Raw genomic sequence first — 121896 nt, 5'->3', positions numbered from 1 at the left:
GACGGATTGGGATAAGGATATATGTAGTTTATGCATGTCTGTAGAAGGGAGCTGTATTTTGTGGTTGTGTGCATGGTTGTGTGTGTGTGATTGTAAAAACTCTGGGGGGTGTTGGCGCTTTCTGCACTTTATTCCTGTCTTGCCTGACTGGATCTGCCTGTCTTTGGGTTCCATGACAATCCTTGGTTTGTCAGCCCTATGACCAAGTGCTGAACAACTATGATTTGCATTACTTGGACTTCTGACCCACATTAAAATACAGTGATATTACAGTTCATTTTCAGTGGAACCGGTCTTGTTAATATAGGGGGTGATTCAAATGCAGCAATAAAACCAGAAAATGTGAAGCCTGTATATTTTGGTCAATATTACTGACTTTTCCGGTTGAATAGGATTTCATGATTACTCTGGTGCAATTTGGAACACTAACCCATACGGACAAAGTTAATCCCTGCAAGGATAGCTTGAAGCTCAAACTAGCCCACTGAACAATCGAGGTTGTGTGTAATGTGAGCTCAACTTCTGAGCTGGTATTTGTAAGAACATGGAACCATGTTTTGTGGGGTTCATCAGTACAGTCTGTCTGGGATCACATGAGAATGATGTATGATTAAGTATCTCGAAATAGGGATAAGTACACAAAACATAAATAAGACACATGGTCTTGAAACCTCTGTGCCCACAAAATCTGAAATCTGATGTTTTCTGAGTGATCATAGAAACTGATTGATCATAGAAAAAGTTGTTTAAGAAGCCATCATATCATATTGTTCTATGCATCTGGAAAAAAGTATTGCAACACAAGAATAGTTGTAGGCTGGAATAACTTCCCTCTTGTTGATGAAGTTGATGTAAGATAAAATGGGTACTTTTCCGTCGTCTCCATCTGCCACATCACCCAAACACACTTATGCAAGCAACATGTATAAAAAAATGCATGTGAAATTGCACCCAGAACTATACAAAACGACACTTTCCAAATTGAATTAGTTAGTACCGAATTCAAGGATCACAACATTTTTGGATACATAAGGGAAGCAAATGGGTCCTCCACAATTGCCAGCTGCAAACAGATGGCAGATAATCGGCATGAGAAACGCTGGAATGTCACTATGCCAAATTGCTGTTCAAACTGGTCATCATCCATCAACCATCAGCTAGCTTTTGAAAAGGCACCAGGAAACAAATGATGTGAAGGACAGAAGACATTCTGGCAGAACTACATGCACATCTGACGGGGAAGAAAGGGCCCTCCTGAGGCATACAGTGTAATCCTTTGGCACCAAGTAGCGTCTTAAAACAAGAATGGCTGCCCAGCTGACGAATTTCAGACAGAACCATACGGAATCGCTTGAAAGCAGCAGACCTCCAGGCCAGTTGAATGTCCTCTGCTGACAGCTACTCACAGAGCTTGTCATCTGGGCTGGTGTAGGGACCGCATTAACTGGATCTTGGTCATTGGTCAGATGAGAGTGGGTTCTTTCTCATCATGACAGCAGAACCCATTGGAACTAATTGCCACAAAGCAAATCCAACAGCTTGTTTTGTCAGTGAGGAGACGTATAACTGCAGTTGTTGTTGCAGACTGTGACTACACCAGATATTGAGGATGTCAGATTTGAGTACTTCAACCTTCTTTCTAGTGACATTAGTGCTCCACTGACATCTGACCAACAGTACCTTGTTGCTGTGACCAGAGTTAATCTGTCACCTGTTTTGTGACTTTTGTCACAATCCTGGTGTTGCAATACTTTTTTCCAGATGTATAATTTGACGTTTCATATAGAGGGATGACAAATGACTGGTGAAAGAGCTGAGTGTCGCATGTTGGCAGTCACACCTGGTTGTGCAGAGTTGCACCTAAATTGTGTGCCAGCACTGTTGCGCCAGCCATTTGTCACCCTTTGGTGTGAAGCATGAAATAAACGCAATACCACATGTGGGTTTCTTAAATGACTTTCTGTGATCGGTCATAAAACGGTCATGTTTCAGATCCTGTTGGGTACAGTGTGTTTAGGACCATGTGTCTTGTTTATGGTTTGTACACTTATCCTCCAAGTTATTTCATCATTCATCGTTTTCATTTGAACTCAAGCAGACTGTAACTGACGTTTACATAAAGCATTACTAGTTAAGAAATTATGTGTTGACGAAATATTGTCCTCTTGATATATGTCTTTACAGAATTGAATACACTACAATTTCCTGTGTGTTACAAGTGACTGACTACTGTGGCATGTTGAACTCATCCCTAGTTGCTACATGGTCAGGGGATCTCTTACTGGTTGTCATGGTATCGCAGACTTAGATTTCTGCATTTATTTGTAATTTATTTCTTCATGGATAGTTGTTATTTTAGCCACATTGCTTTCTGAAGTCTTTCAATCCAACATGCAATGTTGATTTTATGAACTTGTTGACAGTGACCATGATAGTTCACTTCACTAGCAGTCCCTGTCTCCCCTGTGTAGAGGAATAATGACCTCGTCCTGTACAGGTAATCTCACAGTTCCGTCAACATATTGCAGTTGTTGAGACAGTAGTATTTTGAGTAGCTCTATGTTCTGCAACATGTCCTTGACACTGTTAGTGTGACCATCAACCTGACTTTGAATATCACATCATGGTCTGTGAATAAAACTATTACAATCTTTTTGTGTTTGTCAGTTTCTCTATATGGGATCAGTCATTTAAGGCCAGACCAATTTTATTTCTTGCTTTACAGATCTGCTGGTTGTAGATTTTCAAGAAGAAGAAAATAATAAAAAGTAATTTTCCCAAAACATAAAATCCTTATATTAATATGAAATAAGTGAAATACTCTCAAAATCATTGTGAAACCTAAACTCATTCAACTTATTTTTAGTTGATATAAACAAACCAAAAGCGTTAACATAGAAACTCACATGGGTTTTGGCTTTGACAGGTGCATTTCTTGTTTATCTTTTTTTATAAAATTCCCTCCTACCTTTTGGTGTTCTGATGACAAAAATCAGTAACACAAGAAATGTCATAACTCTGGCTTAACGGATGAAACTAGTCTTAGTGGCCAACACACTTAAACACTTGAACTTGGGGATGTTACCTTTTGCTCCTCTGAAACCCAAGTATCTGATGGTTACTGTCTACCGATTTCAGACTTTGATATGAGTTTCTGATTGTTCAAAACCTGAAACAAGAGGTATTTCCATACAGTTTACATTTGAAATGAGAGTGAAGACAACTTTATTGCTAGTAATCAACATGGCACCACACACCTTGTTCAAGTAATAAGTAGTAATTTTCCCTGAAAATGTAATCAACACAGGCTTGTTTAAAACTGTATGAACAGTGTTGGTTGCCATTCATGGTGTTCACTGGCTGTTTTATGTCAGTTTTTAAATTCATATTTGATAACCTCCCTTTCTTAGTATTAACCATTTCTGGTGTCCTGCCTAATTTTGCTGGAATATGCTAAAAGCAGCATGAAACTCACTCGCTATTCAGGCCAGCATATTTCAGGGTTTGATTCAAATTGAACATCATCACTGAGCAACAGATACAGGAATTGAAAAAAACAGGGGACCAATTATGTCATCAAAGGGTCCTTACACTCAGGATGAACAAACATCCAAAAGGGATTGAAATTCTCAGTCAAAATGGTCAGGTGAATTTGTCAAAAGGCTACAAAGTCATGTCATGTGTCTGGTCAGACAAAGGTTTGTGATCTTTGGCTGGCACCATCAACGCCTGTTGAAAAAACATCACCTGTGTTTGGTGACTACTGTAAAACCACCATATGTTGGAGTATAACATCAGCTCCTCTTGTGTTGTGTGACAATATATTCAGTGAAGCCTTTTTATGGGTTGAGTGACAGTATATACCTTGAAACCTGTTTTTTGCGCTGAGTGACAGTATATACCTAGATGCAAGGGGTTTTTTTCCGTTGAGTGAGTGACACCAGCATTAGTCGCCTCGCACAGCAGCCACAGACATGGTCGACTCTTGGGTTGATGAGGACTAACTCCTCAGTCAGTCAGTACTTGTAGTTTAAATAATAATTTCCGCGTTACATAGTTAATAAGAACAAGCTATCTGAAACGTACGTAACAGCAGGGAGACTCTAACAAGAGGTTGTAGTTATCCCTGGTATCACTACAGAATGGAGCCTAGACACCCTGGAATATCGGGCACGGTATCGTGTCCAAGCTGTAGGAATACATCCTGGAACCATGACGCCGGGACGATATCGGTTTCAAGGTATCTGAATTACGTACGAGGGAATGCTGCGAGGAGTGAGTCGTGTTTTATGTTGCTTTGGCCATTATTTCAGTTATATCAGAGTCTGATAACTTACTGTGAGTGGATAGCCCAAAGTTGCCAAAATGATTACCATTTTGGGGACATCGTTGAAACCCGCTCTGTGTTATAACGCCAGGGATCCTACGGGTGTTTGATCCCGCAACCATTCTAGAATTTGGGCTTTAAAATGCCTATTACTGACTGAGCGTCATACTCAAGTTCACGGGTGTCTCTTACGTTGTCTAGGAACAAAAGTGAGCAAATGAGATTCATATGCAAGGATATGAACCTGAACTATAGTGTCCAGACTCAACCCACTCACTCGCGTCTGTACTCGTAATCAACCTGTTTCCACCAACTTGTCCTGCTATAAAGCACCCAGCTACATCAAATACAACCCGTGAATTGAACTGGGCTTCAGCAACCCATGCCTGGCTTAATTTTATGAGGCGATTTAACTTTCTGACTATTTAACAAATGTGTTATATCAGTTGCGTAGATCAACGTTCATGATGTTGATCACTGGATTGTCTGGACCAGACCGCCACCATATAACTGAAATATTGCTGTGTGTGGCGTTAATTAAACAACATACCCAAATATCGAATCAGAAAAATACACGCACATGTGTGTGTTCATAGTTTGGGGAGATGATTTAATTTAAGGTGAGGGTCGGGGGAGAAGGGTACAGGGGGTCTTCAGATTCATACGTAAGTCGGGGAGAGGGGTGGGTTGGTTGGGGAGGGGGCAGCAATAAGTAATATCTTTTAAGCTGAAAATATGGGGGGAACTGAATTTGTACATGACACAAAGGGGGTGTTCGTCTACAAAAACGGACAAACACACACCCTAGTCATAAATTGTGAACGGCCCCTTAAAACAAAAGTAAGATAATTCCTAGATATGTGCAAACACATACTACATGAACTGACCACACGCAGTGATACATGTCCACGCAATCTCGTTTTGGGGAAACGGAGTACTAATATAAGGGAATGTTGTTTTACGTCACAGCGACACAAGGGGCTGCCTTGCGATTGAAGACATGGAAGGTCTGGGCTTCTCGCAGCGACTGGTGACATGTAAAGTAGTGATGACCTGGCCCTTCAACCGTGACCACACAATCGGGTCAGCTGGACAGGCTTGGCTGGGGCTGTTACACACCATTCAGTCAAACATAATAATGTACTACCAGCTGATGTGGTAGATGCGATTGTTGTTGAAGAGGTGAAACTGATCCCTATTCATCCTGTACAGACCATACAATCACAGTGTTGTTCCACACAGTGGTCGGAAACGTAGGGAGATAGACACACGAAGTCTTGCTTGTGACCAACCATAGACCCACACTGAGTGTTTGAAAATATGGAACTTTGGCAGAAACAAGCAAATAAATACAGCGTTCAAAATTAACGTTGATCCTGATGCCCGAAGACGACTGAAGACGACCACTCAGACCGACAGCGTTTGTTTTCTGCAGGTCCTTATGGCCGACAACCTTTTCATCCACGGCTACTGATAGTAATGTTTTAATATTAAAATATAGGCCCTAAAAATGTGACCAGGGCCCACGGTGTTATGGTTTTGAGTCCTTAGGGCCCGCAGTTCTTTTCAGGGTTGAGGACAAACACTGACTAAATATAAATTGAAACATACTTCAGTTAAGGAAGATACGGAATCTGAGGACAATCTAGATTTGCTTCATTTCGTGATGTGCGTGTGCGTATTGTATTATATGCTGTGTCATGCGGAAGTGAAAATATAATAATTCACAGTCTGTGAGAAGGACTATACCGTGACTGCAACAACCCCATACAAGCTCTTAGTCTCTGAATAATATAATTTTGATAGAAACAAACAACTCCTTCTAAATGGAAAAGGAGCCCCAATAAGAAGGGAGGACCCGATGAAATCTAGACTTGCTTCATTTAGGGCTTAAGCGCTGTACAAAGGGCAAGGTGAAAGGGAAAATAATGCGGTTTGGGAACGAGACAGACTTCAACATTCCCCTTTTTTTCTGCTTATTGTTCGGCCATTTAATTTGTGTTCAGTACACTCATCATATTGTCATTCAGTCGGTTTTTGTATTCCACATTTATACGGATTTATTTGACAACCACACAATGAGTTTAACAATTCAATAATCCGTTATAGGGAGGACTAAGAACAATCAGTCACTCACTCCACCCTTGTGCGTTCCCATAACATGGATGATGCCTGAGTATAGGAACTTGTGATTCATTTTATACAGAAATATTATTTGTGTTTTGTAAAGGGTGCTGTCCATATTTAGAAATGCTTGAAGTTCATTTTCCCCCAAACCAAACGTATAGAAAGCCCGGGGCATATATCTTCCTTACTGTCACGTAACGCTCTCTGTGAATCATGCTATCTCACTGGAGCTCCTTTGTTGGACTAGCTTGTTTCTATCAAACTGAATTTTCAAACTAACAAGAACAAGTCTAATGTTCACACATTCTGCATACTCAAATATGTAGCTTTATAAAGGCACTTGTAGTGAAAATGGATATTTGTAAATGAATGAATTTTCCTATATCTTGCTGAGCAAAGCGTTGTATGAAATACGTGTTACCTTCGACTAACACAGGAAACGTTACCATGGTATCGGCACGTCACTTCTTCTATCTTCAATAATATACTTACATTTTACCACGTCACATGAAGCATAATATGTAAACGGAAGTGCTTGACAGTTATAACATGCAGCCATGGGGGTGTGAGCAGTCACCATGTGATCTGGTTTGTTTTTCAGTAGTTTGTTTGTTGGTGCGGACAATAACAACAATGTTCCTCCGACCTTACTTCTTGCTTCCAGTAAAAGATCTGTCAAAATAAAGTCATATAGCCCTCCTCTTCACTGAGAAAAGTGCAAAAACAAAAACAAAAATATCCACCCACACCCCCTTATAAAACAACTAAAACAAGAAAAAACCCAATAACATTTTATATAGCACTTCTTATCTTCTTACACATATGATCTATTAGCCGCTCTCTTTGAACTGAATATGTACAATTTGGGTAGGAACAAATATACACTTCCTTTCAATTTGAAAAGGTGTCACAATGGGTGATGGATGGAAGGAATCTAGACTTGTTTAATTAGGGATGTAGCATTGCAGAAAGGGATTAGAGGAAAGGGAAATATTGTGGTTCAGGGACTGAGAGACAGACTTATGAGAAATATCCGCGTGCATGAGCTCTACCGCCCGACACGCAGTGGAGCGCGAGGCACGAGGCCAGCTGGGCTGAGGCGAGAACGTTTACCTTTGAGGCGGAAGATGGGTGCCTCACAATGAACTTGTTTCGCATTTCACAGTTGATCCGAAAATTACATGCCCCTTATAACGATGATAAGTGTCAGTAATGAAACATGTGTTGGGTGGAGACAGATGTTGGCAAGGCCCATGCAGTGTGTTGGCGTCTTGGTAATATTCTCTGAGGTTTGTGATTTACGTAGTTCACAGCCCACCTGCCATTTTGTTTACGCAACTACTTCATGGTCAGTATGAAGAGCTAACAATAGCCTGAAGTGGAAAATCACGTCAACAAAAACAGCAAGAGGGATTGTCACTATTTTCTTACGTTGTTGACGCGCATCTATTTATAACGCGATTCCGGAAGACGCGTCACAACAGAGCGCGGCGAGCGAGTACAACTTTTATGAGTAGTTGTTTCTTTAGTAGTATCTGTGTGAGCCGAGTGAGTGTAGACGTGATTAGGTGATCTTCGCCGTAAAAACACGGCGATCAGAAGCAGTTGTGTCCCTGTCGGTGACCACGCCACCCATGGAGGGGTTGAGGTAGAGATGGCGACAGTGAACGGAGACGACGGGGGTGGGTCCCCACCCCCTCATCTACCCTGGGCTTTATTTTGTGAACAGCATGCGAAGGCCGCAGCCGTGGAGTTTGTGCGATCCTTCCTCTTATATCAAAGGAGTTCTAGTCTAACGGACTCTCGGGACCCATGTGACTATTCCCGAAAATTTGCGGAATGTTTTCAACGCCAGTTCGCCCTTGAAATTCGCAGATCGTCTTTTGTGTTAGACCAGAGTGCAGAAGCTAAACTGATTGTACCAGAGGAAACCTCCCCCCAAGAAAATGGCTCGGCTGACTATACCGACCAGGACATCCATCTCGATGAGGCCAGCCCTTCCAAAAGAACTCACAAAAGTCTACTACGCAGATTATCTTTTAAAAACATTCGAAAGGGAAGATTATTTAAGCAATCTTCGGACGAGCTTGATGTATCTGACACTAATCACAGAAAACACAAGCACAAACATGAGAAATCGAAACAAGGAAAATTGACGAGCAAATCCGAGGGACAAATCGAATTGAAAAAAGAGGGGGTTGTGCATGTCCTCAGTGGTGAGGATTCTAAAGGAAAATCCAAATGGGAGCGGACACGTTTAGTACTTCTCAAAACCACAGGAGGATATTTGCTGGAATTCTATTCACCGCCTAAGGTAGGTAGCGTAAGGTGATGTAACCACCGATTGTGTTTACCAACGAGCCTCGCATTCCAGGGGATATTGCGGCTGTTTACCTCCACGAGGTCGCGATGTCACAAATCGGGTTAGGTTTATAACTGACCACAGTTGAGGACTGGGGTTTATTTTCGGGGCTGTTTACGTATGCATTCCTCTCGAATGTTTGGAGGGCCGCTTTTCCGTACACATCCCGCATAAGTCAAGTCAATCTTGTCACCGGGACTGTACTCCCGGATAGGTCGATATTAGTGGCAGCAGTGCTTCGCCATTCACAACTCTGCCATTGTCCAGTAATCGAATTTACTCGAGTACAACCGACTTTGACCGTGTTCCCTGTTTACCATGTTAATCCGAATGGGAACGATATTGTCTGGCTAACCAACACAATTGATAACGCATTCCTTTAGGCTGATGGGTGCGCCCATGGTGCACAAATCAGCTGTTTTTCATCAAGCATGTTGTCAAATATGACGGCTTGGGCTGTTTGTCGTCCCATCACGTCAAAATTACAATGTCAGTTGTCAACAGCTTGAAACATGGTCTTCATTCTTCAGTGTTAATGCATGTAATGACAGGATCTGACGCTAGAACCCAGGGTGATTAACATCGCTACAATAGTAAATGGGTGTGCACTGTTTACTTTGTTATGTGAAACAATGTTGAAAATGTCACAACACTGCCATTGTGCAAACAATTTTTATTGTACAACAACGCTATATGTTAGTTACAATATTGTTGTTGTCATCTCTCCGTTTCAAAGTATTTATGTACTGGCAATGTTGAAGCAGAACCTTCAGAAACTCCTCACAATATATCTGGTGATCCTACAGCAACTGGTGAATCGTGAAAAATGGAACCAATTATAATTGTGCACAGTATTTGGTCTGATTTGTTTACAAACTTCTGAAACTATTTTAGTTGTTGTTTTAACAATGAAATGTTATGAGTGGTAGTTACTCCATAATACTGACTGCTTGACAACATACTTCTTCTGAACATTGCTGCAGTTGTCTGTAAAACTTCAAGATTTCCATGTCAGTGCAGGATATATTAATCAGTGATTAATCACTAAATTAGTGTTGAGTTCTATCCAATATGGATTTTGTTTCACTGATGACAGGGCCAGTAAAGAGGAAAACATAATTTAATAACATTACTGTGATGACTGGAATCACTTTGAATATATGAGAAAAAGAATTGAAACAGACTAAATTATTTAGCTGTGTGTTTAGAATAGCAAGGTAATTCTGTAACTTGTTACATGTGAATTGGTAGAGCGTTTTAACTTGAATATAGGTTTGACATAAAGTTGTGTATTGATTCAAACATATACCAGTAGTCACAAAAACAGTTTGGGATCATGAATATTAAGATCATCTGCGTGCTCAGTCTTCATGACAAAAACTCTTCCTGTCCCTATCTGGTTTGCTTGAAATAGATGTTTATGTTCACTGATGTTCTTGACAGTGGATCTCAAAATCTTGCCCTCTCCACTCCTTAAAAGATAACAAAACTCAGCTTGATTCATTGTCACATCTTGGGATAAACAAGAATGCAAAAGATTAAGTGAGTGAGTCAGTGAGTTCAGTTTTACTCCACACTCAGCACTATTCCAATGAGTGAATCTTAGTCTTATGCAGCTTTTAGCAGTATTCCAGCAATATCACATCGAGGAACACCCGAAATGGGCTTCACACATTGTGCCCATGCTGGAATTCACACATTGTGGGGAATCGAACTCAGATCCTCCTGATGATGAACAAATGCTTAAACAACAACAACAGCAACAGCAACATGATGACAGTCTGTGAATAATCGTGTTTTGACAAGGCAGTCCAGTGATCGACAGCATGAGCATCAATGATGTATGAATATAATTATTTTGAGATCTGTTAGAAGCCTGGAAGATCGACATCAAAGTTGTGTTAGGAGATATTTATTTAGGATTCCAAATAAATTCTGCCTTTTGAGCAAGCTTGAATCATTATTTTTATTATTCTCATGTTTGGAGATATTTTAACATGATGTTCAATGCAACAGTATGATATTCAATATTAGAGTCTTTTCTATCATTGGTACTGCCCATGCATGTAATCTGTTAGAAATGTCATTCTTGGCTACAATGCTGAAACATTGGTTATCGTTAGATAAACCTATAACAGTGTGAAGGGGAAATTTGTATTACTTACTGCCCATGCATATGATGAACATTCAGGTCACATTATATAAAGGTTCTATAATTATTAGATTCCGATCTTGAAACAGTCATTGTGTACAGAAGAGTATTTGTCCTGTGTCAATCATGGTTTACAGGAAACTATAATCCTGCCATGGGAATATGATGGTCATAGTACTGGAGAAGTAGTCTGTCTGTGGACAGTGAGGATGTGTTTTGAGACATTCTGATATATTCTGCTGAAGGCTACTTGTGCATGTACCCTTAAAGTAAACAACCTGTCATGTAACCTTGACCTTCAGCTGGTAGATAATACTGAATATATACTAGCACAGTCTGCCAATATGAGAGCCACACATTTAGTACATTATTGATCACTAATCCCCCAAATCAGTGTATTCATCTTTTTAGTTCATTGACACACATAACAACAGATTTCAACTGTAGCTATAGTCAACAAATGAAAGCTGTAATATGTATTCAGTGATTGATTTCTAGGCTGGAACAACATGGAGGCTACATTGACTTGTCATGAATAGTTCTGCCAGATCATCTATTAGATGGCATGTCACTGTCCTGACATCATGGCTAAGGTCACATCAACTATTATGTCACATTGGCAACATGATAAGTGGATGGCTTCAAAGCATACCTTTAGTGTTCATGGTTTGTAGTTTATTCGTTTGGTCTGTCCTAGGGGCAGGTTGTACATACGGGATGTTGGAAGGTGATGTTATCAGTTAAAAATATTGCTGTCATTGTCATTATGATGATGTTTATGTCAACTCCCTGTATCTGGGGTTTTACATGGGAGGAGTAGCATCATCACATGGCTTCGAGTGAGTCAGTGAGTATGGTTTCACACTGCTTTTAGCAATATTCCAGCAATATTGCAGCATACTGTGGCAAGATTTTCAGATCAGAGAATCTTCCTTGAAGATATATTAATGGTCTTTGAAGTAAGACCAAGTGCATATTGTCATAAACCAAGGTCTTGATCACTACTCATGATCTCAATCCATGGTTTGTCAGATCCAGCACCTTACATAGTTCAGTAGATGGTTATTCATTTTGCATTCTATGCAGTGGTGAGAATGGAAATCAAGATTGTGTAGCATGTAACTGACTGATGGCCTGCACATAAACACTGAACATGTTTTGGCTTCTATCTACACCATTGATAAAGGTGGTGAAGACTTAACTGTGCATGTCAACAATGATAACATTCCTTGCATGTCAGCAAAGATAACTCTTCCGTAAGCAACACACGTTGCACATAACAGATTAATGTTAACCTACTTGAAGGAGTCACAAACAGTATAGATATTAGTGATGCCACTGCTTCAGATGCATATCAGTCTTTGAACCGCCATCTTAGGATTCTTACTGTAACACCAGCTCTCTTCACACTGGCTGGTGAAATAATGCAAGTGTTCAAAAGAGAACTTATCTTTTGTTTTTCAGGAACATGTGAAAAATGTTCTAGTGTTTGGAGTAAGAGTGATTATGGTTTTATGCCACTTTCAGCAATATTCAGATAATATCACTCATTCACTGTGGCAGACAATTGAAATGCGTATCACACATTGTACCCATGTTTTGATTCGAACCCGGTCCTTCGGTGTGACAAGCAAATGCTCTTACCTCCAGGCTACCCCACCACCACCCAAGTGAAAATATACTCATCTAGAAATAGTATTTCAAATCACAGGAGAAGGGAAAATTTCAAGGGTTTGTAGATTTTCTTCAATATCTGACGTTTTCATTTTTTGGGTTTCTGCATCTGCTAACTTTCAAAAATGCCTGCAAATTTGGTGGAAGATAGTTGTAAACAGAAAAATTCAAGGTAGTTCAATGTTGAACTCACCTCCCACGTTAACTGAACATGTTTTTCATTAAGAGGCTAGATACACATCTATTGGATTTCTCTGCTTCTCCCAATAAACTTGATGTGATGGTGGGACTGAAAATCGTCTCTTGCCTCCCAATATTCCACAAATAGATTTTCAAACAATGACATTGTGGCACAGTTTCAGATTTATTTTACAATAATTAATTTCTTAAAGAGTCCAAATCTTATAAATTTCTAGTGTAATTTCTTCACTGAAAATGTAGTTTTCTGTAGTTTGAAATTGTTTCAGTGTGTATTTAGCAAGTCAGTGATGGGACCTTAATTGATGCCAACAAATGAAATGTCAGATTAAATATCTGATGGAATATTTGATTCGACATTTTGAAAGCAAATCCTTTTCAATGACTTTTGGCTGGACAAAGATCGCATCTATTGTTGTGTTCATGTGTCCCAGATTGGTCTATATATGATAAGGAACAGTACATACTGTGCGTGTTTTCAGGATGTGATACAGGGTAGAGTACTAGAGAGCTTTGGAGTATGTTCTACACAAGTAGATACACAATACAGGATAACCACATGTAGACTACTCACACCAGTGTTTGTTTTCACACCATTTTTGTTAGTTCTGTCATTTGACACCATCCTTGATATCTCCAGGGTATACATTCCGATAAGTCTCCAGTATACCCAGGTTGCGTCTATGGCTTTGCCCAATGAATTTATTACCTCCCTTAGCTGACTTTTTATCCAAGCAGGCATCTACGTTGGGAAGTTGAGCGAACCTACAACACATTTTCGCTTTTTAAATTATCTAACCGGTCAAGTCAAACTTGGCAACACAAATCATGCAGAAGTTCTCTGAAAAAGGTAGAAGGAGCTCTTGCACACATTTTGTTTTAAGTTACGGACCTATCAATTTGTCTGTATGATTTCCCCCAAATCTTTGTGGCACTGCGAACAAGCCTTCGCAGCAGCTGTGACAGCTATCTTTGTTGACACTGGCTAGCTCAATTGTAATGGCGGCTTAGCTATTGGCTACTGTCAGAATGCAGAGTGAGCAAAGGGAGGTTATAAAGTTATCAGACTGACCTGTAAATGCATCCAGGGTATAGTGGGATTCACTGGAATGTATACCTTGGAGATATTGAGGATGATGTGAAACTTAATTTGTAAAACAAACGGTGTGGAACAAAAGCTATGAAGAGTCAGTTGTTGATGTGACGGAAATAAATGTTTCTAAAAAACTGGTGAATTTGATGACAGGATCTGATCTGAATTGATCATGTTGTGCCCATAATTTACAGAATTGGTCTTGTCTGGGTGTCATGTGTTTCGGTAGTGTGTCTGTCAGTTACCTGTACTCAATTGATGGTAGCTATGTATCGGTGCATCAAACTACCGATGGATAACAATTGTTGACTCTTCGATAGCAGTTAATGGATGGTTGAAATGAAAACCTGTTGCTGCATCGACAGTTGATGTTTAATAATTCACTTTCATTGTGATAAATGTGCAGTCCGAAATACAGGAAGTAGCAGATTCATTCACTTTGATTTAGAGTTGTCAGTTCGTGTTGCCTTTCAAACAAACTTGATGTGGATTTTATGTTTCTTATTACCTATTAAAAGAAACTGAAACAACTTCAACTTGTCTTTATTGCATAGAAATTATACATTTGGGAAAAGACTTCAAATGAGACAATTCAAGGAGAGAAAAACTGCAGCAATAGTTGGTCGCAGTAGTATGTTGCAATAGTCTATCAGTATTTCAATAGTTGTTTCACCCCTACCGTCTATCTGATATGATATCTATTCAGTATGATATCTGTTCCTGATGATATCCATTAAATATGACAACAGACATGTTTTAGTAATATCGGTTCCATATGGAATCCAGTGTCACAACGGATTTATTGTTGTGCTATCTGTTCCATGTGATATATGTTCAGTATGATATTTGTCACTGATGATATCCACACAGGATGATATTGGATTTGTTGCAATAATATCTGTACCATGTGATATTCAGTCAGTGTGATATCATAAACTTTTGCAGTGATACTTATCCCATATCATAAATGTTTTAATACCTTAGTTTGTAACTGATTGTTGTCAATGTATTCTGATTTAGATATCATTAAGTGAGAGGAGAATCTAATTTTGACATTTTGACGTCAGAAGTTGTTTCTAAAATCTCAAATATCTGATTGAATGGTGGGAATGTTATGTTTATTTTCAGTCAGTACCAGTTAGTAAATAATATAAAACAAATTGTGAAACAGAATGATGTTGTTATGCATTGTATCCTTGCAAAAAGGTGATGTAGATGCTGACAGATGCATCTTTAATGATTGCTCAGCATTAATGATTCAGATATGACCTTCCGCTTATCTCAATACATGTCTCTTGGATGACGCTTGGCAGATCAAATGACAAATATGAAACAGTTCCAATCAAATACTGTTGTACAAACAAATTGTTTTGCAAGTTTTACCTGTAAACACGTTTCTTTTGCCGATCAGTATGAGCGACCTTCACCTTATGTGGAGACAAACTGTGATGATGGTGATGCAGGATACATTTTGTTTCTGTGCTTCTTACTTCGGTTAGGGCTTCCACATAGTCACTAGTGTCTCCTGCTTGCATGTCATTTAGGGTAGATTGAACACTTGTTTCATGTTATTGGTTTGGATTGTATGATCGATGGTCAGTTAGTAGGCTGGCACTGTTGGAAATATTTTTGAAGATGGTCACCAATACCTGAAGGTTATGATCATGAGCTAGCCAAGGTAGCAGGTGATCAGTCTGTCACTGATTGGGAGGGGAAGTGGGGCAGCCCAGTAGTTAAAGCATTCACTAGTCACACCAAAGGCCTGGTTTCGATTCCTCACATGGGTAAGCCCATTTCTGGTGTCCCCTGCTGTGATGTTACTGGAATATTGCTAAAAGAAGTGTGAATCCATCAGGCTTTGGTGTATACATGAGTTCAGTTTTTATGATTTGTTCACTGTTTGTGTGGTAGGCATGAACATACTCACCAACAAACATGCTGATGTGTCAGCTTTGGGCAGTACTGTTGAATCTGGGTTCATGCTCTCAGCTACAGGTTTTGTGACACCATGCTTATTATCTACTGGCTATTTGCAAGCTTGTAGATGACATGTGCAAATGTATGTGATTGGACACCCAAGGTTCTGGTTAGAAGCAGCTGACAGGATCTGCTGGTCAGTCTTGGTTGAGATTCGAGGTGTCCTAGTTAAATAGATTAATGCTCAGTATGTCAATCACAGGGTTGTTTGGTCTAGGTTTCATTATGTACAAACTTTCATTTTACCAGAATGTTATAAGCGAGTGTGGTTTTCATCAACAAACAGTGTGTGAAGCGCATTTGTGTTGGCCTGTGCTGTGGTATGCACTGTAATGCAGTATTATTTAATGCAGAGTTAAACCTCACCCCATCTTTCCTGATGGAAAACTGGCTGTAGCTGTGGAATAGTACAAGCCCACTGTGATCCCAGTCTCTGTCAGCCTCAGACGACACTGCCCCACAACCTCTGTTTTTCAAGGAGAGTCAACAACTGAAGAGACAAACTACAGAATTTGCTTGTTTTGCCTGATCAATACCCTGTTACAGCCTACAGTAGTGCAGTGTAGGCAGATGGTTATGCAGTCTTGATGACAGAATAATACATGTACAAATTTTAACCAGAAATGAAATTATACAATGATATTCACTGTCAGTATCACAAAGGATCATGGGTGGATACAGTCAGATTGCAATTATGTTTTCTATGAGCCATTTGGTCACAAGAATATAAATAATTTCATCTGAATTGAAGATGATGATCAGCCTTGTGCAGGTCCATCGTCCTTGCTATTTTTACCACAAGACATGGTCATCCTCACTAACTTGTCTTGGGAATTAAGACTTTTCAGATTGCAAATAAATATTTAGTGAGTTTATTATTATCTTAATATTTTCTGACTAATTCTGGAGTATTCAATGTTTATTCTCTGAATATACATAATTTTGACAGAAACAAAAATTTCTTTTAAGCTGAAAAGGAGCTTTGGAGAGATGGGAAATTCACAATGGTAGGAAATAAAGACTTGCTATCATTTAGGGCTTTAGCAGTGCAGAAATAACTGGGCAGGAGGGAAAATAATGCAGTTCAGGGACTGTGAGACAGATTAAATCTGCAGCAGTCATGGCATGAGTGTAGACCATGTAACACATGGCTGGGATACATTTCACTTCCTTGTACACAGTACCTCAAGTCCTAACACGCTACTTCAAGTTACAGCCAACCCGGGTTGTGCAGGCTGTTGACTAGGTTGGTTACATAAGTTCTCCTGAGTTATGTGATGAGCCCTCCCTGTCTGTTGTTACCCAGGAGGAGTAGAGAGATGGGTGAGTCAGCCCAGGTACACAGGCAGGCTGCCCATGGGGCTGCCCATAGCCGTTTCTCACCCCCCCTGCACTATCGTGTCATGATGGATGGGGCTGACAGACAAAATGGCTCAGTGTGATCTCTTAAATTGATGAATAATATGTGACTAATATATGTGATATGTGGCTCAAGGGACATTCTAACACAGTGTTAATGACCTGATGGGTGCAATTATTTGAATTTCAATGCAACAACAAATATGTTAGGTGTGAAATTTATTTCATATCCATGCATAGGTTTGCACAATAAAATGTTAAGAACATTGCAAATTCTTCAAAAGTTGGTCATGAGATATAACAAAGTTTCTTACAAACCATACTGACATTGTCAAATACAGTATACACCTGATGTGACCTATTCCTTCTTTTGACCTGATGACTTGTCAAGGTCCCAGGTTAGAACAGGCCTTCAGCAACCCACGCTCGCCATAAAACTTAAAAAAGGCGACTATGCTTGTCGTAAGAGGCGACTAATGGGATCAGGTGGTCAGACTCGCTGACTTGGTTGACACATGTCATTGGTTCCCAATTGCGCAGATCGATGCTTGTTGATCACTGGATTGTCTGGTTCAGACTTGATTATTTACAGACCGATGTTTACATATAGCTGAAATATTGCTGAGTTTAAAACTAAACTCACTCACTCACCCTTTTGTCCTGATGTAGGCTTGCACAAGTCTCTAAGGTAATAATGAATAGTTTAAATGATAATTTCAATAAAATATGAACATCTCTCTGATGGACTGGTATCCTTAGATGTACTGTCCTTTTATCTAGACTTACCTCTTTAAAGGATAGATTTACTATACACAAATGGGCTTATCATTCAGTACAGCCTTTGAGGAAGGCAAGGTCTGATAATACAGGGCAATTTCTGTTCTATGCTGAAAGCATATTCAGACTGACAAACTCCTTATTGAATTGTGTGCTAAAAGGAATAATAAAGAAAGACAATCAATAATGTTTGCTACAAGTGGTGTAGAGCAATTGACTAGTTACACATGTTGAAGTCACTTCTAGCTGTTGTAATGTTCTTCTGGTCCTGTGGTGGCGTTGATGATGGCGTACCTGGAGTAGTTTTCATTACTACATCTTACCCTTACCATCATCTCTGCAGATTATAAAGGAGTATGTCACCATTTGTCTTTATGACAAGTCAACTTATGTTTTAAAGATCATATATACTTTAGGGGGAGCAAATGCATAAATCTCTCATTGACATTGTCATAAATGAAATCCTGTCATTAAAACTGCTCATTTTGATCTTAAAGGACCACTAAACTAAACTTGTGGTTAATTAATACCAAGAGCTTAAAAGTTGCTAAAAAGCTGTCTGCTTCTCTCTCGCCCGCAAACGAAACCGCAGACAGGTTACGTAACTGTTGCCAGAGCCCTACAGTGACGTCGTAGAAGGAATGATTTCCCGTTAAATGTATAGAAAATGTGTAGGAAGCTCGTCATTTTGCTGATTTCTTGACGTCACCAAAGATATGCCGAATTGCTGTGTTGCCGTCAATTCTTCCTTGTGGTTGGGTGATGGTGTCAGTATGCACAGATTTCCATCAGACTCCGTAGTTTGTGCTTAAATTGTTTTTTAGTGTGTGAGAAGTGAGCTTTGTGGAAGCTTGTGGTATATACTAAATCCAACCACGCTTCCAGGATAGAAAATGGAATTCAAGTTTCATCAAGTTTATAAAATCAAGACTGCTTACTTCACATTGCTGACCAAAAGGATTTTGCATGGATATATTGCTTTCGTCCTCGGAAATGAGGTTGTGGTCGAAGTGACAATATTATCGTAATATTATATTGACCCCTTATATTGACCGATTCCAAGACTGAAATTGTTATGTTATAAGCAATGTCATGCAAAATCCTATTGTCCATCAATAAAATACGTATGTTACTACCAGAAGAAAGTAATTGTCCCTTTGTAAGTCAGTGAAAACAAATGTAAATAGCATTCATCCCAAGACAGGGCGTCGCCATTTTTGAAAATCGTGAAGTCAAATCCATTTGATTTAATGAGATTATGTATGGTTTGTCCTCATCAAGTTAGAAAATCAAAACTACATAAATATGTATTTGAATCATGACCAAAAGGAGTTTGCATGACACAACCTGTAACATAACCTAAGCGAGCTCGGGGTCGAAGTGAAATAATCGATCAAAGGATTAACCGATAACGCACTGATTGATGAATTAATTTTATGCGGACTTAAATGGGGATTTGTCAAAAGGTAGTGTTTATGTATGTACATTTACTAATCTATACTGAATACACTCTGTCTTGCCTGTGTCTGTGTAAAAACACCCTCCTTTCAAAGGATTAACCACCAATACATTGACTGATTGCTCATTTTTGGCTAAGTTACTTTTTTAAAAGAATGATGCACATTATGCAATTAGTTGTCAGGTGTGCTATCTTGGGTGACCAATGAGACTATGCAGCAATGTGAAAAACCTGAAACGATACATCACGTTTTCGTATATTGGACTGTTAAAAGACACATCACTTGGGAAATCTGCAGATGAATTATATATCACTTGTTTTTGTGGATATTGATTTATACATTCCTCGAATACGGTAATGGCTTGCATTTTGTTTTGATTAAGTTGTCGTAGCTTTCAACAGAATCATTGTTTTCGTCATGAAGTGTAATGATACAGACGAAATACACTAGGGCGTGCGTGCAAATTATGATTCATATAGGCAAACTATAAAATGTCCAGATATTACATTCCTAGTATACATTCGCAGACTGCTAATTTTTGTTAAGTTTCAAAATGTTTACAAGTATGATTATAAAGTAATAATTTTAGCAAGTGAAGAAATTTATTGCGCAGTGTTTTCACTTCGACCCCGACCTCGCTTATGTTATGTTACAGGTTGTGTCATGCAAACTCCTCTTGGTCATGATTCAGATACATATTTAACTACTAGTAGAAAGTAGCTTGGATTATCATACTTGATGAAAACAAACCATAATCTCATTAATTCAAATGAACTTTAGTCCGTGACTTCACGATTTTCAAAAATGGCAGTGCCCTGTCGTAGGATGAATGCTATTTAAGTTTGTTTTCACTGACTTACAAAATCAAAATTACTTTCTGCTGGTAGTACAATGTGTACTTTATTGATGGACAATAGGAGTTTGCATGGAATTGCTTATAACATAACAATTTCACTCTTGGAAGTGAGATGAGGTCAATATAATATTGCTTGCAATATAATGTCACTTCGACCCCCACCTTGCTTCCATGGAAGAAGTCGTTATGTTACAAGTTGTGTCATGCAAAATCCTTTTGGCCATGATTGAAATGCATATTTAACTACTAGTAAAACATAGTATTGATTTTCTAACTTGATGAGAACAAATCATAATCTCAATAATTTTAACTGACTTTAGCCCATGACTTCACAATTTTAAAAAATGGCGATGCCCTGTCTGAAGATAATTGCTGAGTTTCCTTTCTCAGACTTTTTAGCAACTTTTGAGGGCTTTGTATTAATTAACCACAAGTTGTTTTTTTATTAAAATGGGGTTCCGTTTATGATTAACCAGAAGTCTTTCATATACATTGGTAAAAAGAGTACCCAAAAATTGAGTTTATTCATTCTTTAATGTTAGAAAAGAGTAATTAGTTTCACTGTTAACCTCTGTATCAGACATACACTGTTTTTGAAATTCAGTAGGAAGGTTGGGGTCCCAGTGTCATAGACGTTGTTATTCACATGAAAGACTTATGGGTTCCTGCACTGGAGAATGTCTGGTGTCCCACAGGGATACTGCTGGAATATTGCAAGAAGCTGTGCTAAACTTAACTCACTCACTACATTGCAGCATCCATAAAAGAGTCATTGGAAACTCTTATCTTGGAACATAGACATGTCAGTCATTCCAATTCCTCACAGAATGTCATACACAGAAAGATGAAAATTGGACCTCTTGGCAGTTCAAGTGATGAAATATTTGTCAGTCAACATCTCATTTAGTATCTGATATTAACTTTATTATTATGTGTGATTTGACAGAGTGCAATGTAATGGAACACTCACTTGCTGAGAGCACAATCTGACTAGCTGCTTGACATATGTCTACAACAGAGCAAGGTCCAAGCATGCTGAACCTGTCTGTTCATGCTGGTGTTTGTAGATGGGTATGTGCTATTGTGCGATAGAACAGGACAGGTGTGGCTATTGTCATAAGCCAAGTCACACCAGGAAGTAAGATTCCTGTACATGTTATGTCTCGATTAACTCTTTCATCGTGCTATCCAAATGTGTTGTTCCAAATAATAACAGTAGGCAACCACAGGTCACATTCCACAAAGTGTTACTTCAAAAGTTTTGTGTTGGTACAATAACTTATAAGACATGGCTGGTGTGTGACTCTCTGTGGAGCGTTGTAACACTGGAGTGAAATCAGTTAGGAAGCATCATGTGGGCAGACAGTTGTACAGTCCGTGTGTCAACCACATTATTTTCCCTACAGCCTTGCCCTCTCAGCAGTGATAACTCTCTGAAAGAAGCAAGATAGTCTCCTGACTCACTGGGACCACTTTTCCATTTGAATGGGTTTATTTGTTAGTATACATGGCTGTTATGATACACTCGCATATTCGGTGAATCGAATCGTAGCCCTACATGAATTCAATTTATTTGTGGTCACCAAAACCGAATGTGAATAAATATTTACATTTTTTAATGGAGAATGTTTGGCTTGAGCCCTTGTTTCCATCTTCAGAGTGAGATAAGTAAGAATGGAATATGCACTAGCCTTGCACTAGTGCCGGTAATGTAATTTTACAATTTCTGCACATGGTACTGTGGACTATAACTATTACTCTAAAACATATCAAATTTGAGTGTCATGACAGATCACTGGTTATTGCTATGACAAATTAACAGTCAAAATGGGCGTTCCATATTTTGCATCAATCACGTAACTACAATATTGTATTCATGAATAATTATTCGTATTTGTTATCCAGTGTTTGTAATACATAGCATATTCACCACATAGTGTATTTGTTGCAGCCCTAATATTCATGGACTATGTGTTATCTAATTGTTATGCTGTAAGTCGAAAACAACGGTTTGGCTGACATTCACTTGGTTGATTTTGTGTAGATGTGTTCATGATGTTGATCACTGGTTTATCCTGAACCATCGTACAAATGGAATAATGCTGACTGGTGTTTTGACATCAGCCATGCAGACTGTAATGTATACTCATGAGGGATAACATGTGATTAGTGTCAAAAGCAAAGGCCATGAGTTTTGTGTCCGGATGCCCCAAACATTGTTTACTGTTTAATGAGGGTGTTTGCTAGTTTCCCTTATGCTTGATGGCCCATGATGTGGAGAACGTTACTGGGATATACTGAGCAGTATCATAAAAGCTCTTACATTGTACACAGGAAACAGTGACCATGCACTGTACGCTATCAATAAGGAAAAATAGAATATTTCATTTTTTTTTCAATTGGAAACAGGTGTGATTTTGTTATCATTGATAACTTGTGTATGTATGAATGACATTTTAGAGAGGAAAATACACAAGTAACAGGAAATAACATATAGTTCCACAATGATTAAAATAAGTAGTTCAGAGACTTATGACAGTGATGAATTTGTTGAAAGTTTATGTTTTCCACTAGTGTGGAAATATTGGGTATCTATAATCATGATAATGAGCACAACGGTTGCCACCAGTTTGAATGGCAAGGCCAAGATCCTCAGTATGATTTTGTTGAACACATTCAGTGATTGTTCAATGAGGATGTTTAATATCGCTTTAAGCTCTCTTCTAACATGTCTAAAATTAGGCTGTCGTGATGTGATATGGCTGTTGGTTATCCAGCTAGCTGATGAAGATGGAAGTGTTAGACTGGATGTGTGGGAGGTTAATTTCATCTAGAGGCTAGTTTATATCAGGTGTTTACAGAGTTATCTGTCTACATGACTTAATGGTACCTGGCTCACTGATATATGAAGACGATTCATAACCAAATCAGTTTCACATTTTTTTCATTGTGATTACCTTTGAACATTTACAAGTCTGTCATGAAATTGTTAAAATTTACACTAAAACTTACAAAACATATTGATTTTGTTTTAAAGAAAACAGGCTACTTATTTTGTTGACAAGCATCCATAGAATGCACTGTCTGCTTGCCTGAACTAATTACCAAGGTACAACCTGAATGACACAGATTTTTTCTGAAAAGTCAGCGTTTATTTAATGTTATGTCCATGAGAATATTACTGGTGAATGTTTCTGCTATGTATATTGGTTGTACAGAATGCACATCACACCAGGAAGCTTGGGAATCCATTAGGGATGAACAGTAGCACACCTCTGTGCTCAAAGCCAGGTTCAGTTAAGGTCCGCCCACGACTCTTATTGATTAACATTTGTTGTGCAGAAAGCAGTCTCGTGTGTAGGCCTCCGTGACAGTGGGGGTATGTTATTCAGAATACATTTTAAACTTGTAATGTTGTGTAGACCTACAGTACAACACTTTGAAAGGTTTTTATTGGGGTATTGACTTGTTTTGAAGAATAAATGAGGACAACTTGATATCTTTCTCAGAAATTGTTGGCGTGCGTGCGTGCGTGCGTGCGTGCGTGCGTGCGTGCGTGCGTGCGTGCGTGCGTGCGTGTGTTTAAGCAGCTGTCGACCAGCGTACAGTTTCAGATTATCATTTTAACAGTGTAGGCATATATTAAGTAGGTTTTTGTCAAAGGTGGACAAGAAAATGGAAACCCAAATATGTTGGTTTTTTTTTTTTTTCAATTTTCCAACAATGTATGGATTTGTTTCTCAACCCTGCTCTAAGTATAGGGGCCACCAGTTCCTACAGAGAATTAGCTAAACACTCAGCGACAAAGCCTACAAAATTCTACCTATTTGGATTGAAAATCTTACATTTTGTTGTATATTTCATTATGATATTGAGTTATAAAGAGACAAGAAACAGACAAAACAATGAAAGTGGCTGTCCATACCAAGTTGATACCCAGGTCAGCTGGGGCCTCACATGTTTGAAGTTGCAGGTGGGGTGGGTTCAGGTGCAGTAGGGTCAGTCAGATAAAACTCTCTCTGTGGGTTTCATTGTTACATGATTCATTTTCATATCAGTTTTTATGAATGCTTTATTTTGCATTTATTAAAAAATGTTTTTGTGTTTCATTATATATTTAATGGTTAGTTGGTTGTTTAACATTATTACTCAACAATAGTCTAGCCTTATCAAAATGGTCTGTTAATGATCGAGTCATGACCAGACAATCCAGTGGATCAATATATCTAGTGACAATTGTTTTATTGCTTCACAGAATCGTATCAGTTGTTCTTGTTGATGATACTCAAAGAACTTAATGGACTTTCTGAAAATGTGACTTTATTTCATTACATCACCTGTTTAGTTGTAATGATTACTACTGTTATCGTATTTGATAGTGTTCAACCACAGTGGTATTCATGTTCACTGTTAAAAAGGTTGTGTGCAGGAAGTTGTCATTCAGTAGCAACACCTGGCTTGTTGATTGTTGTGGTGTTTCCTGTGCTGTATACATTCATGTCAATAATCGTAGACCCATCTGTCCACAAGTACACAACAAATTAGTATGGATGTTTATTTGACATGCACTGGTATATAAGGTGTTACTGAGCAAGTTAACCATGTCAAAACACTAAGCATTGTTCTTGTTATTATTGTAGTGATGTTTTCATGTAACCATGTAATCAAGCATTTAATTTACATGAAGAATGTACAGTCAAAATACTATCAACTAGTATTTGCTGTTGCCTAAAGTATTACAGTGTATGTGTGTAATCCTGCCTCGTAATCCGGACAAGGATGATATCTAATTTTATAGAAAGATTAATTTTAATAGATATGGTCACTTGTAGGGGAAACACTTGACTGTCAATTTTGATATGTGAATCATCTAGCCCCATGAGTTAGCACCTGTCGCACAACTATTAAAAAATGTGTATTCGATAGTCTGACTGATTGTTTTGTAAAATTTAAATTATGTGCAAGAATTTAGCTCTGACCAACATTAGATAGTGACCTGATATATGATGATGACAGAAGCTAATAATTCCAGGTCAAACTTGTTGTCAACTGGCTCAGCTGTCTTCCAAATCCAATCACAGCCTGCAAGGTGGAATGCTATGACATCAATTGTATGTCTGTTATTGAATTTTGTGATGGAAGTCTGTATGAAGCTTTCTCCGGACATGTAACTTTCTAACTGGACCGCATTTCATTGGACGTGCCAGTTCACCTGTTTGGGAAATTTATCCGAATTTGAAACACTTGTTTAGTGTAGTTTGTTTCTAAAGCAGATATCAGAGTCTGGGATGATTGCTCTGTTGTCCTTGATTGCATCAGTGTTTTGGAGCCAAGTAGCTAGCACAGCTAGCTCTTCTATTCACCTCCCACACAATTCAATTTGTGACTCTGGCCTTGGACTTCCTGATTGAGTTACTGGTCTTTGCTTCTGGATAAATGCTTGTGAATAATTGATTGATGCTTCTCATTAGCTGAAGGCACCTGTGACAGTGTGGCTTTTGCATGTGCAAAACATAGCTTTACTTTACTTGTGCTGATTTGGTATCTGTTCAAGAGAACTGGTGCAAGAAAGGTATTGATCTTCATGTTAGACAGTTTCAGACACAATTGAGATTATGCGTTGTTATTGAGTCTGGTGTGTAGATAGGTTATGGCAAACATTGGATGTGGAACTGAGTTACGCAATATTGCTCTGATCCAGCTGTTTATTGTATCTCCCAGGACACAGTCAGCAGATTGTTTTCCTTGACAAATATATAGACCCACTAGGCAGAGGCCAGCAAACACATACCAGGACGTCTAACATGAAAATACTGTTGGCCTGTAAAATATAACATAATGAATGCAATGTATGACCAGAGTGGAGAGAGTCTTAATGGTCAATTAGAGTGTGGATTGGATGGTCATGCTTCTTTGACACATGTCATTGTATCCCAGTTGTGTAGATCAATACTCACAGTGTTGAATTGTCTAATCCAGATTTAATTAATTTTTACCGAATGTTGCCATATATGATTACATGATGCCATTTAGAAAGTGGTCAAATGCAGCATATGTCATATTTGGGATTTCACTTTCTTAGTAAAGTACAAATTCTAGTACTTTTTTGGTCCCATCCTGGATTTCGAACCCGCACCCTCAGAGTCAGGCACCTAGTAGATGTTGCGGTGGCTGAGCGGGCTAGGTGGCTGACTTTGTGTGCCGGCCATTGGGTGCCTGACTCTGAGGGTGCGGGTTTGAATCCCAGATGGGACTCAACCTAAAATGTACTAGAATTTGTACTTTACTAAGAAAGTGAAATCCCAAATATGATATATGTTGCCATATAGCTGGCATATTGCTAAGTCATGAAACAAGAAATAAATAAAGAAACAAACAAATATTGTAAGTGATAAAAGTGTTCCTATTCTTCATATACGTGACTGTTGAAATTGTCTCATTGGACCTTGATGGTCTTGGGCCATGTTCTTAATATAAATCACTGTTTTTTTTGGACCTGATTTGAGTGTGTACAGAGAGATGCCATTTAGCTGGAATACTGTAGAAACAGTTCACAGATCACATCACTGTAGAGCTGTGATTATGATTGATAAGGGAATCCAAATGCTTGGAGAAACCCCAATACCAGGCAAAGAGCATGTGTTTGAAATTAGTTATTGTCATATTAATAATTAATACACATCTATAATATGCTTCTGTCTGCATCTTTAGGATGCAGTATTTTGAGGTGGAAGCAAACGGCTCAAACATGCAATAGATAAGTATGTAAGGCTGATCTTACATTTTCATTGTTTTTACAGATGTTCAAAGGGTAGAGATAGTTACAGGGATCAGTATCTGAAGTTGAGTCCTAACGGCTTCTAGTGGTCCCTTTCCCATAATATGATATTATAATGGTGTGTGTGGGAGTTGGTGAGTGCTGCCTTACAAGGTGTCTGGCATAGGGCTGGAATTAGAGGCAGATGTGTGTCCAGCAGAAACTTCTTGTGGCTGTCACCATGTGTGACATGATGGAAGACACCTGACACTGCCTATACCAGACACGATGTGTGTCCAGCAGAAACTTCATGTGGCTGTCACCATGTGTGACATGATGGAAGACACCTGACACTGCCTATACCAGACACGATGTGTGTCCAGCAGAAACTTCATGTGGCTGTCACCATGTGTGACATGATGGAAGACACCTGACACTGCCTATACCAGACACGATGTGTGTCCAACAGAAACTTCATGTGGCTGTCACCATGTGTGACATGATGGAAGACACCTGACACTGCCTATACCAGACACGAGGTGTGTCCAGCAGAAACTTCATGTGGCTGTCACCATGTGTGACATGATGGAAGACATCTGACACTGCCTATACCAGACACGATGTGTGTCCAGCAGAAACTTCTTGTGGCTGTCACCATGTGTGACATGATGGAAGACACCTGACACAGCGTATACCAGACACCAGCTACCACAGCTGAGTGGACAATGTCAGTTAGCCTTCAGAACTGTATTCATTGATGAGTTGGTGGATGTGGAGGCATTCTGTCCATGTAATTGGCAAGTCTAAATAGCAGAGGGCTTTTTTTCTTAGTATTTATCTTATGATTTAATTTCAAATTATTTCTTAAGAGACCTGTGCAAGTATAAGTGTTTGTAATGGGGGAACAGATTTTGGAATATTTGTCTGTCATGATGTAAGAGGTTTCAGTGGTAGTTGAGTCATGTCTGTCTTGTTAATGAGGTCTGATCATGCAGTGAAGTGGCCTGCAGTATCATGTTGAGTCAGTGTCATGTGCACTCACTAACTCACTGACTCACTCACTAACTCGCTCACTCACTCCTGACTATTGTGCTGAAGCATGTGTATTTTATGAGAAAACATCACTCAGCCTTTTGAGTTTCATAAAGAAAGAATTCTACTGGCCACTTGCTGACCACCATAACTCAAAGTCTTAGGCCTTGAGGCTCCATAGGGGTAGGTTTGTGCCTTTGTGTTGATGTTTGGGAATCACTAGGGTTGGGGTTCACAGCTTGGGCCGAGGTGCATCTGTATGGTTCTCCAAACCCTGTTGACATGCAACCCATTTGATGATATGCCAGACTCATTTCAGGAGATACACCATCAGTGGCTCAAGGATGTTAGAAATCAATAAACTGTGGGTCTATCCCCCTCATCCCCCTCATTCAATAGTAATGTGCATGACCTCTCCCGACCTTTCTCAATGGCCCCTATCTGACTTGTGAATGCTGTTTACATGCTTCCTCCCTCCCTCCACACCAGTGACTGCCCCCTTTGAGCCTCTATGATACAGGAAACATGGGATAGATTCATTTCAGTCCTCGTTGTTGCTTTTTAAAGTTATTCTTGCATTGATATAGTGACTGGATAATCACATAGGTCGGAATACAGAGAATCTCATCTAAGGTGTCTTCTGATTTCAAATATATCAACACAAGTTCTTTAAAGTTATTCTGCTTTAAAAGTATATTAAAGAGTGTAAGACAAAATGTGATGAATGTCAACTTCTTCTTTATTGTTTACACAATGTTTCTGGGCTATTCCTTATGTCTTTGTCTGCTTTTTGCACAGCGATCTCAGTGAGGTCATTATAGCATTATGATATCATCGGCTTGATTACATCATAGTATTGTGGTGTCACTCTCTGATGTTATAGCATTGTTGGCTGTGTTCTTAATGATTTCAAGGCATTATGAAGTCATTAACTTATGACCATAATATATAATATTATGACCATTAAATGTTTGCTACATATACAATGTAGATATCGCTTTGTTCTCATACAAGCGATATCTAATGTGGGAGCCAGTTTTGGATGATAAATATTTATATCTACATCTTTGTTCAGCTTCACTTACAAAATGCACCAATCATCTTTGATTGTTTCTAACCAAACCAAGAGAAAATTGCTTAGCATATTCCCTTCGTTCTCTAAAATACACAACAGCATGCTCCCAAAAATCATGTTTAATGACAGAAGCCTGAAGAATAAAAACAAAAAAAATGTCTCTTGTTGGACACATCATTATAAATGATGATTTCTGTAAAAAATATAAACAGATTGACGTCCTTTATCCAGACGTGCCTCTTTAAAGGATAGAATTACTTTACATCCATGAGCTTAGCATTCAGTACAGCCTTGAAGCAAGGCTTAGTTAACTTCTACTGCAGTTGGCATACCAAATTCCCCATGTGACCAGCCTGTGACCAGCCTGTGACTCGTTACTCCCATTACTTTCGACCAATGGAATTGTTTGGGAAAATGTCTCTTGTATTTTTACTCCAAGTCCAAGCCATCTTATTGAAATTAAAAATCTTTTTTCAAATTATTGGCTTGGATTATATTTCTTAAGTTTAGTTGAACTTACCTACAAAATGATTTTTCCAAGTAGTGATTACATAGTGGAATTTAATCACACTATTTACTCCTCTTCAAAACACTGTGTTTCCATTTGGAATCCAAATGCCCTACCCATTACTAAATAGGTAATGGAATCAGTCTTTGTAGCTTGTGTGGTGCGAGTTTGCAGATTTTACCTTTGCAGTGCAGAGGAGGAAGATTGGAGTGGAAATAAGTCTTTAGTCTATTGACATAAACATTTTCAGTCAGTAACAGTCTTTTCGTCAGGAAAGTCTACCACTGAGGAAATGTTTGCTGGGGCAATTATGAAAGTTGCCTTTTATAAAAGAAAATCATTACCAGAAGGTAACAACAACAGTTAATAGGTGATGAAAACTAAAAGTCATCCTTCATGACGCGATGACGCCATCAGCAACAGTCACCACTGGGTTCATAAACCCTACACAAAGATGATGACACAAAGATGATACATGAGGGCATCTCGAAAGACTTTCCGCTGCACAAGCCCAGTCCTTCACGCAGCTTCAGACCGGGGTACCACATGCAACCATCTATGACAATAACCTCAGGGTTCTCGAACCTTTCAGCAGTTGAAGAGGATAAATGAGACCTGTTTGTAGGATTCTTAGAAAACTATAACTTCTTAAGATGACACAAGATTCTTCTTTTATGCAAGCCTTTGGGCACACTTTGACCTTATTACACTATCAAGTGATAAATGTCAGTCAACACTCACATTCTACAGTCTCTAGCAGTGCTTGGCGTTCATCAGAAGTCTACATGTGCCTCAGATCTTCACACACCTTCAAACCTTGACTGACAGTCTCAAAAGTATCTGTCATCATCAGAGTTTTTGCAGCTTCTTTACTTGCACAATGACATAATGACCAAGATTACCATCATAAAGGTTTGAGGTACAAATTCTTGAGGCTACAATGAGGGTTTAAATGATATTCAACATCTGTCTAGTTTCTGCTACAAATGCGCCTGAGCATTTTCACTACAGAAGATGTTGCATCATCAATTTGGTCCTCTGGTTGTAGTGCAACCGCTGAAGCAATGAGTGATAGGACATATTCTTAATGTATGTATTGTATAAAGACAAGCAAGAATCATAAGGGTTACAATTCCAAGAAATCTTTGTGAGTTACTTCTCTTTTTCTAAATGAAGGTGGTATCCCATTTCATCAAACAGTGGCATGTTTCAGGAGATGTGTTTGGGTGAGATGTCTTTACTGTTCTTGGCCTATCTCTGATTGTATGAGAAACAAGTAAGAAGTAAACAGTATGAGTGAGGATAAATATAAATTAATACTTTTGTTCTAAAATATGTCATTGTAGCATTATTTGATTAAGAATCAATGTACATAAATTAGTCGAGTCAGAAGTTTGGTTCACATTGTGATTGATTTTTATTGATATACATGCATGTTCAGTCTTAGACATAATTAGTTGCTGATGATTATATTCGCTGGATATAGGATAGCTTTCTTGTTTCAAGTAAACATTTAAACAGTTCATGGATGAGGTTGGCATTAGACACCAGCCAAGTAATGATGCTAGTTTAGATTTGAATGAACCTGCTCAGAAAAACATTATGTGAATACACTTCGGTGAGTTGCAACAGAGAAGGTTACAGAAGCATCACAGAAGACAGAAGATTTATTAACTTTTAACTGTCGAATGAATATACCAAGTTGTTTCCCTTGACTTGTGAGCATGATGCCAGTGTCATGTTTACTGACATTCTGAATGGTACACAGAAGCCATTTTCTCATGTCATGAGGTTTCAAACAAATTTGAAAATACTTATTTTGGAAAATGTGATTTCCAAGGTTATTCTGAGTATTATTAGCATTGACTCCTGGGGTTATAGGGTAAGCTAGTCATAATTGATGAGGTTATGGCCTAGGGCAGGCATTACACAATGTGCAAGGATGTTATGTTAATGCTATGGCATGGTGGACAAAGTGCTGACTGCTGACTGAGACATGGCAATATGGATAGATGCTTGTCACACATCTAGATGATGAATCGCTAGGTATAATATCTGTTTCAGATCTGGGGTTATTTCATACAGGGAAATTTGTGAACTGCCTTGAGTGTAGACTGAAAACATTAGAGAGAACATTGCTGAAGACGCAATTTGAGTCAATAAAATCAGATCTTAGGTCTCACTAAAAGAACAAAGATTTGAGTTCCAGTTCAGTTCAGAACAATCTTTATCAAACTTTGCTCACCCAAAAAAACTTGCAAGATGGGCATCCATGAATTAGAAAGCAGTTTTATTGACTTTCAGGGCTGGTTCCAAACTGGTCAGTTTTGAAAATATTTGATCAAAATGTTTTTCTAAGAATTTTTTAAAAGTGAGTAAAGGACATATATCCAATTTAGTATCTATGGCTGTTAGTCTATTCTGTTTTAAGTTTAATGTAATGGAAGCAGAGGAGAGTTGATTGTGATGAAATTGTTGTAAAGCCTGTTACTTGGGTACCAGGTATCCCCCACGTTCAACATGTCAAAGTTATATTGACGAGAAAACAATTTCTTTCCTATTCCAGTAGGTCAAGCTCAGATTTGTCAGAGGAAAGTTATGCATGATGTGATGACCTTATTGTTTAGAGGTAGTGAGATCCAATTCTGATGAGGTTTGCTGAAAGGGTAAGGCTTATTCAACAGACAGCCCAGTCTGTCGTACATCCCCTGAAACTAACATATCCAAGAAAGAAAGCCCATGCAAGTCTAGATTATGTGTCAGTTCTAGATTTCCACTGTGAAAATTATGAAGGTTTCAGGGTTCCTTATCATTATGTTTTGTTTTTTTAGTATGAACAATTTTTATGTTTAGAAAACATGTTCATTTTAGAGACAACCATACAGATGTGTAATTCTTGACATAATTCATGATGGTGTATGCGAGCAGCACCTGTGTAGAGCCCCACAAGTGACCAGCCAGGAGCCCCACACTCAGATGGCTTTCTCATTCTAACTGTTGGTGTTCATCAACACTCACCAATGAGCATGCAGATCAAGGTCAGAGTTTATGTTTGGATCAGTGTCATGGCTAGTGTTGCAGAGTGGAAGGGGTGATATTGATTTCAAGCAGTGTGTTGTGGCTAGTGTCTGCATGTGTTTGTTAGTAATGTTACTGACTTCTGTGAAGCTTGCAGGCCTCTAGCTACACAATAGCCCACCTGTCTGTCTGGTCACAAGTGTTGACAATTACCTTTCTGTCTGGTCAGAATTGTTGGAAGGCTTCACAATTATCTGTGTGTATTGTTGGCATGGGTTGACAAATGCCTGTCTCTCTGGTCTGAATTGTTGGAATGGTTGACAATTATATGTCTGTATTGTTGGAATTGGTTCACAATTCTGTCTGTACTGTTGAATGGGTTGATAATAACCTGTCTGTATTGTTTGAATGGTTGACAGTTACATGTCAATAGAATTGGAATGGTCAACAGTTACCTGTCTATATTGTTGGAATGGGTTGACAACTTACCTGTCTGCATTGTTGAAATAGGTTGACAATTACCTGTCTGGTCAGAATTGTTAAAATACGTTGACAATTATCTGTGTGTATTTTTGAAATGGGTTCACAATCCTGTCTGTACTGTTAGAATGGTTTGACAATTACCTGTCTATTGCTGGAATTGTTGATAATTGCCCCACTGTATTGTTGGTGTGAGTTGACAATGACCTGTCTGTATTGTTGGAATAGGTTGACAACTTACCTGTCTCTGTTGTTGGAATGAGTTCACATTTATCTGTCTCTATTGTTGGAATGGATTGACAATAACTTGTCTGTATTGTTGGAATGGTTGACTTTTACTTGTGTAAAAACATATATTGGTTATCTCACCTAGAGGTCTTAGGGTTCACATGTTTTTGAAGAGGTTAGCCTTTGATGTGACTTCTTAAATCAAAGATTTCACCAACATGGTAAAAAACTACTGAAACTACTCTAGCTCCCTCATTTTGGCTGTCGTTTTGCACATTATGAGTTTGAATTTAACAAACATTTGCTCTAGTCTCCTCCCACCCTCCCTTCCTAACTTGCACACTGACTCACTGTGTGCAGAAATGGCTGTTAATGTGTATACCTGTCCTTGATCAGCAGGTGAAATCCTGGGGTACATGCACAGGTTGTCAGTGATAGGTTCAAAGTACAAATGGTGTCCTACATATTGACATGTTGTTTATATGTGGGCAAATATGGTCATATTTCATTGTTTGATGTCAGCTGATGAAAAACCCTTCACTCCAGCTGTAAGCTGACTCATCTGTCTTCAACAATCATGAGTGCAAGAAGCAGATTGGAACTTGGAACATTAAGAATAATCTTTTCTCATTATTCTCACTAAGCTGAATTTTTTGGTGAAAACATTCTGACAAGTACACATCGGATGGCAAAGGTTTCATTGTGCTAGGTTGTAAGGCTTCCGAGTCCAGATCAGAAACATGCCAGGTTAGGCTTCTAGAATGAATACTTTTGAAGCAGATCCAGCACACTGTTAGTGTTACTATTTGTAGTCTTACAGAGTCCTGGGTTCTACAGGGGCCCTGGGGGAGCCTAGTGGTTAAAGAATTTGCGCCAAAGACCTGGGTTCAGTTCCCCACACAGTTACAATGTGTGAAGCACGTCTCTGCTGTCCTTCGTCCTGATTTAGCTGGACTATACGTGAAAGTGGTGTAAATCTATACTCATTCATATATATATTCGTAAACAACAGTCCAAGTAGTAGAGACAAAGTCTAAGTCATCTGGATAAATACATTATTTTATGGTCGCAGTGAGTATTCTTATCGTCACTATCAGTCATTTGGATCATTCTGCAGGGCTTTGAGCTGATGTGTGATAAATATGTTATAAGTTGCCTTGAATATGATTCATCCAAATAATATTAAGAGGATGTTTATGGAAGTGTTGGGAGCTGTGCATGCTGTTCTGTGATATAACACCTGCAGCAGACATGATCACCCACACACAGTTCTCAACTGCATTGTTTTACATTCACTCACAACATCTGTCTAGCTGACTGTGCAGACGAGCTTTTATAAAAACTAGGTCATTCCAATAATGCCATTAAGAACGTCAGCATGACACAGCTGTAATACTGCTGACTATGATGAAACAATCACTTTTTGAACTGATGTAGAAAACAAAATGTGTCTTCATGCTAATTATCAGCACGATCAGGTGAATTGCTTAAAGGAGATGAAAGGCATCTATTCCTTAAGGTATATTTGTATCTTAAGTAAAATCTTTGCATTGTCACTGCAGAATTGTTTACGGACCATTTGTGTAACCATAGTAACATGGTCAGTTCTGTAAAGAAAAGGTATGTTTCTTTACAGCAGTTAAAAAAGTATAGCTATCAATGTATAATAAATATTATGCAAGGTGTGTCTCTTAAAGTTCCTGTTACTTCTTATCAAGGGATGACAATTTATTTTACTCACTCAAACACTCTCAGTAACTCATTAGGGTTTCACAGTTTGTTTCAGGGTCTGTGTGTCAGACTTTGGCACTTTCTATCAAACATTTTATACTTCAGATATCTTCAGCAACCCATGGTTGTCATAAAAGGTGACTAATGGGATCAGGCTGTTGGGCTTGCTGACTTGGTTGACATTTGTCATCGGTTTCCAGTTGTGCAGATCGATGTTCATGGTGTTGATCACTGGATTGTCTGGTGCAGGCTCAATTATTTACAGACCGTATAGATGGAATATTGCAGAGTGATGTGTAAAACTGAACTCACTCAAAATGAAATACTTGCTCTCAGTCTAAATTTGCTTCACTTTGGCTTTTTTCACTTTTAAGGCAAACAAACAGCAAAGTGGGTTTATATTTACTTAGTTGCAGAAATGGTCAATGTGACTCAGGTTTAAGAAAATGTTTCTGAAATATTTCCATTACAATGTTTCTTCTCATTGGGAGTTTGACCAATCAAGTTCTTGTTTCACCAAAAATATGCTCAATGTTGCAGCGGTATGACAAACATTCAAAATACTTATTTTTCATGAAAATAAGTAGAAAAGAATGTGTAGTTCTTTTGGAAAATATGTAAAAACTTCATAATTGAAAAAGAAAACTAATTTATTTGTGTGCTGTATGTCCTTTACCTTAAATGCGTAAAGTCCAAGAAACTCCAGCAATGAAACCTGAACTGTTATGCAGAGCATGTTTTGTGAGAGTTGACTGTAATGTAGTATGTAGGCGTGTAGCGTCAAGCTTCACTAACTGGTAATGGGATGCTGGTGATACTGAACCAGGACCCTAGATAATGCACAGTCTACTATCATTGTCCATACTGCCATTATCAAATTTTCCGCTAATATCTGTACACCCACATCATATCACTTCTGCTTTAGTGATCACAGTGTGCATTGTAATTTAGTAAACGCTGAGTATGATGAAGCCTGTATCAATACCACATGACAGTGCCTGTGTCACATGACACATTCTCCACGGACAGCTATGCATTAGCCTGAAATCTAAATGCAGAAACTAAGTTAAACATTACAAATAAAATGAGAATACTATATTGTCGGCATGACATAGGGATCATCATTAAGCTGCAGATATGATGACTGGTTTTATCAGGCTGTAATCTTGCATGATTTCAAATTGTATTGTAACTCAGCAAGTCAGGGAGAGTGATATGGGTGCAAAATGACCCCATGAAAATTCACTAGACAGTCGGGCAAGTTACTGTGGACGTTTACTGGCTACTGGATCTTTAGGAACAGTGACTGTTTCGCACACTGCTTTGTAGCTTCTCACACTGTTCAAAGTCTAAATCAGTGACAAAAAACAGTGTATGTGAATAGAAAGACAACTCACAGGTTTAAAGATTCTGGTGGTAACTAGACAGGTAACACACAGGTGGATACAGATTCTGGTTGTGAATAGACACATAACACTCAAGTGTATAAAGATTGTGGGTGTGAATAGACAAGTAACACACAAGTGTATAAAGATTCTGGTTGTGAATAGACAAGTAACACATGAATGTATAATGATTCTTGTTGTGAATAGAAAGGTAACACAAGAATGTATAATGATTTTGGTTGTCAATAGACAGGCAACACTCAGTTGTGTTAAGATTCTGGTTGTGAACACACAGGTGTGTAATGACCCTTGGTTAGACAGGTAAGTTAGTGTGGTATTTGTAAAAGCTTCATAATAGAAAAAGAAAACAACTAATGAATTTGTGTGTTATATGTCCTTTACTTCGAACCCGCACCCGCAGAGTCAGGCACCTAATTGCCGGCACACAAAGTCAGCCACCTGACTCTGAGGGTGCGGGTTCGAATCCCGGATGAGACTCAACCAAAAACATTACTAGATTTTGTACTTTACTAAGATAGTGAAATCCCAAATATGACATATGTTGCATTTGACCACTTTCTAAATGGCATCGTGTAATCATGGTATCACAAGTGTTTGGAGTAACCAAGTTGATACAGGTGTGTAGCTAAATGTTAAAGACAGGTGTTTGCGATAATATTGCTAACCTAAGTAGAGATACCGAATGCGGATTCATTCTTCTGTAGTGTCCGATACCAGTGCTAAACATTCAGGTGTGTGTTTGAGTGTCATTGAGACTGTGGACTATCAGTATCCCATGGGCATATCTGGTCATATTGGAGAGGAAAGCCTCTATATGTTAATGAATTTGTTATCCCAAGTTTTCAGTAGACCATCAGTTTCTGATGTGGACTATAACATCAACCATCTGATCATTTAGCCATCTGCTTGTGTATGTCCTGTATTGAATGCAGGAAATAACTACCTCTGCATCTATCTGGGTCGTCTGTACAACCAGCTTCTTACATTTCCTGGCTGACAGATCACCTTGTGATACATGCTGGGCTGTAGAAATGTCCACACATGCTTTTCATGATATGTTTTTCCTCTTTCATTATTTTAGGATTGGACAGATCAATGAAATCTTCTTTTATTAGATGTCTGTATTCCCTAAAGTATTGCAAGGTCGTTGCTTGTGTTTGTACTGTACAAACAGGCCTTGAGTCTGGTCAGATAAGGCCTCAAGCCACCCATGCTTGTTCCAGAACTGGGAAGGGAGTTTGTGGTGACCGTCTACAGACATCATGTATTTACACTTAGTTAGTTGTTTAATGTTGCGCTCAATAATGTTCCAGCTACCTGGTAGTGGCCTGTAAATAACCTTGACCAGAAAACATCATGAGGATCGATCTGCTTGATTGGGATTCGATGACAAAGTCAGCTAGCCTGACCACCTGATCCCCTGTTTGTCACTTCTTATGATAATAAGCACTGGTTGCTGAAGAGCAATTTTAACCTGAATGTTCATGGGTGCAATATATTTACAGACTACTGTGATGTAGAATATTGTTGAGTGCAGCAGACAGGATATGTATTGGTTGCTGTTGTTTGGTGAACAGCTGGTGATGACACAGAATCATGTCGTCTGCTTGGTATTGTGTGTTGGGTCCTAGTCAAAAGGGCCACTTGAGAAAAGGGTAAAATCAAGGGGACTGCAAGAAAGTCCAAAGGGCCACAAACCCCTACTTTGTTGTCTGCTCATTGTGGGGTGTTTCATGGTGGGTATCCTGATGTGAATGTGTGAGGAAATACCATACAAAGATTTAATCTACTTGAGGTTTGTGAATTATTAGAGTCTTTTTCAGTGATGAGAAGAATAGGAAGTCTTCGAGATTGATAGTGAGAAGGAAATCATTCTGTTGCATCTTTGAGCTAGCTCTGGTCTCTGAGGTGAAATCATTTTACAAAAAAACAGTTATGAAATAAACTTAATATGTGAGGATAAGGAACCAAATCTCCAGATATTCTGAGCATTTGTGTAAAGTGTGCTACAGAAAAGTTGAAATTCACAAGAAAAATACATGCCAGTGTATGAAAAAACTCTAAATATTTATGTTTACACTATGTCAAAATAACAATGTGTATTTACCCAATACATCAAAATCATGTTGCTTATCATATCAATTCAAGCTTATTGAACGAAAAGTTAAAAACCTCTAAGTATTCGCGATTCAGCTTCCAACCACAAATAAATGTGCAACAGGCATGGAATACCAATCATGCTTATTGTTAACCCTTCACAAAGTGTCCCATATATAAAAAGCTACCAATCAAATAGTTGTTTCCTTTTTGTAGACTCAATAACGGTGAGAAAGAGTGGTAGAAAGCATCCACAGAAAATACCTATTATTTTACTTTTTACAAACAGAAAACTACTTCATTAGAGGACTATAGAGATGAATTAATTGGCTAGTACTGTGTTTCTCAATCAGATTCAGCTGCCGGTTATATTGTAAGTGAAATGAACTTATAACATTAGCTTTTTGCAGCATGAATGTGAAAAATGTAAAAAAAAAAACCAACTAAGTGATAATGATGTATTAGTTATTACCTATAGTTTAGCATTGTTTGGAGGATTTTGTCTAATATTAAAACTGAATAAAATATGTTGCACCTGTTATACTGTTATTATGAATACCTGGGTTTTAAAAACATGGTGGGTATCTAAAAGTACAGATACCCTCTTGAAAACAGAAGTACCCCCATTCACATGTTTCACATGTATGGGTATCGTACACACATGGCCAAAAGCTTACCTTGAGCTTTTATTAAGGAACTAAGGAACCTTCTTAATTGTCAGACCTGAAGTAGCAAAAGTTTACAGACTTTGGATATATTTATCTCAGGGTGTGTGTGTCAGACTTTGGCATCTTCTACTATCAAATGTCCTTACCTGCTGAAGGACTTGTGTTTCTGAGTAGTTAATAATGAAACATGCAGTAATGGCGAGGCATATTGTTGTCTCCGTTGTGTGATAATGATTATGGTGTAATTTGATTAAACCCTGATGTGAACATGTTGCATGCAGTTTTCTTATGACATGTTTGAAGTAAATGTCTAATGTGTCCTGTTCTGTTTTCAGTCCATCAAGCCAAAGTCTGGGTTGTTCTGTTTACTCATCACTGATGCAAGGGAGACAACTGCACTAGAGATGCCAGATCATGAAAATTCTTTTGTGATGAAGGTAAGACTTGATATCAGTATTATGACACAATGAAGGTCATAAGTTGTGTAGGGTGGTGTGGTAACCTAGTGGTCAAAGTGTTCGCTCATCATGCTGAAGACCCGAGTTCAGTTTCCCTCATGGGTACGTTGTGTGAAGCCCATTTAAAGTGTCCCTTGCCATGATATTGCTAGATGCAGTGTTAAGTCATACTCATTCACTCACTCATAAGCTATATTGATGGTTTTGTCTGTGTTGTCATTGGATACTTTGATAAAGAAATAGTTAATTGAATTAGAAAAAAAAAGTATTGTTAATCCTGTCCATCTGTACACGCAATACATATATGTATCGAGGCATAGCACTCATGAAATAAACAAGTTGTTATCCAGAAAGTATGCCTGTATTGTACACGCCAAGGTCTGAATTGTATGTCTTCTGCTGTTGAAAGACGCTGTTAACTCAGCTGAACTTTAAACAATTTTAATGCCAGCATAGTCTTCATAGGAGCTTGTGTTTGCTTCCCTTAAACTCACATGGAACCTATCAGCATTTGAATTCTGGTAATGGTTCTAGGTTCTTCAGCTTCTTTTCAGTTCTCCTTGGTTTTATCGAATGGTTTTACTTATGGTCCTACCATATGAAGATAATGTAGCATGGTATAACTGGAAAATATTTTTAACTGTTTTTTTCACTGACTGACTGACTGACTGACTGACTGACTGACTGACACTCACTCACTCACTCACTCACTCACTCACTCACTCACTCAGAACTTTGTCCATCAAAGGTGACGAGTTGTAATGAGTCATCATGTATTTCAGGGAGAAGGCACAATCGAGTATGTGATTGAGGCATCGTCGTATTCTGAGATGAAGAGCTGGCTGGAGGTGGTTCAAAGCGTCATACAACACAACCGATGTACAGATGATGATTCTCAGGCCATGTATGTACTCAGCTTGTTGTCCACATTTACACCTCTGGAGGTTGTGTGTAAACCTCATGGTTAGACTGTTAGCTTGTTGCTCCGAATATCCAGTTTGGACTTCCTACAAGGGTATTGGCCTCATATCATAGTTGGAATTGTGCGAGGAACTCTTTTATTGATTTTTAGAAAGTTTTAGTCAAACCTTACTTCATGTTAAGAATATTTCAACACTGTAGACCGTTGTTGCCATAGCAGCTGTAATGGTGGCACATATCCCAGGGAACTAGAGATATGTTACTTTGTGATAATAACCTTAATTTCATCTTGGTGGTTTTGTTTTCAAAGGAGGCCAAGGCTGCCCACTGCACCTTCAGGCTCAATAGAGAGAAAAGGTGAGATGACAATTTGCTTCAATTATGTGAGACTTCAGAGAGATTTTATGATGCTTCATTGAGTATGATTCTTTAGTATGCAACCACCCACATTTTCATCTTGAACGATAAAAATGAAAATATACCTTGATTTTCCTCATTCTTCTCATAACCTTTTGCAGAAACATTTTAAAAGAAAAATTGTTGCTACATATTTTCTGGCTAAATGAAAGATAGCAACCATTTAGTTATCATTGGAAGTGGCATAATTACTGATTCCAAAGTGTTCATTTCTTTAGAATAAGTAAAGATGATGAACCTTTTACCTTAAGTACTCTCTGTCCTACCAAGATTTATCAAACTGATTATGAGTGAGTGAGTTTAGTTTTACGTCACACTTAGCAATATTCCAGCTATATGGCGACGGTCTGTAAATAATCGAGTCTGGACCAGACAATCCAGTGATCAACAACATGAGCATCGATCTGCGCAATGGGGAACCGATGACATGTGTCAACCAAGTCAGCTAGTCTGACCACCCGATCCCGTTAGTCGCCTCTTACGACAAGCATAGTCACCTTTTATGGCAAGCATGGGTTGCTGAAGGCCTATTCTACCCCGGGACCTTCACGGGTCTCAAACTGATTATGCTTTTTGAAGTATTTTTGGCACTACCATGTCCTTTCTTCCCCCACACATTTAAAATACATAATGGTTGTTCTCTCAAAGTTTTAAAATATTGGAACAACTCCTCAAGATTTAATGTGCCTTAACAAAGAAATGGCCAACAAAGAGTTGTTATATTATCTAAAATACCATATGTCTTGTGTACACTACAAGTTATTTGCTATGTAGACAGTCTGAACAAAGTTTGTTGTTGTGTTGTACAGAGTCCCCTCCCATCACTGCCCACCAGCGGAGTTCCTCGCAGGGTTCCATTGGAGCCAACCCACCGGAGGTGCCCCCTCGTCCCTCCCCCCGACCGTGGAGCACACCCCATGCCACACCTGTGTCCAGTAGAGTGTCAAGTGCAGTGGATGTTGCAGGCTCACCCAGATACGACAGTGGCTTTGGTTTGTTCACTTTCAGCAGAATCCATTACAGAATCCTTGGAAATATATTATTGATTGTTTTTTAACTAAACAACAGCTGATTGCTAATTTCCTGCTTTGTTTGCTAGAACACTAAAAACAATCTTTGTATCTGCATATATGTGCCAGCAAAACAGAAAATGAAGTTTACATGGCAAATCATCATGTCTCATCTAGTTATAAGTTATCTCAGACTTTGCATTTCATTGACCAGTTTGGTTATTACCTGTTCATTTACCTGAAATCTCAGAAGTGATGCAGTAATTATGATTTAATAATGATGCCATGTCTTCCTCAACATCTAATTCCTAATAAGTTGTTAAGTTCTTTATACCAATTTCAGAGCATCGGGATATGCTTGGTGAAGGCTCAATCGACACAATGTTGAGGGAATATCCCTGGTTTCATGGGACCCTGTCTCGAGCTGAGGCTGCTCAGCTGGTCCTGCAACAGGGACCCATTGGACATGGTGTGTTCCTTGTCCGAAAGAGTGAAACACGGACAGGCGAATATGTCCTCACTTTTAACTTCCAGGGTAGAGCTAAGGTAAGGAAGAACTGACATGTCTTGCTCTAGTACCCCTGATATCATTGTCACCATGCTCTCCCCCTGCTGTGTTACAAACTTTTCGCACTTGACCACAGGACCAGTAAGAGGACAATAATTAGTGGCCCTGTCTGTACTTCACAGGCCTAAAGGAACACTTGTACATTAACTGTCAATGCTATTATATTCTTTTGAATTTTTAATATCTCATAAAAGTTTCATAAATTTACTGACCACTAGGATCAATGCAAACTTACCTTTTATATGGGTGAGTGTTTATTCATTTGGAACCACAGGGCTGACATAACTGTTGCACACTGCCCCTGTATATTCTAACAATAGCTCATGATTGTTTTCATGCATTGATTCTGGAATAATTCCCCTCACCAATCGGTGAATGTCTCTGTTTTTGAATAACGTGTCAAAATAGACCCCCAACAGTCTGTGAGTGTCTCTATTTGTGAATCACAGGTAATGATAGACCCCCATCAATCTGTGAGTGTCTCAATTTGTGTGAATCACAGGTAATATTAGGTCCCCAGCAATCTGTGAGTGTCTCTATTTGTGAATCACATGACAGAATAGGCCCCCAGCAATCTGTGAGTGTCTCTATTTGTGAATCACAGGTAATTATAGGTCCCCAGCAATCTGTGAGTGTCTCTGTTTGTGAATCACAGGTAATTATAGGTCCCCAGCAATCTGTGTCTCTATTTGTGAATCACAGGTAATTATAGGTCCCCAGCAATCTGTGAGTGTCTCTATTTGTGAATCACAGGTAATAATAGGTCCCTAACAACCAGGGAGGGCTTCTGTGTGTGAATCAAAATAGGCTGTAACTGAATTACTGCACAGAGCAGTGTTTAAAAGTATTCACCCTCTGTTTTTCTTTCGTTTTTTCAGCATTTACGGATGACAATTAACAATGAAGGACAGTGTCGTGTACAACACCTGTGGTTTCAGACAATATTTGACATGTTGGAGCATTTCCGCACACATCCAATCCCACTGGAATCTGGAGGATCATCGGATGTTACCTTAACAGACTATATCGTTGCCATGGAGAGGCCACGTACTCCTACGACCTTGCCACGAGGATCACCACGATCACATGGAAATGGATCGGGGCTCAGAAATTCTTTATCAACACATCATGGGCATTTTGACAATAATCGTGACATCGTTGTGATAAGTGGTTCTGTGAGGTCAAGAACATCGTCCATTGAGAACGTTGTACGTGAACAGGCACAAGGCTCACAGCAACAGCTCTCTCATGGCAGGGCAGTGGAGAACCACTACTCGTTTGTGTGATTGGGATTCACTTGTTACACTGTTGGAGTTAACCAACCTTTAGAGTCCTCAAATCCAGATGCTGGGTATACAGTTGTGGCTTGGACAGACTGTGCTACAACTGCCATTCCTTCAGGGGACAGTCATGTTCTATCAGTTATCATGGGGTGACTAATTTTGTAGGACTGAGTTCATGTCAGGTGTCAATTTGAGCATGATTCTCTGGGTTTAGTTAAGGGAGAAGATTTAGGGCAACAGTGGAACTGCTGTATTTTCAGTTCAGTCTGCACTGTGGATTCATGTTGATATTCTGCAGTAATACACAAAGGAGATTTACGATGTAGATACACAGTGTAACTGAGCTCACTTTCAGGACATAACTGAGGTAACGATGTATCTTTTAGTCCACAGTTGAAAAGACAGTGACCTGAAGTATTCAAAGGAGTGGGAATCTGAAGTGAACGAGATACGTTGTCTATCCTGACATTGAGATAACACGACAGTTGGGGAGCAGTTGCATCATGGAACTTAAAAAAATATACAGTTTTATGACCGTTTTCAGCACATGTGCTACTGAGTGTATATTTTTGGATTTGGGGCGATCCCATGCTAACATGGAACTATGAGGGCACAAGAGTAGTTCATTCTGGTTGGATGAATGTATTGTCCACCTGTTTTCATGCATGACTGCCTGTGTGCAGGATGAACAGGTTGATTTTTCATATCTGTTTCAGACACAAATCTTTTGTCTAATTTATTGAGAAGTCTAAAGCTTATAGTAATCCCATTTTTATCTGATTATGTATGTGATATTCATATTGCATTGAGAACTCACTGCAAGAAGTTTATTTATCTATATGTACATCTTTTTAGCTTTCTTGAGTGTTATGTCAATTGTGATATAAAACTGTTATCAACATAGGCATCTTTTAATCGTTTAAATATTTTAAATTATCATCCAACTTCAAAGCTAGTGCTTATTGCTATGTACAAAGTTTTACTTAGGTGTTTTTAGTTTTTGCATGTAGTCTTCCATTATTCATCAAATCAATGTCACCCTAAACAAAGTGGACGTCATGCAACTTTGTGAAAACTGTATTTAAGAAGGATGGTTTGGAATGATATTCTATACAATGGTGTCTCTGTAGTCTATGATACTGTTATCTGCTTTGCAGAGTTGCATCCCTTTGGATGCCACGATCTGCTGACCATTGATCTGAGTCCCAGAAATAACATGATTCTGAACATTGTTTGTCAGTGCTGTTACCTGTGCCTGTGCGTTTCACGAAAGTGATCAACGTCCCAGATCGGCATCGCTTCAGGCTCACATGCAGTGATACTGTTGAAATACTGTTCAGATTGATGTTGTTCAACCAAACTGAATACTGTGATGTTAAACCTCACGGAATAATGATGAGAAACTGCTTGAAGTTGATGATACATATTGTAAAGAAAAGTCTCAACCTTATTGAATTCCCCAGAAGGACATGCATGGGTTATCTCATTATGTTGCAGGGGTGGAAGGGATCAACTTAGCCAACCGTTTTACATGAATGTGATTTATACTCTTCATATCAGTGTACCCAGCAGAATTCTGGCCACCATGTTGAACTGTCATCACAAGGCTCAGTCATGTTCTGCTTAAAGTTGAAGTACTGTTGTCATCAGTGTCCAGTTTACTCACTGTAGGGGACATGGATGACCTAGTTGCCATTAGACCAAGTGGAGCTGCTTTACGTGGCTATGCTTGAATCCTCCAGTTGTGGGTTCAAATCCCAATTATTTTTCTGGGTTTGTCAGCACCATAGCTGTAGTTTCACCTCAGTCTCTCCTGCCATATTACACTGATGTGATAACAGCTCCTTTTGTGGTATTGAAACCAACTCACTCACCGAAAACATTTTTCCCCCTGTTTGCTGGCCGTTCGGTTGGTGGTTTATGTTGACAGTAGTGGCTTGTATTTTCAGTATTCTTCATGCTTCTCACCTATTAGGGCTTTTAATTTATTTGTTAAACTGCATAACATTTGTTTTCAGCTGTATGGGTTTCTAACAAACAAATATGAAGACAGACAAATAATTGTTCTTTGTTTGGAGAATTCTCACCATGGACTGGAGACAATGCCCCCCCTGAGTTCTGTCCCTTGATCCAGTGCCAGACTCATAAGATTATAGTAGAAATCACAGTTTTTCCTGATAGTGCATATTTGACAACTCTAGTGGCTAAAGCATTGGCTCACACACCAAGACCAAGTATTTGGTTCCCAACATGAGAACAGCCTCTGAAACCCATTGCGGGTGTTCTTCAAAGTGGCTAATGCAGTTACTTGTCATGTTGAAGAACCAGATTCGATTCCCCACATGGGTACAATGTGTGAAGCACAGTTTTGGTGTCCCCTGCCATGCTGTTACTGACATATTGCTAGAAGCTGCATAAAACTAAACTCAATCACACTTCATTTGTGATACTGACGAGGTGTGGTTCCCTTGGTGAACTGGTCAGCAGCGGTGTTTAGGTGTCTCGCTGCAGCACTCCACAGTGTGACGCACACAATACATGTGTCACACTGAACCTTACTCTTACATGTGATCTGCTATTACTGCAATACTCTAAATGCATCACTCCCCCACCTGTTCGACGTGTAGGCAACAAGTATTACCATATGTGGCACATAGCTCTTGTTATTCTACATGTCCATTGAAAATGTTCTGTTGTTTTTCTATCTATAAAGTTAATTTTGTTGCATATCTGTTTCATATTTGCTTAAACATCCCTCAGGTTTTCCCCAATACACGTAATTAAATGGTTTCCATGGTAACACAAACTGACCTTTGACAGGATAAGGAAACTTGTCCATGATGCTGAATTCATCCACAAAGCTTTTTAAGACATTATCACCAGGTCAAATCATTGTATCCCTCAGGTTGAAAATCTTTTCTTTTAGCAAGGCCATACTTCACTGTTTTGTCAATGAAAAATGAAATCAAGTTGTTTTTAGAGCCTGAAACATTTTTTTGATTACTGTTTTACTAAATATCTATGGTGGACAAGCTCTGAATGTTGAAGTCATACATTTACAACTGATGAATACCAATCAAAGGTTTAATATTTATTTTTATCATTTAATTTGTTGTCAAAAATAAGAAATGAGTTATTTGGAAGATGAGTGACTGAGTATGAATGAATAAGGTCAGAGGTCACTTTTTGTCATCAAACCAGCTGATGAACCTCATGTTTACAATATTTTATTTTTCTTGATTGTTATGAATTCTGTTAAATCCAGCAATGTGTATTATTGTTGACAAAGTTTGAATATTTGATCAAAAGAGCCTTCACATTGTTATGAGAAAATGTTCTACATAGATATAGGATTTTGTTACTTGTTTGCCTGCTACTCATGATGTAAGTAATGTTGTCAGACACAGGAACTCAGAATTTCAGCACAGCACTCACAAGACCAATGTTTAAACATTGTCTCACATCAGCAGATGAGACATGAACAAAACTTGATGCGATATTGTAACTTTAAATGTTAACAATCAAAGCATTCTTTTTTCTACACAGGAAATGATATGATTGTATTCTTTCATGTTTGAATAAGTTTGTTAAATTCCTGTATTTGACAAACAACCCATTTTATGTGGGAATAAGGCTGTTAGATGAGAAGTAAGTAGATCATAGCTTAGTGTGTCATGATTCTGATGCGATTGAAGGCTAGAGGTAGGCAGAAGGGAAGATTAATGGAAAGCTTCGTGTTAAATGTCAGCCTCAATTATCCAGTGTCATATCCTTCCTGTTGTTTGTTATGGGAGTGATGTCACCATCTCTGCTTCGTACCACAGATTGGGGAAAGTCATATCTGAAATGGAGTAAATGAGTCCCATAAAATTTTCTGTGGATGAGGTGTTTTCTTCAGTAGACAGGATGAAACTCCTGCTTCTTGAGATGTCCTTTCACAATGGACTTGTAATGAGGCTAGGTTTGCAAATGTGTCTAAGGTCTTTTCCAGCAGAATTGACATATAATACACTGAATAATTGACAATTGAAAGGGAGTAATTCCAGTCCATTGCTTATCCATCCTCGATATCTCCAGGGTATGCGTTCCGATAAGTCTCCACTATACCCTGGACGCATCTACGGGTCGGCCCGAGAATTTTATTACCTCCCTTTGCAGGCTCCGCATTCTCACAGTAGCCAGTCAGCTAGGCCGCCGTTATGGCCGCGCTTGTCAGTGTCAACAAAAGTAGCAGTCGCAACTGGGAAGGTTTGCAAAGGATTTTTTAAAAAAATCATAGAGACAGCTAGAAGGTCCGAAACTTTAAACACATACAAGCAAGGACTCCTTTTACCTCTTTCAGAGAACCTCTGCATGGTTTGCGTTGCCAAGCTTAATCGCTTAGATAATTTAAAAAGCGAAAGTGAGTTGTGATCAACTTGTCAGCGTATACACCTGATATGATAAAAGGGAGGTAATACATTTATCAGGCAGAGCCGTAGATGTGTCCAGGGTATAGTGGAGACTTGTCAGAACGTATACCCTGGAGATATCGAGGATGTTGCTTATCTGGAAATAGGTTTATCATACAGATTTGTTATTGCTGTGATCCAATCTCCGTTATCTTTCAACATTTTCCAGAAAGATCTTTTGTGTAGTGAAAATGGTAACTTAAGAAAGTGTATTTGCATACTTTGTGATTTTAATGATGGACTATGCTCACCTGTAGCTTTTAGCTCCAGTAACAGTATCATTAAAAACATAACAGTTTCTTCTGCTGAGTTGTTGCCAAAAGGGTCATATACCAGGGAATCACAGACATTTGTGAAGCTTGGAGCTTCTAAATGAAGAACCAAAGGTGTTTAATATATTGTATATACTTAACAAATGGAATATTACTGCTCAGAAGATATTTATGATAACATAATCAAATGATCATTTTCTTTCTTTGTGTCAACTTGTCACATGTTTAGAATTTTAGTATTTAATTGTACAGCAGCCCTTTCAGGTTGGCAATCAGCAATTTGCTGTTTTTCAGATGCTACTTAATTCTGTCAAAACTGTTTAGACTTGTAAAACCAAATCATGATTTAAGACAGAATCTATGCTTTAATGCTTTTAACAGAATGTCATGTATTTATTCAGAATTAGGACATTTTATCCGATCATACACAATATAGAGATGAATCTGTATTGAAGGTGTTGCTACCTTGATCAGGGATACACCTGAAAGGCTGTTTCATAGTTGTTAAAATGACCATGTGGTCATGAGTGAGTTCATGTGCATATTGGTGATTAACCAGACAATGAATCAAATGTTTCACAATGCCAAAAGCATAATCTGTGGAAGGCCAATCTTTAATTTTACAAAGAGTGTCTGTATGCTGAGGTTTTTGACCAGATTGATATGTTGTAGGTCACCCATTCTCTTGAAACTTCCAGTGTCTGATTGAAGAATCAGGAATCTGCAGCAATGTTCTTATGAAGTAAAGCCTGAAACTTCCTTCTCCTTACTGAAAGGAGATTTGAAATATACAAGTATTTCTTATTGAGCGCTATTGCTACTTTATATGAGACTGAACAATTTATCTTTCAAGGGTATTGGGGTAGCTAAGCGGTTAAAGTGTTTGCTCATCCCACCGAAGTTCCAGATTCAGTTCCCAACCATGTGTGAAACCGATTTCTGGTTACCTCTGCTTTGATAATGCTGGAATATTGCTAAAAGCAAAATAAAACTAACTCACTTGCTCACTCACTCATTGTGTTTTGAACGCCATTAAGAGGCGATGAAGACATTACATTGACAAGTCCTGTGTGAAATCTCCATGTTTGCCCATACTGACTCATATGTATACCCAAACTTTAGCAATGCTTTTCTGAAAGTCCCACAACTCCTGCAGAAGCCAATTTGTGATATATTGTCAAACATCAACTTTGTAAATGATGGTGCTTAACTTTTGTTGAAGGGTATATATCACATGCCTATATCAGACATTTCATGAAGGCTCTCTATGGTCATGAAGTCAGTTTCAGTCTTCCGTTTCATTGTCCCATCCTGATCTCCAGTAGACTTTTTTGCTTTTGGTATGAACAGTGACTGATGAAAGCAGTCCACTTAAAGACACAGGGCCAAACTAAAACTGTAGACATAAAATCATCAGATACTGAACAGTATTTTCTCCATCAACAATTCAGATTGTATCTTTGTTTCCTTACAACATCAGGTTTTTGGATGTATTAATGTCTTGGTCATAAATTATTCAGGAATAATGAATGGATGGGCATTTAAATGTGATATGAGAAGACACCACAAATGCTACTGGATAGTACACTTGTTTTCCCTCTAGAGCTTTGATATCTATTGGAATGTTTACAATTTGTAGATTGTAATATATTTCGAAGATGATACTGATGCCCACCTTTTGTTGTCATCATCTTATTCATTGAGCTCATGATCTTCAAGTGTGATCATAAATAATGTTTCAGTGTTCTTAGACGTTTAGTAGTTATATCCCTTTACAAGATTCTTTCCAGGGGATGGAGAGTTCAAAGGAAACTCTTAGAGAAGGGAGGTAACACTTGATACTGCTGGAAACAGCCTGCACTTCAGTTCCACTACATTGTGCTGTACATAAGGGATTCGGGAAGTGGAATGTATCAAATGTATGAAGCTCCAGCTACTTAAAGATTCATATGGTCTTCAGCTATGTGGCTCAGGAAATAGAATTTAAAGTGTTCAGAATCTTTCACAATCAAAACTTGTGTGTAAGCTTTCCAGGTGAATGATTCAATGTGGTCAAATTATGAATCATGTTGATGTTCAGACATGATGTATTCAGGACATAGGTTAAATCTTGACAGTATATGGTGAATACGTGTCTGTCTAGATAATACACTTTTTTAATATATTCTCGTAACTAATGAGCTGTTTGGGATAAATCATTAGAGTCTCTGGAAGTTCCAGGTAAAGGGTGGGAGGTGTTAACCAGCGTCATGTGGTGGAGCTGGCGTCACATTTTGCCATATCTAATGCAATGTTCTGCGTTGTGGGTCCCTGCTTGGCGTGTGGAGAGAGAGAGAGAGCGAGAGAGAGAGACTGGCACTAGCCTTGTACATAGAGATGGTGTGTAAGGGAGAGAGCGATAGAAACTCTGAATATTTGTACATAACATGCCTGTCACGTGATGAGTAAATGTTGATAAACTCACCTGCTTTCTGTTTTCTTTGTGGAAATACATCTATTTATTTGGTCAGTGAAAGTCAGAATTGCCAGCAATTTGTCCCACTGGCTCGTTGCTCATTTCCTAGTCGGGATTGCTTCTCTTAAGCATGGCAGGATCATCATGAGGTCATACACATACTTGTTTGTGGCTCTGTCTTTGTAATAATCATCATTATAAATCAAGAAGAGACATTTGATCAGCTGGTTCAGGATGGCACACAAGTCAATGTGCAACACAACTGGGGTTACCACTTGGGATTGAACATTCGTTCAGTGGGTGTTCCAAAGAGTTCAGAAGGAGTACACACCTGAACCTGACCTGGTGCATCAACCACTGTTATCATCGAACACAGGCTGGCATTAGCAGTTACTTGTCTTTTCAGCACTGTCAACAGGTTCAAAAATAACAAATTCACTGTTTCATACAGTTAGAGTTACATACTTAAAATACAATTCAATTTTCATGATATAACTTGTCATATTTTAATTCTCGAAACTAAGAGCATCCAGAAAGACTCCTTACTTTGGCCAGTTTCTGTTAATATGACAAAATTCAACCTGTATAGTCCCTTTGCAGAGAAACAGTACCCGATGAATTTCACTTTAAGCAATACAGTAAATTGAATGAAGTGAAATTAAGATTGCGAATCCTCATAATTTTCTCTTGCCAACTGAACATTTAAATCTCAGAATTTTATTCAACTTTGGATAAAAGTTGTTAACAAATTATCATAGTTTCCAATCGCTGAATTCGGTGGCATTACAAGGGGTTATGCACATTAAATGAAACACTGAGAACAAGCTGAGTTGGTCTTCCTTAATGCTCATCATATTCCGCACTACCTTCTGCTTCACTGTTCCAACTAGTGCACTTACCCCATGTAATACAAACCAATAACTGCTTTTCAAATCTATGATTGTTTGTTAAGCAACTTTTATCCCAAGTTCAATAAAATTCTGGGATTTAAATTTTAATTGGCAAGATAATATTATGGGGATTCATAATTTAAGTTTCACCCTGGTTTACCTTTAGTTTGAAGTGAACTTCATCGGTACGTTTTCACGGCAAACAGACTCGAGGTATCATGAACACATGCATAGGATGAAAAACTGCGAAAACAAATTCTGTCGAAAAATTTATCTGTTGTTTAAATGTTTTAACATATATTTGAACGTGAGGCAGTTTATTCTTGCAGAGTTGCCTCCTTTAGACTTCGTCTCAGTCATAGGTCCAGCTTGAGTGATCTCCCTTCCATCCTTTTTGTGCTGGATAGGTAGGGGTGGTCATCGATACTGTACACATATATCAGGGGTATCAGCAGTTTTGTACAAAAAATGTTATTGTTATTACTTTGACTGAATGCAGTTACGAACAATGGTTTAGATGACGTTCATACATACTCAAAACCCCGGAGGGTATTGCGTTACAGTTAATATTTTCGTTCACTATAGCAATGAAGAGGTCTGAGGCAGATAATGGTGACAGTGAATTGTAACAAAGTTTCTTAATCATATCAGCAAGGATATCTGTATGGAGGTTACAATTCATTAGAAAGTGAAATTCATCTTCAGTCTCGCCAAGATCACAACATTTACAAATTCAATCCTGGTTAGGTTACGATTGATGATATTCTGAAGGAGCTCAGAGTATGGTATGGATTCTGTTAGGGGCGACCATCTCCACAGGGACTCCCATTCTACTTCACATGCCTGCACTACACAAATATCCATGGTAACTTTAAAAAACACTAGTACGATATCACAACACAGATTACAGAAAACCTTGAGCGTATGCAGTAGTGTTCCAATCTCCTAGTATCCAGGGACGGGAACTCCTCTAACTTGCGGAGTTGAACAACTTGACTTTTCAACTGCTTGACAGTGACTGAAGAATCAGGTTCATTAGTCTCAAAGGTTCAACAATTATGTACTCAAGACAAGAAGCTGGGGACGGGTCTGTGTTTTGACCGGTGTCTTTGAAGGAAGATGACTTCTAGGGGTGTGCATAAACATGGGCCGTTTTTCGAGCGAGGAGGGCAGTGAGACAAGGGCCAAAGCTGGGGGTGACATGTTTGAGGTGAATGGATTGTGGTAGGTGGCCTTGGCCTTGGCAGTGAGATAACTTTATCAAGAAATGTCCAATCAACATCAGTGACGCAACAACATCAAAACAAGGAGGGGTCACTTGCAGTCAATATTGTGTGTGTCCACTGTACACTGCAAGGTAGTCTCTGGGGGCATTGGAAGACACAGATTTCTGAGAAATGGTCTGCCACCAGAGTCTATTATATGGGCTCTGCTGCCACTAATGTTGAAGTGTCGGTGTCATTATAGCACTTGTCTTTCGTCATGGCACCTCCCCTTCTAAACATCTGCAAAGGATATATTAAACCTGCGTAAGGCATCTTTGCACTGTAAGTGTAAGACTCAGATATTGCTGTCATGTCGAGCTGTTGTCAAAGGAAGTACGTCAGGTTGCGGACAAATGCATCACTTCTGTTGGCCAGGAAACATCTGAGTTGACCAATGGTGTATGGACGCACATTACAGTGCCTGACAATCATCACCTCTGAAGAAACACCACTAACCATAGCAAGAACCTGAGTCACAATTCCCTGTGACAAAATTTATAGGGCATGGGTGCAGGTAACGCGCGTGCACAAGGCGTTTCATGAATGTGTTTGTTTTTACGAGAAATGTCAAAGGTTCAGTTTTAAGCATCAAAGTTCATAAAAGAGGAAGTCTCTGGGACTCAAACTTGAAAAGTTCAAGAATATAAGCCTTTTATCCATACATCCTCTGTATCGCAGGTAAAAAAATCTTCAACAGAAATTTTGCAAGTTCCAGGACAACAAATACCAACTGCGTTTTTAATGGTTCATTATATCATGTTGGATTTAATGAACTGCTTGATTTCTGCCTTGTAGGTGTGGAAGTTAGTTTGGGGTAGGGTGGGGATTAGGTGCTGTGCAGTGAGGATGGCTGTCATTTCTGCAGTTTTAATTTTAGTAGTGGTGAGGTTTGTACGAGGGCTGGTCAACTAGTTCTAAGCCTACATAATTTCTAGACTGGTGACACCAACTAATCTTGAAGTATACTGGGTACAATGTGAGGTGTTGAGGACTGGAGTTCTGATCTTACATGACAATGCCTCGTTGGCAAAGTTTGCTGAACATCAGTGTGACTTCGAAAAACTTCCTCATCCCCCATATTCACCTGACGCCCCAAGCAACTTTCACCTAAATTTTATTTCCAAAATTGAAGGAACATCTCCGTGGAAAACGCTATGCTGGTAATGACCAGCTTGAATGTGCTGTACTCGTACGTAGACCCAAGTATGCTTCAAGGACCTGTTGCTTTCGAACTAGTTGATCTATATGAGTAAAATAACTGCAATGCTGATGAAGAACACTGTCCAACACACCCCTAAGATTAGTTAGTGTTACAAGTCTCGAAATTATGTAGGCTTAGAACTATTTGCCCAGCCCTTGGAATAATAATTTAAGAAATACCATGGTGTGGGGCATGAATTTGGAATAATAGAGGTTAGATGCGGAATTGGCTTAGTGGTTTAGAGGTTGGATTGTTCAGAAGGGGTTTTAAGGGCGATGAGTAGTCTGCCTAAGCTTTTATGGTAGAGTTTGGATTTGTGTGCGTGTGTGTGGAGCTTTTTAGATGAGGGCTCCGCCCATGGGAGTGACTGCAATTATGAATTCGATGACCAGCACATTATATATGTGAAGTCCATTTCTGTTGTCCCTCGCTGTGATATTCCAGGAATGTTGCTAAAAGCAGCCAAAACTACTTGAAATCAACTGTATGGAAATCACAATATATGTTTTAGGGCATACATGCCCTTCCTTGTATCTAATGAATGAAAGACTATGTAACACGCTTGTTATCTGGTCTCTGATTCAATGCTGACAGTTCAATGTGTGTTCAAATCAAATGAAATATCTTGCATTTTTAAAATTGGTTTTGGGAAAGAGAAGCAGATAAAAGGAATACGTGTTTCTATAGTGAACCTGAGATAGTGTTATTTTATAGCACCACGATAACAGTGCTATTAAAAAGAGGTCCTTTTATACAGTATTATCTTTCGTATTTGATTTCCTGCACATATTTTACATTCCACCATCAAGTCACATGACTTTACTCGCAAAATGGCGGAAGGTAAGTGTGTTCGGTGGGAGTGACGGTGGATATAACAGTAACGCGTCTGGCATCTACATTCTTTCACATAAACAAAAACGTACATGGAAGCATGCTAACATTTTGACTAGTAATATGCATGGTGATTTAATGGAAGTGTTTATGGTAAAATATAGCTGACATTGTAAAGGTTTGACAGTGACAGGAACCTGTCAATTGTCATTTCGTATGTTCGTGTATAACATGATGTTGTCATCAGTTGTCCCACATCATGTAGTTAGGGATCATGAAGAGTTAGGGCTCTAAGAGACGATGATTATCTGATGAGTCTATTTTCTCGAAGGATATATGAAATGATGATTGACACAAACACATGTTCGAGTACCTTCGTTATGTAGACAGCTGTGCAGTCATGGGTATTACAGATGAATCCGTATTGCATTACTTTACTGATGCTTCTCTGCTATTGTACATGGATAGTTTTCTTAATTGGTTTTATGTATATCCGAACCGTAAAGGGTGCAGTCCCTTTACGTCATACAAAGGACCCAATGCTGTTTACTGACTCTCAATATGCCTGTATCACGTTGATAGATGTGTGTCTATTATGTGTTTCTATAGGTGAAACAATTCATTTCAAACCATGCATTGAAGATATCCTTGTTGAACAATGTCAGATTACATGTAATATCGAGCAAAACATATTATGTTTAGATGGAGTAGTATAGGGAATGATAGTCCGAAAACACTTTTCAAAAACCCCTCTAAAAAGCCTCATTTACTAAATGAGGCTTTGGTGGGACCCTTAGCTCTTGATACTATTGCCCCTACTACAAAGCCACGCCATCACGTTTACCGTGAATTGGCAGGCGGTAACACTGTGCCGTACGGTACGATCAATAATTCTTCTCTTACAAACCCCCTACCCGGCCCATCCCTCAAGTAGTACAAGTTAGGTTCATCGGCTTTCATATCCACTTTATCTATGTTGTAAGTTTTGACCGACCATATAGGATCGGTGGCTCGCTTACGGCTATCACCCTCGTGTTCCCCAGGCTGGTACAGATACCTCACTAGGGCCCTATCTGGTATCTGTTTCTCCTTCCCACGCAATGGAGCGGCCGACTCTGCAACTATTGATTTTAGTTTGATAGCGTCTGCCGGTTTCTTACCGGTGAGACGGGTGACTTCATGGTTGATTGCCGACACCACCTCTGGTAACCTCGCTACCCATTCGGTCGATCGTTTTCCAGTGGTTGTCATCTCCCTAGCATATTGATGGCCGAACAAGCGCTCAGCCAAAGTCCTATTAAATCTCTCAACTATAGCTTGGCTGCGATGGGCTCCGGCCGTGCCACGTCTGACCTTTGTATCGTGTTTGGCTAGCAGTTGTGAAACGGCACCCATGAACTCCCGTCCGGGATCAACTTGCAGCTCTGTTGGCCAAGTCAGCGGGCTGCGTTTGTATATGCGTTCTAATCCTTTGGCTACTTTGACCGAATCTTTCGTGGTCAAAGGTTCGGCTTCCTTGTAACGACTGGCTACGTCCACTAAGGTTAAGGCATACTTGTACCTCTTATCATGAGGTAGGAACAGTAGGTCTGCCTGGTGAATTCTATTAGGTATGTTAATTCCGAAACTCCTTCTAGGTACGTAGCGTGGCGCTGGCAAATAGATCTGCCACAGGGCTTGTTTTTCAAGCCACGCTTTGGCTTTCTCCGGTGATACTCGCGCCATTTTAGATAGCTTATCTACTGCGCTAGCTCCTTTCCAATATCCACGCGGGCTGTAATAAATAGCCTCAAATTTTTTCATGTCCATACGCGTATGTGTTTATACCATCAATAGCTATCCAACGTTTCGTGTCCATAGGCGATAGGGACGTCTTGTTTATAGTCAGTCCGTATATCTTATGTCCATCACTTCTAAGCGTGTTCATCTTATGCCTAAAGGTACGGGTCTTGAACAGAGCCTCCTTGAATCTGGCGTGTTTGATGTGTTGTTTCACCACATACTTCTTAACCCCTTTAGCTTTTCGGATCTCACTATTGTCGGCTTTCAATATGGAGTACATCTTAGGCCTCAAACCTATGTACTCAGCTATTGGCGTGCCAGCACACTCGTCCTTCATCTTACCTAGGACCTTTTTATTTACCGCGCTGTGTATAGTATGGGTCTTAGGATAGTCGCTGGTGTCGTATAAATCGATGTGTTTTTTCATGTCCTCGTAAACGTCCTCGGTTCGAATCTCCATCAGCAGGGAATCCGTGTCAGTGTACAGCACTTCGCACCTGTCGCCGTACTGTTTCTTGAGCTCGTTGTAGTAAAAGTCGTACATCAGGTGTTTGGATAAATCGAGGATACTCATCCCAACGTAAACAGGTCGGTTGAATTTTATGTGACTTTTCTTCATGTGTATGGCAACTAGGTCGTCTGTGAATATTTTATTACGGTTGAATGCCGGACTGGCTATCAATTTCCTGAGCTTGTCTTCCTCACTAGATCTAACCAGTTTCACGGTTACGCGTTTCCTCAGGTTTTCCATAGTCTTACCAAACACCGAGTTGTTCATGAGCTTGTAGAGATTTTTCTCAAAATCACTGGTGGCTTTTTTTCGTAGGTCTGTGTTCATTCTGATGTAGGGCTCCATCCATGGGCTCTGGTCGAACATGAGCACCCTGTGTATTTTAGTCAGCCTCATACCCAATGACAGGTACAGCTGTAGGTTGCGATAGTGAACTATGTACTTGGTCTTATTCATTAAGTTAGGCACGAGTTTCTCAACGTCCGCCACACGACCACCTGACAAGTTATGTTGGTACTCAGACATCCAGTCTGTGTTAACCTTCATACGTTCGGGTGCAAGGGGATAGCTGTTGTGTGATGCGTGTAATGCCTTGGGATACTCTAAGTCAACTTCGAGGATATACCCTTTGTTCGAATCTGGTGCAATGCTCATAACATCAACGTTTGGTACCCATTCGAATCCTCCTGTAGGTAGATACTGGCTCATGGCCCAGCCGTACAGGTTATTTGCGTCGAGGTAGAGAATGTGATTGGTTGGTTTGTTAGGATCGTAACCTTTCACGTATTGATTATTTGCTTTAGCGTATCGTTTGGATGCCATGGAAATCCCACCTCGCAAGCCTTTCTCAATGAATAGGTGCATGTCGTAATCTGTGAGCAATTCTAAATTAACTCCTGTCTTTTTAAGCAAGGCGTCCCACGACAGACCTGGGCTGGTGTAATACCATGCGGGGTCGAGTTTATACTGCTTTAAACAGGTCCGCCGAAACGTCTCGAACACGTCGGCTAACAGCAGTACGTCTGTCCTCAAGTACAGGTCGTGATAATCGCCCAGGTTCTTACAACCCAGTTTATTCCATACGTTAATCGCGTGCGAGTAATCGTCTCGTGAGACGGACGCCTCATTCAGCTTGCTATAAAAGCAGTCGATAGGAGGTAGTCTGGTCTCTGTGAACTTAGCCCAGCTATCCATGTACTCATATGGGTATACGCCCTTCCTCATGAGCAGGTGTCTAGTCTCGGCGTCTGTGTATCGATCTGTGATAGGGAAGGTATTGTTGGCCTTGACCAGACTGTCGAGTGACGACAGGAGGAATTGAAACGAGTCAATGAACCTAAGTCCGTTTAAGCTGAAGGAGATGTATCTCTCCATGTTGTTGGGGATGCACGATATATTACCATCGATTTTCGCGATGGCCTGCATGATCAAGTGTGAGTCGTACCCTCTCAAGTTGTGAAAGACAACGGGGATGTTTATTGTCTTAGGGTTGATTTTAAGCTTGAGGTTGCACGCGTTGTGAGCGGCGCCTCTATACTTACCAGTTATGTGGCAGTGATCTCTCACCGAATCACCGTTAAGTGGCGAGTCGCACACATGACAGTTAGTGCTACTGGTGTGAGCTATCTTGTCGGCTCTGGTCATACGCATTGGAGCGATTTTATACAATGCATTCCTAATAATTTTTTCTTCCTCCTGCAAGCACTTTAGAAACCTTTCAGCCGCGTCAGGACCCCTATACACTACCGGAGCTTTCGTTTCCCCGTCACAACGGACGACAATGTATCCAAATGAACAGGCTATATGCTCTTGTGTTTTGTGTGTGAAGGCACCACTGGGAGCCTCGCCGGCGGCAGCCACTAAGGCTTCGAAGTCGGCGTATATTATATAAGGCACAGACATTTGATTCTTGTGATTGTCGAATTTTAGGATATTTTCACCTTCCTTAGGCATGTCGACTCGTATGGCCGTCTGCCCAACACCTTGGCAATCCTCCAGGTGGGATTCTAATAAATCGGCCCGACTGAAACAGTGTAGGCATCGTACACAAAAGTGTTTTTCCCCAACGTGTTTCGACTGGTCGTGCAACAACCGGCTGAGATGTTTTATCCACGTGTAGTGATACGTTTCACCTTTTTGAATCATGAATAAATTAATAACTTGACAATCCTTCACCGGGCTGACCCTGTGTATTATTGTTGTATTACCTTCGTGTCCAAAGACATTTATAGCCAGATTATTCTGTTTTTCTACTTTAGTGATCTGGGATATTGGGGTGGGTTCATCTATACCATCCCAGTTGAGCCCATCGTCCTGTGGATAATTAGAAGGCCTGTTCGGATTAGTGGCAGCTGGAAATAAGGCTGACCTGATAGATAACCTCAAGCAATCGTTTCCTCTATTCTTAACGTTTACTATGGCTTGTTTGTTCTTATAGTAAGGAGGCAAGGCTAGGTATGACCCACCTCTGAACGGCACGTATTTAGCTATATCTAGATAGACATTATCGATTTTATCTACAGCCCACCCGGACCCCATGTGTGTGTAGCGTTCTAGGTATTCTCGTATCTGCTGAAAACTATTATCGATTGATGTGTCAATGGTCTCTGCATGTGTGACGACCTCTTGTTTACCTCGGAAGTAAGGTTGAACATACTCAGTGGTACTCCCAACCTGTTTATCGAGTGACATTTTCACTGTGATCTGAAACTTGATACTTCCTAGATTATTTAGTTCCTGGTTGACCTTATCAGCTATCAGAGGCTTAATATCTGTAATGTCTATGTTTCTATCAATGTGCATGCGCCAACCTCTCAAATAATTGCCTACGGCGTGCTCAGTGCGCACGAACTGTAGGTCAGCAGCTCTATTCTGTCGTAATAATTCTACAAGCTGTGGTTTTCTCATACGAGAATACCCGCCTAAACCCAAATCGTGTGCCTCGGCTTTCAGTTGTTTTACAGTTGGACGTGCTACTGGGGCATGTGATAACAATGTGGTTAACCCGGCTTTCCCCAGTTTTGAATAACCCGTGTATCCAAGCTGTTTCGCTTGAGCTTTTAACTGTTTTACCGTAGGAGGGATTTCTAAACCTAGTAATCTCAACAATGCTGGCTTCCGCATTCTAGAATACCCGATAACACCTCTCTGCTTTGCGGCCCGCTTGAGCTCGCGCACAGTAGCCATAGTGTTTACACCTAAGAGAATCAATGTCTAATTGGTCGGCAGTAACTCTTAAAAAATATTTTCTGGTGGCCGGGTACAATTCTAGACATTCTGTCAAATCGTCCCACGTACCTGGTAAAATATATAGTGTGGCTGTTTCAATCCAGTACTCACCTTGGTTATAGTATTCCTTGTATTCACTTATACTCGAAAAACGTTCTATATGGTATTGAGACGCGATATCCCACTCCCATTCGAAGGGGTGAGTATACTTAACACCCTCTTTAATCCATACCACGTCCACTATTATCTTAAATCTGAAGCTGCCCCATAAGGCCAGTTCATATTTGAATATGTTTTCCACAGACATAGCTATACGTAGGTGTGTATAATCTCTAATTGGAGTCTATCTTGAGCAGCCGCCTACGTTCTTTTATGTAGCCTTTTTTATTCTCGTATATGAGTTGATGTCTGACTACGTTCGCTCCGTGAGCTTTACATAAACAGTAGTGTCCTTTAACCCCGATACCACACACAGAACACGTGTAGTTAGGACTTCCCATATGGAAACAACAGAACCCCTGATTCCTGCATTTCCTACCACAGGCCTCGGTCTTCCCCATAAGTATATATTCGCATCGGTATGGAGCGGGTCTCATGTTTACTTATATAGGTATTTTAGTTTAATTGCTTAGCAACCAACGCAGTAGCTGCTATACCCAACACTATGAAGCCCAGTTCACGATTCATTTGTCCCTTGGATGGTGTGTAGTACTGAGCGAGTGTGGGTTTATTGAGCGCTTCCAATCGTTTACCAGTTAGTAGATAGTATTCTTTCATTGCTTCATCGACATCGTTGAATGTTTGAACGGCATGGTTTTCACGCTGGAGTTGTTCGTTAATAAAATCGATCCTCTGGAGGCGTTTTTTAGCGTACTCGGCCTGTGCTCTTTGTAATTTCTCAGTAGCGAGATCGTGTCGCTTCCTTTCTTCCTGTATTTCAGCCGCGTGATCATCTCGTAGTTTCGAGAAGAGGAAATTACTCCCGGAAAATGCCAGGGCATTCACTAACGCCCCACCGACCATCATAGCTATCGTGGCCATCCCTATATTTATTTCATTATATTATCAGGTATTATTCCTTGTTTTACTAGGATGTCTTTTGTGGCCATCGCCATACCAAGGTTCATTATGAGCATACCCATATCCTGTAGGTTGAAATCTAGCTTGATAGTTGGTTGTTTAAGCACCATTTTAGTCAACCGAGCGTACCCTACTGCTAGACTGGCTACCACTGTGGCGTGGTATGCGTCGTTGACGAACGTTTTCCCCTCAGACATTATGTATATGATATAAAATATTTTAAATTATAACATGATATGCGGGTCAATAGTGGGGCCTGCCGGCGGCGTGGGGGGTACCCCCATACCCCCACTGTTGTTGGTGGGTGGTGGCTCACTGTGGGAGGCGTATAACCATGTTATAACCACGGCAGCAGTTACACCTACAGCCAACAACAGTCGGGTTGGGTTGGCCACTTTATGTTGGTTACACCACCGTTTTTTACCGGCAGCTACTCTCTTAGGATTCTTCTGTCTGGTTACTATTGAAGTGGTCTCCACCGTCACTGGTTCCTGTGAAACCACTGGGGTCTCCACCGTCACCTCGGGACTCACTGGTTCCGTCACCTCGGACATCTATACTATTATTATTATTCTTTCTCTCAAATTGACAATGTTTTGCCGTGATAATCGCCGCCGTCACTGGAGCCAACAACATACCATATTTGTGGTACAGCCCGCAGCTGATAGAGCTCACGGCGTGTTCGATAAAAGGGTCTTTATCTAGGTCTTCCCACAGGTAAAGTCGGCGCTCTGGTGGAATGGGAAGGAAATGTGACACAATACCGGTGTACATCTGGGTCATAGCCGATCCTATTGTCTTTGTCATTTCTGCTCCGAGCCGGGCCTCGTATCTAGCGTACAGCTTATCGATTTCTTCGGCTGACATTTTGTTAATTTTATCTGGAGTGTAGTCTCCAAAGTAATGTTTGGCTTTGCCGCCAACAGCCAACGCCACCAGTTTCTCTCGCTTGGGGGAATCCCCAGTTGGGGAACCCTCCACAGACAATTGTTCGAGCAATTCCTCACACTCCATCTTATAATATAACAAGTAAGATTTAGTTTTAACTATATAATACCCGATACAAACAAAACACAGAGAAATGAAAGTTAAGTTGCACACGACAAATACTTCAAATATCATAGCTATGCTTAGCATTTGCTTAGCTTTGCTTAGCTTTGCTTAGCTTTGCTTAGCTTTGCTTAGCAAACTATATATGCTACTGGTTGGTCGGTCTTTAGTACGAGCTTAGCGTGTTTAGTTTCAGCGAGCTGTTTCTTTACCCGTTCCCGTTCTAATTTACTCATCACATCGTTCTCTCTCAAACACTCCTCGAACGAATCCCTGTCCTTGCAGTGAAATAAGGCCACCCATCGCGTCTGCTCCCTGAGGTCTTTCAACACCGAGTTGAACTTCTGCGTTAGCACCCAGACGCTGTGATTTGCATGCCGGCCGGAGAAGGCCAGGTACGATAGCATGTCTCTCTTTTTTGTTATCTCGCGATTAGCGCTGCAGTCGTCCAGTATAAACAGCGTCGGTTCCCCTTTAAATTTCTCGTGAAGAGCTTTCAACCAGTCCTGCAGGCGTGTTCCAGGGTCGATTTTGTGTACGTCCGGGTCCGTCATCACCCAAGGTCGCGCGTATGTTTTATTCATGCTCAGAGTAGGGCACATGATAACGATGTTATCGAACACATCCTTGTAGTAACCCTCCAACATATCCAACACGAAAACGGTCTTCCCACAGCCAGTCTGCCCGCATATGATAGCGCAGTGTGGGTCAGTGGGTAGGTGGGGCAGTTTATTGTTGGGGGGTGTGGGGGGGTACCCCCCATCAGTAGATGGCTTGCACGAATCTCCCATTGTCTATATTAAGTTGCGCGTCCATAATAACGTACAGATATAATTTCAACTTACCAGCGGTTTGAGCCTTCTTATTAATCTGGATGGTTATCCCTTCGCTGCCGTTATCTATACGACGCCCGCTACCGTGCAGTTTATCATCATCCGTGGATCGCATGTCCAACCATAGGGCGTACTTGGTGGTCAGGTATTCACCGATCTGCACGGAGCCGAGGTCCAGGTCCTTTGTTATGTAATCCCCCACTGGTAGCTTTTTTATCTCATCCCACTGCTGGTGTGGCCTCATACCATGACTGAACAGCTGGTTGGGCACGCCCTCGATGGTAACTTCCACCTTTTCAATCTCGGGGTTGAAAAACTTCTCGCTGTCCCTCCGGAATGGATCGTAATCCTCCACGGGGACGACCAGGATACCTTTCATCGATCGCGCCGGCACGTTCAGGTTGATATTCCACACAGTGTCGCTCTTATCTCGCACGACTGATCTATGTCTCAGTACGCGATCGTACAGGATAGCCATCTTCCCAGAGTACTGGCTTCGAACCTGCCTGGCCAGCTCCGGGCTAGTGACCATGTCGAACTCCAGAGAGATGTTGTCTATGGCATAACTGGCCTCATCACCGTTCGGCGTACGCACTACTTTGCTATAGTCGTTAAACGTGAGCTCGTATTCAAGCCTATCACCCAGTGCGGCCTGGTAAAACGGCGCGTGTCCCGTGAGCAACTCGAAGTCGAGCGGCACGCAGAATCGATTCCCGTATGCTAGAGCGATAGCCTTTTCACCGTCCGATAGCTTGTCTTGTTGGTCTGTCGTGAAGACGTATCCTATGCGCGCCCGGGTTGATTTGCTGATACCCTGGTACACATCATTGACTCGTTCTCTCTCGCTTTTCCAGAGATCCTTGTAGCAGTGAAACACGTCGCTGTCGTCGATGCTCAGTACCTCGTTACCACTGATCTTGACGGTCGTTTTCTTGATGATGGCTCGACCCACGTTCCGCACTAGCTCGCGTTTGTCGTTGTCGGAGGTCAACGTGATATTGAACGCCAGTCGAACAGTGCCTGGTACAATGAGGTCATTCTCACCAAGGTTTGGAAATCTAACCAGCAGAGTTTGGTTCTGGTCTATCTTGCTGGGATTGTTGGTGATAGTCACCGACTGTCGCACGGCTCTGGCACCTAATGGCTCTCTCAAGTTTCTGAAAGGATCTAATTTTCTACCGTACATTGTTATATATAAATAAAATATATTTAAATACTAATGGATGAAGACATAGATATGACGGAGATGCCGGGCGCTAGTGCCCAGGCATTCGATGATGAGCAGGAGACCTCATTTACTAGTTCACCATTGAGCCAAGAACTCTTGGAAACAACGGTAAATGATTATTATAAAAGTTTAAAAAGCGATAAAAACTACGTTGAACCCCAGGGTATATACCATAAGAATTTTTTTGTTGATACAAAGGGTGTTCTACGTCTTAAGTCTGCCCCAGGGGTTGACCTCTTTAACAAGATCAATAAAAAACCACTGGCCTTGTCAACTCTAGCCAGCCGCAATGGTGGTGCTGAATTTATCCGTGAACACCTAAACATGCGTGATTACGGTGGTGCAATACCTAAGACCGTTAAAGAAGATCTGCAAGCTACCAGATCCCACCTCACCACTATAGATGAAATGACGCCAGAGCGTGCTACAGAAGCCTCGGACAGCATAGAAAAACTGTTGAGCACCTACTGGGACAAACCGTTACCGGGATTTGACTTTCCGGTAAGGGAACTGCGCGGCTTAGATGAAGCCGTGAAACGCGTGCGTGGAGAACTCGTGAACAACATGGGGAAACTGAACGAAATCGACGAGCACATCGCTAGGGAAAAAACCAAACTCACCAAAACTGACGACGATGATATGAAGCGTCGCATCAATGAACGAATACGTGATTTAGAAGACGAGAGACGTACACGATTGGAAGCCGCTTCCTCGAATCGTGAACATCTTCGATCCCAGATCAGTCGCATTCGGGAAACAATCGATAGAATACTGAACGAAGATACAACTTTAGCCAACAGGATTCGGATATTGTTCCGGGAGCAAGGGATCACCATCGCCAGCATTCTAACTGCATTGGGTTTCATCATATCAACCCTGGTGGTGTCACTGGTGGGGGGTGCCCCCACACCCCCAAGTGCCGGCGGTGGAACTCCCAGCGGTGGTGGTGGTGTTAAAGACTGGATTAAAAAACTCGGGGAAGGCCTAGCTAAACTGGCTGGTAAAGCCGCCGAAGCCCTTCCCGGCATCCTGGGTAGCATCGTCTCGTGGTTGTTGGGCGCTCTGTCTAAAACTGCCATGTGGCTCAGTCAAAACCTGTGGGCAGCCATCGTCGCCGTGGCGGGTCTGGTGTACGTAGTGGCTAAGAAATCTTTAACCAAATAAGTCCCAAAGTTACCCCACCAACCACTAGGGCTGTTTTATTATCAATATGCTGCTGATAGGTGGTGGAAACCCCCACACCCCCAGGGGGTACCTCCACATGAACTTTAGGCTCCGGAGGTGGCTCCACTATACCCGTTTCACGTGGTGGGATGTGTGGGATATAGGGGGTGTTAATATCGGGGTTGATGCCCAACTTTTGGTCCGCCGTGGCTATGACTATTTTGTTGTTATAACCCACCACTTTTTTTACTCTCAGTTGCATATCACTCGGAGACATATACAGCCCCACACCGAACACGTAGTTAACTTTCGATCTGGCGTATTCTAACACGTTTTGGTAGCGTTCGATGGCCCGCGGGAGATCAACTGGAGAATTAATAGCATCCTCAACGTTGGCAACGAACTGTTTCTGAGCGTCGTAAGCAGTTCCCTTACCGATGATGTTGGAACGCGTTTGTGACTGCGCACCCAACAGCGACCACACGTACGTTCGAATCGAGTCGTTCAAGCGTATTATACCAGCACGAGTGAATCCTTTCGATGTGTCCAGCATGAACATTTTCCACCCGTCTGCGGTTGACTGCTCCACTTTCTGGACTGTGAAAGCAACACCACCTTTAAAGTTCATACGATCATCCCTCCATTCATTACTCGACAAAGCAAAGTCCGGGCGTAGTTTACCTTGTTTCAGTATAAGATCACTGAGTTCTTTCACTGATCGCACGCCATCAGAAGGAATACCCAACCCGTGGTTCGGCCCCGGCAAACGCCAATCCGTCTTCGGGTTTATTTCGAATTCATTACAAATACGTTCGTAGGCCCGTCTATCGTATGGGTTGTTTGTTGCGTCCCACGCTTTGTCCTGTGGGAGGGGGGCACTGATCTCTTTAAGGATACGTCTGACCCGGGTCCGAGGTTATAAACAAAATTTCGTGCTCAACTCAAGTTTATGCTCAAATTCGTGCTCATGCTCAAAATCGCGCTCAGCCGAGTTTCGTACTCAAGCAAAGGTTATAAAACATTTTGAGCACGTACTCAGCTGAGTACAACTCAAGCTCGGCTTGAGTATGCTCAATGTACTCTTTGTTTATGATACAAGCGGCAATTTGGAACTCTTCCGTCAGGAAAGGTAAGAAGAACGACTCGGATGTTGTCGTCTGCTCTGTTTACAATGGCAACCGAGGGTGTGTCCGATTTGAAAAAACGTGGGAAAGGATGGTCGGAGGCTGAGGAGATTTGCCTCATACAAGAGGTACTCCAGAGAGAGAGAACTCTCTTTGGAGACATCAAAGGGTGTGGAGCAAAGTCCATCCATCGACAGCGTAGCGATGGGTGGCAAGAAGTCACGAACACCTTAAACGCGTAAGTTGTTCATCATCTTTCCATATTCAGGCTCTGCACATTAACTATTCCTCCCAGAAATATCACCACATCACTGATTCACTAGCTACCATGTTATCACAACAACCAGTCTCTTGAAGCAAATACCAAAGAATCCTCCAACCCCCGACACAAATCTTCTGCATGTCATGTACAAAACAGTCAACCTCCCACACACACGCTCCGTGCAATGTTCATCACACACCACCTCAGTCCTGATATTGTGAACGGTCCCTTATTTTTCAAGCTCTTGGCATTATTTAACTGCATCAGCTGTTCAAAGCAGTGCCTGTATTTACTGTAAATAGCGATGGGTAATTAACCCTCCTCCCCAAGAAAATGCATAATTACACCGTATCTATACGTGGGGTTTCCCCAAGTCTAAACTTACATAAATCACTTCATTGGTGCGTTTAGCGTCAGTGCCATTTTGATTGGCCAATTACGCGGAAATCGGCTACAAGTTTTAGCTGTGCGGGGGCTCTGGTCTTGAATGAAAAAAACATCTCGAATGGAAACAAAACATACCACACCACCACCACTTTAACGAAAATAAGCACATATCTTCATAAAGAACTAATTGAAATAAAATAAGTAATAATAAGAATGACTAAATATGTAAAGAGGACATGAGGTATTCAAATGATCGTTTGTTAATTTGTGACATATTTTACAAATGTTTTCTTATATTATGAGCCTTTATTTGTATAATTTCAGTAGACACATCAATGCCAAAAGAGAGACAGTGGAGGTCAAGAAGAAGTACTTCAATTTGAAGCAAAGAGGTACTGTTTCATATCTGATTGAAATTGCTGTAGGTGTGGTTTTCATCCATGACTGTTCATTGGGCAGTTGTTAATTTACTACTGAAAGTAACTGTTACTATCTTCATAACACATGAACACATGCCAATTTCAATGGTCATTATTTATGATTCAGATATATTCCAAATACTAATATGTGTAACAATAACTGAATTTAAACTGCAATTTGTTTATTACAGCTAAGGCAAGGATAGATGGCCTCAAGAGGTCAATGTCCGTAACTGGTGGAGGGCCTCCACCACCAACACTAACAAGTGCAGATGAGGCCCTCTCCCAGTCACTGGAAGGGAGGCCAGGCATTCATGGCCTGGATCATGGCATTGACACTGATGGTATGTTGTTAGGTAGTAGGTTTTTTCTTCAGATTTTTAAAGATTGATATGAACTTTGTGCAAATATTCTGATAATCCTGATGCATGTGGTGGCACTTAAAATTTTGACATTATGAAATAAGATAAAAGTTGCGGACACTATCTTCATGGACATATCAAGTACTTACTATCAGACACAGCCTGCTGTGTATGTGATCATAGTAAAGAAAACATTGTTTGTGCTTTACATCAGTGCCAAAGTATTTAGGAAACGATTAATGTGTGTCAAAGAATAAACTTGAAGAAAATTATTCATTCATGGCATTCAAATGTGCTGACTTGAAGCAATTTAAAATATGTTAAAAATAATTTTTGCTTTTCTTTTCTCAGATGCCCATGCCACTGGTGAGGAAACTGGCACTGCAGTACAAGGTAAACCAAACATTTTTTGTCTCTGTGTACTATTTACATGTAAAAGTATATACATCTCATGCACAACATCAAACATCTGTCTCCCTTAACTCAGAATTTTCATTACCACGATACATTAAGTCTTCATTGTGTTCAACTGAAAACATTATCAATTACCTGTGTTGTTAAATTATTAATTCCTTTAATTTGAAAAAAAAACATATATCAGTGTTCGGATAAAATATGAATTTCTTTTAAATTATTGAAATAAAAAATTATGATTCCATCTTTTACAGGCCTAGTAGGTGAAGAAACACAAGATGAAAGGGCAGTGCCACAGCAGGAAAGCAATTCAGATGGTACATTTGAAATAGTTTACTTATGCATGTAAAACAACAATCAAAGAAGTAATCTGCATATTTCATTATTGTCACAGTTGTAATGTGGTTACCATAATACTAGTACAATACTACCAAAATGTAAAATATTTGCACAGAATATCATCCAAAGTTGTCACCCAAACAGAAGATAAGTTGGACCATTGTTTGAAGAACAACTGTACACTACCATGTCAAATACATCTGTCCTTATGCTTACAGAGATAAAGAAAAGCCGAAAGCAAAGACGCAATCAAGCTGAGGCTACGTATGAAAATACCATTGAGGACACCAAGAGGATCAAACTTGAACAAAGAAAGCTCGAACTTGAAATTCAAATGTTAGAAAAAAATCAAAAGAAATTAGATTCAGAAATTCAGTTGCTCCATGTCAAATCAGTTTATTATCAACTAAAGATGAATGCAGAATTTGGAGTTTCGTTGGAACATTGTGATACTGAAGAATAAATAACATCCAAATGCACTCAAGTTTTATTAAGTAGATGGTTCTGAAATAGGAAAGTAAGAACTACTTTGTATAAAAGATGTAAGTTGTAGTATGTCGTTAGCAGAAAAATGACTTGAAACCGTATTTGCACCTGTCTCCAGGTTAAGATGGCATTGCTTCAGAATTCACAAGGTCTGTTTCTTCTCATTATCATATCTGTGTATTCCAAATTTAGTGCATATGATAAGACAAACACACTTTCTTCAGGTTATATCTCTTGCCAGATTGGCACTTATCAGTGCTGAATTTTAAGTGCACAGATATTCTTCAACTTCATTTATCAATTAATTAAGACTATGGAAGTGATCAGAGTGTACTGTTTTAGGCATGTGTTATGATATGGGTCTTGGTCCAAGTGAGGGTACCAGTGAAATCCCTTATCTAACTGGTGTGCTGGTTTGCTTGGAGGAATTAACTCAGCAAAGAGTCTGAAGTCACAAGAAGCTAATTACAATTTTATTTACAAGAGATAGAGTAACAAGGGTGGCCACAGAGAGTCCGTACAACCCTCTGGGCTGGGGCTAGAGCTGACCTGTGTTGAGAGTCTAAACCCTACTGATGGACAAATGAAGGTGGAGACTATTTAACTATAATTGAAACAATACAAAGATTATGATTTGCTGACTGATACAAAAATGTGTGTAACCTACAATAGGCAATGAAATACAGAATAAACAAACTGGGGTGTGTCCTACCATAACAACTTCAATGACCAGCTTGATTACTTACTCTGGGCTGGATCTTTAACGACCCTTAACTGGTGTTTGCATAATGACCTTAACTGGTGTCAGCATAATGTTATTTTATTGTAGGTGATGGCATCTTTACCTCATCAAAGCAATTTATTAACCTGTCTAGTGAATTGTTTGTCTTACATTGAGTTCTGATTACTTCAGGCTAGGATTTTAACTTCAGAACATCTGTAAAATCGTGTGGTCATGACTTACACCTTTTTCAACAGAATGCCTGTGAAATAAGTTTTACTGCTTTTGACAGGAGTCTTGTCTAAGCTATTACTGATACATGATGAAACTAATATTCCATACTTTCCTAATATTTGAATACTAATGTATTGCTTGTACTGGTTACAAGTAAATATGGATTTTGGTATGAATTATCATTTCATGATACATGTATTTGCTCATATACTTGTGTAACGTTTCCACTCTTGCTTAATCTACAGTACAGATTAAACAAACATTAGGTGCTTTGGAAAAGATTTGTTCTGTAACTGGTATGAATGTCAATACCCATAAGACTGAAACTATGGGATTTTTTTCTCAAAATGATGGGTTACTGCAAAGATTTCAGTAATGGTAAACACTGGCTGAACTGTGTAAGTCACTGCTTTGTATGAGTAGACTGGCAAATGAAGCACTTGGGTCCATGTATGACAATGAAACGGATTTGACGGTATGTCTTCTTGTGATTTATCTAGTATTCTTAATTGTATTGTTCCTATGTTAACTAACAAGTCTGGGTTATGCACATGTACGTACTGGTTGTGTGGGGATAGGGGATTGTGTAGGAATCCCACTTATGCCTGTATATATCACTACAATTGTTCAATATTGTTGCTGACTTTTTCATACATATCACTAAAGACTACCTTTCCAGTGTTATGACATATTGTCCATTTTGTGTATTTAATAAGATTTTGTAAAATGAATTAGGAATTTCACAGGGTTGCCACTTACACCGATGCATCAACACTTTTTCTAATAAGATACAATTGTTGATACAATGAAAACTGTATCGATATTTAGTGTTCAAACTACTGATTTGAATATATTTATGTATCATTCACATTTTGCAGTCGTAAAATGTTTTTTAATGTTTCAACTGATCATTATGATGCACAAAGATGGATGATTACAACTGTTCAGTCTTTGATAATCAAACATGTCCATATGTTCATGGACAATTATAAAATATGAAATAGTAACATTGAAATTTTAACAACATTTATAGAATAATGCAGCGAAAAATGATATCGTGATACATATCAAACCTTCACATGGGTATTGTGATACATCTTGATTCATGAAACTTCTGTATCATGACATCAGCAGAATTTGATATTGAGGATGAATATCCTAAAATGCTTATATTTCATAGGTACAGTTCAGTGGAAAAACTTACCATCAGAAATTCTACACAGAATGATTGTCAATGTGGATAATACTTTGTGCATTTGAAATCAGCAACAAGTAATAATGTTATGTACATTGCCTCTCAGTATCTGAGGAAATCTCAGTGATTAAAAAAAATACTATCTTAGTCTGAGCCAGTGGTCTGAAATAAATCTCTGTCAAAGGAATATTGTTATACAATGTCAGTTTTATCCATGTTTTTCAGGGTGACAATCATTAATGCAGTGTATTACTGCTATGAGTGTAATTGGTATAAACTAATGGTACTTATGATTAATGACTGAAAAATGTCCGAATAATGTGATGTCTCACGTCACAACCATCATTTTGACCTGTATTCAATGGTACATAATTATCATTAACATTTGGTGTTGGAGGTACAGGATTGTCTTCATTATTAATTATATCTCCCCTTTCAATCCCAAGATTGTGTAACACAACACATGCTATAACATATTGCACAGCATTCCTTGGTGTGGCTCTAAGCTCATTATGCAGGCACTGAAATCGCCGTTTCAGAATGCCAAATGTCTGCTCAATAAGCACCCTTGTCCTGCACAAAGAGCCGTTGTATCTCTCCTCTGCTCGAGTGGTTGGGTTCAGCAAAGGTGTCAGGAGGAACCAACGACATGGGTAGCCTGAGTCCCCCAGTAGAAAGCCAGTGTACTGTCCTTAAACAAACAAATGAAAACCTATATGAGATGACAGCATAGTGTATTAATTAAATTTGTAGGTGTATGATTTGTGATATTTATTTCAGCAAAAAATAATTGCAATATTAATATTATGCTTGGTGCTGGAATGATACATTCATCTTCATTTAAATTGAAGACAATGTTTATGATAGAATACCCATTACAAGCAATAAATTAACACATTACTGCAATTATTCTACAATTTAACACAAAAATAACAGTACCATTAATCTTGATATTTTGGCAACCTAAAATATTTATGGGTTTCACGCTAGGTAACGTTTGAGAAAAATATGATACCATTTTCAAACATACGGCACAGTGTTGATGTCCGGAAGATGCGGCTATCGTGTACTGACCCGGGCCAGCTGGCATTACAACTGGTGATCTTAAAATTTGCATCGCAGCACATCTGTAGAAGAGAAGACAGAATTTAAAAAAACAACAACACAACAGCAACAAACAAAATTAACCCTTAATACAATGACAAAACAAAAACACATGTGACACCTACACCATCTTCGAACTAAACATTAACGGATTGTATTTGTTCATATCGATAGTTACCTGAACATTTAGAGAATGGTAACCTCTCCGGTTCACGAAGTCTCCCTCGTTAGCAGTAGGCCGCTGTATTCTTACGAAAGTCCCGTCGATGCACCCGACAACATTTGGAAAACCTGCAAGTACAAAACAATGGCATGGTCTCACACAGATAGCATATTTCATTTTCACGTGATAAAATAGTTTTCATTGACAACCAAAGCCCTCTGCTAAGGTAACACTTATCGCTAACATAAATTTCACGTACGTTAATGTTTCGATGTGTGACACGTCCTCGACCCCTCAACCAATACACTGGCCAATAGAAATGGCACTGACGCGTACTGCACCAATGAAATCATCTAGGTATTTTTATATTGGGGAAATCCCAATGTACGTACCTGCAATGTTGCGGAATGCCTCCTTTGCACGAACGGCATCCCTTCCAACTGGAAACTTGATGAAATTTCTGGAAAGCTGTGCTATTTTTAATGATACTGCCCGTATGCATCTGCCGGCAGTTGATCTGGAAATGTTGAGGCTATCCCCAACCAACAGATGCATAGCTCCAGTCGCCAAAAAGCGGAGACAGATGAGTAGCTGCAAAAGTGGTGGCAGTGAACAGTTCCGTGCTGTGTGCCTGGGTAAATTCAGTACACCGAGCAAATAAATGATCGTTCTCGGCCTAAAACGATATCTGTCGAAGACCTCGTCCTCTCCCATATCTTCGAGCGGATTCGAACGATCTCGAAAAACTCTCGGTACTCGCGATCTCCGCCGAGCCTGCCGAATCTGACGCAGGTGAGCTGCCATTGTTGACATCGAACTCAGCGTTGAGCACGGTCCTTAGCATACTTGAGATCATAAGGGTTTCATGCTCAAGTTGAGCACGAACACGTACTCAGATTTATTTATAACCTCCATTTACTGAGTCTGAGTTCTGAGTTGAGCACGAAACCGGATTTGAGCACGAGATCGTACTCAGGAAAGTTTTATAACCTCGGGGCCTGGTAGTACACGTGGAACTTGAACACAGACTGACTCAGCGGTCCACGCCGAGAGTCGGCCAATGCCACACCACACCCCGTTGTAGCGCACCACACGGCAAAGTTGAATTGGTTCTGCCAGAACTGCATAGGGTTGTTGAACCACGCGTGGACTGCCTCAATGTTAGTCACCATAAGCTTATACTTATCGAACACATCTAAAAGCTGGGCATTGAAATACAACTCAGGAGCAACCACGATCTTCATGGGGGAGAAATCTACATCCAGTTTAGGGTAAAACACACCAGGGGAATACATTTTAAAACTATTATATAAATAAATATATATGTAATATGTACATAACACTTCCAGGAATAACGAGCGGTGAGGCCGTTCAGCTGACGCACGCGATCGATAACACGTTAGGTCAACTCGAAGTCGCACTCTGCGATATCACCTACCTACCACAATGGACTAACATTAATATCAGCAACAATAAGCTGTTCGTCAGTGGAACTCGCAGTCAAATAACTGACGGCTACTACAGCGTGTGCTCTCTAAACGACGAGGTCTTCAAACCCCTGGGAGCCGAACTCAAGATGAACGACTCAAACGGCACAGTGGTGTTAATCAACAACGGAAGAACCTCCTTGAGGCTCGGCCGACCATTAGCGAGGATACTCGGTATGTCTCCTGACGAGATAAAACCAACAACAACCGTCACAGGCACGAAGTTACCCGAACTAGTACCGTACCGAGAGCTATACATTCATCTCGGTCAGGTGAGCACAACGTATAACATTCAAGGAGGCCACCCTTCCACTATACTGAGAGCAGTGCCGGTGAAAACTGAGAAATTCAACGACGGTAGAACCGAGTCGTTTTCACCACGGCAGTATAAGAGATTAACCCAGGGTAACATACCTGAACTGACAATATCGGTGTTAGATATAAATCGTAATCCTGTAAATATAGGATACCTCAGCTTAACGCTTCACGTAACATGACCAGCGCACAAGGGCCCGGAGTGAAAAAATGCGTCAATATCGGGATCTCCGACCTCGGAGACACACGCGGTTTCGACGCTCCCGGAGTAGATGGTAAATCGTATGCCTTGCAACTAAAAAACAACATTTACAAACGCGTTGAAATCCCCTCCGGTGGAACCCTAAGTGATATGATAGATACCACAGGAGCAACAGCCAACACTAAGTACGCCCTCGTCAACACCGGTGATGACAACTGGAGAATATACCCATCATTCGGAGGTAAACTGTTCGACTTAGACGATGTTGAGAGCACTACCGTCGTCAAAAACAAACCATATATGCTCGTCTTCACCGAAGATGACAAGTGGGTGTTGTTACCCGATAACAAATGGTTTCTCAATATTAGACTCGTCTCCCCTTACGTGTTCACGGATAACAAAGACAACCACCTAAACAAAGTCGTGAACAATGGAACCCTGCTCGTGGCTTACGTCCCAACTCAGAGACGTAGCATAGTCGTCAGCCCAGTCAACACTATAGCAGCCCACATGCTATCGAGTAAACCGGCCATGCAAAACGTGAAATTGCAGTTGGTGTCTGAATTCGAAGGCGTGGTTAAGATACTAGAGAGTCTACCGGCAAACTCAACACTATTCATCAAAGTCTACCTAGGGGAACCATCGGGGAATGATGTCGAGATCGTGAAGGGGATCAAACTCGGGTGGGGGAAACGACACCAGTTTCAAGTTTGCAACGTTTACGTGCGGGTGGGTGTCGGCTCCAACACCAGTCTACAGGGGGTCAACGTGATCGTGGAAAACAAGATATCACTAATCAATATCTTCCTGCCTGACAACATACACTTCATGGGTATGAAGTTAACCCCTGAATTATTATCAGAAAACCAGTTGGAAATTATATCGTAATAATATAATAATGACCAGTCATCATCCCAACACTACGCTTAACGACCTGGGAGATACGGAGGGATTCGATCAGCCTGGTGAGGAAGATGAATTATACATCCTACACTTCAAAGACAACGTGTACAGACTGGTGTCATTACCAGATTTAAAAGAGCCCAAATGGCTGATCAACTTAACACTCGCCTCACCTTATATCACAACAAAAGAGAGGTGGAAGTTTATCTCTAAGATTAGGAATAACGGTATCTGGCCCGGGGATTTCATTACGGGGAATGAAGCAACAGCCACGGTATATTTTTATGAAGGAAAAATTGGATTAATTTCTGGAATAGAAAGTAAATTAACATTTAGTAGTAGTTATTTACACGAAAGGCAGCTTGAGATATACTCCCCCTACACAATCATCATAGAAGTCATGTTTACGTATTTTGACCAGGAAAACTCCTCGAAAGGACGTCAATTTTTACCCGGGGTGTCAATACACTGGTTTACCGAACACTTAGATCAATATTGCCGTATTATTATACAACGGGATACCCCCACGGGTTCTATAAAACGTTTAATAAGCCTCCCTGGGGTTTTTATTACAACAGAAAAGTCTATTAGCCTCTCACCTATTATCATTAGTTATGATCTACTCCTTATAGGCTTCAAATACATTGATAGACTATTAACTGAAACCCAATTAAAATATTTTTCAAAATATATATTATAGGATGGGTCTGTACCCAGTCGTAGAGGAAGTAGCGAAGACGTTGGAAACCGTAGATGGGTTCCGCTTGAGGCAGTTATGTGATGTGAAACGTCAACTAGAACAAGACCGTGACACGCGAAAAGCATTATGTAAAAAGTACAATAGAGCTTTCAATATCGTGGACGGGGCTGACACTGCCCTTATGACAACCAGCATGGGACTAGGGGCGGCAGGCGTTGGGTTGTTAACCACCATCGTGGCTGCACCTATAGTGCTAGGTATTGAAATAACGGCTGGGGTGACAGGGTTGGTAGGGGTGGCGCTTAAGTTAGTATCACGCAGACTTAATCGTAAGGCATTGAAACACGACGAGATCAGGGTTCTGGCCGAAGCAAAGCTGAACACAGTGAGTGAGCGAATTTCCACGGCACTCTCTGATAGTAAGATCTCAGAAGAGGAGTTTCGTTCAATCCTATCTGAACTCAAAAAATATAACGAAATGAAACAAGATATTCGATCCAAGTCTCGTAAGTCTGCTATCAGCGAGGACGAGAAAAAAAAGTACATAGCACAGGGAATACAAAAAGCCCAGCAAGCCTTTATTATGAACACCAAAGAGATCGTAGGCGGTTCACGTTAAACTGTTTCATCGATATAAACATAACATAGGGGAACACGAGGGCGATAGCCGTAAGCGAGCCACCGATCCTATATGGTCAGTCAAAACTTACAACATAGATAAAGTGGATATAAAAGCCGACGAACCTAACTTGTACTACTTGAGGGATGGGCCGGGTAGGGGATTTGTAAGAGAAGAATTATTGATCGTACCGTACGGCACAGTGTTACCGCCTGCCAAGTCACGGTAAACGTGATGGCGTGGCTTTGTAGTAGGGGCAATAATAGCAAGAGCTAAGGGTCCCACCAAAGCCTCATTTAGTAAATGAGGCTTTTTAGAGGGGTTTTTGAAAAGTGTTTTCGGACTATCATTCCCTATACTACTGATGGTTAAACCTACTGTACTCTCTCTGCTTGATAACTGAATGTACCAGGCTTCAAACTGAATAGTACAAATCAAAACACTTTTGTTACCATATGTTTGTTGCCTTCACAAAATATCAGTTGTAGTTCTATTCAAAACAGAATTTTCAGGTTAATTTTTAAGTTTGAGTGAAGTGGCCATTTCCCCAATTACAGCTGATAATGTTGATTTTTATGGTCTGTGTGTAATATGTTCATAGATGGAGAATATGCTCTGTATTGAAAAACAAAACAAAACAAAACAAAAGAAAACCCAAAACCAACAATCCCCCCAACCCTCCCCCTAAAACCAAGCAAATTGGTGCCAGCAAATTTAGTCATAGAAGCAATTTATGCTAATGGTGGATAATCACCACACTGGCTCATACATTTCACTGCTTTTATACTTCGATAAATCCAGGATTCTAAACTATGAGTTCCTGGTAAAAAATACTTTGAAAATATGAAACTCTTTGAACTCCACATCTGATTCCTTATATACAGTCGTTATCTAATTCTTTTCTAGACTGTGGAATGTTTCCCGAATCTTGGAACACAGGAATGATTCTCCCATTATTTACGAAAGGTGATCTGACTGACCCAAATAACTATAGGGGTATTTCTTTATTAAATGCTCTGGGGAAAGTGTTTACATGTATCATAGAACACAGACTGAGAGTATGGTTAGAGATGAATAATATTCTCTCTGAAGCTCAAGCCGGATTTAGGCAGGATTATTCCACCTCAGGTAATATTTTTGTACTGCAGTCATTAGCACAAAAATATCTCAGAAAACCTAAACATCGTTTTTACGCTGCATTCATAGATTTTTGGAAGGCTTATGATTCAGTTGATAGAAACAAACTGCTATATCAGCTTTTCCAACATGGAATTCAAGGAAAAGTTTACAAAGTCTTAGTAAGTATGTATCAAAATGTTTGTGCTTGTGTTAAAGTCTGAAACTCTATTACAGACATGTTTTCCACATCTAGTGGCGTAAGACAAGGCTGTATGCTGAGTCCCTTATTGTTTATATTTTTTATAAATCAGCTTGCTTCTGATCTGCAAAATGACGATTACATGGTTTCTTTGTCAATGATCCTGTTGAGTTATTAAGATACTTTTATTTGCAGATGACATTGTGTTAGTTGCAGATTCTGTGGTTGACTTGCAGAGGAAGTTGAATGTTTTAGAATTATTTTGCAGTAAATGGGGATTAGTGGTTAATATGGAAAAGTCAAGCATTATTGTGTTTCGTAACGGTGGAATGATTAGAAATGTTGAAAAGTGGTATTATAATGGCATCCAAATGAAAACTGTCACGTATTATAAATATCTAGGTGTAATATGTAGGTGTAATAATAACACGACTGTGTTGGTCAACAGCCTGTGAAACTCTTGCAAATCAAGCATCGGATGCTGCTCATGAAAAGTTACCCAGATCTTTCTTTGAAGGCTATTCTGTCCATATTTGATACAAAAATCGCACCCATTGCATGTTATGGCAGTGAGATTTGGGGGTTTACCTTTAAGGAAAGTATAGAAAGAGTTCAGAGTAATTTCTTCAAACATTATCTTGGTTTGTCGAAACGATCTTCATCAAATGCAGTTCTTGGTGAGTTAGGACGTTATCATCTATCAGTTAATTACTTCTGCCTGAGTATAAAGTATTGATGTAGATTGATCCATATGGACTCCACACGATACCCCCTAGCTTGTTGTAATATGCTTAAAGCCCATGATGAAGCTTGCAGTGTCAACTGGACTTCTCTTGTCAGAATGTTGTTATTTCAAACTGGCTATTCATATGCTTGGATTTTTCAAGAATGTGGAAATGTATGTCATTTTATGACTTTGTTTAAACAGAGATGTATAGAGTTAAACATTCAGTCTTGGTATGGGAAAATAGAAGCATCTTCATTCTTGAAAAGCTACTCTTATTATAAAACAGTCTTTGAACAAGAAAAGTATCTAAATGCTGATATTGATAGAGATTTGATTAAAATGCTTGCAAAGTTTAGATGCTTATCACATTGTTTAAAAATTCAAATACTGTGTTCTAACAAATGTACTGATCAGAGTGATTTGTTTTGTGAACACTGCAATCTAAAAGTTATTGAAGATGAGTTTCATTTCGTACTTGTCAGTCCATATTTTAAGGAAAGTAGAAATAATCTCCTACCAAATATTTTTTGTCAATATCCAACAAGAGATAAGTTTATTCAATTGATGTCATGTACAAATAAAAACATCATGAAGGGTTTAGCCATTTACCTTAAAAGGAATATGTATAATTGTATTTAATCTCCCACACCTTAATGTACATGTATAGTTAACAGAATTGTATGAATAGATGTTCAGTGAATACTTTGTATTTGCACTCTGGACCACTTGGCCTCCAATGCTGAAATAAAGTCTCTCTCTCTCTTAACTCTTTGAAGTTCTTACACTGAGTTCTTTTCTGTTGTGTTACATTATTGCATCCAGTACCAGTGAGTACGGTAAAGTGTCTTTCTGATTACTGAGCCTATTATCAGTTTAATACAGTTTGTCCCTACAAAGCCCAAGAATTTTTCCAGTTTTGGAAGATTTACTGGCATTTGCTAAAAAAACATGTCCAAATATAAGCCTCTGTGAGCGTTATGAGTTATGTTCTGTATTCTGTGAACATGCGACCTGTGATAGGAACTGCAGTAGCAAGTATCTTTAGTTAAGTTTTTATTGTTATTCTTTATTCTCTGCATTGTAGACAGTTTATAAGACTTATGACCATGGTTATCCACATGATTAAAATGACCACAACATATTCCGTGGTCTCAGTCTTAGTCAGTATGATTGGGGTACGTTCGGCTAAGTCCATTTGTGGTGGCCCCTGCTGTGGTATTGCTGGAATATTGCTACACACAGCATAAAACCAAACTCATTCAATTACTATGGCTACGAACTTGTGCTTGTACATATTCATGGTGTAGATACTTTGCATAGAAATAGATTAAGTTTAGTCCTACTTGGTCATGTGATAGCATGTGACATCAATCATACTTGGCATTAAAACATTAGAAACTACTAGGGATGTAGACTTCTGTCCAGGACATGCAAGTATTCATAGCTAAATTATGTTCTTAAGTCACCCCAAAATAATTTGCATCGCTTACTATGGTAACAGGTGAAGTAGCCAAGCTACAGAACCACCTGAGCTTACTGCGAGAAGAATATGTAAAACTGCAAAATAAGTATGCTGACTTGGAGAGGAAGTACCAGGTGGCAGTGGCTGGGTCAGGGGCTGGGACTCAGGACACGTTTGTTTCCAGGCTCCTTAAACTGGTCGCAGACTTGTTTGACAAAGATCAGTACAGGTAAGCATGTTATTTTCATATCAGATGGACTTTAGACTTTTCTATTTGAGGATTAATCTCATCATGTCCATTGTTATGTCAATATTCAAAATGTCGGTAAATAAATAAATCCATCTTTCTGGTAATCAAGACCATCTCATCACTACTTGGATGATATAGTGTGTAGTTGATGTATGTCAGCCATCTCAGTTGTTGGGGATGGAACTGACCTTCAGCAACCCATGCTTGTTGTAAAAGGCACACTAACGGGATTGAGTGATTAGGCTTGCTGACTTGGTTGACCCATGTCATCATATCCCAGTTGCATAGATTGATGCTCATGCTCTTAATCACTGGATTGATTTGGTCCAGATTCGATTGTTTACAGACAGTAACCATACGGTTGGAATATTGCTGAGTGCAGCATTAAACAACAAACCAACCAATGATCTCAGTTACATGGTTTGGTGCTTTTGTGGTAGTTACTGGGCTGTCAGACCCAGGGCCAGCTGAGATTCTGGATATTCAGTTCATGTTAGTTTGTGGTAATGAGATTGGTGGACCTGTCACCAAATTATTAAAACAGTACACTGGATCATTATGTAAGATGTGGCTCATGCACTTCTACCATGTCTAGAGGTGTATTGGTATGCATACTGTCACATCTGCTGATTGCCATCATGATTTGTTGTGTTCACATCATGGAATGTTAATTCTCTATGTGTTGAAGTGATCTGCTGGTCCACTTGGAAGGGGGTCAGCAGCTGAGAGCACACAAGTTCATCTTGTCATCTCGGAGTGATGACTGGGGGGTGACAGATCTCCATCAAGTGTCTGAGCTCCATATTACAGGTGAGTGTTGTAATCTCAGAATGTTGACTGGGGATGACAGATCTCCACCAAGTGTCTGAAATCCGTATTACAGAGCATAATAAAAAGTCATTCAGTATTTTTAGACAAAAATTTGCAGTCAAAGCAAACTGAAGCAAAGGTTGTGATTTTGCTATTTACAGAAGTTTGGCATTTATATTTTTCTTGGTTTCCTTGTAAACGTTTTGGACTTGTTTTCAAAAGGCAGGGATGGGCTTTGTTTCCAGTGCACAACTCGAAAACTTCTTGATACCTGTTAGCGAAACCAAAGTTGGTAGATGTATCAGTCAGAACCTAAATTGGTGCCTTTGGCTATTTACACACTTTTGTGATTTCTTTCTTGCTAGGTTTCCATGGAAACGATTCAGACTTAGTCTCAAAAGAGAGGGATGTGATTCGTTTCAGGACCACAACTCGAAAACTGTTTGATATCTTTCAACAAAACTTGGAAGATATGTTAGGCAAACCCCAACGTGGTGGCTTTTTGCTATTTACAGATTTTTGTCATTTTTAGTTTTTTGGGGTTTCAATGGAAACGATTCAGACTTAGTCTCAAAAAGGGAGGGTGGGCTTTGTTTACGGAATACAACTCAAAAACTTCATAATATCTTTCAACAGAACTTGGCAGATAAATGAGACAAATCTTGAAGTGGTGCCATTTGCTATTTACAGATTTATGTCATTATCCCCTGCAACATGTTTTGCTAGGGGCTATTAAAATGCACTTCGACCTTGCATCCGTACACATTTGACTTTTCCGGAGCAGAACTTCAAAACCGTTCCGTACTTCTTCTCCAGACTTGGCACATAGATGGATCCAGTGGTGTACTGATGACTTTTGGTAGTTTTGGATTTTTAAATAAAATATATTTTTTCTTTTCCATGGCAACAAGTTCAACTTGGACTGAATTTGTTGGGTGTGCTCTTTTCCACTTCAAAATTTCAACACTGTTCACTGTTTCTAAGCCAGACTTGGCACATAGATGAACCTGGTAGTTCACTGGTGCCCTTTGGTAGTTTACAAAAACAATATATTCCCTCGTCTCCATGGCAACAAGTTTGACTGAATTTGGTGGTAGTGCTCTTTTCTGGAACAGAACTGTAAAACCTTTCAAAATTTCTTGCTCGAAGTTTTCACACAGATTGGTACTGTTCCTTTTGGTAGTTTTGGAATTCTAAATTACAGTATTTTCTAAACTCTCCTTTCACTTTGCCAAAACATTTGACATCATCATAGCTAGTAAACATATACATGAAGATTACTTTGCCATTGTAGGGGATATTGATGGTTTTGTCTTCATGTTTTTTTTTTCTTGGTTTCCAGGGAAATGATTTGAACTGAGTTTCAAAAGGGAGGGGTGGGCTCCTTTTCTGAAGCACAACTCGAGATCTTTTTATTGTCTTTCAGCAAATCATGGCAGATATGCCAGCCAGACCCTAAAGTGGTGTTTTTTGCTATTTACAAATATTTGGCATACTTTCATTTTTCTGGGTTTCCATGGAAACGATTCTGCCTTAGTCTCAAAAGGGAAGGACGGGCTTTGTGTCCTGAGCACAACTCAAAAAGCATTTGATATCTTTTAACAGAACTTAGCAGATACATAAGGCAGATCTTGAAGTGGTGCCTCTTTCTCTTTGCTGATATTACATTTTTCATTATTATCATATAGTCTGGGGGGATATGTCATCTACTAATGACTCTTGTTAAGGAGTGGAATTTTACTTACAACTCTTTTGTTGTGAGTTGCAAATGTTGTGCTCTGTACAAGATATGGTATTCTCACCGACATCAGTACTATGAACAAGGGTGAAATGATGTTGTTTGGCAAGTCATGTGATCATGTCAGTCTCTGACTTTTAGTTATGAGTAAATGAAGATGATCACAGTTTTGCCTTCTGTTTGGCAAGCCATGTGATCATGTCAGTCTCCAATTTTTAGTTATGAGTAATGAGGATGATCACAGTTTTTACATTCTGTATGTAATCCAAACTTGTGAATGACTTGTATTGTTTCACATCTCCCCTCTGTCCCCACAGATATCCAATATGATGTGGCACATGCGTTAATGAGATGGGTGTACACAGACGAAATCAACATCAAGGTGGAGGACTCATTTCTCCTGGAACTTCTCCGAGCGGCTACTAAGTTTAAACTTGAGGCTCTTCGGGTCAGGTAATTACTTTGGTGTTTTTCCTTATCCTCACTTGTGCCGATTATGCTTATCTCCTCCCTCTATCAGAGATAATTGAACACTTGAAATTGCTTGAATTGAAGTGGATGTACAACACACTCACCCACTGGAAGCCTCCCTTTCCCCCGACGGTCACATGACCAACAATGCTTGTGACTCTCTCTTCATTGCCTGACGAGGACAGTTGGAGGCTGTTTGGGTCCCAACATGGTGATAAATATTTTAGTTTGGTCCTTTAAACTAACTGGCATGCCAAGGACAAACAACGTGATCAGCCAGATGTGCCCCGGGAGCGGTTCATCGGCTGCACTAGGTCTGTCAGATGAAGAATAGACATCGTATGCACACTCCCATTCACAGAAATCATCACTGTCGGCTGTATCATCTTGTTGCAGTATGAATGATGCATCCTGCTACATTCGAACATTCACTGTTTAATGTCAGAAGATTCCTACTTCGAAGAGGATAAGATCTCATCTGATTGTCTTCATGAGGCATAGAGATCTTCTAACAGCAGAGGACATGGAGGACGTTTCAGGCTACAACTAACGGTTCCACAAAGGTGCTGAGTTACACTTGCCCTTTTTTTATCATGAGTGATTATGACCCTGTACTTGTAAAGTATATGCTTATACATGAAGAAGGGTCACAACTCTATGATGAGCTCATCATGAAGAAAGAATTGCTATCGATAACTAGTTGGAGGAAGAAACTAGTAATTTTTCCTTATCCTGACTCATGCTTAATTGCTTATTTCGTCTTCCCGGCGAAGGTAGTAGAACACCTGAAATCGCTTGAAGTTCCCTTCAATGGACGTAAAATTCACACTCACCTATGTATTACCTCCCTTCCTATGTACATGGTCAGCTGATCGGCCATGATACTTCACTCTCTCTCCCTATCGCACGACGAGGGCGGCTGGAGGCACCCAGAGTCCTGTATACAGCGATAAGTCTTTTGTTCTTTTGGTTTTTCTAACTAAATTTGTGTTGTATGCAGGTTTTGGCTTGTATGTGTATGTTATTATCATACTTTCCCGTCTGGTACCAACTAGTTCATGTTTCGGGTGTTCATGTTATTTTCAGTGTTTTGTACATGATAATTAATATTATAACACAGATATGTGCTGCTGTATTCGCCGCTAGCTTATGCCTTGCATACTTGGCTTTCAGGCTTTTACGGCATGTACGTCGTGCGGGACCAATATTCCCCTGCAAGATAAACACACCCAATGTCTGTGTTGTTTGGAAAAGGCGGGTCACCAGCCTGAAGCATGTGACCTCTGTTTGGGCTTCACCCCCCAGGCCCAGAAACGCAGAGTTGCCGATTTTCTCTTTTGTAGAGAATTGTGGGAGGCAGGAGGGGACCCAATGGAGCTTCTGCCGTCTAAATCTAAAAGGGCAGGGCATGATAAGTCTAAGTCCAAAAAACAACCTAAGTCATCTGTCCCTTCCTCGCAAACACAGTCTGCTTCTTTGGGTTTTGACATGTCTCTCATAACTCAGTTGTTTCAGCAGCACATGGACTCGGTGAAATCCCTCATTCTTGAGTCTGTTGGAGGTCTCCGGCAGGAGTTCGTCACGCACTCTGGGTGGGGGATGACGAGTCTGGGGGCTGATCACCGAGTTTGGTCGAGATGGCGGTCGACCCGTTGCCTTTGGCTTTGGGTCCTGACGTCTCGGCTACCCCGGAGAGGGTGGGTTTGCTCCCAGTCCCTGTCTCGGTCTTGGTGCAGGGTCTGTTGAGGATTCCTGGGGTTCCTGTACCACCTCTCGGTTCAGTTGGCACTGGTTCGGTGGCTGGAGTGGAAGGAGCCTTGGGCTCTTCCTTCCCCACTTTTGCTCACTCGCCTACTGGGTCGGAGCGTGGGTCTTCCTTTCGGGAGGACTCTGCCTCGGCCTCGGGCTTGGATGTTGAGGTGATGGATGTCAGGGAGGTTGAGGAGTCCGAGGGTGCCTTCCGTTTTTCCTCGGCCAAACTCATGATAGTGCCAGCTACTCTAAGCAGGTCGCAAGGAAAGCTTTGTCTCCCAGTTGTACGGATCATTCCAGGTGGATCTGTTTGCGTCAGGCGGGACGAATCAGATACCTGTGTTTTGCTCTCGGATATCGGATCAGAGGGCGTTGGCATCCGATGCCTTTCCGCTGGATTAGACGGGACGGGTTCTGTGGGCATTCCCGCCACTTCAGCTGATTCTCCGTGTCCTCTCCCAGCTGTCCACTCAACCAGCATGTCTGCTTGTGCTTCTGGCACCGCTTTGGCCATCACAAAGCTGTTTTCCGGTAATTCTCAGGTTTCTGGCTCAGCCTCCTGTTCTATTACCTTTGCGACCGGACATTCTCATTCAGAATGGCGTGCCACACCCCAATCCACAGGTTCAGTGGGTGGCTTTGCCTCTGTCAGGTCTAGCTGTTTGGAAGAAGGCTTTGGCTTTGACTATGTGTTGCTACTCCACTGCTGTTTCCACTTTTCACACCCCTGTCGATGGTGCTCTTCTGGGGTCTACAGCGCTTTTTAACTGGCGTGGATCGGGTTTGACCTACTGTCAGGCGAACTAGCCCACCTTAAGATTTGTCAAACATGCTTGATTGGCTGTCTGTTTCTACTTGCTCACATCTATCGGCTATTTCCATTCAGCTGTTAACTTGGAAGGTCGTACGTGCTTGATTGGCTGTCTGTTCCTACTTTCTCACATTTATCGGCTATTTCCATTCAGCTGTTAACTTGGAGGGCCGTATTTCAGGTGGCGGTAACATATGGGAGAAGGGTTGGCAATTTACATGCCATGTCTGCAGACCTGGTGCTGACAGTGTTTCAACCTCACCGTGTCAGTATTTGCCTCCCAGATTCTTACCGTCCGAAGATCGATCACACTTTCCGTGTGACAGCTCCTATCGATCTTCCTACTCTAGCCTTCTACATCGGGAACCTCTGCAACGAGCACTCACCCGTTGGATGTCCGTAAGACCCTCAAGGTCTATATCAAACGAACACAAGGGATCCGTACAGGTACAATCTGTTCTGCTGTTATGGTGGTGGGAAAGCTGGGTTGCCAGCTAGTAAACAGACCCTTTCTCGCTGGCTAGTGTTGGTCATCTGTGCTGCATATCAGGCTAAGGGCATGCCTCCCCCTGAGGGGTTGAAGGCTCACTCAGTCAGGGCAGTAGCTGCTTCCAAAGGATTCACATCAGCACTGCCCATTGAAGAGATTTGCTCTGCTGCTGTTTGGAGCAGGCCTAGCATGTTCATCAAGCATTATCAATTTGACACGCATTCACGTGAGCGTGCTCGCTTTGGCCGCATTGTTCTCTCCAATGGACAGTGTCCTGCCACCCTGGCTGAGTGAGTCTTGGTTCATAGTCAGTTGACGCTGCTAAACTACTGCGTTTTGAGTGCATGTCTCCACTGTTGATGATCCCACAGACTGCAATCTGTTTAGATTTGTTGTCAGTCCTAACTTGGTTTTTCAACCCTTCGGTGCTCTCTATTAGATTCATGATGTTGGCGGGGTTATTTGGCACTTTTTTACAGAGCTTTCTTCTCATGCTGCGTTCTGAGTCGGTTTTTGGTGCCTCTCGCGGAAGCTCATCGGGAGTACAACACAGATGAGTATTTGTTGCGTGTGTTAATTTTCATAATTACAATCTCTATAATTCCATACTGTACCAGAATTCCCTCCTCCTTAGCCTCTGGTCTTTGAAAGTCTGAGTTATGCACATAAGTACCCCAAGGACGATCTCTGTGAAAAAGAATTAGACAAACCTGTAGAGGTTTAGAATTCTTTGAGGAGAATCATCCTTGGGGTAGGGCCACCCACCTCACCACAATTCAGTTCACTGACTTCAGCAGAAGGAATGATGATACGGGCTTGGATGCTTACCTGGTTGTCTGCGCATGCGTGGCAGAGGGGTGACTCCACGTGGTGTGGGGCCGGCTAACAAAGAAAAAAGACTTTTGTTTATTGTACAATATTTTATCAAGACATTGTTACAACTGTCACGTGACATTTTCCGGCAGCAGAAAATACATATATGTACCCCAAGGATGATTTTCTTCAAAGAATTGGAAACCTCTACAGGTTTGTCTAATTTTCGGACGAAGTCATATCATGGAAATGTTTCACCATCTAAGGATTCCAACAATCAACGATACTCTCATCACAAAATTCAGCAGTCGTGCCAATGAGGAAAAGAGGATGGTCCTGTCTGCGCTTATTACACAGAGGCAAGATCAACAGTTTATGTCCGAACATCTAGCTTCTACCACTGCGGGTCTTAATCTGCTTCGGAGACGGGCTGTTGTCCGCCGTGTCATGGAGTGAGAACTTCACAAAGTCTTTGTATCAAGCCCCATGGTCTGCACCTACTGTGTTTGACGGAAGGATTGAAGAGGTAGCAAGATCGGTTACTCAAGATTCAAGGGAAGTTATGATGATAAAATCCATCAACACTTTGACTTCTGTCCTTAAACAGACAAATCAGTCCAAGTTCTCCAGGGTTCAAAGAGCAAGGGACAAAAATATCAATGTTCAAGGGGAGAAATTGTCTTCTTCCTTTTGTCGCCCCTATGGAGGAAATAAACGCTCTCACACGTCAGTGCTGAAGATCAGGTTCAGAACGACTGTCTTCCACCCCCAGCAGTTCCCGTACAACCGTCTCAAGTAGGTGGAGGTCTTCAACTTCAACTTCAACTTCAACTGGCAAAATTGGGGAATCCTCAACGACAACTATGTCATGAATATTCTACGAGACGACTACAAGATTCCACTAGAAGATACACCACCACTCACAAAACTCCAACTCCCATCATCTACGCAGACAATCAACTAGACAAGTTGACCGATACTATATCAACACTGTTGCAGATGGGAGCAATAGAAGTAATACAGCCATGGAGTCTAATGCTAAGTCTTTTACTCCCCAATCTTCTTAGTTCCGAAGAAGAATTCCAGAGAGAAATTCCGACTCATTTACAACATGAAGGAATTCAACAAAAAGTTTCTACTGAAGCCAGAACATTTCAAGATGTTACATCTTCCTCAACTAAAACAATTCATCTGATCAGCAGACTATCTAGCGAGCATAGATCTACAAGATGCATACCTGCATATCCCGATTCATCTAGAATCTAGGAAATATCTGCGCTTCCTTTTCAACTGCCAGCATTACCAATGGACAGTCCTACTGTTTGGAATATCTTCGGCCCCATGGCTATTTACACGGGTAACCAAACCCATCGTCAATTATCTACACCTCAGGGGGCAATGAAGTGCTTTTTATCTGGATGACAGCATACAAGCGCATCAACGGAAAAGTCAACTCAGACTACAATTAGACTTCACGATCAGGCTACTAACACAACAGAGTTGGTTACTAAATTACCTAAAGTCGGAACTGGAACCTCAGCAAGATATCAAATTCCTCTGGATTCGTTTCATCACTATGTTGAATCAGATTGTAGTTCCAGAGGACCGGTGGGTCAAGATTCAAGAAATGATAATGCAAGCTCTACTTTCTCCATTGACACTTTGACAATGGCATTGTCTAATACGTCTCCTCACGTCAGCGCAAGATATGATCAGAAGAGGAATACTGCAGTTGCGTCATTTGCAATGATTCTTGAATGTTCATCTCAACAACAGAAGACAGATTCCGCTCCCAGACAGCCTGAAGTCTTTTCTGATATAGGGGACTCGCTGATCAAATGTCTGCGCAGGAACCCATATGTTAGAGCTGGTATTCAACAACCACCCATATGTAGACGCATTTCTACAAGGATGGGGAGCTCATCTAGGAAAGGAGGTAGCAGCAGGAATCTGAAACAAAGAGGAACAGGCTCTTCACATCAACCAGCTGGAAATGAAAGTGGTCATTCATGCCATCCACCACTGGTTGATAGCATTGAGAGACAAGTTATTAATGATCCACACGGACAACTCAACAGTAGCGTTTTACTTAAACAAATAAGGGTCAACAAGATGGCTAGGGAGGTAATACATGGGTGAGTGTGAATTTTACGTCTGCTTCTTTTAGAAGGGAATTTCAAGCGATTTCAGGTGTTCCACTACCTTCGCCAGTGAAGAGGAGATAAGCACTTAGCATGAGTCAGGATAAGTATAAAATATAAATTTTATTAAGAAAATTACATATTTTTCCTTATCCTGACTAATGCTTAATTGCTTATCTCCTCTTTAACACATGACTTGTAGAGACCAAGACGATCTGCAGAGTAAAGTGTTTGAGAGTGAATGCACACATCAAGAATAGGCACTCTTAATGAAGATACTTGTACATGAACAAAGGTCGCAACTGGTCATGATAGAAATCATGACATATAGACACTAACAGGACGCTAGGTGATCTATATATGATCACGTTCCAGTCAACGAAGACGAATGTGATCCCCCCCATCTCACAGATGAATATTGGAAGAACAAAACTGAACTACTGCAGTTATAGTTCCTGAAGCGGGGGCGTACTGTATGCATAATAAGCATGAGTCAGGATAAGGAAAAATATGTAATTTTCTGAATAAAATTGATATTTTATACTTATCCTGACTCATGGTGTAAGCACTCCCAGCCATCCCTCTCAGAATTCACAGTAATTCTCTGCTTAGGATATTTCGAAAGAATGACAAGCATGGTTGGTCATGTGACCGTATTGGCAGGAAAGGGAGGCTTTTGGTGGGTGAGTGTTTTCTACATCCGCTTCAATTAGAAGCGAACTTCAGGGGATTTCAAGTGTTCCACTGCTTCACAATTTTCAGGTCAGCTGACGTTTGACATTTGAGTGTTTTGGAAATGTACCAACTGTCTGTTACCATTGAACATGAAATGTGCATGCCTGCATATTCTCAGTATACCACTGCACGTATATATGAATGAACTACCCATCACCATATGATTTTGAGCATATGTCCCATCCCCAGGTAGTAGGAATATTTGTGATACATGTTCTCTTGTTATATTGCAGGTGTGAGAATGGCTTGATGTCATTTGTGAACATGAAGAACTGCATCAAGTTCTACCAAACAGCTGAGGAGATGGGAGCAGAGGTGTTGAAGAAACACTGCTCGGAACTCATCTCCAACCACTGGGTAGGTAGATATTTAATGTCATGATTTACACTAACTGCAGTCTCTGCTTTTATAGCTAACAAGCTATATTTTATGTCGTTTTTTATATCTTTATGTATTATGATCATTCTTGGTATAGAATAGAATTGGACCTGTGAAGATCTGAGTTAGAATTGTGGTCAGGCTTGCTGACTTGATTTGACGTGTTTCCAAAGTGCATATATCAGTTCTCATGATATTGATCTGTGGATTGCATGGTCCAGACTGGAATATTTACAGACCGGCATCACATATATGGAACATTAGGCAACAAATGAAACAGATACATGAAGATACATGCTCTGGACTGTTAGACACCATGGTTCTGTGTGTGTCTCTGCATGGAGCTATTATGGCAGATGCTAAGATTTGTTTTACTAAATCACGGTCATTCCTGTTGTTGTTGCATCTGTTAAATGTTTTACCTGTGAAGATATGGGTAAGAACTGATCATCCTATGCTTGTTGTAAGAGACGACTAATGGGACTGGGTGGTCAGATTTGCAGACTTGGTTGACTCACATCATAGTTTCCCAGTTGCATGGAGCGATGTTCTTGATCATTGGGTTGTCTGGTTCAGACTTGATTGTTTACAGACTGGAGCCATATTGATGGAATATTACTGAGTATGTCATAAAACTAAACTCACTCACTCACTCACTCACTCACTCACTCACTCACTCACTCACTCACTCACTCACTCACTCACTCACTCACTCACTCACTCACTCACTCACTCACTCAATCACTCACTCACTCACTCACTCACTCACTCACTCACTAATAAATGTCTTTGCAACATATGTCATATTTGGGATTTCACTTTCTTAGTAAAGTACAAATTCTAGTACTTTTTTCGGTTGAGTCCCATCCGGGATTCGAACCCGCATTTCACTTTCTTTGTATGCGGGTTCGAATCCCGGATGGGACTCAACCGAAAAAAGTACTAGAATTTGTACTTTACTAAGAAAGTGAAATCCCAAATATGACATATGTTGCATTTGACCACTTTCTAAATGGCATCGTGTAATCATAGCTTTCGGCCGTGGGAGCCGTGCCAATTTACACTCATCAGAGGGGTACACAAAGTACGCAGTCTAGACTACCATTTGTCCGACTTTCATTTTTTGTGGAAGTCGCGGTGGCTGAGCGGGCTAGGCGGCTGACTTTGTGTGCTGGCGATTAGGTGCCTGACTCTGAGGGTGCGGGTTCGAATCCCGGATGGGACTCAACCGAAAAAAGTACTAGAATTTGTACTTTACTAAGAAAGTGAAATCCCAAATATGACATATGTTGCATTTGACCACTTTCTAAATGGCATCGTGTAATCATAAATGTCTTTGGTTTTAGAATGACTTCACAAGTGAAGATTTCATTCACATGCCTGCAGCTCTGCTGTATAGGATGTTCAAGACGAAGACAGAGTACCCTCTTCACACGGCCATCCGAGCACAGAGAGAGGATGTCGTCTTTCTGTATCTAATAGAATATGACGCCCAGGTTAGCACAGTATTCAAATATGAAGTTAACAAGCTGTTCCTTTTGCTTTGCTTCAGATGCACCAACTCTTGAAATTAGTCATCAAAATGAATATGAACCTTATACAGTTTATGTTGGGTAAACAGGGTTTTATATTGTGTAACCTTGAGTAAATATTGTATAAATTAGTGTATTAGTTTTTCTTCACTAGTACCAACCTGGTCTTGTTGGCCATTTATTTATTGTGTGAAATGTGACATTACGATTATTTCAAACATGTAATTAAGATATGGTCACTGGAACTGACACTGTGAGGATTACATTTTTATGCTGTGTAACCTGGATGATTGTGCCATTGTTCCATGATGGCATGAATTGATGTTTAAGTTATCAACCACTGGTTTGCTTTAGTCAGACTTGATGTGGTGATGCAGATTAAGTAATGACTGCTGTTATATACCAGCATGCACTGAGTGTTTCTAATGTAATGCAGAGGAGTTTTTATGTCCTTGTGGATACAACACATCTGCTCTGTCCTTGACAGCTGTCCATCAAGCTGAATGAAGTAGACAATCGAGGCGATGTGTCTCTAGACCTTGCACTGCAGACAAAGCAGGAGGGGATTGCCCAGACTCTGGTCGGACACAGAGCAGATGTCAACAAGAAAGATAACTCTGGAAAATGTCTGCTTCATAAAGCAATCAAAAGAGGTATCTCAATGTTACAAATACAAAGTCATTAATATTTCCTGATTATTAAATATGGAAATTATGTGACCCAGTTGCATTCAGTGGTAGGCATATACTCTTCTAATTATTTAACCCCTTCTAAACCTGTACAATTTTGCACCGATCGATTTTTTTATATGTAATGTGAGAAAAAATTCAGTAACTTCTTTGACTGGCATTTTAGAAGCTGGGAAGAGAGTGCAACCTTTTAATACAAGTTCATGTACCATGGTCAAGCAGGAGGTGTAAAAGAACCTATATAGAAATGTCGCCCTCACAAAATTATAAAATTGTTATTCATAAAGTTTGTTCATAATACAAAAACCTACAATGGTGATCTCGAATTTCATAATGAAGGAAAGCCAAGTTCTATGGATAGTCAACTTCTTTATTGCAGTGAGTGTGACATGTCTGAGTAGGTACTGACACCATTATCACAATTATCATCAAATTTCATGATACTTTTCATATTTTAGAATATTTTTTTCTTACCCAAATTTAGGTGATGAGTTTTCCGCGAGGTTCTTGATCCAGAACAGTGCTGATGTGAACCTGACAACACACTTAGATAAGGAGACTCCTCTCCACATGACGGCCTGCTTCAACCCTGACGTGACCAGCCCTGACACCATGGCTGGCATGGCCCGCATCGCACAGATGTTGCTGGACAATGGAGCAGACATCAACACTCAGGACACCGCGGGGAGGTAGGCCATGTACTCATTTACAGAAATTAGAAATAAACATGTGAGATGTCATTCAATATATGAATCTGAGCATATTTTAACCCTTAGAAATGTGAAGTGTATATTGAATACACGTTTATTCTACTCATTAAACTTACTGAACAAGACAGTTTCAAAGTGCGATATTGGCATGACTGGCATGATAGTTAAATAAAAATATATGTGGCATCATTTTATTGATGCTTGGTCTTTCATACTGCCTTGACCATGTTGACTCTGAGATACGTTAAAACTGTCCAACATCATACGGATTGTATGTATTTGTGGATGAACATCAACCAACATCATGATTTGCTATTTCTGATTGTTAATTATGTTTACTTGCACATTTTTGACTGCCACAGTTAGTAAGTTTTCAAAGGCATAGAAATACTGTTACTTCACAAAGAGTATTGACATTAGTAGGATTGGATGTTTTTCTTCCATACGTGTCTTCCACATTCTTTGTCTTTCAAAAGTCCAGACCATGAGAGTATTATGGCTAAGATTAGCTTAAGATGTTGATTTGCATTTATGGTTAAATTCTGGCCAGTTCCTGTGGCATGGTTACCATGTCTACTGATGTGAAACTTCCATGTGCATGTGTCTCATACAAATCTTGCTGCATGCAATGATGATGGTCACTCTATCAAAGGTCAAGGTCATCTCTGTGTAGGGTTATTGTGAAACTTGTTTGGATCTTTCATTGCTGGTTACTGTTCTGTACATGTACAAGCATGGACCTTAGCACTTGAAGACATTGCTGTGACTGTGGTGAAAGTCTGGAAGTTATCTATGAAAAGGAAACACATGGTAGGTTATGATTTTTACAGGTTTGAGGATGTGGCTGCCTGCTGCCCATTGATCAGACAAGACACATAAGTGAAGGTAATTTCTGTTTGTTTCCAGTACATGCCTACACAGTGCAATATTTTGCAAGAATGAGCCAGTGTTTCAAGTCATCCTAAAGCATGGAAATTTAGATCTTGAGATCAAGAACACAGATGGTCACACAGCTCTCTGGCTTGCTCTACAACAGGTGGGACTTCTCTCTGCTCTGATGTGGCAGATTACTGCAGCAACTATCTTATCTGTTTATTTCTGCCAAACGTATTTCATCAGTAGTTACTCTTTAGGATATTAATCTGACGTTGAAAAATTATCAGCAACTCATGTTACTAGTATGACTAATTGAGAGCTCTGTTCATGCATCAGAAATCTAGAGTTGTGTGCCTGTACTTTTCTGTGTGATAAATAATGGCCAACATGCTGATGTAAACAAAAAGTCTAAATGGCCAATCAAAGACTAACCAGCTGATGTCATCTAAAGGACTTTATGGTTCCTCTAGCCTCGGGACCCATCAGGTGATGTGGCAAAAGCCTATAGCGAAAAGAGTTTTGCTGCCCAGCTGTTAAAGGCTGGGAGTTCCTCTGATGCCATTGAACCTGACTCAGGAGACAGCCTGCTCCACCTGGCAGCCAGGGATGGTAACCAGGCTGCTGGGATTTTCCTGGCCACTCACAACGCCAGCGTTAGTCATGCCAATAATAAGGTAAGACTTTCGTAAGTTTATGCAGAGGTTTGACAGTGCATGTAGGTAGTATAAGAAACACTCTTGCTCAACCAGTCCCGTGCTTATATAGGTATCAAGCAGTCATGCACCATTCACTTGTTCTTCTGTTGATACTTGGCTTGGGTAATTTTACAAACATTCTGTATATTTACATATATTTCAGTGTGGAGTAGCTGTAGATTATTTATGAAGTTATCTGAGTTTGAGCTGATATGAAATATTCAGAGGTCTGACAACATTTCAAGATATGATAAAGTGCAATGCATTCCTTTTTGACTTTACTCTATGTAGCTCTGTTGTTTTGGTTTGAATACTGGATTGGACACTGGCTATATTTGTGATGCCATACTGGTAAATTATTTCATGCGTGATATAACACACAGATCCATTGCCGTACTGTCCATTTCAGAATATGTGCCAAGCCCTTGAATTGTTTGTTACTTCCAGTGATCTTTGTAATGAAGGACTCCACTGTTTAACTTCATGTTTCCCACAGGGAGAGACCCCTCTACACATAGCCTGTCAGTCTGGTCTCACCGAGCTGGTCCGAGTTCTACTCCAGAAGGGTGCTAACCCAAATGCTCAGACTCAGAAGCCTCGAGACATGAGTGTGAGCATGGCAATGCTTGGTATAGATGATGAACAACCACCTGTGTCACAACAGACTCCTCTACATCTAGCTCTGGCCAACAACCACAACATGGTGGTTCAAGTCTTCCTGGACTATAAAGGTGGGTAACTCTACATATGGAACTGCACTAGGATTGAACCTGCCATATCTTCTCAAACATGTGTCATAGTAATAACAAGTTTTTCAGCCTTGGAAAGAACAGCTTTATGAGACATGATTTATTAAAGGTTTTTGTTTTTTTTGTTTTTGTTTGAATGCAAGATATCTTCTCATCATTGGTAGGTCTGATCTAAGATCATGAACATTTCAGGAATATGTATTCATACACATAGAGGGTTTACACTCATGTATGACAGTCACTGACGACAGAAGGGTGGCTATGTGGTGGAACAGAATGTGTGGTGTCATGCCCTGGTGTGTGGATTCCAGACTTACCCTTGACTCTCTCTCATCCCATAAATGTACATGGGCTTACTAAGTGCTAATTCTAAGAAGTCGTTATGGAATTCTAAGTTGAATGCTTCATTGAAGAGACAATGTACAGTTTGTGTGTTTTCAGCGGAGGTCTCTGGAAGCAGTGGTGGTCTCCAAGTGATGCCAAACTTCAACATAAAGGACTCCTTGGGCCAGACAGTGGTAGGCCTGTCACTGTGGAATGGCATTCACAACATGGCGGCCAAGTTGCTAGATGCAGGAGCAAACATTAATGAGAAGAACTCTGCTGGGATGACCCTCTTGCATCAGAGTATAGAGAAGCAAGACACTGTCAGTGCCCTGTTCCTTATAGAACATAGAGCAGACATAGAATCACTGTGAGTAGAACTGCTACCAGAACTGCATAATATGCCCCACAGCGTCTGTAAAGTTAAAGAACTCACCTTAGCCTTCAGAAACTGCTGTCAGAGTAAGCAGATATGTTCATACAAATGAAAAGTAGACTTTTGCGACGCCAGTCAAATTGCATTTTGTTGTCACATGGTAAAAGTTTACATTAGTCACAAAACACTATGGAATATCTCAAGCAAGGATTTTTCCAAAAGAGAAAAGAGGAATGCTGCGCTGATGCCGATCAGCTGGGTACTTTCGAAAGAGTCACCAACAAGTGAGCACTCTGAATAAATGACTTTACAAATAATGCAGTATACATCAGCATGTGGAAATAACATCTGTGACAAAATCCTGCGAGATATGTGATCGGCACTAATATCTGCATATAAAATCATATGAGAGGTAGCATATTGATTAGTTGATATTCATTACAGCCACTGAACAAGTTGTACAGGGTTTCTGTATTAGCAGGTCATTATGACATGCCCAGTTGTCTGAGTCACGCATTAGGCCCCAACAGGTAGGGAGTCTCAGTCTAAGGCTGACTGCTCTGTTTTCTGTCACTGCTTTGATGAGTTTGAGGCTGAACATTGATAACATGACAGAGTTTAAAACGTTGCTTGAGATTTATTATTGGAACATCCATGAAATGGAAACAAGAGCTTCACAATCCCATAGTCAATGAGACCATTACAAGTTGATGTGAGTTATCTCCCTTGGTATGTTGGTAGGTCTCCAGAGAACCAGACCCCCATTCAGCATGCCATCAGTAGACATCTGCCAGTGGTTGTCGACGTCCTGTGTACACAGAAAGCCAACATGAATGTGGTCGACGAGAGTGGCAATTGTCCACTGTGGCAGGCTCTCGACTCGGGACAGGAAGATATTGCACAGACACTGGTGAGTCAATGTGTTCATGGGTTGTGAGTGAGTTGGTGAGATATTTGGCATCTGTACTGTCAATGTCATAGTCAGTAAGTATGCTTGAACTATGAGATGACTCCAGACTCTGGTGTTTACAGTTTTAAGATATTTAAAAATGTGACTTATACCAGTAAATCCATTGGCTGGCACATACAAGTCCAGTGTTTTATAATGTTTATATTGATACCCTTACCACTGACATCTAGGGATTTGATGGTACAGTCAAACAGCAGTGTGTGATGATTATTAGTGTTGTGACACTCTTCTTGCTTGTTGGTATGAGAGTTATTGTGCTATAGAAGAACATGTTAATTATCCTTGGTGTCAGATGAGACGAAAAGTCTTGGCAGGATACAGCTAGGTGATTTGATTCACAGTAATTTTCAGATATAAGGACTGGATGTGATTTCAAGACAGGATAAGACTGAAGAATGTTGTCAAAATGTATCTATAATGGATGAAGTTTGTTGTCATTACGTCCATGATGTACAGGTGAAGCTTGTTGTCACAATGCCTGCGATGTATGTGTGAACCGTTTTGTCATGATGTACAGGTGAAGCTTGTTGTCACAATGCCTGCGATGTATGTGTGAACCGTTTTGTCACGATGTACAGGTGAAGCTTGTTGTCACAATGCCAACGATGTATGTGTGAACCGTTTTGTCACGATGTACAGGTGAAGCATGTTGTCACAATGCCTGCGATGTATGTGTGAACCGTTTTGTCATGATGTACAGGTGAAGCTTGTTGTCACAATGCCTGCGATGTATGTGTGAACCATTTTGTCACGATGTACAGGTGAAGCTTGTTGTCACAATGCCTGCGATGTATGTGTGAACCATTTTGTCACGATGTACAGGTGAAGCATGTTGTCACAATGCCTGCGATGTATGTGTGAACCGTTTTGTCATGATGTACAGGTGAAGCTTGTTGTCACAATGCCAACGATGTATGGGTGAAACATGTGTTTATGATACTCATGATTTATGGGTTGTCATGTTGACATTGTCTAGTGTATGTGTGTTTTATTGACTGTTGTCCAGGTGAAGCATGACTGTGACGTAAATCTGTGGTCACCGGGACCTGGCTGCTACCAGACTCTGCTGCACCGAGCCATCGATGAGAACAATGAAGCCGTGGCCTGTTTTCTCATCAGAAGGTGAGTTACTGTCAGAAGGAGTCTTTATAGATCCCACGGATGAATTCTGCACCAGAATATCTCACAAGCATCCAGGCAGGTTTGCTGTCAGAAACGAATGTTATGGGGTTGATGGTCAGGCTGTGAATTCATGATCACGTGTCTTGCTGTGAAGCCCTTTTCTCTTGTCCTCTGCCATGATATTGCTGGTGTATTGCTAAAAGTGGCATAAAACTGTGCTCACTCACTCATTCATTCACTTTCTCTGACAGATGTTAGTCATGCCAAGACATGATTACATTCAGGCTGTTGTGGTATGGCTTGAATATTGTTCACTCTGGTGTACTACTCAAGCTGAGTAGGATTTGATTGTCCATACATCTGAGTATATGAGTTTACTCATGATGGAGATACAGTATTCAATCAGAGATATAAGTCAGTTAGCTATTATCTATCTTTGTATGAACATCTCCATGTGGTCTGCTATTTTCCAGTGGTTGTGACAAGAACAGTCCCAGGAGAGCAGGTCCTAACGGGGATGGAGGGGAAGAGGCAAGGTGAGGGTCAACAGGGGAGGTAATCTGCAGCATCTTTCACAATAGTAGGCTATGAGAACTCAACAGTTCTTGTAAACACATTTTGCTGCTTAAATTTATTTTAAAATTATGATAACTAACTAAAGTCTCCATCTTGAACAGCAAATGGAGTGACTGTGTGATGTTTGTTGCTGTAGAGATGGGCAGAGTCCCCTGCACTTAGCTTGTGCCTGGGGTCTGGAGAGGGTCGTGCAATGTCTCATGGAGCACAATGCTGATGTCAACAGCCAGGTAGGTCGCACAATCTGAGGTGTGGATAATAGACATAGATAGTCATTTGGATCAGCAGCCATACAGTAATTGTATTGTGATAAGAAGATTAGTATTTTGATTAGTATAATGTTTTTTCCAGCATAGATATAGCAATTAAGTACCAAATTAGAAACTGCAATAAAGTGTTTGTTTGATATTGCTGGCCAAGGATTATGATATCTGTTTGAAGTTATATTTCTGTCAGAAGATGTACCTATTTTAAGGAGTTGAAGGAGAAAGGACATACATTGTATTTATAAAGACTTGAATCGTTATTTGTAATTACTTAAGTCCTTTGGTGGGGACTAGTGGATGAGGCTTTTCAGTTCTTCACTCAGAGTTACATCCCTTGCATATACCAGAAATGGTCATGTGTTTGAGCCCAGATTGACTGTGATTATATTTCTGGCTTTGTTAGCAACGTACCCACAATCATGAGTAAGACCTATGACACTTTGTGCTTTCTCCCAACATCAAGCTCACATTGACAAGTTAAGGTATAACTTGAAAACTATTGAAGTCAAGTCAATAATGTATTGTAGCCAGTTTCATGTGTGACCAGTGTGACCAGTTGAGATTTATTGGAACATCCATGAGATGGAAACAAGAGCTGTGTCTTTGATCTAGTTTGTCTTTGACAGAAGTTTGTAGTGACAGGTACTTTGTTATTTTTGTCTGACCTTGTCAAGTGGAGGTTTTCTTCCTTTTCAAAATGTTTCAAGTTGAGAGGATGTGTTGCTTCAGGATGCAGAAGGGAAGAGTCCAGTTCACATCGCCATTGAGAACCAACATGCTGTCATCATCTCCCTTCTCCTGTCTCACCCAAGTCTCAATCTCACACTGAGGGATAAGAATGGCCATACTCCATTCTCTGCTGCCATGACAACCAAGAACAACAAGGCAGCACAGCAGATACTGAACCGAGAGCCAACAGCAGCAGAGCAGGTGGACAATCGTGGTCGTAACTTCCTGCACACGGCCATCCAGAAGGCGGATATTGAGAGTGTGTTATTCCTGTTGAGTGTACATGCCAATGCTAACTCTCGGGTACAAGACTCACAGAACCTCACTCCTCTCCATCTGGCAGTCAGGACGGGCTCAGAGATGATAGTCCGGAACCTTGTGAGTTGACATCACCTTGGTCAAAAGATTAAAATCAAGTGTCACAATATAGTTCTGTATAGGAAGGTATCTTGACTGCTCTGATTGTTTCAAGAATAACTGACAATAGCAATCAGCTGTACCAAACAGCTTAGGTTTGCTTTACACTGTTGAATTGACTCGTGTGACTGACTTGTGTGTGATGAGTTGTCTGATGTTGACTCATATGACATTGTCTTTTTCAGATATTAGCTGGAGCATCTGTAAATGAGAAGACAAAGGCAGGTGAGACCTGTCTCCACCTTGCTGCAGCTAGTGACCATGCCTCAATCTGCTCAGTGTTACTGGAGAATGGCATAGATTATGATGCTGTTGATGAAAATCTGAATAATGGTATGTAACTGCTTGAATAGCTCCATGATGTAGTGTTATATAGCCTACAGGTCTGTTGTATAAAGGTATTACAACTGAAATATGGGAAACCTCATAGACAGTTGGCTCTATACTGACACATGCTACATCTGTCCACAGCACTACATATAGCAGTACACCAGGGGAACCTCAACACAGTCAAGGTGCTTCTCACGGAGAGTCGGATCAACGCCGAGACTGTCAACGCCAAGTGAGTTCCATTGGACTTGTCTTGTAGGTGTGGCAGGCATCATGAAGTAATGTACACTTTCTGTATGGGTTTGGCTCTGATACTGCTGAAAAAATGCTACTGTATTGTCTATTGCCAACTCTTGCAGTCCACTGTCCAGTACTAGTTTTCTATGCTTGTAAGTTGTATTCTTACTTGATGGGTAATTTTATGCCCCTGCCATATATGGTATAGGGCATATAGGTTTACCAGCCCCCCTCCCCTCAATTTTTTTCCAACTTTTATACTGTTTGAACTTACATAAATTTTGTTAAATTTTTCACTCTGAATGTAGTGTTTGAAGGGATGGAGTCTGTCCACTTCTCCACAAAAGCTGCTCAACAGAATTGAGCTTCTACATGTGTTTCATTGGAATTCTAAAGGTGTGAGTGTCATACCTTGTTCATTCAGTTTTTTAATTTTGTCACTTTTACAGATGTTTGAACTTAGTTGAATTTGGTCCTATTCATCCTGTTTGTCCCATACAACAGGGGGTCTACTTATTCACGTCTCCTGAAAAACCAATGTACAAAACTCATTTAGCTCACATATGTCTTTAGACACTCTAAATCTGTGTATCTCATATTTTGTTTTTGTATTTTACAATTTTTTGTATGTTTAGAGACATTTGAACTTAGATAAATTTCGTAGAATTTCCCTCTGATGATAGGGGAAAAATAAAATGAAATAAAGTAAAATAGGGGATTAAGTCTATCCACCAGAGCACACTCAGTTTAGGGAATTCCTTCTACAGCAAGGGGTAATCCTTGTCCCTGGACACAAATTTTTCTTGTTAGAATTTGGGGTGATGAAGATTGATGATTTTTTTCTAATGGATATTCAACGTCTTTATTCTGTGTAAGGTGATATTTTGACATAGATACTCATGTTGTTGTCAAGCAAGCTGATGTTGTTGTCAAGCAAGCTGATGTTGTTGTCAAGCAAGCTGATGTTGTTGTCAAGCAAGGACAACGACTTGAGAGTCTATGTTGAAACATTGCCATTTCAAACATATTTCTTTCATGATGCAGGGGTCAAAACCCTCTTCATATACTGGGACAGTACGGCAGGGACAACGCCGCTGCCATCTTTGAACTGTTCCGAGAGACCATGCCAGAATATAATATTAACAGACCTGACTCAGAGGGAAACACAGGTAGGTGGTGTGTGCTCCTGTGTTCAGAACTTTGGTAAAAAATCATTTGAAGTTAAGTAAAGTTTGTCATGGAGAGTCCTTGGATGGGTGACCGTGTTTGGCAGCTTCACGCCTTAGAGTCTCTAGGACTTCAGTCCAGTTCCACAATGAAACATGTGATACATGTGCTATTTGTATTCTGTTGCAGCAATAAGTAAACATGCTTTTCACTTAACTTTCTGTGGCCAGTTTACTAAGTGACCTAGAACTGAGAGTTTGTGTTCTTCTTCCAGCCCTGTTGTTGGCTTACTGTAATGGCAATGGCAACTTGTGTCGAGCCCTGGTCCGGGCAGGTGCTTGCTTCGGCATCATCAACAAACAAGGTCTCAGTATTTTCAATGCACCAGTTGCCACCAAACAGTTACTGTTTAAGTTATTAGGTGAGTTTCATCAATTTGTTATGGTGATCATTTTCATTGCATCCTTTTGTGTGCCATTAAGATTCTGGTGATATTTTGATTGTAAAGTGTACAATGTATTTGTTTTAATCCATTATTTCATTTGAGGACTATGAATTACTTTGAATGTTTCTTTGTTTACTGATATTTTCTTTTCTAAAATTGCCATGTTTTGCAGCAGTTTGAAACATTTCAAATAATATCATGTTTATATGTTACAGTAATTTAGTAACTGATGTATGAGTGAGTGACTAAGGTTATACATTGTTTCTAGCAATATCATGGTGATGGACACCAGAAATGGACTTCACACATTGTACCGATGTTGGGAATCGGATATTTATGAAATTTGACCAACAGAATGCTGACTGTAATGGCAATGGCAACAGTGACTATTGTGTCTCTTTGGATGGAGTATATACATTATCCCAGTGTGTATTTTATGCTATTGTGGATACATTTCTGCATTGTGCCAACCATTTCTCAGTGAGGATGGGAAGCAACACTAGCCAATGTTGCTTGATGTTGCCTTTAGTACTTTCTAGGGTAATACAGAATTTAGGTTTGAGTCAACAAACATGCAAATGCTTCTTCAGAACGAAGTTCAAAGTAGAGTTACATGCTATAGCTTATCAAATCAGAATAGAGTCAGAAGAAATGTTTCCCTGAAAAAGGACTGATAAAGAGATCAAATGGTTCCCCATGCTCTAAGACAGGGAAGGTAATAAGTTGTGTGTGAGTGATCATCCAGTCAAGAATTTGAAAGTGCAGTTATGTTCAACTGGATGTCTATTTGTGGTGTCTTAGCACTCAACGAAATCAAAGCCAAGCTGTGGGGGGAGGAATTGGGTCAGGATCTGCCTTACTTCGGTCAGCCAGGACAAACTGCAAGCTGATCTCAATGCAGCTGAAGTTTCGTCTGATCTTGGCCACCATTGTTACTACAAGGTCCCAGTTTTGTTTTCATGTACTCTTTCCTTAGGCCTACATGTCGTTCCTAAAGTCTGTAAAATTTTGTAGTGCAGGAAAGATATGTGTGGTCTGCCAGACAATATGGTGTCAGGATGGTTCAATGAGTGATTGAGTTTAGTTTACATTGCTTTTAGTAATATTCCACAAATATCATGGCGGGTACAATTGACAGACTGTACCCATGTGGACAACCGAACCCAGGTCTTTAGCGTTTTGGTTCTGTATTTACAAGCCTGTTTGCTGTGACAGCAAGACAAATTTATTTGTTAGTCTCAGTTTTGAGGAACACAAGTGGCCTATCTGTGTGTGGTGGTTGTGAGAGATAACCTTGTTATATGCCTGCAGATATGCTTTCAAAGGAACCCCCATGGAGTGAGGGAGAAATCTGTCTGGAGTGTGGAGTCAAGTTCAGTATTAAAACTAGAAAACATCACTGGTAAGTACTGATCATTGCACTCTCTCTTTCAACTAGAACTCCTTGACGTTTCTCAAAAAAATGTACTGTAGTGAATATGGGACCCTTGTCATGCAAGGCACTGCTGTGGAGAGTTGTGTTCCTTGACCATGTCAGGATGCTATGATAACTTTTAGGATCATCCAGATTAAGTTTCTTGGTCTGTTGGCAATATATTTCAAGACTATTTATCATGTACACTTTGAATTTATAGAGTTTGAAATTCACACAAATCTGTGGGAGACTATAGAGACTTCTCTAACCATCCTACCATAACTATTATGACCAGATGCAATCTCAAACAGTATCTCACGTTTACTCTAACACTTTTTGAGTCTGTGTGAAGACCTGACATGTCCCTGACAGTGTTTACCAGTCCCACACTTCATTCCTCACATGTGGCAGGGATTTCCCTCTGACCTGTTGCTTGGTTCAAGACTACAAACATACTCTTGTAGTTTGTTTGCTTGTTGTTGAACACCATGCTCAGCAATGTTCCAGCTAAATGGCAGTGGCCTGTAAACCATCAAGACTGGACCCAACAATTCCATGTATGTCAATGAGCATCGATTTGTGCAATCAAACAAGTCTGACCGCCCCATCCTCTCAATCTCATCTTACGTTAAGCATGGGTTTCTGAAGCTCATTTCTACAGACAGTAGTAAAACGACATATCTTTTGAATCTCAGACTGTGTTGAAGACTTGTATTTTGAGCCAATGCTTTATCTGTTTCAGTCGTCATTGTGGACGCCTTTTGTGTTCCAAGTGCTCAAGCAAGGACATGCCAATAATAAAGTTTAATCTCAGTAAGCCTGTGCGGGTATGTGACATTTGTTTCGACGTCCTCTCAGTGGGGGGTTTAATGTGATGAAGATGCACCTCTATTTGTTACAGTCATGACTATGTTTGAGAAACTCTTCTACATCCCAGATGGTGCCAGAGGGTGCCATGTGTTCCTGCTGTGTTGATGAGCCTAACAGGACGGTGGATATGTGTATGTGCTGTAGGAGAGGATAGTGTTCATTTGTCACAAACGTCAGCACTTTGGCAACTATTTTGAATGTCAGTTCAAAGAAGACAGGAATATTATCCATCTGTCATGGATGTAGGAACTATTGCAACCATCTTGCCTGTCAGTTTATTTAAGACAGGAATGCATTCTCCCATGTAGGTCAGCAACAGACGTGGAATGTCTACAGTTTCATTGTATTTTGTATGAGAGAGGAACCTATTTCTGGTGTTTTATCTGAGGATGGTCAGTTATCAAGATGTGCTGTAGAAGTTCTAGGTTTGTGACAGAAGACATCAGCCTCGCCATCTCTGTGACTGCTGCTTGGCACACTTATTCTTCATCAGCAAGTTCACACCAGACAAGTGCTCATCCTTTATGTCCAAGTGGATGTGAGGGGAGATTCCCACTGTGTGCAAGTGTCTGTTACATCCTCTCTGCTACATCCACTCTGCTACATCAACTTTGCTACATCCTTGACAGAGACAACCATTGGGCACACACAATCTTACCACAGGTCTTTAGAAAACATGATGTGATGGTCATGTTTCACTAGGCATGGTTTTCCCCAACAGTGAACCTGGTAAATGTTTACAACACCAACATGTATATGGATGCACCACCTGCACCTCTCAGTATCAGTGTAAACACACTGCCTTGGTGTAACTTCTACTTCAACTGCAGACATTGTCTATACTCTGGATGGCCAAGACAAAACCATAAGAAAATGTTTGTAGGATGGTACAAAATGTAAAGTTATATAAAGATAACTCTTCTTACAATTCCACTTACATGTTTATATATTGGATATTTATGTCAAGTGTTTGTTTGATATTTTAGTAAGGTATGCAAGAATATATATCTGTGAAAAAGAATATTTGAATGATATTATCTTTAAGTATATTTCATTTACTTTTCCTTAATCAGTTGCCTTTAAAGTTTCTTCACAGATGTAGAAATTATGTACATGAAACGAGGGTTGTTTAGATGATAGCAGCAGCATGGTTGTGAGGTTATGTAGGGGACTGATTCCACACATGACTTTCACAGCCCCAGAAAAATTGTATTGGCTCAGGGGTATTTCACTCTAGTAAATTAAAGCTGAGGAGTAAAATACCAGATGGAAATAAAAGGAGGAGTATTTCACATGTTGCATGGTTTTATTACTTTCACTGAGGCACACAACACTTTGCAGCTTTGTCTTTAACTTTTTAAGGTCTGCACTGGCTTATAACCACTTGCAACCATGGGAAATTTGAATTGTTTTGTTAATGACAGTACTCCCATCATGTTTATCCTTAATATAGATTTTAGCTACATTCAATACAAACAACCAACTCTATTCAAGATATTGAGATCAGATGTGTAGGACTGAAACCATATTTTGACAGGTTTAGGTCTTGCATGTAGCAACAATATCGGACTCGTACTTTGACAAAGGGATATGTATCTTCCACTCATTGATTTGCTTCTTTTATTAATAATCCATGCATATTTTATGCAGATATACATCTTATCTGGAGCCTTGTGATATTCCACTGTTCTGTTTTGAGTACACCACCTCCACTGTGTGTGTTAGCCATGTTGTATTTCTGTCATTGCAGACTGATTACAGGTTGAAAAACCTAGTTTTTTTCTGTGTTGATTTTAGCTTCTTGTCAATTGCTCTCGGTATAAACTATTTGTGTTATAGACATAAGGATGCATTTGCTATTGGTGAGAATGTAGGTAAGTTTGGAACTGGTTAACACATAATTTCCTTCACAAATTCCTGAAAATATAGCAACTTAAAATTAGCAAAAACAGTTTCATGTCAAATTCTTTTAAAAGGCAAAATCTAGGACAGTCACATTATATTTGAACTGCTTGTGCATAATTAAATCTGGACTCTGATTACCCTTTAATCAGGCCCTAGTGAGAAATTGTACAGTAATATGTTACGAACTGTGTGAAATAGGTTTTAATACATCAGTCATAATTCATAGGTTACAAAGTAATTCTTGCCTCTCAGTTTCACCAGTGTCTATACCAGTGTCACTGCTGAACAAACTTGAGGAAAGAAGAGTGTGAACACCAAGTCTTGCTGTTTATGGAATGGGACAGTCTTTTGATAGGACGGTGCCCATGGAGCAAACTGATGCCTGCAGACAATCCTATTTCCCTATTGTTACCAACTCTAATGGTCATCCATCAGGTTAATTAACCATGTTAGTTCTAACAAGTAGTTCTGCCACTCATCCTAAATCCATTCATAAACATTTACGTGCTGTTGTTGGGCAGATGACCTGTACACTCTTGTCCTATGTACCAAGAGTTAGTTTCAAGTGATCAAAGCCCAATGTCTTTCTTATGTTAAAGTATGTGAGGAAGAATCATTGTATCACTGAAGTTGCTGTGTGCAAGTGGGCCCTGGAAGAGAGTTAAGCTCAAAACCATTTATATTTTCATATATCCTGAACCTCCATTTATATTTTAGAAATATTTGATTATGGCACTGATGTCAGTCTGAAAATATCTAAAATGTCATTGATATCCTTCTCAGACGTTTTGACAAGGACAGCATGTTTTTAGGGGATGGTCACTGGTATTCACTATTGAGTGATGTTGTGATGCCATGATGGAGACGGAGCAAGTAAAAGAGTGATCATAGAACAGGGCAGTCCCAAGACAGTCATTGTTGTGAGCAGTGTTTGCTCTATCCCTTCAAAGCTCACACTTGCTACTGTTGTGAAGTACTCTTCACCTTGCCAATTTTATGACCCTATGCAGCTCCACTGTTACCTTTAAGAACACCAGAAATTTTTGTAAATTTTCAATCTTTACTTAGTGTTTACTAGGTTTACTAAGTGATCGTTCTGGAATTTTGTCAGGTTGCTTAATTCAGCTATTGCAGTATGTCAGTATGTAATCACAAAGGAATATATTTTCAGAATTTATGCAGAATAATGTTTTGTGTATATATTTTGATGGTGGTTCTTAGTTCTTTTCTTCAACAGTGTTATTAGTTGGATTTCCCTGGTCCACATGAAGCAGAGTGCATATGAATCTTTGTTACGTACCCTATCATCAATATGTAAACGAAAGGCTGCAGTGTTGGTGTGGATGTGCTTTTAGCATTATTCAGTGCTTGTTATTCATTGATGTCATTTTGACCAAACATGTTAATACACTACACAGTTACTATGGAAACTAAAAGGCTAACAGTGTACTTCATAATACTCTATGTACTTAGGAACTCCATCAAAAATAGTGTTTACACTTTTCTAGTTTTAACCACCTTTTGTCCCAAAGGATGAACATGTATGATTATGTTGATGTTCCCATTGTGTGTCTGATCAATGTGGAGTGATCAAGTTCTGTTTTCAGTAAGAGAATGCATGCTTCTGCTTCACATGTTGAAGTAAAATCAGTGTATTGTTATCATTGATACAGCTGCCATGGTTACTAAGGTAGTTTATTTGCTGACCTTTACATAACTGCTTTGCTCCTTTTGTATCCATTTACTGTAGTTATTGTTTGCTGTTACCATGGTTACTGTTGCTGAAACAAGACTGGATGGCAGAATGAGGACTTTGTTCCGATCTTGTTATAAAACGGGTATACCATTTTTCATGTACTTGATAGAGATTGAATAAATCATAAAGTAGCTTAGCAGGAATCATTAGGTATTCCTAGTGGTGGGGTCAATGTGTTCGACACCTGATCTGCTATGTTAACAGCAGGTGTCATCTTGACTGAGTGGTCTTGCAGATTATGACACCTGGGCACCATTGCACTAAACACTCTTAATGCTAAGGTTACCATAGTATACAGATTTAAGAGCATTCCTGACCTATGTCTTTGTGCAATGGTGCCCATGCCTGTTTTCTTTCATAGCGGAGTTTGGATTCTACAGACTCATGCCCGTTATATTTGGACACTTTTCCAAGATGCTGGTCTTGTTTAAATTTGACTCAAATTTTTTATGGTAGACAAAAAAGATAATTGATATGCCTGCATGTAATATTTTGTCAAGTGCCTTTCACTTTAATTACATCTCAGATCCTCCGAGCAATGCACTCATACAGATTTTGAACATAGTTTACAGATAGTCATTTCCAGGCAAGTGCAGTCAGTGTAAACAAGCAGACACACTTCTACAGAATCACGTGACAAAGCTTGTGGCAAGGGCTGAAATCGTGAAATACATGTAGGTTATTTCTGGTGGTGCTCAATGTTTTTACAGGTGTCTCAAAGATTACCAATATGTCAGCTCCTGCAAAGGAACCTGGCGCTGTCTAAATATAACTGACAGAAGTCTGTAGACTCTTATATCCAGTCATAGATGTCCAGTCAAAGTCCACTGATGTCCTACAAAATGGGGACAAGCAGCAATAGCTCCAGTACTCAGTTTTCAATGCCGTCACTTCCTTCATCTGTTGTCGCCTTTTTTCAAGCTAAATGTACATGTATTGCAGTCTTCTATTTTGATTAAATAAATGTGTTATACGAGGCTGTGACCTTGAATGTATACTTAGTCCAGTCCTTTGAATGTATATTGAGTAAATGTTGCTTGAAGCTGCATCAGTAATTTAGCAGCTATTTATGTTGAGTCCAGAACAACCTGCTGCTGATTTCAAGATCTCCTGAGCTGTGAGCTATTGATAAGTGAGATGGACTTCACACCAAAACATAGCCATGGTGAAGAACAACCTTTGGTCAGCTCATACTGGACTAGAGATGTTGTGCTCTGAATTATTTAGTATGTCTGTACTCATTTTTAGTTCCAGAAGATACTCCCAAGGCACATTTTCTTTTCTATGTCCAACAAATCCTTCTATACCTGTGTCTGTATGGAGTGTATATGGCAGTGTTTGAATTCCTGTTGTTTGTGTGACGCGAGAAGATGCACCATCACTCTCAATCATTCAAAATGAGATTAGAACAACATGCATTTGTAGATTCAGATATATTGTACGTAGATGTTTGTGTTGTAATCTTTGTTGAGACTGTCTGAGGCTGAACTCTCTGAGTGGAAATGTTACTGTGGTTGTGTGGTTGATACTCAGCCACATGTACCATATTTCTAACACTTAATGTCAGTGATGAGGATGTAAATCTTCCCAGATAGATGTACTTCACCCCTTCATGTTTATAGTGTATTGAAACCTGTGAGTTTAATCTAAGTGTAGACACCAGGAAATGAACAAACACTATTTATGTATCAGAAATGGAACAAACATAATTCAGGCATGAGGATGTGAACAAACATTTAGATACCAGCAAGTGAAGAAATGTCATTTAGGTACCGGCAATTGAGTGAATATAATATAGACTGTGAAAGTGAACAAATATCATTTGGACAGCAGGAATGTGCCAAAAATATGTCAACATAGCTTGAGCTTGCACTAGTCACAGACTGCTTGTCCCTGGTCAGAGGAAGGTTTTGTATCATCCTGAGTATAGAGACTCCTCAAAGACAAGCTTAACTTACTGACATAATGACATTCAGTACCCCAACTAAACTCATCATAACTTTCAAATTCCAAATGGCAGTTTTCACCATTCATCATTTTATACCAGCAGAGCAAAGTACAGAAAAATTAGTTCTCTCCCCCTAGGAAATGTTTCAGGATAGTATTGCGGAGACGAACAAGAAACCTGTGTCATTGGTTTAAATGTTACTGTTATGATTGTTCTTTACAGCATCACAGTTTCACTAGACCTGCATCAGTCCAGGTTCTCTCACCTCACCCCCATTGTATACTGTGAAGCTAGAGCAAACCAACTCACTCAGTCATCATCTGTTCTAGATAAAAATACTCCACTTATTCCACTTAATATGTCATTAGGTTGGATAAGTAGACAGTTGTAACAAGTCATTTGATATCAGTGGGATCTAACAAAAGCCTTTCTTGCCAGTTGGAATTTGTATCAAAAGTATTTTCAGTCCTCTGTGTGGTATAACATCATGTGTTGATGAGCCTGCTTGTTTTGAGATTTTATTAGTGCTTCCGGATATTATTGTGCTCAGTCTTCAACAGGTACATTTCATAGGCAAGTTCAACTTCTCTCTCACAGAGAAACTGCTGATGAAGCTTTTGGTTTGTTAATTATTTAGTTATTTATTATGAAGTCAATCATCCACACAGCAATAGGTACTCAGGACATGTCTCTAGAGGTCTCAGTTACTCATATATTGACCATAGATATCAAGAAAAGCATTTGAACCATGATGACTCCAGGGTGTAGAATGGGGAGGCATGTACGTTTGAGTGTATTGAAATGGCATAACAAGTCCTCCACTCCTCCTCTTCAAGTAGAGTCAGTTTTTGTGGGCATTAATTTATAGAAAAACAGTAATATTAATACAAGAATATTCTAGTGTCATCTGTTTTTTTGTGGCTGCTGACATAATGCCCCATTATTTATTTAGCTACATCCCCTTATAGCCCATCATTGGTTACTCCTGCTTGTGAAACAGCTCCTGGCTGCAGCTGCTTGTAGTCCTAGGCTTGTGTAGTCCAGCTTTTATCAATGTATATATCTGTGTGCAGCCAAGGTGTATACTTCCTGCATGCTATTTATGACTATAGTAATTATCTTAAAGATCTAGTAAGAAATAGTCTCGGATGCCTCATCTTGATATGCTGTTTTATGTCTGATATTGTTTATATTTGTATTGCTGCTATTATTGATGCATCATTGTAATACAAGATTCCAAAATATCGCCATGGCTTCATTCTTTTGTTGGCTCAACATCTGGCATTTACACTGCAAAGCAGTAATGTCAGTGATCAGTGTTTTGTTGAGGTCAGTTTCAGCTATCACATATAAATATTGTGTCTGCATTTACAGTGTTGGGGTGATGAGGTTTTGAGCAGTGATAAGTTGTGCAAGTCTCAGATTTGCATATTATCTTGTACCCATCTGGTATATAGAAGGGGCAGTATTTTAGGGAACCATCAAATTAGTTTAGATGATGTGTAAATAAAGTGTTTTATCTAATTTTATGAAATCACACATATATCATTATTCTTCATATTGCAACCACTTTAGGTCAGATGGTAAGTATTTGTAAATAGCATTTGAAAGGATGCAGTAGCTACCTGAAAAAATGCTGAGTCATGACTTCAGCACTTCCTGGTGGGTTAAAGCCATAGCTTTGATTTAGAAGAGTAATTTGTTTTAGTCATTGGGGCATTTTCATAACAGAATGCAAGTGAAAACATTTTGGCTGCTCAACTAAAAATCAGTTCTGGTCCTTTGGAGTTAATGAAGTGGGATTTTATGATTTAAACATAGTTTATTCACAAATGTGAAAGGGACTGGGGACAAGTTATCCGACTTAAAATACGTGCTCCCTAATATTTACATACGTACATGTACAGTTATATATATCTTAAGAAAAAACCCAGAAGAAATAGGAAAGGTATAGAGAGGAAGGAACACAACTTATGTGATCACACAAAACGTTTTGATTGATGAATAAAAGTTTGCACATTTAAAAACGTATTCATTCTGTTGAAACGTCATATTTGGACATAATAATAATGATAATAAATACTTATATGGCGAGTCATCCACATCACTAAGGGACATGCTCTAAGCGCATAACATATATAAGGGTTCTTTATATATTGAATTTGGCGTTCAAATGTATCTTTTGAAGAGATGAATTTTGAGCTTGGACTTAAAGACTGGCAGTGATGGAGAGGTTTTAAGATCAGATGGTAGAGAGCTCCAAACAATGGCAGCAGCATGAGAATGAATTTGCACCGGATGTTTTGAGTACACATGGACAACAAGCAAGAGTTTTATGACTGGAGCGGAGAGATCTTTCCGGTTCGTACAGTGTTAAGTCCAGGAGGTGAGGTGGAACAGTGTTGTGAATAGTCTGATACACAAAGGGAAGCAGTTTAAATTCAGTCCTTTCGTGGATAAGTAGCCAATGAAGAGAAATGAGAGCCGTCGTGATATGTGAGCGTAGCTTTGTTCTTGTGGCGATGCGTGCTGCCTGGTTCTGTATTCTCTGGAGGCGCTGTAATTGTTGTATCAGAGATAGTAGACTATAAACGTGATAAAATTAGAGTCCGAACGAGTGTGGCCGTTGCTTCCATTGTTAAGATCTCTCGTATGGAACCAATGTTACGGAGATGGAAATGACATGTTTTGCATAAGTGGTTGATATGACTTTTCATAGTTAGATTTGAGTCCAAATAAATGCCAAAGTTTCTTACAGAGTGAGAGAATCGGATTGAGGCTTGTCCAGTGGGAATAGACGAGAGCTGACGCTTCTGCTGTCTTTGACGTGGAGCAATGATGATGGCTTCTGTTTTGCTATCATTTAAGACCAGTTTGTTGTTTGTCATCCAGGACTTGACATCAGTGACACAAGCTTCCATGTAATCATTGGCCTTCTGCTGACTGCCTGGACTTGGTTCAAAGCCGTCCATCAGTTGAGAGTCGTCCGCATAAAAGTGCCGCCCAATGCGATGATCAGAGATCAGTTGTCCCACAGGTTTTGTGTACATAGTGTACAGTATCGGTCCCATAACTGAGCCGAGAAATCTCCGAAGATGGCCGAGTGTGTTTCAAGTATTACCGACATTGCTTCCGATAACCAAGAGTTCATTTACATTACGTTTTCTAGTGGATAAGAAATTTTCATTTGTATCACCAACAACAACAAAATTAGACGACATATCAAGTCGCATCTTGTTGATCTTTGTCCGTCATAATAGTGAATTAACACTACACCTGTATGTGATGTTTTATGGAGCTTCGGCACTTTATTGTAGAACCTTTCATGCACAGTGGCACAGGGGCCCCTTTATCAAAATAAACTCTGTATCATATCGACACCGATTCTGTAAAACTGGAAAGTGTAACTTTAATATTTCATTGTAATTCTACACTGTGCAGTATAATAAAGCAAAATCTACGCCATATTCATTGTTTCCCCAGACATACCTAAATTTATGTCAGATATGAGTCATTTAGCTGAGAGTGCGTAATGGGTTTCTCCGACATTACACACTACACCACAAAGCGGATACTTCAAGATAGCGAAGACATTGAGCGCGATGGTGACGACGTAGCACGACCCCGACGTCAGACGTCAAGTTTTCTGGCTCTCAAACCAAACTCTTTCAACCTGTTCCATACAGCCTGACCGGATATCGTCTGAAGCCCAGGTACCCTGGCTGTTGTGCTCTCACCCTTGGGAGTACGATCAGGCAACTGTAATACCCGGACGTGCCGACCTTGGGCTGCTGTGGTAACTAGAGGTCTGCCTGCACGGGGTCGGTGATTTGTTGTACCTTTTTTGGTTGCGACGAGCTACAAGTCATCATATCTTGCTCAGACTAACATTCACACGCCTGGCAACAGAAGATTTCTACTCTCCGGCATGCAGTCTTTCAATGTTTCGTGTCTAGTCAAGAGGTGACGTAGTGATTTGACCTTGAAACTCCTTCAAAACGAGTGCCACTTTCTGAAAGTAATGTAGATTGTTATTGCCAGACAGTGGATATTTTTATTGATAGTAAAGTGTGTAAAATCATGTCATCAACACTTTTGTGAAATAATTTGACGATTGTGTTAACACAACTGGTAATTACTAGATTTAAATAAATACAATACGTCTGTGCGTTTCTTTTTTTTGGATAGTAAATTAGAAACTATGGAATAGCTTGGGGGGTTACGTATCCTTGAAGTGCCAGAAACCAATTCTCCCTCCCTCCTCTCACTTCACTCTGCAACGCTCCACACCTCTCCCCTGGCGCTCCGTTCCACTCCGCTCTACCCTTGCCCACCCCGCTCCGCTCCTCTCCACACCCCTTCATTCCTCCACCGCTCTGCTCCACTCCATTCTCTCAAGGTTTAAGGAAATTGGTAAATGAGCAAGGTATTTCATTACAAAAAAGTGTTGCGATGTCTTTTTTAGTTCTATTTGAATCCAATATTATTAACCCTGCACATGCCATGATACACAACGTATGGATAAGTTTCTCATACGGATACTATATCCAGCGACGCTTATGTATTTGTATCGTTTCAAACATGCACCTACTCAATCATAATAATTTTCAGCAAAATGGACATTTTGAATACGTTCATTCCATTAACCAATCACTTTTAACCCACAGACTTCACGGCCTCATGTACGTTCATTTATTATTGTTCTGAGTTCGATCCCTGGATATGTCAGCTTTTAGAAAGCCTAATTTGTAAGTTCTGGTTTGTAGATATTATAATACGCCAGTGCACTGATGTATTTTTGTTTTAATGTTGGACTATTTTTTCGGTGAGTAGTTTCGTTGAAAGGAATTGTCAAGTTGAACATTTTACAGTGGGCAGTAGTATACATGTGCGTTATTTCCCCTGACGACTTTAATTCGCATTCTAGAAGTAGGGTAGAGTAAGGATGAAGACTGTTTTCTGTGGAAACTCCTAAAGTCGGGAACATCCGATTTCCATGGACAAAAACAGTTCTTCTTGAGTTCACAACTTTCAAAAACAATACAACAAAAACAAAAATTTCATTTTTTAATGTCATTATTTCCAACATGGAACAGTACCAAACCCTCGTACACCAACATTGTTGCTGCATAATGTGTGTCTAAATTTTTCACCTTGTTCAAATTTGAGATTTGAACAAGGTCAAAGGTAACTGAAGCCCGACACGTAAAACCAGAGAGAAAAAACTTTTTTGAGAAAAAAAAAACTCTGGAACCGTGTTCCCTCAACGTATGCATCGCTACCTATTCTACTGGAGGGTTTACAGTAGTAGACACCCATAGTACATTGTCACAAAATGTCCGAACAGTAAAACATCCACATCCACATCCTACTCCAGAAGAATCCATGATCCACTTCTGTCCATGGAATGTCTTCTCGGCAGTCGTCCTGCCTCTGGGGGACTTCAGGGCCCAGTTCCACCCCCAGGTCGATGGCATCCACGCTCCTTATAAAAAAAGGTAAACATATTTTACATCATTGGCACTGTGTGTGTTAATGCAAATTATATGCCTCAACGAGAAAAAAGCTCAAACATGAAACTCAAGTTGTCACTTGGCAGTAAACAAGCATTTTATAAACTGGCATTTTATTCTTTCTTTAAAAGATCGTTTGAAAAAACAAAGTTCCTTCCGTGGGCGACGTTTCTACTGATAAAGGTACATAGCATTCTACATCATTTCTACTCCCCATCCATATTAAGACTGCATGAGTGTTGTTTTTATAACACTTCTAGAAATATTCCAGCTATAACACGGTGAGAAACAACACTTTACATAATTCATGCTTCCCACACAGATTAGGACTGCATGGGTGTACTGTTTACACCTCTTTTAGCAATATTCCAGCTATTTCACGGTGAGAAACAACAAATATGTTTCACTCATCATTTCCATGTGGGAAATAGAATTAGGGTTGTTTGGAGCGTCATGAGCGAACGCTTTAACCATTCGGTTATTCGGCGATCCCCATAGATTTAAAAGGAAAACAAATATGACGGGTCGTGAAAAACAAAACTTAAACTAATTTTTAAACTTAAATATTGAAATACTTTACCAGCAGATGGCCAGTACACTGACCCTCAAAGAGACCATCCGGGACTCACTTTGTCTCGAGCTACCTATTAAAGGACGGAATGGTGGGTTAACACTAAGTTATGCCATCTATAGATAGCATCGTACAGGGCATGCACGAAGGGGGCCCTATCTACACTACCACCTAAATCTACCAGTCAAGTGCAGTCAGCATTGGGTCTACTGGGGGTGCTGAAAAGACTGGGGCCACAGAGTGTGCCAACCCTAAACTAGCTGGGTTGCTGTAACAACCATCCTGACTGTACAATCAGGCCCTAGCACCGAACCTACTCCATGTACAGTCGGCGGGGGGCTACGCGGAGAGCAGATGTACTATGGAGCCACCATGAGACAAAAGCTCATCCCATCGGTCCCTTGGAAAGCCAGTGTACTAAAGTCCGGGTGGAAGGGTTTAGAGGGACACAACACCAAATCCAGAAAGTGCCAGGGTTCCTGCGTCTGAAAGAAAAAGAGTCATGCATAATCATCAGGAATCACATTTTTCGCGTATGTAGACTGGTTTAACAAAAGCGAGCAAGTGTGGTTTTATGCCGCTTTGGATAATATTCCAACGACGGGTGTCAGAAGTGAGCGTGAGACATAGTATTTAAGTGGGGAGTCGAACACTGTAACTGAACATGGCGTGCCAACACTTGAAGTACTAGGCTACATTATCACTCCGTTTACATGCAGAAACCAGTATCAACCTTTCCCATCTATACCTAAAAGGCTGTATACTATGAGAGAATGGAAACACCTGCCTGTATGGTCCTCTGTCGCCCTTCCGGAGAATCCGTGGTCCACTTCTGTCCATGGAATGTCTTCTCGACAGACGTCCTGCCTCTGGGGGACTTCAGGGTCCATTTCCGCCCCCAGGTCGATGGTATCCCTCTTCCTAATAGTAAAGTGAATATATTTTACATTAATGGTACTTACTGTGTATATAAATGGAAGTTAAATGTAAACATATGCAACAGGTTCAAACCTGAAACTCAAGTTGTAACATTGGAGTAGACGTCATGGTAAAGAAGGATGCATTGCATAAAACATTGTTTCAACTCCCTACTCCCCCACCCCACCTCCGTTTACATGCAGAAACCAGTATCAACCTTTCCCATCTGTACCTAAATGGCTGTATACTATGAGAGAATGAGTGTGCACTGTATATTAAACAGACATTTATGAAGACGCATGTTTTCTTCCAAATACAGTTGGAAACACCTGCCTGTATGGTCCGGTGTCGCCCTTCCGGAGAACCCGTGGTCCACTTCTGTCCATGGAATGTCTTCTCGGCAGACGTCCTGCCTCTGGGGGACTTCAGGGTCCATTTCCGCCCCCAGGTCGATGGTATCCCTCTTCCTAATAGTAAAGTGAATATATTTTACATTAATGGTACTTACTGTGTATATAAATGCAAGTTAAATGTAAACATATGCAACAGGTTCAAACCTGAAACTCAAGTTGTAACATTGGAGTAGACGTCATGGTAAAGAAGGATGCATTGCATAAAACATTGTTTCAACTCCCTACTCCCCCACCCCACCTCCGTTTACATGCAGAAACCAGTATCAACCTTTCCCATCTGTACCTAAATGGCTGTATACTATGAGAGAATGAGTGTGCACTGTATATTAAACAGACATTTATGAAGACGCATGTTTTCTTCCAAATACAGTTGGAAACACCTGCCTGTATGGTCCGGTGTCGCCCTTCCGGAGAACCCGTGGTCCACTTCTGTCCATGGAATGTCTTCTCGGCAGTCGTCCTGCCTCTGGGGGACTTCAGGGTCCATTTCCGCCCCCAGGTCGATGGTACCCCTCTTCCTAATAGTAAAGTGAATATATTTTACATCAATCGTTCTGACTGTGTATATAAATGCAAGTTGTTTGCCAATACATGCAAAAATTTTAAACCTGAAACTCAAGTTGTAACAATGGAGTAGACCTCATGGTAAACAAGGATGCATTGCATAAAACATTGTTTCAACTCCCTACTCCCCCACCCCACCTCCGTTTACATGCAGAAACCAGTATCAACCTTTCCCATCTGTACCTAAATGGCTGTATACTATGAGAGAATGAGTGTGCACTGTATATTAAACAGACATTTATGAAGACGCATGTTTTCTTCCAAATACAGTTGGAAACACCTGCCTGTATGGTCCGGTGTCGCCCTTCCGGAGAACCCGTGGTCCACTTCTGTCCATGGAATGTCTTCTCGGCAGACGTCCTGCCTCTGGGGGACTTCAGGGTCCATTTCCGCCCCCAGGTCGATGGTATCCCTCTTCCTAATAGTAAAGTGAATATATATTTTACATCAATCGTTCTGACTGTGTATATAAATGCAAGTTTTTTGCCAATACATGCAAAAGGTTCAAACCTGAAACTCAAGTTGTAACATTGGAGTAGACCTCATGGTAAACAAGGATGCATTGCATAAAACATTGTTTCAACTCCCTACTCCCCCACCCCACCTCCGTTTACATGCAGAAACCAGTATCAACCTTTCCCGTCTGTACCTAATTGGCTATATACTATGAGAGAATGAGTGTGCACTGTATATTAAACAGACATTCATGAAGACGCATATTTTCTTCCAAATACAGTTGGAAACACCTGCCTGTATGGTCCGGTGTCGCCCTTCCGGAGAATCCGTGGTCCACTTCTCTCCATGGAATGTCTTCTCGGCAGTCGTCCTGCCTCTGGGGGACTTCAGGGTCCATTTCCGCCCCCAGGTCGATGGTATCCCTCTTCCTAATAGTAAAGTGAATATATTTTACATTAATGGTACTTACTGTGTATATAAATGCAAGTTAAATGTCAACATATGCAACAGGTTCAAACCTGAAACTCAAGTTGTAACATTGGAGTAGACGTCATGGTAAAGAAGGATGCATTGCATAAAACATTGTTTCAACTCCCTACTCCCCCACCCCACCTCCGTTTACATGCAGAAACCAGTATCAACCTTTCCCATCTGTACCTAAATGGCTGTATACTATGAGAGAATGAGTGTGCACTGTATATTAAACAGACATTTATGAAGACGCATGTTTTCTTCCAAATACAGTTGGAAACACCTGCCTGTATGGTCCGGTGTCGCCCTTCCGGAGAACCCGTGGTCCACTTCTGTCCATGGAATGTCTTCTCGGCAGACGTCCTGCCTCTGGGGGACTTCAGGGTCCATTTCCGCCCCCAGGTCGATGGTATCCCTCTTCCTAATAGTAAAGTGAATATATATTTTACATCAATCGTTCTGACTGTGTATATAAATGCAAGTTTTTTGCCAATACATGCAAAAGGTTCAAACCTGAAACTCAAGTTGTAACATTGGAGTAGACCTCATGGTAAACAAGGATGCATTGCATAAAACATTGTTTCAACTCCCTACTCCCCCACCCCACCTCCGTTTACATGCAGAAACCAGTATCAACCTTTCCCGTCTGTACCTAATTGGCTATATACTATGAGAGAATGAGTGTGCACTGTATATTAAACAGACATTCATGAAGACGCATATTTTCTTCCAAATACAGTTGGAAACACCTGCCTGTATGGTCCGGTGTCGCCCTTCCGGAGAATCCGTGGTCCACTTCTCTCCATGGAATGTCTTCTCGGCAGTCGTCCTGCCTCTGGGGGACTTCAGGGTCCATTTCCGCCCCCAGGTCGATGGTATCCCTCTTCCTAATAGTAAAGTGAATATATTTTACATTAATGGTACTTACTGTGTATATAAATGCAAGTTAAATGTCAACATATGCAACAGGTTCAAACCTGAAACTCAAGTTGTAACATTGGAGTAGACGTCATGGTAAAGAAGGATGCATTGCATAAAACATTGTTTCAACTCCCTACTCCCCCACCCCACCTCCGTTTACATGCAGAAACCAGTATCAACCTTTCCCATCTGTACCTAAATGGCTGTATACTATGAGAGAATGAGTGTGCACTGTATATTAAACAGACATTTATGAAGACGCATGTTTTCTTCCAAATACAGTTGGAAACACCTGCCTGTATGGTCCGGTGTCGCCCTTCCGGAGAACCCGTGGTCCACTTCTGTCCATGGAATGTCTTCTCGGCAGACGTCCT

At 40.2% G+C, this 121896-nt stretch overlaps 4 protein-coding genes across 4 annotated transcripts; 3 read left to right on the top strand and 1 right to left on the bottom strand.

Annotated features, from left to right (window-relative positions):
- The first annotated feature begins 7990 nt into the window (after positions 1-7990).
- Positions 7991-51205, top strand: LOC137296070 (SH2B adapter protein 1-like). Its single transcript, XM_067827729.1, has 7 exons — positions 7991-8768; positions 39698-39799; positions 40603-40724; positions 41052-41098; positions 41968-42150; positions 42512-42714; positions 43615-51205. Exons 1-7 carry the CDS (start codon positions 8109-8111, stop codon positions 44020-44022), a joined length of 1725 nt encoding a protein of 574 aa, XP_067683830.1. The 5' UTR covers positions 7991-8108; the 3' UTR covers positions 44023-51205.
- A 4171-nt stretch (positions 51206-55376) lies between these two features.
- Positions 55377-112941, top strand: LOC137296052 (rabankyrin-5-like). The gene is made up of 23 exons (XM_067827705.1): positions 55377-55393; positions 81243-81432; positions 82142-82263; positions 84319-84454; positions 91448-91571; positions 92939-93088; positions 93612-93777; positions 94298-94502; positions 95430-95559; positions 95870-96073; positions 96591-96825; positions 97285-97537; positions 98285-98453; positions 99520-99635; positions 100109-100171; positions 100348-100441; positions 101207-101584; positions 101809-101956; positions 102095-102185; positions 103235-103359; positions 103632-103778; positions 105114-105204; positions 105959-112941. Exons 1-23 carry the CDS (start codon positions 55384-55386, stop codon positions 106089-106091), a joined length of 3480 nt encoding a protein of 1159 aa, XP_067683806.1. The 5' UTR covers positions 55377-55383; the 3' UTR covers positions 106092-112941.
- On the top strand, positions 67432-72403 carry LOC137296060 (uncharacterized). The gene is made up of 6 exons (XM_067827716.1): positions 67432-67622; positions 68358-68425; positions 68644-68796; positions 69166-69207; positions 69483-69545; positions 69786-72403. Exons 1-6 carry the CDS (start codon positions 67432-67434, stop codon positions 70028-70030), a joined length of 762 nt encoding a protein of 253 aa, XP_067683817.1. The 3' UTR covers positions 70031-72403.
- LOC137258527 (putative nuclease HARBI1) lies at positions 72497-74339 on the bottom strand. The gene is made up of 4 exons (XM_067796235.1): positions 73863-74339; positions 73486-73598; positions 73219-73330; positions 72497-72894 (listed from the first exon to the last, which is right to left on the bottom strand). The coding sequence occupies exons 1-4, from the start codon at positions 74281-74283 to the stop codon at positions 72497-72499; spliced, it is 1044 nt and encodes a 347-aa protein (XP_067652336.1). The 5' UTR covers positions 74284-74339.
- Positions 112942-121896: the final 8955 nt, after the last annotated feature.

The sequence above is a fragment of the Haliotis asinina genome, chromosome 1, assembly GCF_037392515.1.
Source record: "Haliotis asinina isolate JCU_RB_2024 chromosome 1, JCU_Hal_asi_v2, whole genome shotgun sequence".
Lineage (NCBI taxonomy): Eukaryota > Metazoa > Mollusca > Gastropoda > Lepetellida > Haliotidae > Haliotis > Haliotis asinina.
The sequence above is the reverse complement of the archived record's forward strand: the minus strand, read 5'-3'. Positions and strand labels throughout refer to the sequence as shown.

What these genes read in the sequence shown, in the direction of transcription:
- LOC137258527 (XM_067796235.1), bottom strand. Translation starts at nt 74,283, where the DNA reads ATGTCAACAATGGCAGCTCACCTGCGTCAGATTCGGCAGGCTCGGCGG. An exon ending in GGCATTCCGCAACATTGCAG is followed by an intron (nt 73,599 to 73,862) that starts GTACGTACATTG and finishes TTGTACTTGCAG; the next exon opens with GTTTTCCAAATGTTGTCGGG. An exon ending in GTGCCGTATGTTTGAAAATG is followed by an intron (nt 72,895 to 73,218) that starts GTATCATATTTT and finishes TGTTTGTTTAAG; the next exon opens with GACAGTACACTGGCTTTCTA.
- LOC137296060 (XM_067827716.1), top strand. Translation starts at nt 67,432, where the DNA reads ATGGCAACCGAGGGTGTGTCCGATTTGAAAAAACGTGGGAAAGGATGG. An exon ending in CTTCAATTTGAAGCAAAGAG is followed by an intron (nt 68,426 to 68,643) that starts GTACTGTTTCAT and finishes TGTTTATTACAG; the next exon opens with CTAAGGCAAGGATAGATGGC. An exon ending in GCAGGAAAGCAATTCAGATG is followed by an intron (nt 69,546 to 69,785) that starts GTACATTTGAAA and finishes TTATGCTTACAG; the next exon opens with AGATAAAGAAAAGCCGAAAG.
- LOC137296052 (XM_067827705.1), top strand. An exon ending in GATGGAGGGGAAGAGGCAAG is followed by an intron (nt 100,172 to 100,347) that starts GTGAGGGTCAAC and finishes TTGTTGCTGTAG; the next exon opens with AGATGGGCAGAGTCCCCTGC. An exon ending in AGATGATAGTCCGGAACCTT is followed by an intron (nt 101,585 to 101,808) that starts GTGAGTTGACAT and finishes TGTCTTTTTCAG; the next exon opens with ATATTAGCTGGAGCATCTGT.
- LOC137296070 (XM_067827729.1), top strand. Translation starts at nt 8,109, where the DNA reads ATGGCGACAGTGAACGGAGACGACGGGGGTGGGTCCCCACCCCCTCAT. An exon ending in AAAATTCTTTTGTGATGAAG is followed by an intron (nt 39,800 to 40,602) that starts GTAAGACTTGAT and finishes CATGTATTTCAG; the next exon opens with GGAGAAGGCACAATCGAGTA. An exon ending in CAGATACGACAGTGGCTTTG is followed by an intron (nt 42,151 to 42,511) that starts GTTTGTTCACTT and finishes TACCAATTTCAG; the next exon opens with AGCATCGGGATATGCTTGGT.